We start from the raw sequence: 144,179 nt of genomic DNA, 5'->3' as shown, positions 1-144,179 counted from the left end.
AAGAGGGGCAGCAGCCTTTTCAGTAGTTGCAAGGGCAACAGTCTGGATGATTGACTGATCTGGCCTTGTAACAATAACCAAAACGGCCTTGCTGTGCTGGTACTGCGAACGGCTGAAAGCAAGGGGAAACTACAGCCGTAATTTTTCCCGAGGGCATGCAGCTTTACTGTATGATTACATGATGATGGCGTCCTCTTGGGTAAAATATTCCGGAGGTAAAATAGTCCCCCATTCAGATCTCCGGGCGGGGACTACTCAAGAGGATGTCGTTATCAGGAGAAAGAAAACTGGCGTTCTACGGATCGGAGCGTGGAATGTCAGATCCCTTAATCGGGCAGGTAGGTTAGAAAATATAAAAAGGGAAATGGATAGGTAGAAGTTAGATATAGTGGGAATTAGTGAAGTTCGGTGGCAGGAGGAACAAGACTTCTGGTCAGGTGACTACAGGGTTATAAACACAAAATCAAATAGGGGTAATGCAGGAGTAGGTTTAATAATGAATAGGAAAATAGGAATGTGGGTAAGCTACTACAAACAGCATAGTGAACGTATTATTGTGGCCAAGATAGATATGAAGCCCACGCCTACTTCAGTAGTACAAGTTTATATGCCAACTAGCTCTGCAGATGACGAAGAAATTGAAGAAATGTATGATGAAATAAAAGAAATTATTCAGATTGTGAAGGGAGACGAAAATTTAATAGTCATGGGTGACTGGAATTCGAGTGTAGGAAAAGGGAGAGAAGGAAACATAGTAGGTGAATATGGATTGGGGGACAGAAATGAAAGCGGAAGCCGCCTGGTCGAATTTTGCACAGAGCACAACATAATCATAACTAACACTTGGTTTAAGAATCCTGAAAGAAGGTTGTATACATGGAAGAACTCTGGAGATACTAAAAGGTTTCAGATAGATTATATAATGGTAAGACAGAGATTTAGGAACCAGACTTTAAATTGTAAGACATTTCCAGGGGCAGATGTGGACTCTGACCACAATCTATTGGTTATGACCTGTAGATTAAAACTGAAGAAACTGCAAAAAGGTGGGAATTTAAGGAGATGGGACCTGGATAAACTAAAAGAACCAGAGGTTGTACAGAGATTCAGGGAGAGCATAAGGGAGCAATTGACAGGAACGGGGGAAATAAATACAGTAGAAGAAGAATGGGTAGCTTTGAGGGATGAAGTAGTGAAGGCAGCAGAGGACCAAGTAGGTAAAAAGACGAGGGCTAGTAGAAATCCTTGGGTAACAGAAGAAATATTGAATTTAATTGATGAAAGGAGAAAATATAAAAATGCAGTAAGTGAAACAGGCAAAAAGGAATACAAACGTCTCAAAAATGAGATCGACAGGAAGTGCAAAATGGCTAAGCAGGGATGGCTAGAGGACAAATGTAAGGATGTAGAGGCCTATCTCACTAGGGGTAAGATAGATACCGCCTACAGGAAAATTAAAGAGACCTTTGGAGATAAGAGAACGACTTGTATGAATATCAAGAGCTCAGATGGAAACCCAGTTCTAAGCAAAGAAGGGAAAGCAGAAAGGTGGAAGGAGTATATAGAGGGTCTATACAAGGGCGATGTACTTGAGGACAATATTATGGAAATGGAAGAGGATGTAGATGAAGATGAAATGGGAGATATGATACTGCGAGAAGAGTTTGACAGAGCACTGAAAGACCTGAGTCGAAACAAGGCCCCCGGAGTAGACAATATTCCATTGGAACTACTGACGGCCGTGGAAGAGCCAGTCCTGACAAAACTCTACCATCTGGTGAGCAAGATGTATGAAACAGGCGAAATACCCTCAGACTTCAAGAAGAATGTAATAATTCCAATCCCAAAGAAAGCAGGTGTTGACAGATGTGAAAATTACCAAACTATCAGCTTAATAAGTCACAGCTGCAAAATACTAACACGAATTCTTTACAGACGAATGGAAAAACTAGTAGAAGCCAACCTCGGGGAAGATCAGTTTGGATTCCGTAGAAATATTGGAACACATGAGGCAATACTGACCTTACGACTTATCTTAGAAGAAAGATTAAGGAAAGGCAAACCTACGTTTCTAGCATTTGTAGACTTAGAGAAAGCTTTTGATAATGTTGACTGGAATACTCTCTTTCAAATTCTAAAAGTGGCAGGGGTAAAATACAGGGAGCGAAAGGCTATTTACAATTTGTACAGAAACCAGATGGCAGTTATAAGAGTCGAGGGACATGAAAGGGAAGCAGTGGTTGGGAAGGGAGTAAGACACGGTTGTAGCCTCTCCTCGATGTTGTTCAATCTGTATATTGAGCAAGCAGTAAAGGAAACAAAAGAAAAATTCGGAGTAGGTATTAAAATTCATGGAGAAGAAATAAAAACTTTGAGGTTCGCCGATGACATTGTAATTCTGTCAGAGACAGCAAAGGACTTGCAAGAGCAGTTGAATGGAATGGACAGTGTCTTGAAAGGAGGATATAAGATGAACATCAACAAAAGCAAAACAAGGATAATGGAATGTAGTCTAATTAAGTCGGGTGATGCTGAGGGAATTAGATTAGGAAATGAGGCACTTAAAGTAGTAAAGGAGTTTTGCTATTTGTGGAGCAAAATAACTGATGATGGTCGAAGTAGAGAGGATATAAAATGTAGGCTGGCAATGGCAAGGAAAGCGTTTCTGAAGAAGAGAAATTTGTTAACATCCAGTATTGATTTAAGTGTCAGGAAGTCATTTCTGAAAGTATTCGTATGGAGTGTAGCCTTGTATGGAAGTGAAACATGGATGATAAATAGTTTGGACAAGAAGAGAATAGAAGCTTTCGAAATGTGGTGCTACAGAAGAATGCTGAAGATAAGGTGGGTAGATCACGTAACTAATGAGGAGGTATTGAATAGGATTGGGGAGAAGAGAAGTTTGTGGCACAACTTGACTAGAAGAAGGGATCGGTTGGTAGGATATGATTTGAGGCATCAAGGGATCACAAATTTAGTATTGGAGGGCAGCATGGAGGGTAAAAATCGTACAGGGAGACCAAGAGATGAATACACTAAGCAGATTCAGAAGGAAGTAGGTTGCAGTAGGTACTGGGAGATGAAAAAGCTTGCACAGGATAGAGTAGCATGGAGAGCTGCATCAAACCAGTCTCAGGACTGAAGACCACAACAACAACAACATACATTAAAATGTGAGTCCACAAAGGATGCATAACTGAGCTTAAAATAGATTATTAAAATAGTACATCCCTAGAGTAGTATATGGGTTGCACAGGATATGCCCTTCCCAGAAAGCCTCTTGCAGAGGAGGTCCTACACAAAAGGATTCCATATGAACAGACCTCGGAAGGCCTAATGGTACTGGACAATCATCATGTCATCTTCAGCCATTAGGTGTCACTGGATGCGGATATGGAGGGGAATCTGGTCAGCACACTGCCCTCCTGGCCCTTGTCAGCTTTTGTGACAAGAGCTGCTACTTCTCAATCAGGTAGCTTCTCAATTGACCTCACAAGGGCAGAGTGCAGCCCACTTGCTAACAATGCTTGGCAGACCCGGACAGTCACCCATCTAAGTGGTAACCAAGACCAACAGCACTTAACTTCAGTGATCTGGTGAGAACAAGTGTTACCACTGTGGAAAGGCCATTGGCACATAAAAAGACAAAGGTCCCCAATTAAAAGAGTGGAAACCAACATTAAGTGGAATAAAATATATAAAGTATTAGCAGCCCAATATCCAAAATCCTCATTACAAAACTTGCACCAGTCCAGGCTTAGGAGTGTGCCACACATGTATTCACATGAAGATAGGAAGGTGATCTTTGAGACACTGAAACATCCAAATAATGGTTATGCTTACTATGGCCCTGCAGGTATGTGTGAAAGCAAGGTATTCCAACGAGTAAAGTTTGCAACCCATTAGTGATGCACAGACACCCATCAGACTCACATGAAGCACAGACCAAAGTTTAAATGCTTGTGGAAGTGGCCATGTACTCATAATATAAATGAGTGGACTGCTCACACTATGTGATGGTCAAAATTTGGATTAACGTATCCACCACCAGTAAGCCTAAGAAACCACAAACTATCATCCACTTTAGTGACATGTACAAGTTGGTGTCAATTTGAGACAATGCTCTCTAAGTGTGCTATATGATTTCTTGAGTGATATTACAGGAATTACATTAATTTACTTTGGTTTGACCCTACTGGTTGATCTGCAGTGTATTCAAATCCAGACATGGTAATCTGTAATTAATGGCTCACTGGTACATGAGAGAAGTTAGCTTCCACTGCAGCAGATGATATTTTGTGATTTCTTAGACCTGTTGTTGGTGGATACATTAAGCCAAAATTTGACCATCAGATGGCATGAACAGTCCACTCATTTATGTTAATACACAGCCTCTCCTGCCAGCATTTCAACTTTGGGATTTGTCTCATACGGGTCTGATGGGTGTCTGTGCATGCCTTGTACCAGGGATGCACTATTTTTTAAACGTATTTTAACCTATTCTAACCTCAGTTATGCATCCTTTGTGGATTCACATTTTAATAAATGTACAGAGTTTTTTTTTCTAAGAATTTCTGTTTGTTCTGTTTAACTTTGATTTCCTTAACTTTGTGGACAGGTATTATTATTGATTTAAAATTCTACAGATGCAGCTGAAGATGGGATACATGTCCTGAATGAAATTGTGCTTCCCTTTTTTAAATAAATAATTTTTACAACTCTAGCGGATTTTGGCACTGAAGAAAAATAACAGTTGTGGATGTCCCATCAAAAGATAAAGAAAAAGAGCAATGATTTATGATTCTACTAAATGAACAATACCATTAAAAATGAAAACTGACACATAATGTTTTCTTATGGAATTATCTTCAGGGTGAATGTAGCTGAAGTAAAAAAATAGTATTTATTCAGAAAAATGAGCTGTCATAATAGTAAGTAAAGTAGACTGCCACACTTCTCACAGAGAACTCTTTGAAGATACTGGGTATTCCTACCTCACTTTCCAGTATATTAACTCTTTAACATTATTTGTCACTAGTAACTATGGGCAGCAAACAGAACTGACCACTTTGAGGACATCCACATAGAAACTGATTGTACATGGTCCAGTCACATTAATGTGACCACTGCCTATGTTTGGCATCAATGTACAATTACACTAACAGGGACAGATGGCAGCACTAACAGTGGAGGGTGTATAAAGCTTGTAGGGAGGACACGGAAAACAGTGCAGTTGTTGTCATAATGTAGCAACAGAGTAAGTTGTCTGGCACCCGAAAGGGCATGGTAGTTGGCTTCTGGGCCAAGTATGGAAGCATTTTTGAAAAAGGTAAGTTTGTAAACTGTTCATTTGTTGCCATGATTATAGTATGTAGTACATGCAAAACACACTATCCAAAACAGATGCCAAGGCAACTGTAATGCTCTATTACTCATAGGTGACAGGGGTGAATGATGGCTGTAGAGTTGGGCAGGGGCAAAAAGATATGCCGCTGGTTGCCTAGATAAACCAAGCGAGCAACAGTGTCTCCTCAACAACTGTTTAGTGAATGTAGTTGCCTATGGGTCTCCATAGCAAACACCTGGTTTGTGCATCCATGCTGACTCGTGTTCATTGGCAATGAAGGCTGGAATTTGCACACCAATATTACAACCGAACACCCCCCTGAGTGGTAACATGTGGCAGATGAATCATGAATTATGCTTCCATCAGACAAAGCGAAGAGATCCATGCTGGAGGAAGGATCGCTATGGTTTGGGAAATGTTTTTGTGACATTCCCTGGGTTATCTCATCATTCTGAAAGTCATAATGGATCAACACAAGTATGCACCGATCCTTGGGGACCATGTCCACCCCTGCATGCAGTTTGTTTTTCCTCAGAATGATGGCATCTGCCAGCAGAACAATGCAACATGTCACACAATTTGCAGTGTATGTGCATGGTTCCAAGAGCACCAGGATTTATTTACTATACTCCTGTGGCCACCAGACTCCCTGGATTTAAACCCAATTGAGAATCTATAGGACCACTCCAATCGGGCTATTTGCACTATGGAAAAACATTGTGCAGCTGGCAGTGGCACTGGAGTCAGCATGACTCTACATCCCTGTTGGTACTTTCCAGAACAACATTGATTCTCTTCCTGCATGTCTCACAGAAGACTGCACTGCAAAAAGTGGCTATTAAGGCTTCGGACAGATGGTCACATTAATTTCACTGAACAGTGCAGTAACTGTAACACAGCTGACACAATAATGAGTACTTAAGTACAAACAGCAACTAAAACAAGTGGAAAGATTTACATATATAGGAAAGTAAAAAAGGGAGTTGTTTCATATATATAAGAAGAATTCAAAACATTCACCTTGGGGTAGGAGCATTTAGAGGCACTCTGGCTCAAGTCTAGAAGAATAATTATTTCATCAATTACTGCCTTGATTTGCATATAGAAGAAGGGTTCATGATGACAAGCGCCCTATATGGCATGCACTCTCTGTAAAGGATATTTTAAGGTGACTACTGCACATCAGGTGTAAAACAAAACATAGGGCTATAGGCAGAGAAATGCTGAATGAAATGCATTTTCAAACACTCATGCATGCTATAGCAACTGAAACTGAGGGTAACAAAGTAAAAGCAGAATGCTGAATTCTGTTTTCAAATGTTGCTTTGCTAACAAAAATCCAAAAGTACTACCCCAATTTAATTCTTACACATCTGCAAATATAAAGGATATGGACATTAATATCAGTGACATTGAGAAACAGCTCAGATTGTTAGAATTGAACAAAGTTCCAGGCTCCTATGAAACACCTATCAGATTCTGTACAGAATTTGCAGCTGGGGTGCCCATCTTTTAATCATAATATAACATACGTCCTCTGAACAATTAACTGTGCCCAGTAGTTGGAGGAAATCCCCAGTCAACTGATCCTCCAAGGAGGGTATCTGAAGTTATCCACAAAACTGTCATTCAGTGTCAATGACATCCATCTCTTGTAGAATCCTAGAAAATATTCTGGGCTCGAACATTTTGAGGGGTCTTGAAGAGAACAACCATAGCACAGATTCTAACAACATTGTTCAAGTGAAACCTATCTCACACTTTTCTTACATGACATTCTGAAAGCCAGGCAATATTGTAGAAGCATTATTTCTTGAATTATCTAGAGTATTTGACTCTGAACCACACCAATACTTATTAATGAAAGTATAATCATGTGAGGTAGCAAATAAAATTTGTGACTGGAATGAGAATATCTTGATAGGGATGATGTAATATGTTATCTAGGATGGAGAGTCACCAAAAGACATAGACATAACTTCAGGTGTTCCCCAGAGTAGTGTGTTATGATCCTGATTGTTAATGTTGTGCATCAATGTCCTGGCAGAAAACATTAATAGTAACCTCAGACTTTTGCAGAATGTGCATTTATCTACAATGAAATTCAATATGAAAAAAGCTCCACAAATATCCTGCCAGATCTTGAGAAGATTTCAAAGGGGGGTAAGTAAGATTCTGTAGGCATAGGGAATGGAATGATCACATAGGTTTAGTTGTAAGTAAAGCTGGTATCAGTCTTTGTTTCATTGGTAGGATGCATAATGCAGTCTACAAAGGAGAGTCCTTACAAAACACTTGTATGACCCATCCTAAAATCATGCTCAAGTGTGTGGTGAAACGAAATGACTGAATGGCATTACTGGCCAGGACACCCCATCTGGGATAGTTCAGCTGCCTGGAGCAAGTCTTTTTATTTGGCACCACTTTGGTGACTTGCATGTTGATTATGATGATGATGAGGAGGAGGAGGAGGAGGAGGAGGAGGAGGATGATGAGGAGATGAAATGATGAAGACAACACAACAACACAAATACCCAGTCCCAGAATGGACAAAAAAAGTCTAACGTGGCCAAGAATCGAACCCCAGACTCCAGGGTATAGGTGGAACAATCTTAACCCTTAGACCATGAGCTGAGGACAAGAGTGTGGTCCATGTACCAGATAGGACTAACAAGGGATATTGAACATATTAAAAGAAGGGCAGCACACTTGGTCTCAGGTTTGTTTCACTTTAGGGAGAGCATCACAGAAAAGCTGAAAAACCTGAATTCTTAGATATTTGAAGATAGTGTATCCCACAAAAATAGACTTACAAAGATTCAAGAACCAGTATTAAGAGAGGAATCTTGAATATATTACAGTGTCCTAGGTATCAGTTGCATAGTGACCATGAAGACAAGCTGAGACTAATTACATTACACAGAGACAGTAGCTATGAGTGTGTGTGAGTTGTGCTTGTGGGAATTTGTGTGTTTTCTACTGCAGAAGGAGGACACTGTCCAAAAGCTTTAATATTTTAGCAGTCTTTCTCACTGTGCTTTTCTTCAACCCAGCACCAGCCATATACGGTGAGTAGCAATCCATCATATACCTATTGTTATTAAATTACACAGAGAGGCATTTAAGCAGTCATTCTAGCAACACTCCATATGCAAATTCTTCGGGAGGAAACCATGGTATGGCACACAATGCCAAGTACCATCTGCCATGCACTTCACAGTGCTTTGCTGAGTACAGAGGTAAATGTACTAAAAAACCAGTTTCAGCTTAATTGCAATTTACACGGTTTACAGACCCATGTTACTAATGTTGATTTGCAGTTAGAGTTTGGAACATATACCATGTTTGAACATTCTGAATTACCTCGAAGGAAATGATTTGTTAACAAGCAGCCAACACAGATTCAGAAAATATCATTGTTATGGAACACAGTTATCTGTTCTCACAAAGTAATGAATGCAATCAACAGGGTTTATCAAACTGATTCTATGAGGGCTATTCAGAAAGTAGGGAACGTTTCTATCTGATGCCGCTAGGCATGCACCAATTACATATATTTTGGTATGTGCATGCTTGGCAGCTCAGTCAACAACCATCCGTGACAGCAGGAATGTCTATGCACATCTGGTTTTTTCAATATTCAAATCTGAAATGTGTGCAATCAAAAATACTGCCAGTTGTGAGGTGCGGTTTGTGATACAATTTTTTTGGCAATAACCCTAAAACCTATATAAACTTATCATGAATCGTGCATAGTGTATGGAAACAATGTAATGAGTGAATGTTCCATCTGGAAATGGTACATTCGGTTTAAAAATGGCTGAACCAATGTTCATGATGAAGAGAAGAGTGGATGCCCGAGCATTGTGACTGACGATCTTGTCGTTAAAGTTGATGAAATGATTCGTGAAAACTGTCGCTTCACAATAATGGAGCTTTTGCTTTATTTTCCTCAAGTTTTATGGACTTTGTTGTTTGAAATTGTCACTCAAAAGCTAGGTTACCACAAATTTTGTGCACAATGGATGCCCAAAACATGGTGATTCATTACTGGATCGAATCACATCCGGTGATGAGACTTGGGTGAAACACATCACTTGCAAGACAAAATTACACTCCATGGAATGGGGCACACACGGTCCCCTCTAAAACCAAGAAAATGTTTGCAAACCTTGTCAGCAAGGAAGTTGATACTGACAGTGTTTTGGGATAGGGAAGGTGTGCTTCTTATTGATTTTCTTGAATGTGGAGCACCCATAAATTCTACCCGGTACTGTCAAACTTTGCACAGCCTTAGAAGAGCAGTTCAAAACAAATGCTGAGTATAGCTCACGTCCAAAATTTTGTTTTTGCATGACAATACCTGACCTCTCACATGGCAAACCACACTAGAGAACTCCATAAATAATTCAAATGGGAAATTGTTCATCATCCGCCCTACAGCCCCAATCTTGCACCAAGTGACTTCCACTTGTTCCCCAAGATGAAGAACTGGCTTGCAACGCAGCACTCTGATGATGACACAGAACTCCAGGCAGACGTGACTCACTGGCTGAAGTCTCAGGTGGTAGAATTTCACAGCGAAGGTATTTCAAACCGTGTCCACCACTATGATATGTGCCTTAATGTGTTTGACGACTGTGGAAAAGTAGTATGTCAGTCGCTCTTTCAGATGTATATAATAAAATGTATTTCTTGTACTTAGTTTATTTTAATGCCAAAACATTGCCTACTTTCTGAATAGCCCTCATATATTCTTAGATTTCCAGAAGACTTTTGATACCATTCCTCACAAGCAACTTCTAATCAAATTGCATGCCTATGGAGTATACTCTCAGTTGCATGACTGGATTAACTGTTTCCTCTCAGAAAGGTCACAGTTCATAGCAACTGACAGAAAGTGAAAGAGTAAAGCAGAAGTAGTATCTGACGATATTATGAAATGAATAGATTGCTACTCACCATATAGTGGAGATGGTGAGTTGTAGACAGGTGCAACAAAAAGACTGTCAAACAAGTAAGCTTTCAACCGAGAAGATCTTGATCAGAATTAGACAACGTACACATACATTTTTGCAAACCCAACTCACACAGACGGACACAGATCTGGCTGTCTGGCCTTGCAGCCAAGTACTGTGGTTGTTGTGTGTGTGTGTGTGGGGGGGGGGGGGGGGCAGGTGGGTGGCCTATTTTCTACCAAAAGCTTACCTGTTTGACAGACTTTTTGTTGTACCTATCTGCGACTCAGCATCTCTGCTATATGGTGAGTAGCAATCTTTCTTTTTCCCAGTATTATCATTATCCAATTCTGAACTTTCCATTGTTAGAAGAAACATTTGGCGTCCACTAAGGAAGTTTTACAGCCCCTCTGCTCTTCCTGATATACATAAATGATTTAGTAGACCATCTGGGCAGTCCTCTTAGATTGTTTGCAGATGATGTTGTCATTTACCAAATAAAGTCATCAAATGATCAAACCATCTGCAAAATATTTAGACAAGGTATCTGTATGGTGTGAAAAGTGGCAACTGATTCCAAATAATGAAGAGTGTGAAATCATCAACTTAAGTACTAAAAGTAATCCACTAAATGTCATTACACTATAAATCACATAAATGTAAAGGCTGTAAATTCAACTAAATAATATCTATCATACACATCAGTGTAATGTTTGAGATATTAAGTTTGTGATAGAAAAAATAGGAGATAAACTGCTACTTTCTACAAATAACTTAAATTGAAACCAAAGACAGCAGACTTAGAAAATGCTACAAGTCTATTAAAGAGACTTCTTACACTATGCTTGTCGACCCTCTTCTGGAGTATTTCTGTGTGGTGTGGGATCACACCAGATAGGATTGATAGATCACTGAAAAAGTCCAAAGGAGGACAGCTCATTTTGTATTATCATGAAATAAGGGAGAGATACGTGAGTTAGGATGGCAATAATTACAACAAGGATGTTTCTCATTGCAGCAGGATCTTCTCATGAACTTTCAGACACAGACTTCTTCCCCTGAGTGTGAAAATTTTTTTGGCACCCACCTACATAGGGAGAAATGATCATAATAATAAAACAAGTTTGTGTGGAAAGATTTAAGCATTCATTTTTCCAACACAGTTCCCCTGGCACTTCATTACAAACTGCAGAGTAACCATGTAGATGCAGATGTAGATGTAAAACAACAGCAGAAGACACTAAAATAATACATATTCAAATTCTGCCTCCTTGTCTAGGTTTAAGAACAAGATTCAGTAAGCTGGTACAGATATCTCCAAGAAGACCTCATCTGACAAAAGAAAAAAGAAAATAGCTATAAATCTGAAAGAATGAAAAAAAAAAAAACATATTTCTTATACAGTTGTTCCACACACTATTTCAAAACTGAGGAGTACTGTTAGCTGCATGAGAATTAGCAATGTTCATACTAAACAGATCTCTATTCTTATGGACCATCAGTAATTCTATCATAGACATCAATGTTATGATAGAGATATTAAATTTGCGATAGAAACAATATGAATTAAACTGCTACTTTCTAATGTAAGTAAGAGAGCATCCATTTTCTTTCCAAAGTACTCCCTTTCCTGTAAATATTATTACATAAAATAAACTGGATGAGTAAACATAGATACATCTTTACTTATTCCACATCCCTGAAAGATATATTCCATTTTGGAATCTATAGCATAAAAGGGCTGAAAAAATATACATGTATATTTCAGCAGCCATCAGCATCACACTCTCAGTTGCTACATATTTTGGAGTCTTTGAAATCCATACTCAGGTTTGATGATTATCTTAACAGCCACAGCGTATGATGTCAGTTGGCCAGCTAATGGCTAGAGTAATTTCTTATAAGCTGCAGGTGGCAGAGCTAAAACTTATAGCAAAACTATTAAAGGCACAACTGAGAATTCCTACAAACAATCAGTTAAAATTTTTCCATCATTGGTATCTTTAATACTTTCCAAGTTTGAATGGATACAATTTTTTTACAGTGGGGGTGTGAAGATGCCGTCATCAACAAGAAATGCAGCTGTAAAAGACAAGTCGTCTTGTCTACAAAATCTCACAAAAGACTGACCACATACTATTGACATAATCAACTGTAGAAGTTAGCAAAGTTAAGATATATGGTCTCAATTCAGTTTACATTTCCCTAATTTTCACAGTATGACTATTTACAAAATCAAAGACTAAGGAATGCTCAAGATCCTCTGAGGTTCAGCAACAACATATGGGAACTACTGCTAAAGCTTGGGTAGCTATACCATAGTTGAAAATAAATCAAAGTGTTTCTACATCTATACACCTATTAAATCAAACAATGGAAAATCCAGTATGGAATGTAACATTATTACAAAAAGGAAAGTTGCTATAGCACCACATAGCAGAGATGCTGAGTCGCAGCTAGGCATAACAAAAGACTGTCACAATATAAAGTTTCAGTAATCAAAGGCCTTTGTAAAACTGCCAACAGCAGCAGTGCATGAAGGGAGTGGCAACTGGGTGGGGATAAGGAGGAGGCTGGGTTGGGGAGGGGGAGGGATAGCAGGGTAAGGATGGGGGACAGTGACGTGCTGCTGGGGAACATGCAAGGATGAGGTGGAGAGATGGTATGGCAGCTAGGTGCAGTCTGGAGGTTAGACAGTGGGCAGGAGAAAGATGGGGAGGGGGGAGGGTTGCAGAAAAGAAGAAAAGTAAAAGGATAGGGTATATAGGTGGAATGAGGGCTGTGTGGTGCTGGAATGGGAACAGGAAAGGGGCTGGATTGGTGAGAAAAGTGACTAACAAAGGTTGAGGCCAGGAGGGTTATGGGAACGTAGGACACATTGCAGGGAGATTTCCCACTTGCGCAATTCAGAAAAGCTGGTGTTGATGGGGAGGATCCATATGGCACAGGCTGTGAAGTGGTCATTGAAATGAAGGATGCTGTGTTGGGTAGTGTGCTCAGCAACAGGTTGGTCCACTCATAACTGATATAGTTATACTCCTATTAAAGCATCTTACGGTGTGATTCAGATGGTATTTGAGCACCACTATCATTTCTTTATTCTATGCTCCACTTAAATGTGACACAACGGTGGAACTACTGTCATTAAGGTCCATTTCAGCTAAAATTTCTCTAATTTTACTGCCATGGCCATTTAATCAAACATATGTGGGAGGAAATAATATTATGCTTTATTCTTCCTAAAATGCATACTATAAAATTGTTAACTCTTGTGTTCTCTGTGGCATGAAATATTTCATTTGTTTCCTTTTCCATGATGTCCAGTGAGCATTTCCACAATTCTCTTGCACTTGCTAAACAAATCTGTAATGAAACACACTGATCCTTTTTGGATCTCCTGTATCTTCTCAGGTAATATGACCTAGTAAGGGCCCAGTCTAACAAAAAAGACCCAAGAACTGGTATAACTATGTTATTGTAAACTGTCCCATATTTGAATTAATTACATTTCCTCAATTTCTTCCATTTAATCTGCAGTTTGTATATCTTTCTTGCACTTACTTTTACATGGTTTTAATTTGTTCCAAAACCATACTCTTAGATAACTGATGGATGTGGCTGTTTCCACTAAATGACCATCATTCATGCACTCAAACAATAATTGGTTCATCTGCCTATTTATGTACAACAACTGTACCTCACATGTGTTGCAATGCCTCTTTTTCTTTCCAAGTAAGTATGTAAATACTATGCAGACCCATGCAGCTACAAAGGGACATTAAATGCAATTTTGATACTCAGCCATGTGACATAATCTTTGGCCTCAAAATATTCTCACAAATTTATTAGCTTGCTGCAGTGTTCATTCTTGTGAACTGTTTGATACACAGAACAACAAAATTTGTGCTTTATACTTTTAAAATATTCCAAGTCAACTAAATGCAGCAAAGAAAATCCAAGAGATTGTTGTCAAACATTTTTACTTGTCAACCCCTCTCATCCACACTTCATGCCTGAGGGTAATAGAGGTTTCCTATTCCTACGATATTCTTATACAAACAATAAGTCATGTATATATCAAAATTTAGTTGAAACTGCTCAATGCATTCCTGAGTTATACTTTTATGTCATACCCTCTCACCTGAATCCTATGCCATAGCACTACTTGGGTTGTCTGGCTACCACAGTAACTTTCCCCATGTTTGCAAGTGATATGTGTGCTAAGTTTGGTACAAAATGCTTCAAGTGTCAATGGGTACTTGGTACACAAAACATGTCAGAACACTGTTATAGAAACAATGAAAAAAACATGCCAAATTTAAAGACACAAAATCTCTGAGATTGGTGATCTTTTATGAAAGCTCGAAATTTAGAACAGACTTTGATGTGAGATACTTATAATAGTTTCCACAATGAAACTTTGTCTCAAAACCTGGCAGAAAATCCAAAGATGTTCTGGTCGTATGTGAAATATGCTAGCAGTAAGGCACAATCAATGCCTTTTCTGCATGATAGCAATGGAGATACTATCAAAGACAGTGCTGCCAAAGCAAAGTTACTAAACACAGCCTTCCAAAATATCTTCACAAAAGAAGATGAAGTAAATATTCCAGAATTCAAATCAAGAACAGCTGCCAGCATGAGTAACATAGAAGTAAATATCCTCAGAGCAGTAAGAAAAGCAAGTCTTCTGGTCCAGACTGTATACCAATTAGGTTCCTTTCAGAATATGCTGATGAAATAGCTCCATACTTAACAATCATATACAACCATTCACTTGATAAAAGATTCATACCCAAAGACCAGAAAGTTACGCAGGTCACACCAATATTCAAGAAAAGTAGTAGGAGTAATCCACTAAATTACAGGCCCATATCATTAACATCAATATGCAGCAGGATTTTGGAACATATATTGTGTTCAAACATTATGAATTACCTTGAAGAAAATAGTCTATTGACATACAGTCAACATGGATTTAGAAAACATTGTTCTTGTGAAACAACTGACAAGGGATTTTAGATTGATTCCATATTTCTGGATTTCTGGAAGGCGTTTGACTCTGTACCACACAAGCGGTTTGTAGAGAAATTGTGTGCTTACGGAATATCGTCTCAGTTATGAGACTGGATTCATGATTTCCTGTCAGAGTTCACAGTTCTTAGTAACTGATGGAGAGTCATTGAGTAAAACAGAAGTGATTTCTGGCATTCCCCAAGGTAGTGTTATAGGACCTTTGCTGTTCCTTAAGTATATAAACGATTTGAGAGACAATCTGAGCAGCCGTCTTAGGTTGTTTGCAGATGACACCATCATTTATCGACTAATGAAGTCATGAGAAGATCAAAACAAATTGCAAAATGTTTTAGAAAAGATATCTCTATGGTGTAAAAATTGGCAGTTGATTCTAAATAACAAAAAGCGTGAGGTCATCCACATGAATGCTAAAAGGAATCTGTTGAACTTCAGTTACATGATGAATCAGTCAAATCTTAAGGCCATAAATTCAACTTAATACCTAGGAATTACAATTACGAACAACTTAAATTGGAAGGAACACATAGAAAATGTTTTGGGGAAGGCGAACCAAAGACTGTGTTTTATACGGCAGGACACTTAGAAAATCTAACAGATCCACTAAGGAGGCTGCCTACACTATGCCTGTCCGCCCTCTTTTAGAATACTGCTGCACAGTGTGGGATCAGATAGGATTGATGGGGTACATCAAAAAAGTTCAAAGAAGGGCAGCATGTTTTGTATTATTGTGAAATAGGGAAGAGAGTGTCATTGAAATGATGCAGAATTTGAGGTGGACATCATTAAAACAAAGGCATTTTCCATTGTGGAGCAATCCTCTCACAAAATTCCAATCACCAACTTTCTCCTCCGAATGCAAAAATATTTTGTTGATCCCAACCTACAAAGGGAGAAATGATCACCATGATAAAATAAGGGAAATCAGAGCTCATACGGAAAGATATATGTGTTCGTTCTTTCTGCGCACTGTATGATACTGAAATAATAGAGAATTGTGAAGGTGGTTCGATGAACCCTCTGCCAGACACTTAAATGTGATTTGCAGAGTATACATCATGTAGATGTAGATGTAGATGTAGATGTAGAGATATGCTGATACATCACTGTTTTTGCACCTACACCCCCCCCCCCCCCACCACCACCCTAGGGATTGAAAGCCATCAGGACTGTCATCAATGAGCCTAGCACATCTGAAAATTATGTATTCAGCACTTATATAAGCTGAAAATTATGTATTCAATACTTATATAAGCCATTATCAAATACCTTTACATATCATGGGTTCTCACCCCCAACCCCACACCTAGAGAGTTGTAGGGGTATGGTTGTACTACATCAGAAACCTTTGTGGTTGTGCACAACAACAACTAACCAAAGTTTCATTACAATTTGATGAATGGTATAAGAATGCATAGAAGATGAACAAACAAATATTCATTTTTAAACAGGGTGTCCCAGGAGGAATGGTCCATATTCAGGGATAGGACAGTAATGATCATTCAAAGCAAAAAAGTCCAGTAAAGATGAGCTCTAGAATGCATACCTTAAGAACTATGAACACTACATCTTTGATACTGTGAAACAATTCTCTTTTACTCCACACTCTTTGCTTTCTGTATTTTGAGAGATATTGAGATGTAGTATCGACCAAAGCAAGAAAAAAATGCCCACTAAAGTTGTTCATCTCTGCTTTTGTGAAACACATCTCTTCTATTGAAGAAGTACTCATAGCTATTAAGGTATGCATTTTAGAGCCCATGTTTACATGACTGCTTTCCTCAGAACAATTGTTCCTGTCATACCCATGAATACTGAACATTCCTCCTAGAACATCACGCATATTAGGTATGCTAAACTGATGGTTAACGCACAGTTTCTGCACCAAGCATTGCATTTCTGTGAATCTTCCTGCATTTTGTTAAAACTTTATAGCTTTGCATCTTCATCTATGTACATACTCCACACTCCATCATGTGGTGTATGGCAGAGGGTACCATGTACCACTAATAGTCATTTGCTTTCCTGTTCCATTCACAAACGGACAAAGGGAAAACAACTGTCTATGTGCCTCTGTATCAGCCCCAATTTTCTTACCTTACCTTCATGGTACTTAGGTGAAATTTATGTTGGCAGCAGTCAGCTTAATATGCTTGTTCTCTAAATATTCTTAACAGTGTTTCATGAGAAGAACATCATTTTCCCTCCAAGGTTTTCCTTTTGAGTTTTCAAAACATGTCTGTAATATTTGTGTATTAGTTGAACCTATGGTAACAAACCCATCAGCATGCCTCTGAATTGCTGTGATGCCTTATTTTAATCTGACTTAGTGGGGGGTCCCAAACACTCTAGCAGGACTCAAGGATGGATTGCCCTAATGTTTTATAAATGGTCTGCTTCGCAGATCAGCTGAAGTTTCCTAAAATTCTCACAAAAAACTGAATTCAAACATTTTCCTTGCCCACTATGTCCATATGTGCTTGTTTCATTTCATACTGCTTTGCAGTGTTATGCTTGTATATTCAATAGACATGACTGTGCCAAGGAGGACATTACTAATGCTATATTCATACATTACAGGATTGTTTTTTCCTACTCATCTATTTTAAGTTACATTTTCCACACTTAGAGCAAGGTGCCATTCATCACACCAACTAGAAATTCTGTTAATGTCATCTTGTGTCCTACAATCACTCAATGATAGCACCTTCCCATGCACCACAGCGTTATCAGCACACAGATCCCAACTGCTGTTCACCCTGTCCATCAGATCATTTATATGTACTAGAAAACAAGAGTGGTCCTATCACACTTCCCTGGGGCACTCCTGTACTAATGTGACATATTTGTCACTGGTGAACACTTACCAACAAGGACAATGAACTGGGTTCTATTACTTAAAAAGTCTTTGATCCACTCATGTATCTGGGAACCTAACTTGTATACTTAGACCTTCATTAACAGTCTGCAGTTTGGCACCCAGTCAAAGGCATTTTAGAAATTGAAGAATATGGAGTCTACCTCTTGCCTTTCATCCATGGTTCATAGGACATCATGTAAGAAAAGGGCAAGCTGAGTTTTGCCCAAATCCTGATTTGTGGACAGAAGCTCTGTCTCAAGGAAATTTATTACATTCCAATTCAGAATATGTTCAACAATTCCACAGTAAACACAGGTTAAGAATATTGGTTTGTAATTTTGCTGATCCATTCTTATAGCTTCTTATATACAGGAGTCAACTGGCCTTTTTTCCAGCCACTTGGGCCTTTGTGATGGACAAGAGATTTACAATAAATGTAAGCTAAATAAGAGGCAATTGCCTTAGAGCACACTCTGCAAAACCAAATTGGGACATGGTAACTTATTTGTTTTCAACTTTTCAGCTGCTTTTTATGCCAGGGATGCCTAAGTCCTCCATATGGGAGACTGTAAGTTAATGATGGTATGTTTGTATGATCCTCCCATAAAAGCAAAATTTAAAATTTCAACTTTCACTTTGCTGTCTTCTACGGCCACACTAGAGCAATTGCCGAGTGACTAGATAAAAGCCTTTAACCCACTTAGTGATTTTATGTGAGACCAGAATTTTCTCATGTTTTTGGCAAGGTCTTTCATTAAGTTATACCATTGGAAGTCATGTTATGCTTCATGCGTTGATCTTTTTGCAGACACACAAATATCTACTAACTTTTGCCTTTGACATTTGCATAATCTGTTTTGAACCAAGAGTGTACCAGGTGTGTCTTTTCTGTCCTTAATGCACGGGTCTGGCACATACTTCTCCAGAGTGCAATTTACACCCAAATTAAAATATGCTGATAATTCGTCTGTGTCCAACAAATTGGAACAAAATGATGTCCGATCATTGTCTAAGTAAGATGCTAATAACTGCTTATCTGCTCTTTCCAGCAAAAATATTATTCTAACCTTCTTGATGGATTTATTAACTTTAGTAACAACTGTTACTATGATGATGTCATGGTCACTAATCCCTTTCTCTATACTGACACTAAGATTAGGCGTGTTTGTAGCTACAAGGCCTAAAATATTTCCATTGTGTGTGTTGTTCAACTAGCTGCTCAAGACACTTTTCCATAAGATGTGTTAAAAACTATTGTCTGTCTGTGCCAACTGCAATTAACCACAGATGTCCCAGACAGTGCTTGGTAGGTTAGTCACCTCCAACTAATATTGCATGAACTGCATATTTTTGTACAGCTGAGTGCTGACTTATATTGAATTATTCTACAACTGTTATGGCAGAATCAGGTGACCTGAAAAAATATCTGATAATTAACTTTAATTAATCTAGACCTGCTACTCTAAGGAGCTCCAACTGCCACCTAGCCTAACACAAACTCATGTGCACTCCATAAGTACTCTGCTACTCAAGTAGCTGCTAATCCTTGTATTGAATCGTAACCAATCAACTGAAGTCTTACAATTCTCCATTCCATAATGCTGGTCCAGAAATATGCAACCAGTATCATATACAATCAATGGAGCCTTTGGGTGAGACCCTCCACTCGGCTCCAAACTGATGGACCCCCAATCAACTCTGAATATGATGCTACAAACTGAGAACTTTGCTTGCATCCTGTGAGCGAGGCCAGTTGTCTTTCCCACTTTAGCCAACCACCCGTGTGAACTGACAGTAGCCTCAAAATGCAAGCAACAAGCATCACTGCTGCTGACATAAGCCACAACTAGCAGGTGACTGCACCCTGCACCCTTGATGGCTGCAGGCAGTGCCTCCTACACATCTACACATCTCATATGAGGCACCCAAGCAGACATACCGAGTGCACAGTTGACTCCTTTCCAGCTATTTCCCTAAGAGTCTCCTTAACAAACCTAACATTGAAGCTCCTGATAATTAATAAACCCCTCCCCCTGTCTGCCTGCTTGGATCCCACCAAAGGAGCAGCTGCCTGCTGCCTGCTCACAGGCTGAATGGGTGTCTCCAGATGGCCAGCCACAATGTTGACTCCCTGCCTTCAGCGACATGAACATATAACAATCTGCCACTCACTCTCATGAGGGCAGATCCCCATGCTGGGTATATTTCAAGATTCCTCAGGCACAGAAGCCATGCATGAAACAAGTGATACCATGAGACATGCCAAATTCTCTGCCACTCTACTCTCTGAGGCAGAAGCCTTCAGGTGACTGATCACAGTCAAAAACATTTTCAAGCAATGTTGAACTGTGGTCAGCTTCTTCTGTGTCCTCACACAGCATGTCTACATCCTGTCCACACTACTACTACTGCTAACTTAAAAATTAAACTATAAAAGAGCACAGAAAAAGCTAAATATGTAACTTGTTACTCTCCCAGTGTGTCACCAATGGAAGCTGGCATCTTGTTCAGCTGCCACCAATGGAGACTGTTGCCTTATTGAGCTGTGACCAACAGTCACTGGATGTTCAAAGCAAGTAAATGAAAGCTGTGCTACAGACTGCATGTTTCTACACTTTATGGTAAATAAAGCATGACCAAGGTGCCTCTTAAATACGGATGCACACAAGGAATTTAAGAATTAAACTATCAAAACACACACAAAAAAACTAAATATATAACTTGCCACTCTTCTGGTGTCACCAATGGAGGCTGGTACCTTCTTTATATACAACAGCATCCCCCAACAAGAGCCTCATGAACCTTCCAGTATCAATATTACTCCACTATTGATTTAGTAATCATCATTAGTGGTGTATTAAGAATGACTGAAATCATTAAAACTAAAGGCCACAGATTTCATCTGACTCACTTCAGGTTCTAGATAGAATTACCTGAGTGCAGTCCATACAGAAATGCAGATTATGTGCATGGGATCAGTATCAGGTGGAACTAATAGGGACATTGTGCCTATTCAGTAGCTCTCTTTGTATATGGCCAGACTTTTATGACTGACAAGAATGTATGACAGAAATGATATCAGCAAGTATTCTTCAACTCCACGCTGCTACTCCTCTGAAGAATGAAGATACATCTGAATATTAACAGCTCACACACAGGTATAAAAACAATTTTTTTTTCCAATGCTTTCTTTTAATGGAACTTTAACAAATGGCATAATACACTGAAGAGCCAAAGAAACTGGCACACCTACCTAATATTGTGTAGGGCCCCCGCAAGCAAGCAGAACTGTCACAGCATGGCATGGCATGGCATGGCATGGACTTGACTAATATCTGAAGTAGTGCTGGAGGGAACTGACACCATGAACCCTGCAGGGCTGTCCATAAATCCGTTAGAGTATGAGGAGCTGGAGATCTTTTCTGAACAGCACATTGCAGGGCATCCCAGATATGCTCAATAATGTTCATGACTAGGGAGTATGCTGGCCAGTGAAAGCATTTAAACTCAGCAGAGTGTTCCTGGAGACACCCTGTAGTAATTGTGGACATGTAGTGTGTCACATTGTCCAGCTGGAATTGCTCAAGTTGATCAGAATGCACAATGGGCATGAATGGATGCAGGTGATCAGACAGGATGCTTATGCACATGTCACCCATCATGTCATTTCTACACATATCAGGGGTCCCATATCAATCCAACCGTGCATACCCCACACCATTACAGAGCCTCCACTAGCTTGAACAGTCCCCTGCTGATATGCAGGGTCCATGGATTCATGAGGTTGTCTCCACACCCATACACATCCATCAGCTCAGTACAATTTAAAACGAGACTCATCTGACCAGGCAACATGTTTCCAGTCATCAACAGTCTAATGTCAGTGTTGACAGGACCAGGTGAGGCGTAAAGCTTTGTGTTGAGCAGTCATCGAGGTTACACAAGTGGGTCTTTGGCTCCAAAGGCCAATATCAAAAAGTTTCATTGAATGGTTCACATACTGGCACTTATTGATGGCCCAACACAAAAATCTGCAACAATTTGCGGAAAGGTTACATCTCTGTCACGTTGAATGATTCTCTTCAGTTGTCGTTGGCACCATCCTTGCAGTATCTTTTTCCAGCCACAGTGATGTTGGAGATTTGATGTTTTACCTGATTCCTGTTATTCACAGTACACTCGTGAAATGGTTGGATGGGAAAATCTTCACTTCATCACTACCTCGGAGATGCTGCATCCCATCCTTGTGCACCGACTGTAACACCACATTCAAGCTCACTTAAATCTTGTTAACCTGCCATTGTAGCAGAAGTAACTGATCTAGCAACTGCACCAGGCACTTGTTGTCTCATATAGGTGTTGCCGACTGCAGTGCCGCATTCTGCCTGTTTACATATCTCTGTATTTGAATACGCATGTCTATACCAGTTTCTTTGGTGATTCAGTGTATTAAAACATCTCATGACACATACTTTATGGTAATTTACAATTCTGGATGTAGAAGCTGCACAAAGAACCACCAAAAATCAAAGAATTCACACAGGGACTCAGTTGCATGAAGACTATTCTCACAGTGGCAGATGGTCATGAGGGTGAGTCCTACAATACACAGTCTCTGTGATTAGGACTGTCAGTTAGTTACATTTTCATATTTTTTTTTTTTTCTGAAAACTGACCCATTCTACATTGTTTCAATAATGATCTATGAAAAATGTAACTAACTGACAGTCCTAATCACAGAGACTGTGTACTGCAGGACTCACCCTCATGACCATCTGCCACTGTGAGAATAGTCTTCATGCAACTGAGTCCTTGTGTGAATTTTTTGATTTTCGGTGGTTCTTTGTGCAGCTTCTACATCCAGAAATGTAAATTACCATAAAGTATGTGTCATGAGATATTTTAATACACTGAAGCACAAGCAGACATCTCACAAGCAGACATATTTAAAGACAAAGAGGTTTTTGTCTTTAAATATGTCTGCTTGTGTCTGTATATGTGTGGATGTATGTGTGTGTGTGTGTGTGCGCACGAGTGTATACCCGTCCTTTTTTCCCCCTAAGGTAAGTCTTTCTGCTCCCGGGATTGGAAAATATATATATATGGGATTAGTATTAACATTAATGAACATTTTATTTTTTAGTCCTACTCCTGCAACTACAGTTGAAAACTAAGCTTTTGTTCTTTTTCCCTCTCATGGATTAATAGTTTTTTAAATCAATATCCATCCATGGAAAAGGGGGAATTGTCTAGGAGAAATGATTTTAGGTTAGTTTTAAAACTTGCTTTGTTTCCTTTCAGACATTTTATGTTATCGGGAAAATGATGAAAAATTTTTGTTGCTACACATTGAACTCCTTTCTGAGCCACATGCAGCTTTAATAATGGGTAAGAAAAGTTGTTTTTTTCCCTCTAGTGTTGTTGATATGGGCACTACTGTCCTCCTCACATGAACTTAATTGTTTGAACATCTCACTAATAAGCTTTGACCAGTTCAAGTTTTTATCAATAAGTAAACCCAAGAATTTGGAGCATTCTACTGTGTTTATTGACTGTTATTCATGGGCTACATAAACTGATCCTGAGGGAATCGCTTGGATAAATCTAGTCTGCTTTTATGTTTCCTGTTGCACTGCCTATCAGTTACTTTAGGGTGTAGATCATCATAAACTGGGCACTGGATGCTTTTTAACTTGCCCATTCAGTTGAATTACAACTCCTGATTTATTTCCATGCATGACTGGTGCTCTGTTTGTGAGCACATGAACACATAAATTTCAAGACAAACCACATTTTCTACACTTCCTACAATGCTGCTAAGAATGCCACACAATTGATACCTACACTTTCATAGCACTAAAGAATATGCACCAAAATTTTTAAAAACATTTAGCAAGGTGAATCTTAATGCTGTCTGCCATACTGTGGGTGGAAAGCATGGTGGTTGTGTTTATTAATGCCACCACATGAAACTGTTCTACATTAAGTGGGCATGAATGTTCAGCTGCAGCTATCAAGTATTCTTAGATTAAACACCATCCCTGAAAGTGTGCAAGGAATTTGCTAAAAGTAGTGCAATTTTGTAGCTCAGCCAAATGGCACACATGCTTCATTTTTCTTCCTCTTCATCAGAGTGCTTCCTTTTTAAGTTTTAAAATTTCTTGTACATGATCAGCTGCTTCACGCTTTCCATTTCTGTATTCTTTGACATGGTAATACATAGAATGCCTTTGTAAATTGAACTTCCTGGAAGTATTTAGTGTCTTATGATACACTAAACTTCATCTTTTTGTAGAAAATTATAAAATTTCTTGCACTGACTTGCCACTGCTGCTATTACAACGTGCTGGTGTCAAAACTCAGCCTCCTCTATCTCATAGTTGGTGCTTTCGCTGTGTTGCTAGGACCACATAGTGCATATGAATTTCCCTCACTCCCCATTATACCACAACTGCTCTGCTCATGAGCAAGAGCATGAGCAGAATCAGTGAGTTGTTAAGTCTTGTTCTACATAATCAAACAAGATCACAAAAATACCAATTGGCAATTTTTCATTGTTCTATTTGATGAGTGAATGTATAATAGTATTCTCAATTGAGAAACCCTTCTGAAACCCAAACTATAATGTGCTAAATAAACAGTTTCTACTTAAATGTGGGACTACTCTTGAATACACCACTTTTTTGAATATTTTGTAAAAAGACAATCAGCAAGGAAAGTGACTGATAAGTCTTTTTTGCCACTTTCCTTGCATATTTTAATCTATCTGGAAAAATTCCCTGTGACATTGATGTATTACATATATCACTAAGGACATTACTTATTAAGCTTGAACAATTTTTCAGTACTCTGTTAGAAATTCCATTAAAAGTACACGAGATTTTAGAATTTTTATAATTCTGTTAATTTCAATGAAGGATGTTGGTGCTACTTCTAGTTGCTTAAAGTTTTGTGGAGTGACATTTTTAGTATGCTCCCTTGCTTCTTCAACTGAACCATTTAATTCTGTTTTTTTTTTCTCCTACATTTAAAAAATGGTTGATAAAAATACTTGAAACTTTTGCATTATCAGTCATAACATTGCACTTTAGTTAAACTGTTGTGGTATCTTATACACTGAATGGTTGTCCTGCCTCCTATTTAACAATATCCATACAGCTTCAATCTTATTATTTGCATGATTAATTTCTGTTATGACATGCATATTCCTGGATATTTTAATACCTTTCTTTAAAATATTACAGTATTTTTTTTAAATGCAAGTGATATCAGATCTTGACTCATCTAGCAATTATGTAAACTTCCCTTTTTCTCTTACATTCTGGATAAACTGAAAGAACCAGAGGTTGTAAAGAGTTTCAAGGAGAGCATAAGGGAACAGTTGACAGGAATGGGGGAAAGAAATACAGTAGGAGAAGAATGGGTAGCTCTGAGGGATAAAGTAGTGAAGGCAACAGAGGATCAAGTAGGTAAAAAGACGAGGGCTAGTAGAAATCCTTGGGTAACAGAAGAAATATTGAATTTAATTGATGAAAGGAGAAAATATAAAAATGCAGTAAATGAAGCAGGCAAAAAGGAATACAAACGTCTCAAAAATGAGATCGACAGGAAGTGCAAAATGGCTAAGCAGGGATGGCTAGAGGACAGATGTAAGGATATAGAGGCTTATCTCACTAGGGGTAAGATAGATACTGCCTACAGGAAAATTAAAGAGACCTTTGGAGATAAGAGAACCAGTTGTATGAATATCAAGAGCTCGGATGGAAACCCAGTTATAAGCAAAGAAGGGAAAGCAGAAAGGTGGAAAAAGTATATAGGGGGACTATACAAGGGCAATGTACTTAAGGATAATATTATGGAAATGGAAGAGGATGTAGATGAAGATGAAATGGGAGAGGTGATACTGCGTGAAGAGTTTGACAGAGCACTGAAAGACCTGAGTCGAAACAAGACCCCGGGAGTAGACAACATTCCATTAGAACTACTGACAGCCTTGGGAGAGCCAGTCATGACTAAACTCTACCATATGGTGAGCAAGATGTATGAGACAGGGGAAATACCCTCAGACTTCAAGAAGAATATAATAATTCCAATCCCAAAGAAAGCAGGTGTTGACAGATGTGAAAATTACCGAAATATCAGTTTAATAAGTCACAGCTGCAAAATACTAACACGAATTCTTTACAGACGAATGGAAAAACTGGTAGAAGCCGACCTCAGGGAAGATCAGTTTGGATTCCGTAGAAATGTTGGAACACGTGAGGCAATACTCACCTTACAACTTATCTTAGAAGAAAGATTAAGGAAAGGCAAACCTACGTTTCTAGCATTTGTAGACTTAGAGAAAGCCTTTGACAATGTTGACTGGAATACTCTCTTTCAAATTCTAAAAGTGGCAGGGGTAAAATACAGGGAGCGAAAGGCTATTTACAATTTGTGCAGAAATCAGATGGCAATTATAAGAGTCGAGGGACATGAAAGGGAAGCAGTGGTTGGGAAGGGAGTGAGACAGGGTTGTAGCCTCTCCCCAACACTATTCAATCTGTATATTGAGCAAGCAGTAAAGGAAACAATAGAAAAATTCAGAGTAGGTATTAAAATCCATGGAGAAGAAATAAAAACTTTGAGGTTCGCCGAGGACATTGTAATTCCGTCAGAGACAGCAAAGGACTTGGAAGAGCAGTTGAACGGAATGGACGGTGTCTTGAAAGGAGGATATAAGATGAACATCAATAAAAGCAAAATGAGGATTATGGAATGTAGTCGAATTAAGTCGGGTGATGCTGTGGGAATTAGATTAGGAAATGAGACACTTAAAGTAGTAAAGGAGTTTTACTATTTGTGGAGCAAAATAACTGATGATGGTCAAAGTAGAGAGGATATAAAATGTAGACTGGCAATGGCAAGGAAAGCGTTTCTGAAGAAGAGAAATTTGTTAACATCGAGTACAGATTTAAGTGTCAGGAAGTCGTTTCTGAAAGTATTTGTATGGAGTGTAGCCATGTATGGAAGTGAAACATGGATGATAAATAGTTTGGACAAGAAGAGAATAGAAGCTTTAGAAATGTGGTGCTACAGAAGAATGCTGAAGATTCGATGGGTAGATCACATAACTAATGTGGAGGTACTGAATAGAATTGGGAAAGAGGAGTTTATGGCACAACTTGATAAGAAGAAGGGACCGGTTGGTAGGACATGTTCTGAGGCATCACGGGATCACAAATTTAGCATTTGAGGGCAGCGTGGAGGGTAAAAATCATAGAGGGAGACCAAGAGATGAATACACTAAGCAGATTCAGAAGGATGTAGGTTGCAGTAGGTACAGGGAGATGAAGACGCTTGCACAGGATAGGGTAGCATGGAGAGCTGCATCAAACCAGTCTCAGGACTGAAGACTACAACAACAACAACAAATTTGAACCCTTCAGTTATCCATGGCTAACTTGTTTTTAATTGACTTTGCAGGTAAATTTTTAGGAAAGATACTTTCAAATATTCACACAAATTTTTCTATGGAACATACTGAATTTCAAAGCAGTGCATATAACTACTGCAACACTTTTTTTTTTTTTTCTAAAAGCAGGTTGGTTTCATTCAGGATTCAAATACATCATATTATTTCCCACTCCCTTGGCTACAAAATCATGTTTCTCTACATAGTTTCCATTGAGTGTAATGGCCTTACACCACCTTATTGGGAGGGCCTGTGTGCTTGCATGGTACCATTCTACTAGTCGATGTTGGAGCCAATGCCTTGCTGCGTCAGTAACCTCCCCATCATCCATCCACTCCTTCCCACAGAATGCATCCTTCACTGGGCCAAACACATTGAAGTAGGTGGTGGAGCCAACTACTTGCTGCATCAATAATGTCCACATCATCCACGAACTGCTTCTCACAGAATTTATCCTTCATTGGCACCAAGCAGATGGATGTTGGAAGGTGCAAGATCTGGTCTGGGGGTGAATGAAGAAGAACAATAGAATGAAGTTTTTTGAGCTCCTCTTTGGTACACAGACACATGTGAGGCCTTGTGTTGTCATGAAGAAGGATAAGTTCGTTTGCATTTTTGTGGTGACAAACACGCTCAAATCATTTCTTCAATTTTCTGAGGGTAGCACAATACTTTTCAGAGTTGATCATTGCACCGTGATGGAGGACTTCAAAGAGAATAACCCCCTCAGAGCCCCAAAAGACAGTTCCCATGACTTTAATGGTTGAGGGTGTAGCTTTGAACTTTTTCTTGGGACGAGAGGTGGCATAGTGCCACTTCATGGATTGCTGTTTTGCTTCTGATTCAAAGTGATGAACCCCACGTTTCATCACCTGTGACAATATTCAACACAAAATTGTCATAATCAGCCTCACAACATGCAAAAATTCTCACATTGATGGTCCTTCACTGCTTTTTATGGTCTTCTGTTAGGTCGCAAGAAACCCAATGGGCAAACACCTTTGGGTAGTCCAACTAGTGGATGAATGTGTCAGCACTAGCAGAGACATCCAGTTTTGCAGTGAGGTGTTTGATTGTGATCCATTGAACACTTCAAAAGAGAGTGTTTGCATGTTGCAACATTGCAGGAGTCACAGCTGCTTTGTGTGGATGGCTGGTATGTGGGAGATTGGACAGGCTTGTGTAACCTTGCAATGATGACTGATGCCTCGCTCAATGACTCACCATGCTTTTTACCTGCCTGCAATATCAGCATGCCAAATGACAGAACAGAGATGCAGGACATTTTCATCGCAGAGAGTGAAACCAAAGCAGATGTTTATGGTACAACCGAGACCACTGCCAGAGATGAAAACACAGCCTCGTGTCACAGCCAATGGCCACCAGGGCCCACTGCCTGAGCACTGTGGATCAACAACAGTGACAGAGGTTGCAATAAACAAGTGCACTATTTTCCTACACCACTCAAATGATCAGAAATAATCCCAGAAGATCCATCCAGCAACCGACCTAATAAGCCAGTGCACTGCTGGCCAGAAGGAAGTTCGACATGTTGCCCGGATTGTGGGGTCTGCCATCCCAGCTCCAACTTCCAATAACCTCATCTGCTGGTAGTCCCAGATCATCAGGACTGATAACTTTGGACTGTGACTCAAGAATGTTGAGTGACGGTGGTCTGGCCTCCCTGGGCAGTTTTGTAGTAATGCTGTGCTGACCACTCTCTAATAGTGTTGTTTCCATCTTTTCTTTGGTGGACTTTCTTGAGCGAGAGACTTGTGAGGAAAACATTTTATTTGTTATTCTTCTGATACAGGATCCAAAGTGGGATGAATTACTTCTGTTTCAGTTATGTTGTTGACATCAGCAATGCTCTTGTTTATTGGTTTTTCCCAATAAAACAGACTGAGGAATATTGTTCGCATTATGTCTCTGCTATGGGAAATACAACACTTTTGTTCACTGCCAGATCTTCATAGATATTCTGCAGGCACCAATGAATATCTGTGATGCTCTGATTTTCCACCAAAAGAAACTCAATGACAGCTCTCTGCTTGGAATCCACCTCCATTACGGACGCCATTTTGAAGGCTATGTATTGTGCCGCCTCCTATCAAAACTTCATGAAACTATAATGGCTGAAGTGGGAATATTACACAATGTCCCAAAACAAATTTCACAGTTTTTCAACCAAAATTATCTGAGAAAAATTCATTGAATTGCTTATTGAACACTCCTTGTACCTCCTCCCACATCAATTCTTTTAGCTTATACTTAAAGCATTGTATCCTGTTCTCGTGAATAAGCCTCCCTGATTTTTCTGAACATGCACCAAAGCTGCAAGGTCTATTTCCATTAATCACGCATTGTCATCAGATAATCTAACAACAGTTGGGTACACATTAATTGTTTCAGTCAAAGCACTGTCTGTGCATCAATCAGGATCCTGCTATCTTTCTAAATGTGAGCTGAAAAATTTACCACTGAAATCAGATTGAAAGAGCCAAATAATGATTCCAGTTCAATTTTCCTGTCAGAATTTTATAAGAAATCTACACTGAAATCTCCACAAACTACTAACTGTTTCTTCCTGTCTGTAACTCAGTTATGAATTTAGATTTCTCAGAAATAGCTGAAAGCTCCCTAGAGGAATCTGCAGACTATTACAATAACAAGGTGAGTATTCCACTGCCACAACTAACAACCACGTACTTCTATGTTCTGATACATAAAAAAAACTGCTCGTTTCAATATTTTAGACTCTTCCAAACTTTTACATATGTTGCAACTCCTTTCTCCATGTTAACTCTACGTAAAAATTATACTAATCTGTAATTCCTAAATTTTTATCTTTTTCTGACCTTGTGATTGCCAGGTGTTCAGAAATGCACAAAACATCTACCACATTTTTTAGACATGCAAGAAGCTCATCTACCTTGTTTCTCAGTCCCCTAGTGTTCTGATGAAATGAAATGAAACTGTTAGATAAGATGGTGTGCAAAAAATAAGGATGTAAGTAGCTTTTGCCTAATATGTCACTGCCAGGTAACATAACTTGATGAAACTTGGACCATATTTAGAAAGACTTTTACACTTACTAAATCTGTACTCGTAGGCCACCTCGCAGAGTGTGGTGGAAGGTACATTGTGTACCATTGTCACTTCCTCCCTTTACTGTTGCAGCTGTGAATAGTTTGTGCAAAGAATGGTTGCTGGTAAGCCTCCATGTGGGCTCAAATCTCTCTAATTTTACTTTCATGGTCTTTTCACAAGATATATGTAGGAGAAAGCAATACATTCGTTAACTCTTCTAGGAATATATGCTTTCAGAATTTTAAATGGCAAGCCATATAATGATGCAGAATGCCTCTCTTGCAGTGTCTGCCATCGGATTGATAGAAAATCTTTCTTATGCTTTCATGGTTACTAAATGAACCTGTAATGAAATGCATTGGTCTTCTTTGATCTACTCCATTTCCTCTAACAATTTTATCTGGTATGGATCTCATACTGATGACCCAAATTCAAGTACTGGTTGAACAGGAGTTTTGTAAGCTACCATCTTTCTGAACCAACTACACTTCCTGAGAATTCTTCCAATGAATCTGTTTGGCATCTACCTTTCTTGCAATAAATTTTATGTGATTGTTTTACTTTAAATCACTCTGTACACATATGTCTAGGTATTTTATAGAAGCAACTGCTTTCAGTGGTTGTTCTGCTGTCATGTAATCATACTATTATGGGACTGTCTGTCTATGTATATGAAATATGTTACATTTGTTTATATTGAGGGCCAATTGACACTCCCTGCACCAAGTGTCTTTTCTCTCCAGGTTTTCCTGCATTTCACTATAATGTTTTAGATTTGTGACTTATCTGTATAAACCAGCATAATCCACAAAAAGCCTCATATACTGTACAAAGTAATGGTTCCTTTACATTCTCTTGGGTCACATCCAAAGTTACTTTTATGTCAGAAGACTCCTCTCCATTGAGAATGACGTGCTGTGTTCTTTTTACTAGAAATTCTTCAGCCCAATGACACAGCTGGTCTGACATTCCATACTCTCATGTTTTATTCTTTAGGCAGCAGTGCAGAACTGTATCAAATGCCTTCTGGAATTCAAGGAACTCGGCATCCACCTGTGTGCCAACATCTACTGCCATCTGGGTCTCGTGGACCAAGAGAGTGAGCTGGGTTTCACACAGTCTTTGTTTTCAGGACCCATGTTGAATCCTACCGAAGAGATTTTTGGTCTAAAGAAATGTTGTAATACATGAGCATAAATATGTTCCAAAAGTCTACAAGAGACTGATGTCAAAGAAATAGACATATAGTTTTGTGCATCAATCATTGAGAACACTTCACTCCTAGAGACCTACAGTAGCCTCCTGCTTGAAGGGGGTGCAAATTCTGTTGTGCACCCTATGCAGACTTGTACTGGTATCCCATCAGATCTAGGGGACTTTCCTCTGTTGTGCAATTTCAGTTTCTTTTCCATCCCATGGTCACTTATTTTGATATCAGCCTTTTTGTCATTAGTGTGATGATTTAAAGGAGGAACTACAGTGTGAGATTCCTCTGTGAAATTGTTTCAGAAGAAAAGGTGTTTAGTATTCTGGCCTTTCCTTTCCATCCTCTGTTTCAATGCAGGTATGATCACAGAGTGTCAGGACAGATGGCTTCAATCTGTTTTCTGATTTAACATAATACCAAAACGTTTTACAGTTTTGTGTCAAGTTGGTAGACAGAATTTTACTTTTGAATTCACTGAACATTTCACACGTGGCTCTCCTTATTCCGACATTGGCTTCATTTTGTTTTCATTTGTCTATGATGCTTTAGCTATGTTTAAATTTGCAATGAAGCTCTCTAACTTGGCTTTCTAATTTGGCTATCGAACCAGGGTGATTATTTTCCATCCCTCATGAGTTTGTTCAGCACATGCCTGTCTCCAAAGTGTATTGTAGAATGCTCTTTAACTTTGTCCACTGAAATTTTCACGCCAACTGCTTAGGTAATCTGAAATCTGAATCTTGTCGCACTTGATAAGAGAAACATCTTCCTACTTTTCTTTGTATCCTTAGTTACAGCCATATTCAGTGATGCTGCAATGGCATTATAATCACTAATTCCCTGTTCTACAATGATTTAAAAAGTTTGGGCCTGTTTGTCACCATCAGATTTAAGATGTTGCCTTCATGAGTCAGTTCTCTGATTAACTGCTTATGGTAATTTACAGATCAGACATTTTAAACAATTCCACATGTTCCCTGTCCCAAATATACAGCCTGATATTTGAGTGTCACAGTCTGTTGATGGTAAGTTGAAATCTCCACTTAATACTACAAACTGATCAGCAAATTTATGTGAAATATTCTCCAAATTTTCCCTCAAATGTTCCACCACTACTACTCCTGAGGTGAGGGGTCTATAAAAGCAACTGATGGCCGTGTTTGATGCACCTTTAACACTTGTCTTCACTCAAATTATTTCACATTAAGTATCTTTATTAATCTCACTAGATATTGTAGTAGTTTCTTTGGATACAAACACATCACCATCACAAACATTCAACCTAGCTTTGTGATATACATTCCAGTCACAAAGTACAATTTCATTGCTATTGATACCTGGTTTCAGTTCACTTTCCTTACCTAGAACTATGTGGACACTGTTATGGTTTATAAGTGAGGCTAGTCCTAGGAAATTTCCATAGGCACTTCTGCAGTTAACTAATACTACATACATTAACATTTTCTTTCTCCGATCGGCTATGAGAAATGCTGCCCTGCCCAGCATCCAAACGCATCTTATCAAGCATCTTGAGGGGTTTCTCTGTCCCAAAAAACCCACATAAGCATGCTACATGCATTCCGCTACTCTAGTAGCCGATCCTACACATAGTGCATGTCTCACCTATAAAGAGGAGGAGGAGGAGGAGGAGGAGGAGGAGGAGGAGGAGGAGGTCAAGGAACACATATCCGAGATTGTTGCAGAATTGTTTGAGCCCCTGGTTTAAGCCTTCCATTAGGCTCCAAACTAGAGGATCATGATCTGTTCTGGCAATGATGCTGCAGAATAATAGCTCAGTTTCCACCACACAGATGAGGCTAGCTGTCTTCGCAAAACCATCCTGCTGTTAGTAAGAGCCAAGGATGACCTCTGAACCTAGGTGTCCATATAGTACAGAGGATAACTGAAGAAATACACAATAAGACAAACAGAAATGATACTTTTAGTCAAAGACAGATTTAACTGAACTCAAAGTGATTTATGATGGTCTCCTGGGCATTACAAAAGATGGGACATGGTTCTTAATACAGTGTGTGCTCACTAAGGATGGCAATGCATGCTCTGCAATGTGCTCTCTTGCTAACAACAAGGTTGGCGAGGAATTCTTGTGCTAGGGAATCCCATTCTTCCACCAGTGAGGATGGCAACTGCTGGATGGTTGTTGGTGCATGTTGGATGTGCTGCTATATATCTCCTCAACTCATTCCACGTGTGCTCAGTGGGATTTAAGTTGGGAGTTCATTTGCCAAATATCCTCTCATTCCAGGGCCTCCTCCATCTATGCTGTTCTATGCAACCATGCAGTGTCTCCCATAAAAATGAAGGCAAGGTGAATGCATCCCTGAAAAGATACACTTGGAAAAGGTGTGTAGTGTCATAATGACGGTAACCAGTGGGTGTGCCATGTTCAAAGATTTGCAGGTCAGTGCACCCACACCATATTACAACTCACCACACTGTAACATCTGGACCACCAAAAAGATCATAATCAAAAATACTGGACATTCCATCAAAAAGTGAGAAGTGAGAACATGTAATGAACCCAGGAACAGTGTCAAACATGACTGTTGTATTGGTCCAGATGATATGGTGTGGTGAGATATAACGTTGTATGGGCATACTGACACCCAAATCTTTGAAGATGGTATGGTCGCTGGTCAGTGTTATTGACACTGTACTCCTTGCTCATATGCATCAAACAGTGCAGGTGGAGGAACCGTCAGAATGAGAGTATATTTGGTAGATGGACTGGCCTGCCCATTGTCTGACCTGAATCCCATTGAACACATGTGGTATGTGGTGGGGAGATGTACTGTAGTATGTCCACATGCACCAACAACCATCCAGTATTGTCAACAATGCTGATGAAGGAATGGAAGGCTCTACCACAAGGACTTACCAACCTCATGGTCAGCAAGGGAACGCAATGCAGAGCATGCAGTACCATTCGTGGTGATCACAACCCTATTAAGAACCAAGTCCACCTTTTGTAACTTCTAGGGGACCATAGAGAATCATAATGTCTTTGAATAGAAACGTAAATTCCGTTTGTCGCATTGCATACTTCCTTGAGTTACCTTCTGTACTACACTGCAGCAGTTCTTTCTATGTATGGTCCAAGTTTCATCGATTATGTCACTTGGCAGCGGCACATCATGTGAAAGCTACCTTTGTCCTTAAATTTTGCACAACACTGTGTGTTACTGACCTGTTCCATTCTGATTTCTTTTTCAGGACAGTCTGTCTTATCTTCATGGTCCTTATGCGAAGTGTATGCTGGTAGCAGTAGAACTGTTTAGCAGTCAGCTTCAGATGCTGGTTCTCTAAACTTTCTCAATAGTGTTTCTTGAAAAGAATGTCATCTTTCTTCCAGAGATTTCCATTTGAGTTCCCGAAGCATCCCCGTGACACTTTCACTTTGTTCAAACCTACCAGCAACAAATCTAGCAGGCTGCCTCTGAATTGCTTCAATGTCTTTCTTCAATCCGACCTTGTACAGATCCCAGACGCTTGAGCAGTACTCAGAGTAAGTCACACCAGGGTCATAGATGCAAACTCCTTTACAGATGAACCACTCTTTCTAAAATTCTCTCAATAAACCAAAGTCGACCCTTTGCCTTCCCTAACACAGTTCTCATTTGAGAGGATGTGCATGCTCATTCCACCTCATATCACATTGCAACAGCTCACATAGATATTTGAAAGAGTTGATACTGTCAACCAGGACGCTAGTAATACTGTATCAAAACACTACAGGTTTGTTCTTCGTACTCATCTGCATTAACTTAATTTTTCCACATTTACAGCTAGCTGCCATTCATCACACCAACTGGAAATTTTGTCTAAGTCATCCTGTATCTCCTACAGTCACTCAACAATGGCAACTTATCGTACACCATGGCATCATCAGCAAACAACCACAGACTGCTGCCCACCCTGTCTGCCAAATCATTTATGTATACAGAGAACAACAGGATTCTGCAGTAAACCTAAGTTAGGGATACTGGTCTGCAATTTTACCCTACTTATATACTGGAGTCAACTGCACTTTTTTTCCAGTCATGTGAGACTTTGTGCTGAGTGAGACATTCAAGTTGTTTCTCTATGCCAGGGATGCTTATTACTACATCGTCCATATAGGAGTCTGTCCGATGGTCAAATGACAGTACATTTGTACGATTCTTCTGTGTGAATGATTTCTTGAACGAGAAATTTAAAACTTCGGCTTTCATTTTGCCACCTTGAACTGCCACATTAGACTGGTCAATAAGGGACTGAATGAAGGCCTCAGACCCACTCAGCAATTTTACGTAAGAGCAGAATTTTCTTGGATTCTCAGCCAGAACTTTTGCTAAGGTATGACGGTGGCAGTTGTTGTATACTTCCCACATAGATCTTTTCACAGATGCACAAGTCTCTACTAACCTTTGTCTGATGTCATCTGTGCGTTCCCTTTTGAACCGAGAATGCAACAGCCTCTGCTTCCTCAACATTTGCCGAATTTCATTATTAAACCATGGTGGGTCTTTTCAATCCTTTATCCAGTTACTAGGCACATAACTCTTCAACCACGATTAACAATCTGCTTAAACTTTGCCCATAATTTTTGAACCGAGAATGCAACAGCCTCTGCTTCCTTAACATTTGCCGAATTTCATTATTAAACCATGGTGGGTATTTTCAATCCTTTATCCAGTTACTAGGCACATAACTCTCCAACCACGATTAACAATCTGCTTAAACTTTGCCCATAATTTTTGAACCGAGAATGCAACAGCCTCTGCTTCCTTAACATTTGCCGAATTTCATTATTAAACCATGATGGGTATTTTCAATCCTTTATCCAGTTACTAGGCACATAACTCTCCAACCACGATTAACAATCTGCTTAAACTTTGCCCATAATTCCTCTATACCAATCTTACTGGAACTAGGTGATGCCAATTTACCATCTAAGTGAGATGATACTAACTGCTTATCTCCTCTACCTAGAAGAAACACTTTCATGGCCTTCTTAACTGATTTATTAACTTTCTTAATCATAGTTGCTATAATGACATCATGACTACTAATCCCTGTTTCTATACCAATATTGTTGATAAGGTCCAGCCTATTTATAGCTACAAGCTCTAAGATATTTCCATTGCATGTGGGCTGCCGAGTTAGCTGCTCAAGACAATTTTCAGAAAACACTTTCAAAAGTATTTCACATGACTGTGTCTGTACCCCCCCAAAATGAACCCATAGTCTATACTCAATCTCAGCAGGTTAAAGTTGCCTCCAACTAGTATTGCATGATTTGGGTATTTAACGAACTTTCTTTGAATGACTCTAGAACTATGACAGCAGAATCAGGTGGCTGGTATAAATAACTACTAACCTGGTTTCCATACTACAGAAGACCCTTCAAGGCCCTAGGCATACAAAATCCAAATGCAGCATTCTTGACACGAATGGAGACTGGTCAAGAAAAGGAATTACACAATACTGACATGTTAAAGTAATCCATACCCCCAGGAAAATCTGCAATCTTTTAAGATTCACTGCATGTCTGAGTTAGGTGTTTCAGTATTCCACATTTCATTTTCTCTTGAACAGTTTCTTCTACTCTTTCTATCTTGTTGTCTTTAATTTAAACTTATCTTCTGTAGCTCTATCCTAATTTTAGTGGCAGAACAATACCCAGATTGCCAGCATCCTATTACAGAGAGACTTACCATAGTTCTCTCATAGGTAAAATAAACAAGTATGACAACATAAACAGAACCCTGTAACGGATGTGGTATATGAAGTTGCTGAATATAGATGATGTATTATGTATGTTACATAATAAGAATTTTGTACTTTTTTTATACTATAATGCATTCTGGTTAGGTTTGTATGCTTTTTTTTTTATCTGGGAGGTTGCCTACCATAACCCAGTGGCAGCTTGTGGAGATAGTGACAACAGATAGGCATACTTATAATGATGACTGCTTGACATTATTGTAGACATTCTTTAAATAAAGGTGGAATGAAAATTTATGTTAAGAACAAAATAGCTTTTAGACTTTAGTGAATACAGTAGTGATCAACTTTGTGAGGTCTGTGGAGTTGTAACGCATACTGACTTTTCTGAAATTACTGTCCTCTCATTTTACAGCGCTCCTATGGGCAAAATTTGTATTTTTCTGAAACAGTTAGAATCTCTGTTAACTCATTTCTTTGCAAAAATGAAAGATGATATAATTTTAGGTGACTATTAATGTTGATTTTCTTAATGGTAACATGAGAAGAAATGACATGTCACATTTAATGAACTCCTTTAGTTTAACAGCACTGGTGGATTTTTCCACTAGAGTCACAGCTAATTCCATGAGTTGAATGGACAACATCTTCTCAGACAGAAGCAGAAATCTAAACACAACTGCAAAACGTATATTAAATGGGCTCTCAGGTCATTATGGTCAGCTACTTTCAATTGAAGTTGTTAGCCCTCTTAGTAAGAACACTTCCTCCATAAAACTTTCAGGGTAATTAACACACAATCTATCAATACCTCCTGTAATTCCCCACAAGAAGCTGACTGGGACCAGTTTGAATTCTTTGTCAATGTTAATGACAAGTATAATGCTTTTCTGAATGATTTTGTCTGCCTATTCAAAGCAGCCTTTCCTAAAAGGACTGCCAAATTCAAATATGAAACCTATTCTAAGAAAAACTTGTTAACTTTGGCATCAAAAGGGAAAAGGAATCTGTATGCCTCACTCAAATCTAATTATAGCCCAGAAAAGGAAAAACATTACAAACTATACTGCTCTACTCTTAAAAAAGTTCTAAGAAGACCAAAAAGTATTTCTATAAAATCAGAAATTGATCTCTCTAATAATAGAATTAAAATCATATGGGGCATAATAAAAAGGGAAAAAGGTAAAATTCCTGCTGCAGAAAACATCATAGAAATTAAAACAAATGATACCATTCATGAAAATGTTGAAATAATTACCAACATTTTTAACAACCGCTTTTTGGCATCAGCAGCCCAAACTGGAAAAAAAAATTCTGTTAATGAAGTCATGTTACCCCTTCAAAAACCTATTAATAAAAAAACCAATCAGATTAAAATGTCTCCTGTCACAGTACATGAAAATGAGAATATAATTAGTGAGATTAAAAGCAACAATTCTGTTGGCATTGATGGTATCACTTCAAGATTACTGAAGAAATGCTATAAGTCAATAATAAAGTACTGCACCATATATTCAATGAATCCAGGATGTTCCCGAGAGACAAAGTATGCTATGTCAAACACCTCTTTTTTTTTTTTTTTTTTTTTTTTTTTTTTAAATAGTGATAAAACTGACATTACCAACTATCGGCCTAGCTCCCTTTTAACAACCTTATTTAAAAGAATTGAGAAATTGGTTCACAAAATACTTATTGACCACCTCATTCATTATAAGTTATTAAACAGTAGCCAGTAGAGATTTCAACAGGGTATATCAACACAACAAGCTATTTCCTCCTTCACCTATCAAATCTTAGTCTTTTAATAATAAATTATCTCCTGTTGGTATCTTCTGTGACCTTTCTAAGGCCTTTGATAGTGTTAACCATGAAATCCTCTAGGCAAAGGCTGAATAGTATGGTATAAGTTGATTACCTGGCTCGTGGATTAAATCCTACCCGACTAGAAGAAAGCTGAAGGTCATGTTGAATGATTATGAGGGGCAGTCTGTTTCATCTAGCTGGGGCTCTATTGGCTGTGCTGCTCCTCAGGGCTCTGTACTTGGCCCCCTTCTCTTCCTTCCCTTGCCTAGTAGCTTTAAAACTCGTTTTACTGATGTCACCTCAGTTCTCATCAACAAAACTCCTGATCACAATCTTAAGGAATTGGCCAATATTGTCTTTAATGAAGTACTCAATTGGTTTGAAAATAATGGCTTATCACTAAATATTAGCAAGATCCAGTTTGTTCATTTTCAAGTAAGTAAAAATGTGAAGGATCAATTACATATTAAATGTAATGGCAGTGATTTACTACAAGTTGAGTCACCCAACTTCCTGGGTGTACGCAATGACAGCGATCTAAAAAGGTCTGAACATATAACTTCTCAAAAAACTGATCTCAGCAACATTTGCCATTCATATTATTTCCACTGTCTGTGACCGAGACACCACAAAAACTGTTTTAGTTACTTTCATGCACTATTGTTGTATGGCATAGTTTTCTGGGGTAATCAGCCACTTTCCAAAAAATAGTCATTTCCCAAAAGAGAGTTATTAAGATAATGAGTGGAGTCCAGTCTAGATATTCTTGTAGAAACCTTTTTCGAAGATTACAGATACTAACAACTGCACGTCACTATATACACTCCCTGTTATGTTTCAATGGTTAAAATGAGAAACAAAACCAATTATTCATATCATACCCACAATACCAGGAGGAAGATGGACCTCCACCATGAATTAAAAAACCTTAGTGTTGTGCAAAAAGGAGCCCATTAGATGAACTGCAAGGTGTACAGTGCTCTCCCATCACTGAAATCACTTGTCCACAATCTCTTCAAATTTGAACAACAGTTCAAACATTATCTAATAGATAATTCCTTTTATTTGACTGAAGAATATTTCAATTTTGTTAACTCTAATCGATTTTTTCTTTTAATCAGATCTGATGTACTCTTATGCACTATGATAGTTGGAACCATTGTTAACAGTTCTATGTCTTTTATGTAGCTATTAAGATCTACCTTTATTTTAACTTTTTTTAAGTGTAATTTTTGTCCATACCTAGTAACGTGTATTTTGTCTTATACCTATATCTCCTCTTGCAAGAGGGTTTTTTGTGTGTTCCTTTTGTATAATTTGCAATCATCTGACATGTCCTATATCCATGTGAATGTCTCACTGTACTAGATTTATAAATAAATAAAAATAAAGAATTACGAATGTGTTGCTACTTCAAAGCTTTGTGCTAATCATAGGATAAATTTTCACAGTCTGTATGGGTGAAACCATGAGAAGACTGTTCTGGAGTGTATGTCAAATATTTTTCATCCAGCAGTGTCTTGGCAAAGAATTCATCAGGGTGGGAGTCTATCTTTGGGACTCTTAGTGTTTTCTCTATTGCATCCTAACAAACCTATTCTTGACTTTCCTTTCATACTTCACCAATGGGAATATCTATTCTATCATCCCTCTTTCCACATTCATACATTTATTTCTCTTAAGCCCTCCTCTTCCGCAAACCAAAAAGTGGTACTTACAGCTTAACATATTTTATGGATTATAAGACCCACTTTTTGCTTCAAAAAATTTCCTCAAAAATTTAGATGCCTCTTATGCTCAAAATTAATATAAAAATGTCCAGTGTTTGATTTAAAATTCCCGCCAGTCTTAAAAATGTCCATATATTCAATGCTGCAGGAAACCTGTCTCTATCTTGTAACATTTGATTCAACTGGCAGCACTAGTGCACCAAAATGACAAAAATGAGTTGCGGGGATTCACAAGCTTGCTAAAAATGTCTCCCTCCTGCCATGCCATCACAACCCCAGAACACTGTCTAGCATAGGGTGCATCCCGGCAGTCTACAGTGTCAGGGAACTTGAACTGAAAGTGATTTCTGTTATTGGTAACAGTATAATACTTTTGTTAGTAGCTAGTTTTGCAATGGAAAAAAATAAAAGTTATTCATATACAATAGCAAAGCATATGCAGAAGAACGTGGAAACAGAGCAGCACAGTGGCATTTCGGCCCTCCACCAACAGAAAAAACCAATCGCAATTGGTGGGCTAGTAAAGAACTAAAAAAAATTACGAAGACTAAATGTGCAGACAGAAGACCGAATGCAAAATGGCCAAACCTGGAAGACAATGTTAGTGCTTAAAAAATAAGGTGTGTCTTACAGACTGTAGCATCTTATAGTCTGTAAAATATGATACCAATGTACGATGACCAAATACAAACACTGTTAAGTAAGACAGACAATATGCTGATGTTAAAATGCATGTTAACATCAACTAAACGGGGGGGAAGCTTATGGGGAAGGAAACAATTCCCTAAGTGGAGTACAACATGCTAACATATGAGAGGAAAGGAGGGAGGGGGGGGGGATGAGTTATTAAGTAGATATTTCTTATCTTATACAATACTGAAAATATTAAATACAGATTAAGAGCAAATTTTGACTTATTCTTAACAGAACTCAAAAAGTTACATTTTGTTATATATTGTGAATATTTGCCCAAAGAAATGAAGAAAAAGTATGTTTGAGATGTTGGTTGCCATTGTGGAACTGCACTTTTCTAATGGTTTTTGATGTGGGTGGAAGGCAACCACTTTGATAATAAAGAATGAAGATAAACCTTATAATCAAGTTGCAGTGAATAGGTCCCTGGTAGGCAGTCAATGACAAGTATTTATTGGAAGGTGAAATATATCTGTAGGTGTGTGCAGGAATGTTATTAGTAACAAGTGGCAAAATGGACAGCGAAGTAACATGAAAGCAGGGCTTATTATAAGATAATTTAATAGACCGTACATAAGTTATGACCTTGCAAGAAGCATACATAAAAAAGTTACAAAAAGATGGAGTCAGCAAACATATGTTTGGAAGAAACGGATGAGGTTATGTGCTATACAGAAAATTCGTCACTGGGATATATAAAGAAAAGGGCCAGAGGCTGTGCATCGTGTTAAATATTTCAGATGGGATGTACCTAACTTTATTTCAGTATTGGGGAGGAGGAGGATAGGTGAACCCAGGGAAGCCATGGTCTAATCCTTGGTCAGGTGAATCCATAGATAGAATGATATGAAACTATTGCAAAAAATAAATAATAATAATAAATAAAGTGATTGATAAATGGACACATACATTGAAAAATGAAAAGGTATTTACACAGTATCTACCCATAAAAGAAGCTGTAACAGCAACTTGTATATTGGTAGGAAACTGTAGAGTAACTGTCAATCTCATTGTCAAAGTGTTCTCCAAAACACGAGGGGTGGCCATTAGTAATACAACTTCTTTCTTTTTTTAAAATCAGGTTAGTTTTATTCAGTATTCCAATACATCATATTATTCCCCATTCTTTTGGCTACAAAACCCTATTTTTCCACACAATCTCCACGTAATACAATGGCCTTACACCACTTTACTAGTAGGGCTTCTATGGTTCCACCCTACTAGTTGATGTCAGAGCCATCTTGTTGCATCAATAACTTCTACATCATCCACATACTGCTTCCCATGGAGTGCGTCCTTCATTGGCCCAAACATATGGAAGTCAGAAAGCGTGAGATACGCACTGTAGGGTGGATGAGAAAATGAAGTTTTGTAAGCTCCTCTCAGGTGCATAGACTTTTGTGAGGCCTTTCATTGTCATGGAGAAGTTCATTTGCATTTTTGTGCCAACAAACACTCTGAACTCATTTCTTCAATTTCCTGTGGGTAGTACAATTCACTTCAGAGTTGATTGTTGCACCATGTGGGAGAACATTAAACAGAATAACCTCTTCAGAGTTCCAGAAGACCGTCACCATGATTTTACTAGCTGGGGGTGCAGCTTTGAACATTTTCTTCAGAGAAGAGATGGTATGATGTCACTCCATGGGTTGCCTTTTTGTTCCTAGTTCGAAGTGATGATCCCATGTTTCATTACTTGTGGTAATGTTCGACACAAACTTGTCATGGTCAGGCTCATAACACACAAGCGACTCTGCATGGATGGTCCTTCACTGCTCTTTATGTCATCTGTTAGGCGGGGAGGGGCTCAACAGGCACACGCCTTTGGGTATCCCAATTGGTGGACAAATGTATCAGCAGTATCAACAGAGACCTCCAGTTGTAGAGTGAGGTGTTTGATTGTGATTCATTGATCACCTGAAATGAGTGTGTCCTCATGTCCCGACACTATAGGTTGGCATGGAGGAGATTGGACAAGTTTGCACGACCACATTGTGAATACAACAGACGCTTCAACCAATGACTCCCTGTGCTTTTGATCACTGCCAGATCTCTGTAGACATTCTGCAAGCACCTATGAATATCTGTGATGCTCAGGTTCTCTGCCAAAAGAAACTCAATACAGCTCTCTGCTTGGAATGCACCTCTATTACAGACACCACTTTGAAGGCTACGTATAGTGCCACTACCTATCAGAACTCCATGGAACTATAGGGGCTGAAGGGGGAATATTCAATAACGTCTCAGAAAAAATTCCACCTTCTTTCACCCAAAACCAGAAAAAAAAGAAGAAGAAGAAGTGTGGAATTACTTATTGAATACCCCTCATAGTTTAAGGCTAATAGATTTATCTGGGCACTGAGGATTCTTTGCATTTACATTTACATACATGTTGGACCTACCAGTGATTTGAGATTTCAAACTATTGAGCGTAGTGTACATTAAAATATCAGTATGGAACTTCTTATGGTAAAGATGACCCAAAACATTATTTATCTCAATAAATTTGAGAAACTTTTGCTGTTGTTAACAATGAATTAAATACAAAGTAAATACAGTTACCTACAAGTAAGAGTACTGTAATAATGATATAGCCTGATCAAACAGCACAAATATTGCTCACGTTCTTGTCTATTAAATGGAAACAGTGTGTGTATAAAACAACTGCCTGACTGTACAATGGGAAATCCAATACAAATCGACCAATAAATGGAAAATCGGAAAGTCAGTTATTAGATTATAACATGTAATGAACAACAGTATGGTTCAACATACATACACCAGTATTTTGAATGAAGAGTGTGAAGTGTCAAATGAGGTGATTAAATACACACATTCTTACTTAAGCAAGCTAAATTATGTGATAAATATTTTTCTAAAATAAAAATACAAAATGGAGAGCTAAGCTGCACAAGTTTCAAAAAAGAAAGTGTATGTAAGAAATAATGAATTAAGGAATTCTTAAAAAAAGAGTAGTAAATGTGATGGTAACTTTTGTAATGTGTACAGATAAATCAGTAGAGAAGGCGTATGTGATAACTGTCAAGTTTATTCCCGGAAACCTAATATTCATTAATTACAAGATCTAAAGAAAAGAAATATGATTATACATGCTTTGGTTGCTTGAGGAAATAACAAGAGGTTTGGTCTCAAGCGACCTTAAGTGCGGCTGCTGCTGCTGCTGCTGATGATGATGATGATGATGACAATGATGATGATGATGATAATAATAATAATAATAATAATAATAATAATAATAATAATAATAATAATAATTGGATGAATGTTAAAACTTATCTGAAGAACAATTTTTAATGTTATGAGGTGTCTATAATCAGTCAAGCAAGATGGCTTACACAACACCTTTCATCTCAGTGCAGGCACCTGTGGTACAGCATGTCAATTCTGTGGAATACCATGTTCCACTTATAATGACTTAGATCAATGGAAGATGTTTGTGGAAACTGGAGGCATCATTTAGGCAATTGTTAAGTGTGGAACATCCCACTCTGCGTGCTCTGGTTTTCCATATGTGCATACTTGGTGTAAAAGGTGTCAGCTCAGAACATCACAAGGGTGCAACAGCGACTGAGGGTCTCCACATGCTGTGGAGGGCTGGGTTAGGCTTTGACATTGTGGGTTAGTGGAGAAAAGGGCACAGGTGATAATGTGAATGCTAGAATAGCTTATGATTATAGAAGGGAACTGTCGTTCTGTAATGTCAAATCACTACAGCAATACATGTTATGCTTTGTTTGCGTGAGATCTGTATCACCCACAATCGGAAATAAAATTGTGTAGAGGAAACATTGTGATTATAATACAGAAGAGTTATCGCAAAACTGATTACATCATTTTAGTAGACTGAGTAGACCATAGCTATCTTTCTGCATCCACTCACTGCAAAAAGTGAAGTCTCACGTCAAGGTCTATTGCATAGCATGTGCACTACAGCGAATAACTTCACAGAACAGTGCCCACATATCAATTGGGCGACAGATTGTGCACGAAATGGAACATACCAAAACCAATTCATTTGTAAACTTCAAGCTAACAGTTATAAACATGTGAATGCACGTGCATATAATTGGTCCAGTTTTGTAACTGTGCACACATGTCAATACAACCAATTGTTGAAGTCTCAGGAAACATTTTTCTGTGTCCAATTTTGTTTTCTTGTTATTAGTTGCCTGTGATGAGCATTGTTTGAGTGGTGGGAAAACAACTAAAACAGGATAAGAATGCAGACAAAATGTGAGGGGAGGGGATACTGACAATGTATTATAAGATAGTGATTTTGTATTTGACAAAGAATCAGAGGGACATAGCTGGAATATAGAGAATGCAGAAATTTAGCATAGAGAAGCTAGAACTTTCAAATATTTTTACTGGCACTGCAAAATCAGAAGATATAGGTTATAGTGGAGTTGAGATCAATGATGGTCAGAAACCTGCACTGACAGGAGTAAATAAATAAAACAGCTGACACCTGGTATAAAGAACTATCTGACATGCACATTATTTATATACTAAACATGAATATTTGCATATTATTCTACTAGCAAATCAGATTATTTTAAATTACTACTTACATATGGCATATGAACATTTGTAGTTAAAATGATCGACAATGCAGTGAATATATTTGAGAGAAATTATGAAGGACTGATGTGGCACGTGCAACTAAAAATCTACTAGTGTACACAAAAATGAAGATAGGAAGGAATGATGAGGTAATTAGAGGTGGAGTACAAGTTCAGATTAGGAAAGGGTGGGAAAGGAAATCAGCCATGCTCCTTTAAAAGGGACCATCCCGGCAATTGACCTAAAAGATTTAGGAAAAGATGGAGATATGAATCATTGTCCTCCAGAATGTGAGACCAGTGTATTAACCACTATGCCACCTCCCTCAGTAGTAAGTATATGAGAAATATTAGTCTTCTTGGAAATTTCATTTCAAACTGATAATATATTTTCAAACAATGGACCAATTACAAGATTGCTGAGCAAAAAATCTACTATTTGAAAATATAGGATATAATTACCTTATGATTACATTTTGTCAAAAATTCATAGCTTGGACATCTCAAACAGTGTGGTCAGTAGTACAAGGTACAATCTACACTAAACTACACTGCCTGACAACAAAAGCGAAGCATCCAGAATAGGAGCAGCAAATGAAATGAGACTTTGCAGGTTGACATGGTATGTGATATTTCAGTGATTACAAAATAGAGTCAAATGAGTAAAAAAATTGGCAGTATGAGCCCACTTATCAGTATGACACTGCCTGGACACACAAACTGCTTCAGTTGTGAAGGGGGCTGAAAAGTTGTATTACTCTCTTGAAATAAACTGGCCTTGGTATGCAATATACTGGCACTAGGACAGAGTTTACATCTAAGCTGGTCTCACATTTACCTCTATGTGACTGCTCTGCCATTCACACTTACGTGCCTTGCAGAGGATTCATTGAATCGACCTTCCGACTATTTCTCAATTGTTCCACTCTAGAAAGGAGTGCAGGGAAATTTACACTTAAATATTTATGACCAAGCATTCATTTCTATTATTTTGTTACGATGATCATTCCGCCCCATGGAGAGGGGCATCACAAAATATTTTCACAATTGGAGGAGGAAGTTGTGACTGAAATTTCCTGAGAAGATCTCACTGGAAGAAAAAAATACCTTTGTTTCAATGATTGCCACCCCAACTCGTGTATCATATCATTACTCCCTCTTCCCTGTTTCACGATAATACCTTTCTTTGAACTTCTTCAGTGTTCTCTGCCTATCCTATTACACTGCACAGCAGTACTCCAGAACAGGATGGACAAGCATAGTGAAGTCACTTTATTAGATTTGTTGCACTTCTAAGTGTTCTGCCAATGAAACACAGCCCATATTCCTCATGTGATCATCCCAATCCAAATTGTTCACAACTGTAATCCCTAAGTATTTAGTCAAATTGATGGGGGAGGGGGGCGATGCGCGTGCGTGCGTCGTTTCTCAGCGTCTGTTTATATCAGCATGGGCCGCAGTCCCCTTCGGACCGGAGCATTCTTGCCGAATTTTCCTAATTGCAGGATCCCAAGCTGTACTGAGACGGTAACCACTGTCTCAATTAATTGAATTTTCATGCAGATGAATCTCAACCACTTCTTTTATCACCGAATCCCAAAATCTGCTGGTGTTGCATAACTTCTATGTTTCTTCAAATTCAATGGTATGCTTTTTGTTGATGCTGTGTTCCGCCACTGCGGACTTGTCAACCTGTCCAAGATGCACATTTCTTATATGTTCCGTATGGTGCTGTATAATGCAACATTGCGTCTGCCCTATGTATTGCATTCCACATTTGCGTCCAATTCTATAAACACCAGCTGTCATTAGTTCTACTGGGTCTTTGGTCGATCCGAGAATATCCTTGATTTTCTTTGCTGCGTGAAAGACGGTCTTCAGTTGGTGCTTCTTACGGATTCTTGCGATCTTCACCATTGGTGGTCCCGCATACGACAGGAACGCACAACCTCTTGTGTCGTCCTCTTCGGGTCTCTCTCCTCCTCTCTTCTTATTGTTCCTCAAAGTGCTTCCTATTAGTTTCTCACTGTAGCCGTTTCTTCTGAAGGTTTCCTTTAGATGTTGTAATTCACTCAGTAAGTTGTTCTTGTCGCAAATCGACCTCGCCCTGTGTACCATGGTGTTAAGTACAGAGCTGCGTTACGCTGGATGGTGACAGCTCCTAGCGTTGAGATTTAGGTCCGTATGTGTTTCCTTCCTATATACCCAATGTCCCAGAGTACCTTCTGCATTTCTAGTAACCAGGATGTCCAGGCTTCCATTTTCCTCTATCTCCATGGTAAATTTGAAGGATATGCAATCCACTGACACATTGCGACTAGAAGACGATGCCACTCGGCTGATAACCCATGAAGATTTCATAGCTGAAATATACTGAGAAAGCCTGCAATCACATATAGCCTTTAGATTTGTGTGATTTATTGTGTAACTGAAATCTAACGAACTCCTTTTAGTACTCATGTGTATGACCTCATACTTTTCAATATTTAGTCATCTGTCACTTCACACAATATAGGTATCTTGTCTGAATCCTTGCCTGAACAATTTAGCAATTGGTTTTGATCATCTGGATCTTCACTATATGATAAAAGAGAACACCATCTGCAGAAAGACCAAGAGGTCTGCTCAGGTTGCTTTCTAGATCATTTGCATAGATTAGGAACAGCAGAGTGCATATAACACTTCCCTGGAAAATTCCAAATATCACTTCTGTTTTAACCGATGATTTTCCATGAATTACTACAAACTGTGACTTTTGTGACAAGAAATCAGAAATCCAGTCGCGCAACTGAGACAATACTCCACAGGCACACAGTACAATTTGTAGCTGCTTGTTAGGAATGTTATCAAACACTTTCTGGAACTATAGAAAGCTGGGATCAGTTTCAGATCCTCTGTCAATAGTATTCTTACCTCGCATATAGAGAGCTGGTTGTAGTTCACAAAAATGATTTTTCTGAATCTGTGTCAGTGTGCAGTTTTATTCTAGGTAATTCATAACACATGACGAAAGAGAAATTCTTTCATCAGCTGCAATCTGGTACGGAAATAAATCCAATGGTGACAAGTGAAAATTTGTGCTGAACCAGGACTTGATCCCAGATGTCCAACTTATCGTGAGCAGTTATCTTGATCAGTTTGACTACGCAAGCACTCTTTCCATCCAATCCAAATTCCCATATATTGCACACTACATACATAGTGTCCTCTGCCTATTATTTTCATTGATTGCAGCTTCACCTGATTCCTACAAGAGCTCAAATGAAGAGGGTAACTGCACTGAAGCTATCACTATTTGCTGTCAAGGCAATTCAAATGTATGGTGTCTGTTCTTTCAGACATGTCTGAAATCGTAATGTTTGAACACAGTACTTGTGCCAAAATGCTACTGTGGATTGACATCAGTGATGAAGGTACGCAACTCAGCAGATTACTCCTTTTTCCTTTCTTGAATACTGGTATGACCTGTGCTACTGTCCAGTCTTCATGTACAGATCTTCTATTGAGCAAATGTATGACTGCTAAATATGGAGGCATTACACTCAGAAAGGAATCTAATTGGTGTACAATCTTGACCAGAAAGCTTGCCACTGTTATGGGATTTAAGTTGCTTCACAGCACCGAGGACCTCTGCTAAGACACTCATGTTGGCAGATATTCAGTTCAAATTCTGGAGTATTTACTTCAACCTCTTTGATGATTGAATTTCATGAACTGTGTTTAGTTACTCTGCTTTAGTGGCACTGTCATCAATAACATTATCCTGCTATCACGCAGTGTAGATACGGACTGCATCTTGCCACTGATGTACTTTACACACGACCAGAATCTCTCTGGATTTTCTGCGTAATTTCAAGACATAGTTTCACTGTGGAAATATTAAAAGCAATTCACATTGAAGTCCACACTTATTTTGAGCTTCTGTAAAACATTGCTAATCACTTATTAATTTATTTGGTACATCTCTCTCAATTTCTTTGAATTTAAGTCTCATCAGGTCTGCACTTACATAATTTGGAAGAAGTGGAGTCTCTCTTAGGAAGGCATCTAGCCAAATTTTATCTGGTTCTGCATGTTCTATTGGGGACAGCTCTGTGGAGATTTCTGACCGTGGGAGTACCCGAGCGTTATTCAGACAGTTCATACAGACACACACTAAGCATTGACAGGCAATGGTCTGTTGAAAAACCGATGCAACACTGTCACATAAGCAGTAAGATATAAGAATACAGGATGTCTGTGAGGTACCACTCTGCCATCTGAATTCCTTCAATCACTACCAGCCTTGACCTGAAGGCACACCCAATGGCTCCTCAAACAATAACAGAAGTAACATTGCTGTGCCTCTCCAAAATATAGGAAGAATGGGACCACCATTGAGGTCGTTACTTGCCAACAACAGTCTTTCAGCATAGTGCACAATCTTGATTCATTGCTGAACACAATGTGATGCCATTCATCAGCAGCCCATGCTTCCTGGTAATGGCAGCAATCCAAACGCACTGTGCTGTTAACACTAGCCTACAAAAGGTACACTCGTTCCCTTGACAGGCTGCTGCTAAATCTCCAAACAATTACATGGGATGACACAATGCTGCATGGAGAACATAATTTGCTCTTGGATGGCAACTGCACATGTGAAAGTATTACAATGTGCTTGGTACACAATGTGATGATACTCCCCTGTGGTGGTCAGATGTGGTTGACCAGCACCTTGGCAAGAGTATTCATGCCGCCCCCCCCCCCCCCCCCCCCATGTTCCCATGAAGTCCTACATTGGGCCCCTGTCACATCTTGACGACCCTCAAATCTGGATACTATACCATGTAGAGACATTCAATGAGGCCCCCTTTCAAAATCTGGCAAGTGTTGATAATTCTGTCTCTCACAATATATCTCTGGATCCTTCACTGTAATCTCTCAACATCTGACACCATTCACACCCCATATATACCCTACCAGACCAGGTGACAACACTAATGCACTCTGGTGGCCATTTTGTCACACACAATAGCAATTCTAATCATTTATATACCTGCCAATTTATGCAAGAGTATGGAGCTGTACTGACATCCACTCATGTTTTCTGATTGCTTCACTTCTTTTGTCAGGCATCGTATTTCAACAGTGTGTGCCAATTGTATTGGCTGAGAAGAGACCAATCTTTAGATGAATAATTATTTCTTTAGTGGTAATACATACAAAGCCAAAAGCATAAACAGGGCATCAATATATACAAGCTCAGTAATCCAGGTGCTTCTGTAATAAAATATGCTGTGTAGAAGGGGTGTTTGATGACATGGGGGCAGATGGGGAGTCATGCTGGAAGAGAAACCATACTCTGAAAACAAAATTTGTACACCACTTTAGAGGTTTTCAGTTCACTCTGGATTTATTGCTGCAACAGTGCACACAGAGTACATGAAAGGATAACATTTACAGATCAACAGCACAACTGGTTCTGAGGTACCAGATAGCTATGCTGAAACACCCACATTATTAACTGCACATCACGTTTCATGGGCAGTGTGTGGGCAAGCTTTATCCTATTGGAACAACACATCACCTTCGTGTTGCAAGAACAGCAAAAGAATTGGTCTAACAACATTCTGCACATACTGAGCACTTGTCAGCATCCAATACAGAAATATCAAAGGTGTATGATAGTTGTAGTTCATCACACCCCAGACCATAAGGCCTGGGGTGAGGTCAGTGCATCTAGGGTGAATCCACTCTATGAGACAGTGTTCACCAGGTCAACTTTGAACACACAAATGACCACCACCTGCATGCAGGTAGAATCTGCTTTCATCGCTAAAGACTATGGCGCTCCATTCCATTGTTCATGTGATACTCTAATGGCATCACTCGAGCCATGCAGGTCAATGCTGTGGCATGAGTGGAAGATGGGCTAGAGGTATGCATGCCCACAGTCCCACTGCTAATAACTGGTTCACAGCATTTCATTTCATGTAGACATGTCTGGGCTAGCAAGCCCTCTTATCTGTGCTGTGGTAGCTGTACGATCACACTGCGGATGTCCAGAAAATCCTCTATGGGTGTGAGAATGTTCACATGACCACTGATACCAGTATCATTGCACAACTAACACAGGACATCCAACTTGTGTGGCCATTCTCCCAAAGGACTATCCTGCCACTCTGAAGGGCACACTTTGATGCCTTTCAGACTCGCTTAGCTTGCTGTAAAGAGCACGAGTGCTCTCTGTATCATTGTTGCCTACTTGCTTCACACGTCTGCACACCACACAGCCATCTGGCTACGAGCATTCCCTATTAAAGGATTGACACAGATGGCACTCTGGCAGCTATACACTATGCTACCTGTTGGCTGATGACACTGAAACCAATACCAGTATATCTACCATCCCACATGTGGCATATGCCGCCACTGTATAAAAATTCTTTTTCCCAAATGTAACAACGTGTGTGTGTGTGTGTGTGTGAGTGTGTGTGTGCACCCCCCCCACTTTTTTTTTTATACACTTCACTATGTGAATGCATGAATTTGTCACATTTTGACAAACAATCTACAAAAGTGCACATTAAAAGTTTAAATCAACAGACCCCATCCGGTTAGAACAATAGCATACCTCAATTATTGAATTTGCAACTGACAATTAAAATAGAACTCGCAAATCTACATCAAGTAGATTACTCTCAAATTCCATGGTAGAGTATGGATGTGCTGCATTCTACATCCCACAAGCTGCCAAAATAATTGTGGACACTTTATTGTTTACTTAATCCAAATATCTTTCAACATGAAATCTTCAGTTCACATTACCACAGTGTAACTGCATTTATACTGTAAATTAATGAGTTTTGGAATCTGTCTAAGTCTAAACCACATTGCAAAGGCCAGTCTCTAACTTACTAATCAAAATTAACTTTATGGTACATACATACATGATTTAAGAGAATCTTTAACATATTTCATTGAACTTTAAATAGTACAACTGCCCAATTAACAAATGTAGAGTACAGAAGGTAACTGATCTACCTGCCAAAACATTTTTGTTTCAAGGAAAGCAAGAACAACTGTATGGTGGTAAGAATTCAAACCATTTTTTTTATTATTTTGTTAACTGTTGACAATGATTAACATTTTTGGTTTCAGCAACTGTTTGAGGGAACCAAATTTTGGAAAACAGAAAAGATGCATGTCTATGTTGAGTTGTCTAACGTGATCTAAGACCTATTCTTAAATAAGTTGCTAAGCACTTATAACGTTGATAAAAATTCCTTGCTTTCTTCACTAAAGAATCCAAGCATAGCACAAAGGTCCTTTTACTTTCTTTCAATCAAGTATATGACAGAAAGCATGCATGAAAATAGTTCTGCTCTCATAGAATGGAAAGGACTTCTCATTTCATAATAAACTCTCTCTTCCACCGTTGGAGGTCACTAGAGATTTTCTTGTAATGAATTACTCTTTCAATATTCTATTGTGATATACAGCTGTGTAGTCAGTCTGACAGTAAACCTCAACGTGCCTAGATATTTTCTTGAGGCACTGTCAAAACTGAAGCAGCTTTATCCTACCACATGCAAACTTTTGTGTAGGAGATTGTTCAAGGGAGTAATGGCAATACCTTCCACATTCAGCAGTTTAGAAATTTCCATGTCTCTCAACTGAGCAAAATGACAATCTAAGGCAGAGAAGCCGTGTCCAGAGATAAGAAACTTATGTTCTACAGCATCAAATGTTTCATTAGTGTAAAGATAAACACCCAAAAACAAATTCACTTAATTTTTAGTGACTGCACACATCTCACTCCACATACCAACTGTCACAATCTCCATGTTGTAAGAAGACAACTGGAGACTAACACATACTACCACGTTTTGGGTCTATACACGAGATGCTGCAGGTCTATAAATTTGGGGTCTATAAATGAGATGCTGCAGGTCTATACATTCCTGGTAGGGATCACTCCTGGCAGGGTGCTACCTATAAAACCAATTTTTATGGCCTTAAATGCTTGCTGTTGGTTTACTCATGATGAAGATGATGATGATGATGATGATGATGATGATGATGATGACAATGGGGATAGCTGTTGAAAGATCAAGAATTTTATTATAAATGATGCGGCTTGAGGATTTTAACAACTTTCTCCACTCCTCTGTGGGGCAATTCCAGTCCAGCTTTTGCAGTTTTGGCGAGTGATTTTTTCTCAAATTTTACATTTAGTCACTAATATTATACATATATCTAACTGCAGCCTTTGAAAGCAAAAGTCCAAAAAAGTACTTGCACAAAACAGTGTGGTAAAACTTGACTGTAATCTCAGTGTTGGGCTGTTTCATTGTGAAGGCTCGAAGCATACTGTTCACATTCATGTCTGGAGTTCAGTATTTTTTGGCTTACTACGCCCTGTTGTAACAGCTTTCTTCTCTAACCAAGACCTGTTGTAATAGCTTTCTTCTCTCACAATATTCCTGTCTTGAAGACACATCATATTTGAATGTTGAAATATCAGTTCACAACTGTGGTAATCTTTTTAATGCTTTATGGGAAATGTTTTTATACACCCTTTCAAATTTCCCTGTCGATTTAGGACAAAGCTTACAGTGTATTGACTGTGACTCTGATAATTATCCACTATGGCTACATCTTGCAATTGGCATAGTTAGCAGCAGTCTCCATCAAATAACTTCTCTGAAGGTTTTGGCCTCATTTAAAAAAAAATCTCCGAATGCTTCATCTTCATTCCCTCTAATTCTTTAGAACTATATTTGCACTTTACCTTAAACAAACAAACAGACAACAAATTACCAACATTTCATAAAGAAAATAACTTTTGTTCTTACAGGCTTATCTTTAAATAATGAACCACTACTTCCAAGATGTCTACAACAGTAAATTAACATGAAAGCTTCAAATGACACTTTAAAGACATGAAGGTAATAAAACTATTTAAATGTTGGCAAAAATAGTAATAGTAACTAATAATAATGACCATTAATGATGTTTGTTTTGCCATTTTTCTTTTGTTTACTTCAGCAGTGTAGAACTTCCACCAATCCTTATGCAGCAGCTACCTTTTTCACTTCTTCTTCCCATTTCATCCCACATTGAAAGCTTCAACATCCACTCACAAGGTGGCAGATATGTCATGGCACTTTGATCTCTTCAGTGTGCAGCTGTCTCTGGCCATAGCAGCAGCACCATTTGTTAATGTCACAAACCACTACAATGGACGAGTATCCTCTTTAATCGTACAGTTCTCCATTGGCATCAATGTGTACCTTACTATTGAGCAAAACATGCTAACTGCCCAATTTTGGAACTTTGATTTATTAGCTTCCTCACTCTACAAATATTTGTTTTAGAGGAGGAATCATCTTTCTTGGTATAAATTCAATACTGGAAAGTCCTGGATGAAACACAAATATGGAAGGAGCAAAGGTAACCACTCACTGTACAGCTGAGGCACTGGACAGTCAACAGGCAAATAAATGCAGATACCATTGCTAAGCTCTCAGTGTCCTACCTGACTTGGCACTACAAACAAGTAGCATGTGCAATTGTATGTGTCTGTTTTGTTAGGCTGTTAGCTCACAAAAAGAATATTGCCCGGAAGCTAAGGAACAAATAAGATTCAAAGCATTCCTGTCAGCTCCTCAATTATACAGTAAGTGGTTACCTTTAATCCCATTATTTCTTCACATACAACTTACCTTGTATGCAGATTCATACAACAACCACACTGGAAATATGATTTTCACTATGGATTCTGCTCCTAATTAATCATCCTGAGCAATATTTTAATAGCAGTTATTTCCCACTTTAGTAACAGTACTAACTATTTAGTACAAACAGCACATTTGCAGTATTTTGAAGAACAATGAGAAACATCAAAATCTGATGGATACTATATCAATTAAGGTACTGAAATTTCCTTGTAAAGACAGTCGGGTACTATTGAAATTCAGGTTCACAAATGCAAATGTTATTATCTTTTGCCTGTAATCTGCTTCAGAATACGCACCAATATAAACAAACCATTCGCACATGTTCAATGCATCCATCCTCTTATACAACAGTGCGAGTGGAGGAACCTGTTGAATACTGCTATCTCTGTGGAATTTTCAATTGAAAATACTTACTTGTCCCTCTCCATCTCTGGCATGAGATTTAACACAGTACATTGGGCAAACTGTGATCTACTGGTACTTCAATAAAATCAAACAATTTAAGTAAGTGCAGTAAATCCAAAAATGTTTATATTTTCATATTTCAGGACAAGTTCAGAATGCATTAGCATCTAATGTAAGTGCAAAATTTATTTTTACTACGTACACAGTAATAAAATATTGGAACTTCAATGTGTTTGAAAATAAAAAAATTTGCTTTGTCCACAAGTTATGCTATCAGTCTCATTAAATGCATAGAACCAACAATACGACAATTCTAAAAAAAAAATAATTAAAAGAAAATAATTTATTTTCACACATTAAACAGCTTTACACATCTCATTTCTCAAACTGCTGATTTAAAATATAATAAAGGTTTCTATATACAGTCACTTCAAACTCAAATAAATTAAGAAACTAAAATATGTTCAAAAAAATTCTGCAACAGAAACAGAAATATCGTCCAGTCTAAAATCACAGTTTTTGAAAAACATCATCAAATAAAGACCTCAAAAAGCAAATTAATTTGTGGTCCAACAAAACGCCCTTTGCTCCCAGTACTTTTAATTTCTGTTTTTTTTTAGTAAAATTATTAGCTTCCCTTTCTATGAAACCACTTCACCAAAAAATATCGTTTACCAATATCGGCATCAATGACTAAATAAAAATAAAGCAGAAGTCTTCAAAAAATAAAGAAAGCAACACAATGAAGATGTGTAATTGCCAAATACAACTTGATAATCAGAACTTTTAACATTGATTTTGTAACAAATCAATAATTTCTTTCAGTAGATGATACAAACTGTAGCATCACTGACAAGAAACTGAATACATTGATGGTATAAACAAATAACAACACACACATCATGCATTAAAATTTTCATGACATTATGGAACTGGCAGTCTAATGAAGGTTCCTGATTTCCAAACAAATTGGTAACACATCAGAACCTGGAATTTTGTACACTGATGAATGCACGAAGTGTTCAACATCGATGTCAACGTTCAAAAATATTGCTCCATAAAATTTATTTAACTTCATCTTGGTACATTTTCTAAGTCTTCTTGCCTTTGCCTCACATCTGGTACCCTTAACGTACGATCTTCTTCGATGTCATTTATTCTTGCTTGCAGCTGTGCAGCTACACCATTGGCAACCTCTGGAACATTTTGTGGATCCTGTGGAGCAGCATTGTCCTCAATGCCTCGTGCATCAGTCCCATCTTTGGGTGTGTCTACCTGATAAAGGATATTGTGACAGAGGGGGCACCTGTCTTGCACATACAACCATTTCCTCAGGCATACACCATGAAAAAAGTGATTGCAATGTGTAATTTTTGCACTTTTCATCTCTTGATAACAAATGGCACAGACATCATTTAACTCAACCAGCTGTTCTGGTGTGGCCTCAAGAAGTGAATTTATTTTATTTACTGCAGTGCGTCTTTTCTTGAACACGCTCCAGCCAGCTCGAGCTTCACACCAAATGTTGAAATACGCATGGACACACATCATTATGGCACGTATTGCACCACCAGATTCAAAAAACAAAATCCATGCTCCATTGAAAAACAGGAATATGCCAAAGCAGAATTCTACTGCATTTCCTGAAGCTCTAATATAATATACATAATCATCCAACTTCTCCCAGAACGTACTGCGGTATGCATCAATTAAGAAGAGAGAGTATATCAGGAGTGATACAACCACTTTTACTATCACTTCTATACTAAATGCTGAGACTGCAAACAGCCAAGTGCTGGTAGCATGCTGAGACCAAAGGTAAGTAAGGAGAGAAATTGGGAAAAGTATGAGGAAAGCACAGACTAACAATGCCCTAACATGTCTGTGCAGTGACGGATTGTGGGAAGCACTTAGAGACATTAACAACGGATTGACAATATTGTGTATAAAATGTAATAGGGCTGTAAATAAAAGACAGAAATTGCGACAAAGCCGAACAAATCTTTTCTCTGGGTCCAAACCAGTAAGTCCAGTTTGTAGCGCCAGTATGTAAAACAATATTGCAGAGACAGTGCCAATACTTCGATCATCATCTTCCTCTATTAAGAGGACCCACTGAAAGAAACAACCAATATAGTGACAAATGTAAGAAACAACACTTGCCATTCCAAGAACAGCCATCAATGTCTCGCAACCACTTATTAGAAGGCTCTTTGCCATCCCAAATAGTGCTCCTATTGCTGTAAGACTGCTTCCATCTTCTGCCAAGTGATCCACAAGCAAGATGCTGGCATGTTCCCAAACTCTGAGAATCCAGAACGTGCGAAGCACCGTAGGGACATTCAAACGGGTCCATTCAGTTTCTACAAGTGCTGAGAGCCCGTAATTATTTATGAAAGTCCTTGTGTTTTGGTATCCACTGAAAATTGTCTGAACAACTGCCAAAGCACTGTACCACAACACAAATTTCACTATTGCTAATGGAAGCAAGGCTGCAAAAACAGGTGCATGGTGTAGTACTGATGGTGGTAGTACTGGTAGCACTGCAAGGACCGATGGTGCCATAAAACTCACAGGTATGAGTTTTTGCACCAAACTGTACCTTGGACCTAGGTGCACATAAGTAAAAACAAAGGCTAGGAGACACTGTATGAAATAATTCTGAACTACTGCAAACCCGCAACCATTTGGATCAAACAGTTTGGTCAAGTTCAGAGAAAGAATATCTTCTAGGATGCTAGTATCACTTTCATCCACCATTGATGTTATAACAGTCTTCATTGTACTAACATTTGTCCAGTATGAGACAAATACAATTCCAACAGACATCAGGTACATATAAACAATCATCAGATGCTTCGTTCGCAGCATAAATACGCACATTGCTGCTATGATACCTGGAAAGAAAAGAAGAAAAAAGAAAGGTAATTAAAAACATTGTACCCATCACATGTATAACAAGAAGTTACTAACATATTCAACATTGTTATGAATTTCCGGTCTTCTGAAAAGTGATAAAACCCCTCCAATGACATTGGTGGTGAGGACAGACAATTAAACAAGTTACTATACTGATACATACACTCCCAATGATACCGTATGGTGAATGGCTGAGAGTACGTACAAACAACATAGACTGGCCAGGTAAATTGCTACTGCAATAGCATGACAGCAAAATTTAACAAACTGCAACTAACTTACTAAATTTGTTGCACATCTAAAAAATCACATAAAAATAGAACTGAGATATAAGGATTAATGATTCATATTTACATTCTGTGTCATTTTACTCTAGTGTTCCTTATGCACATGAAGTGTGCACCCTGCAAACCATTTAACATTTGTTTGAAAATACAAAATGTTCTTAAAATGAACTTTATCTAAACAATATTGCATTGTATAATGGTGAATCTATTTTAAGAGTAGTGATGTAGCATAATCATGAGCTTCATAACACTGAATTTTAGTTGGTCAATATCATCCACATTATTTCAAACAGTGTTTGAAACAGACAATACCCAAAGTACCTGCCACCACACACTGGAAAGTAGGTGTCTGCGTTATTTTGTCCATAAAGCAACAATAATTTATGTTTTACATGTTTTTGTGATGATTAATTATAAGTTTGAATTATAAGTTTGTCTGACGACTACACTCCATAAAATGTGTGTATTGTAACAAAAAATACGTTTTGACACCATTCAACAGCCAACATAAATAGATTATTTCTTCTTTTGTTTTTTTAACTAAAAGATCTGCATTATCAAACATTTGAATATTATGATAGATAAACAAAAATATTAAAGTCATATAGTCTCTCCTGCTACATCCTGTCTCTTACCACCAAGTTGGTGAACCCTGAAAACCTGAGAAACCTTGTGAAGGATTGGGTACCCTACCCCAGCAGGAAATGAGTCAGGGAAGACAAGAGCAGAATAAATGCTCCTCTGAAAGAAAAGGGTTGAATGTAGGGCCCTTGTCTTTTTACCTACTTGATCCTCTGCTACCTTCGCTACTTCATCCCTCAAAGCTACCCATTGTTCTTCTACTGCATTTCTTTCCCCCATTCCTGTCAACGGTTCCCTTGTTGACTTAAAGATTGGAATTAGTTGCCCTCCAAGAGATAAGATGGAAGCTTGAAGGAGAAATACGGAAGCAAAATTTTACATTATATTACTCTGCGAGAGGTGATTGACAATGAAATGGTGTTGGGTTCATGGTAACAAAAATATGTGCAAATCTATCCTTCCTTTCATGTCATGTAATGACATAATATGCATCCTCATGTAATATCACATTCTACTATGGAAATAATTGTGACGTATACTGTGTTGTGTGTAAGAACTAAAGATGTTAGTCCTTGCATAAGAAAAGCAAACATTACCTTTGCATTATATCTGATTTTTATCATCTCTGTTGAATGTAATGTTAATGACTATGGTTTTGCTTTTACTAAGATCCAGATGTGTGGAATTTGTAATTGTGAATATTACGTATTACAACTCAATAGCAAGAGCAAAAGTTGTATTCGAGGAAGAAAGAAATGAGTGCTCATCTCTGATAAATAATTACATGAAGCTCAATGTGAATATTACTCTAGCCATTCTAATTACTACAGAAAGTTTCAAGTACATTGTGTCAACATGGAATTGGGGAGACGCTGGGGGATGTGCAAATACACATGGCGACTTTTCAGTGGACTCCAGAGCATGCAACAAGAAATCTGCCATAGTTTAACATATTACCACACGAGAAAACACACACACACACACACACACACACACACACACACACACACACACACACACACACACACACACAAGCTTAGTTTCATTGGACATTTCAGTACACTGTTTGAAAAATAAGAATACATGCTAATCTTTTCTATAAAACCATAAAATACAATAAAAATAAAAATATATCAGAATAAAAGGAAGATTCCACAATATGACTTTTGGAACATGTACGCTCCAACAGAAGGGTCAGACGAGGATCTGGTTCATAAGTTTTACATCAATTGCATGAGGTCTGTGAAAAGTTACCTGCACAAGGTTCAAGAATAGTCTTGGGGGATTACAATCCAAAGTTTCAAAAAGAACCAACTTTTAATGCCCATTTTGGTAAGGAGAGCTTGCATGAGGAACCAAGTGCTAGTGGGCTGAGAGCTGCCCAGTTTGCACCTGCCAATGACCTTAAAGCAATAAGCATGTTTCCCCACAAAAAATATTCACAAAGGGACCTGGAAAATTCAGAAACAAGTGATACAAATCAAACTGACCACATATTGGTATCCAAAAGGTGGGCAAGCAACATTAAAATGTGCGCACATTTCAGGGAGCAAACTCAGACTCTGACCACTACCATGGAGCTGCAAAAATGAAGTGAAAGACTGCTAAGGCATATAAAGGGAAAACTAGGGGAATTCTCAAATGGTAAGTAGACAAACTGGAAGACAGAGTTACAGTATTTGGATATCAGAATAAATTGGAACTGAAACTACAGTTAATGGAGCACAGTATTGACATAGATAAGGAATGGGAATGTATTAAGAATATCATAACTGTGGCAAAGGGCATAACAGATGAATCCACAATGACTAGAAATGAGGAGTGATATGAGGAGGGATGTAGACAAGTGGTGCAACAGAATAAAAAGCAAGACTAAAATGCCTGCAATGAAATACGAGAATTAACCAGGCAATGTATAATGAAAAGAGGGCAGAGACAGCAAGGGTATGCACAAGAAATAAAAAGAAGAGCCTAAAAAAGAAATGTAAAGACATGAAAGAGCATTGTAATAGGAATGAGGTTACCAAGTTTTGTAAGAAGTTAAAGAAGGAACACAAGGAGACAGACTTAAAATAATAGGATGCAAGGATAAAGATGGAAACCTGATAACAAAAGAGGCAAGTGATAACAGATGGAGAGATTATGTTAAAGAAATGCTGGATGGTGATCACACTGAAAAGGAAGCAACCGATATACCATACAGTAGAACCAAAAATAGAAGAGCTTGCTTTTGCAGAATTACAGAAGGTGGTGAATTGTAAAAAAAAAAAAAAAATCACAAATCTCCATGAAATGACACAATAATTGCCGAGCTGTTAAAGAGAGGAGACATTACTTTACACAAACAGATACATAAACTTATCTGTTTAATCTGAAATTAAGGAAGAACTCCAGAAGAATGGACTATAGGTGTAATCGGACCCATACATAATAAAGGCTACAAGGCATGTTACTGCAGAGGGATCATTCTGTTGATCGTGGCATACAGGGTTTTATCTGGAATCCTATACAATAGTTTAGTCTCATATACGGAAGATATATTGCACGATTATCAGTGTGGCTTTAGGCCTAATAGATCAACTGTGGACCAAATATTTGTTCTGAGGCAAATACAAGAAAAAGTGTATCAAAATAATTGAAAATTCTACAATATCTACACAGACATTAAGCAGGTTTTTAATAGTCTAAACAGAGAAGAGATGTTAGAAGATACCAGACTGTTTATATACCATCCAAATATAATTCTGTTATTAACGCAACCTTGGCTGGTTCACAGGCAAGGTTGAGTGGGTGTGGAATTAAGTGATTGTTTCAATAGCAATAATGGTTTTAGGCAGGATGATGTTCTTCCCACAGTGTTTTTCAATTTGACCTTAGAAGCGATTGTATGAAAAATGCAAATATCTGCACAAATAGGTATAAGAACCACACAAATTGGCTGCATATGCTGATGACATTGCAGTTGCTAGTTGATGAAGAATGTCACTGGAAAGAGTAGTGGTGGAACTGAAAGAAGCTGCACAGCATAGGGAACTGGAAATTAATCAAATCTGAAACTAAATATACGAAATTCCATAGAACAGGGGAGAAGGGGGGGGGGGGGGGGGGGGAATAACTTGGATAACTTGCCAGCATAAGGTTTTAATTTTCACATGCGGAGGATTTTGAATACCTATGGACTAATATTCCCAAAGTAAATTCTATGTCCACTGAAATAAAAGCCCGCATTTTAAGTGGTAATAGGAGTTGTTATACATTTAAAAAGCTAATGACAATGAGTATGATAAACAGAGGACAAACTGACAGCTACAAATGGTTATATGTAGGTTATGATTAAGCCAGTGGTTACATATGGACGTGAAACATGGACCCTAACCAGCACTGATGAACAACAACTCAGAGTATCTGAATGAAAAATACTATGGAAAATTTATAGAGGGATCCAAAATAATGATGGTACCTGGAAAGCAAGACCAATTATGAGTTGGACCATCTCGTACAAAGAACTGATATTGTCGCAGAAGCATTCCACATTCAAGACATCTTGGAGCTGTGTAAAACAGTGGATCCTAGAATGAAGGAGGAAGATAAAGTTGCACATCTTATGAAGCTTCCCAACATGCTGATCAAGGTCTCCATCACCGTTAGAAGCTCCAGTCGATCACCTAGCCGCCACAGCCTGGGAAACTAAAGGGTGCGACCTTCCTTGGAGATGAGACTGCCGAAGAGATCACTACAAAAATGACAGGGAACTACGTTGATATCCTCATGGATGGCCGACCAGCCCAAGCTTTTGTGGACTCCGGAACAACATACTCAGTCATTTTGGAGAAGTACCATCGCCAGTTGCAGAAAACTATTCGTCGACAACAAAACATCTCTGCTATCGGTGGATAATGGTAAATATATAAAACCTACAGGAAGATGTGTCATTCATGTGGGTAGAAGTGGCCATACACAGCCCTTAGAATTCATCGTCTTACAAGAGTGTAGTCATGATGTCATTCTCGGATGGGACTTTTTGAAAGCTTCTCAGGCAATTATAGATTGCGGTCACTCTAAGATTATGCTAGATGAGATGAGATACTGTGGACAAGAAGATGCACATCTGAGTGTGTGGAGACTATGTGCGCTGGATGAAGTGATCATTCCTGCAGTCAGAGCTAGAAAGGTAAATGTCATGTGTCATGCCATGCATCAACCCACATAGTGGAATGTAAGAGAAGCACACCACTGAAGAATAACTTGGTCATCCCAGCCTCTGTCATCTTGTTTAAGAATGGATTCGGTGAATTGTGGATAGTTAACTGTTGCCAAGAACCACAGATCCTTCCAAGACGCATGTGCGTAGCAAATCCTGAGCCGTGAACTGTCGAACAGTTGGCGTCATAGAAACCTCCCATGCCGAGTCTGTGAGCGAAATTGGTGCTATCACTATGACACAAGATCTCTTAGCTCAACTATCACCAGATCTCACTAAGGAACAACAGAAGAAGCTACTTGCCATTCTTCAAAAGTTATTTGAATGCTTCAATCGACAAGAGAAGAGCAAATTAGACAAATCAACAGTGAAGCACCAGGTTAGCACTGGAGACGATCAACCAATAAGCCAGAGAGCATACTGTGTGTCAGCAACGGAATGTCGAATAATTTGTGACGAGGTAGAGAAAATGATGAAGAATGACATCATTCAGCCTTCGCAGAGCCCATGGTCGTCACCAGTGGTTCTCGTCAGATAGAAGAATGGCAGTTGGTGCTTTTGTGTTGATTAACGGAAGCTTAATAACATAACTAAAAAGGACGTTTACTCCCTTCCATGAACTGATGATACACTAGATTGTCTAAAGGGGGCTAAGTCTTTCTCAACCATGAACATGTACTCAGGATACTGGCAAATCGAAGTACATGAGTTTGATCATGAGAAAACTGCCTTCATCACCCCAGAGAGCCTGTATGAGTTTAAGGTAATGCCGTTTGGTTTATGTTATGCACCAGCAACTTTTGAACAGATTATGGATAATCTTCTAAGTCACCTGAAGTGGACGATGTGTCTTTGTTATTTATATGACATTATAGTGTTCTCAGACACATTTGATGAACACACAAAAAGACTGAGGACCATTCTTAAGTGTCTCCAACAAGCTGGACTGAAACTTAATCTAAGAAAGTGTCTCTTTGGAGCAAAAGAAATCAAAATACTTGGACACCTTTTGCCAAATGAAGGTGTGCAGCCAGAACCAGAAAAGGTGAGATCTATAGCGAAATTTCCTAGTGCTAAAAGTTTGATCAAAAACTTTAGTATCGAAGCCAGGCCACTCTAAGAGTTGTTAAAAGTAGATACTAAATTTGCTCAACAAGATTCTTTCAATGTGCTGCGAAAAGCTCTGATGACTGACCCTGTACTTGGTCTGTATGATGAGAGAGCACCTACAGAACTACACACAGATGCCAGTTGGTATGGGATCAGTGCTGTTTTGGTGCAAATTTTGGATGGAAAAGAGAAGGTTATAGCCTATGCTTCTAGGACACTTACAAGAGCCGAGAGAAACTACTCAACTACATAAAGATAATGTCTTACTGTGATCTGGGCCATGTGCAAATTTCAACAATATCTCTATGGAAGCCCATTCATAGTTGTTACAGACCATCATTCTTTGTTGTTTTACAGGTCTTAAGGATCCAACAGGACAACTCACCAGGTGGGCACTACATCTTCAAGAGTATGACAATACCATAGTGTACAAAAGTGGAAGAAAACACCAAGATGCTGACTGTTTCTCAAGAAACCCGGTGCAAGACCATCAAGACTTTGATGACGATAGCGACTGTCTCGCTGCACTCCAGGATCTCTCAGCTGAGCACAAGAAGAATGTCAAGATATCTCAAATTATGCTTGCCTTAAATCAGTCAGAGGATGTGAAAGGACAATTTAAGGTAGTTAATGGATTACTTTGCAAGAAAAACTTTGACCTGTTTGGAAAGAGATGGTCACCAATGATTCCTTAACACATGCACTTAGATGTTCTAGAAATTCCATGATGCATGTGTGGCCAGACATTTAGGATTTATTAAGACATATGACAGGATCCGCAGGAGATTCTTCTGGCCAGGTTTATTGAGGAGGGTCCATCACTATGTATCGCACTGTCAAGAATGCGAGAGGAAAAAGGCAGTTCCTCAGAAACCACCTGGCCAACTTGTACCAATTCCACTAGATGAAACACCTTTCCGGCATGCTGGGACTGACCTCCTCGGATGATTTTCAACGTCTGCTAGTGGCAATAGATGATTATTGTTTGCACTGATTATCTGACATGCTGTGCCATAACAAAAGCTGTGAAAACAGCTGATGCATTTGAGGTAGTCAAATTCATCGTGGAAGACATTGTATTAAAACATGGTGCCCCAAGGTCGTTAATTACAGATCGAGGGAAAGTTTTTCAATTGAATCTTGTGACAGAGATAAACCGTCAGTGCAACATTACTCATCACATGATGACTGCCTACCATCTGCAAACTAACGGATTTAATGAACACCTTAATAAGACCTTGGCCAACATGCTATCAATGTTGAGCAGAGCAACTGGGATGAAGTGCTATCTTTCATGATGTTTGACTACAACACCGCCAAACAAGACACCACACGATTTATGTCATTTTTCCTGGTGCATGGGTGTGAGGTGACTACGGCGATGGACACTGTGTTCCCGTTACATACTGATAACGTAGACGATGACATCGCCCAGGTGTTAACCAGAACTGAGGAAGCTCGGCAGTTAGCTTGACTCCACACGCTGTAGGCTCAAGAAAACAATCGCCGAAGGTATGACACGAGCCGCCACCGTTGTCTACCATCCTGGTGACCTTGTCTGGATCTCCACTCCTGTAGGGAAGGTTGGTCTCTCTGAGAAGCTCCTCAGGCACTACTTTGGACCTTATAAGGTCGTAACACAGTTGTCCAATATTACTTATGAAGTTGAAGATTATGACCCCGACACAAGACAACGAAAGATAAGAGATACAGTCCACGTGCTGCAAATGAAGCCCTATAAGCATCCTGCAACCCAGGGTAAATACGGAGTTCCAGTGACAGGCGACAAGCAGAAAGGTGATGAAGAGCATAGTGGCAAAGGAGGTTCTAATAAGATCACCGCCAGGGCAAATATCAGTCATCGGGAGTTGGAGTATGCACGACTGATGACTCGTTCCCGGACTAGGAGGATGCAACACCGCGACACTGTTCTCTTAAGGAGGGAGCAATGTCGCAGAAACAGCTGAGTAACAAAGTCACCGTGGTGTAGTGGGTATTATACTAGACTGTTGCATGGAGGGCCAGGAGTTCAAAACTCACCCAAACTTTAAAATTTTAATTTCTATATTCGGTTCAAGTACATTCTATAAGTATCCACAAATGTCAAGAATCATTGTACTGGTATGTACTGTAACTGTATATATACCATATGTGTTCTGGCCAAAGGCAGTTTGCTCCGCGCTCTTGTATGTGCAAGTGCTGAATAAACCTCCGTTAAGTGAAGTTAGTGTTTGCCATTCATGTAATTACACCTTCTTCTAAATGACAATATCATAAAGCTAATTAAAAGTAAAAGAATAGCCTGGCTGGGACATGTCCCGAGGCTAGAGGACACAAGAACTACAAAGTAAGTCTTTCAATGGAAACCAACAGGAAGAAGATTAAAAGGAAGACTATTTAAGCAGTGGTTAGACAATGTGGAAGAAAACCTCAAAGCCCAAGCAATCAGAGTATGGAGAAGGAACACAAATGACAGAACAAAGTGGAAGGAAATTGTTAAGGAGGCAAAGGTTGTGAAGCCACAATAATAATAATAATAATAATAACAATAACAATAACAATAATAATAATAATAATAATAAATCCCGTGGAGGCCCGGGAAAAGAATAGGCCTCCGGTATGTTCTGCCAGTCTTAAAAGGCGACGAAAAGAACAAACCACTAATAGGGCTAACCCCCCTTTTAGTGTGATTAGTTGGTTCAGGACAGAACTAATGAAGCCTCGGACAAGCGCCGTCATGGTCGGGGACGACGCTTGAACCCTATGTCCGCCCACAATGGTAACGACACTGCTAGCCAACTGGAAAATGATTTAAATCCAAATAGAGGTGTTTTGCAGGATATGCTTCCTGCAACCACCCTAGAAGGAAAACAAAGACAGAGGATGAGATGGTCAGATGAAGTTAATCGACACCTCATGTTCTGTTATTACCAAGCAACAAACCTAGGAACCAACACAACTGGATACAGATCACAATTATACACAACATTTATTACCAGATACCCAGAATTAAAATTTTTAACAGAACAACGACTAGCTGATCAGATCCGTGTAATAATCAGAAACAACAGGATACCCCAGTCAGAATTAGAAAACATCAAACAACAAGTACAACAAATACTGGAACAAAATAATGTGCAATCAGAAGAAGAAGAAAATACAGTAATGGACTCAAACATCCCAGAGCAAACAAACAAAGAACAACACGCACCAATTAAACAATCAGAGGAAAACGAAATCTTAAGGCAGCCACCAGAACAAGCACAAATAGAACACAAAGTGACACAGATATTAGATATAGAAGAAAAATTTCAGCTAACATATATAGAATACAAAGACACAAATACAGACATTAGACCATTCTTGCATAGACCACCAAATAACCCACAAGTCGAAACAACAATAAAAACTATCAACACAATCATACACAACAAAATAAATGAAAACACAACTATGGAAGAGTTACAACTACTGGTATATATAGGAGCACTCACTACACTAAATATACACACTAGGCAGAGATCAGAACCAACCAACACACAGAAGAAACCCACAAAACCAGCATGGCAACACAGGCTACAGATCAAAATAGAAAAACTGAGAAAAGACATCGGACAGCTAACACAATTTATAAGAAATGAAATCTCGGAAAAAAAACGAAAAAGGTTAGGTAAAATCTCACAACAAGAAGCGACAGAGCAATTAGACGAAAAGAAGCAGAAATTACAAGCATTCGCCACACGACTCAGAAGATACAAAAAAAGTGAAAATAGAAGGAAACAAAACCAAACATTCAACACAAACCAAAAGAAATTTTACCAGACAACAGATAACACACACATTGAAATAAACAATCCACCAAACATAACAGACATGGAACACTTCTGGAGCAACATATGGTCAAACCCGGTACAACATAACAGGCATGCACGGTGGATACAAGCAGAAACAGACACATACAAGATGATACCACAAATGCCTGTAGTGACAATTTTGCAACATGAAGTCACCCAAGCAATTAATTCTACTCTCAATTGGAAAACCCCTGGAAATGATAAAATAGCAAATTTCTGGTTAAAGAAGTTCACCTCAACACATTCACATCTAACTAAATTATTTAACAGAGGGAAACATTCCACGTGGGAAAAATATATCTAAAAAGAAAGATGATGAAACTTACCAAACAAAAGCGCTGGCAGGTCGATAGACACACAAACAAACACAAACATACACACAAAATTCTAGCTTTCGCAACCAATGGTTGCCTCGTCAGGAAAGAGGGAAGGAGAAGGAAAGACAAAAGGATATGGGTTTTAAGGGATTGGAATGACTCCTTACCCTCTCCCTTAAAACCCATATCCTTTTGTCTTTCCTTCTCCTTCCCTCTTTCCTGACGAGGCAACCATTGGTTGCGAAAGCTAGAATTTTGTGTGTATGTTTGTGTGTCTATCGACCTGCCAGCGCTTTTGTTTGGTAAGTTTCATCACCTTTCTTTTTAGATATAAATTATTTAACAGTTACATTGCAGACCCATACACATTCCCTGATACACTTACACATGGAATAACTTATCTGAAACCTAAAGATCAAGCAGACACAGCGAACCCAGCTAAATATCGCCCCATAACATGCCTACCAACAATATACAAAATATTAACTTCAGTCATTAAACAGAAACTAGTGACACATACAACACAGAACAAAATTATAAATGAAGAACAAAAAGGCTGTTGCAAAGGAGCACGAGGATGTAAAGAGCAACTGATAATAGATGCAGATGTGACATATCAAGCTAAAACTAAACAAAGGTCGCTACACTACGCATACATCGATTACCAAAAAGCTTTTGATAGTGTACCCCACTCATGGTTACTACAAATATTGGAAATATATAAAGTAGATCCTAAATTGATACAGTTCCTAAACATAGTAATGAAAAACTGGAAAACCACACTTAATATCCAAACAAATTCAAATAATATCACATCACAGCCAATACAGATTAAGCGTGGAATATACCAAGGAGATTCATTAAGTCGTTTCTGGTTCTGCCTTGCTCTGAACCCACTATCCAACATGCTAAATAATACAAATTATGGTTACAATATTACTGGAACATACCCACACAAAATCACACATTTGCTATACATGGATGATCTAAAACTACTGGCAGCAACAAATCAACAACTCAACCAATTACTAAAGATAATAGAAGTATTTAGCAATGATATAAATATGGCTTTTGGAACAGACAAATGTAAGAAAAATAGCACAGTCAAGGGAAAACACACTAAACAAGAAGATTACATATTGGATAACCACAGCGACTGCATAGAAGCGATGGAAAAAACAGATGCCTATAAATATCTAGGATACAGACAAAAAATAAGAATAGATGATAGAAATATTAAGGAAGAGCTAAAAGAAAAATATAGACAAAGACTAACAAAAATACTGAAAACAGAATTGACAGCAAGAAACAAGACAAAAGCTATAAATACCTATGCTATACCAATATTGACCTACTCATTTGGAGTAGTGAAATGGAGTAACACAGACCTAGAAACACTCAATACACTTACACGATCACAATGCCACAAATATAGAATACATCACATACATTCAGCAACAGAAAGATTCACATTAAGCAGAAAGGAAGGAGGAAGGGGATTTATCGACATAAAAAACCTACATTATGGACAGGTAGACAATTTAAGAAAATTCTTTCTAGAATGAGCAGAAACTAGCAAAATACACAAAGCAATCACCCACATAAATACATCGGCTACACCACTACAATTTCATAACCACCTCTACAACGCTTTAGATCACGTAACATCAACAGATACAAAGAAAGTAAATTGGAAAAAGAAAACACTACATGGCAAGCACCCGTATCATCTAACACAGCCACACATCGATCAAGACGCATCCAACACATGGCTAAGAAGAGGCAATATATACAGTGAGACAGAAGGATTCATGATTGCAATACAGGATCAAACAATAAACACCAGATATTACAGCAAGCATATTATTAAAGATCCCAATACCACAACAGATAAATGCAGACTTTGCAAACAACAAATAGAAACAGTAGATCACATCACAAGCGGATGTACAATACTAGCAAATACAGAATACCCCAGAAGACATGACAACGTCGCAAAAATAATACATCAACAGCTTGCCTTACAACATAAACTTTTAAAACAACACGTTCCTACATACAAGTATACACCACAAAATGTACTGGAGAATGATGAATACAAATTATACTGGAACAGAACCATTATAACAGATAAAACAACGCCACATAACAAACCTGACATCATACTCACCAATAAAAAGAAGAAATTAACACAACTAATTGAAATATCCATACCCAATACAGCAAATATACAGAAGAAAACAGGAGAAAAAATTGAAAAATACATCCAACTGGCTGAGGAAGTCAAGGACATGTGGCATCAGGATAAAGTTGACATTATACCAATTATACTTTCAACTACAGGAGTCATACCACGCAATATCCACCAGTACATCAATGCAATACAGCTACATCCAAACTTATATACACAACTTCAGAAATCCATAATTATTGATACATGTTCAATTACCCGAAAGTTCCTAAACGCAATGTAACATATACCGTACAGTTAAAAGGAAGTGACGCTTGATCAAGGTCCGCGTCACTTTCATTCCGAACCAGACCTAAGGTCTGAGAAAGGAAAGATAATAATAATAATTCCCGTGGAGGCCCGGGAAAAGAATAGGCCTTCGGTATGTTCTGCCAGTCGTAACAGGCGACGAAAAGAACCAACCACTAATAGGGCTAACCCCCCTTTTAGTGTGATTAGTTGGTTCAGGACAGAACTAATGAAGCCTCGGACAAGCGCCGTCATGGTCGGGGACGACGCTTGAACCCTATGCCCGTCCACAATGGTAACGACACTGCTAGCCACACGGAAAATGATTTAAATCCAAATAGAGGTGTTTTGCAGGATATGCTTCCTGCAGCCACCCTAGAAGGAAAACAAAGACAGAGGATGAGATGGTCGGATGAAGTTAACCGACACCTCATGTTCTGTTATTACCCAGCAACAAACTTAGGAACCAACACAACTGCATACAGATCACAAGTATACACAACATTTATTACCAGATACCCAGAATTAAAATTTTTAACAGAACAACAACTAGCTGATCAGATCCGTGTAATAATCAGAAACAACAGGATACCCCAGTCAGAATTAGAAAACATCAAACAACAAGTACAACAAATACTGGAACAAAATAATGTGCAATCAGAAGAAGAAGAAAATACAGTAATGGACTCAAACATCCCAGAGCAAACAAACAAAGAACAACACGCACCAATTAAACAATCAGAGGAAAACGAAATCTTAAGGCAGCCACCAGAACAAGCACAAATAGAACATGAAGTGACACGCATGTTAGATATAGAAGAAAAATTACAGCTAACATATACAGAATACAAAGACACAAATACAGACATTAGACCATTCTTGCATAGACCAACAAATAACCCACAAGTCGAAACAATAACAACTATCAACACAATCATACACAACAAAATAAATGAAAACACAACTATGGAAGAGTTACAACTACTGGTTTATATAGGAGCACTCACTACACTAAATATACACACTAGGCAGAGATCAGAACAAACCAACACACAGAAGAAACTCACAAAACCAACATGGCAACACAGGCTACAGATCAGAATAGCAAAAATGAGAAAAGACATCAGACAGCTAACAATTTATAAGAAATATCAGACAAAAAACGAAAAAGGTTAGGTAAAATCTCACAACAAGAAGCGATAGAGCAATTAGATGAAAAGAAGCAGAAATTACAAGCATTGGCCAAATGACTTAGAAGATACAAAAAAAGTGAAAATCGAAGGAAACAAAACCAAACATTCAACACAAACCAAAAGAAATTTTATCAGACAATAGATAACACACACATTAAAATAGACAACCCACCAAACATAACAGACATGGAACATTTCTGGAGCAACATATGGTCAAACCCAGTACAGCATAACAGGCATGCACAGTGGACACAAGCAGAAACAGACGCATACAAGATGATTCCACAAATGCCTGAAGTGATAATTCTGCAACATGAAGTCACCCAAGCAATTAATTCTACTCACAATTGGAAAGCCCCTGGAAAAGATAAAATAGCAAATTTCTGGCTAAAGAAGTTCACCTCAACACATTCACATCTAACTAAATTATTTAACAAACGTAATTGTTGGGTTCAAATTAATGATACGAATATAATAGAAGGAAACATTCCATGTGGGAAAAATATATCTAAAAACAAAGATGATGTGACTTACCAAACGAAAGTGCTGGCAGGTTGATAGACACACAAACACAAACCCATACACATTCCCTGATACACTTACAAACTTATCTGAAACCTAAAGATCAAGTAGACACAGCAAACCCAGCAAAATATCGCCCCATAGCATGCCTACCAACAATGTACAAAATATTAAATTCAGTCATTACACAGAAATTAATGACACATACAACACACAATAAGATTATAAATGAAGAACAAAAAGGCTGTTGCAAAGGAGCACGAGGATGTAGAGAGCAACTGATAATAGATGCAGAGGTGACATATCAAGCTAAAACTGAACAAAGGTCGCTACACTATGCATACATTGATTACCAAAAAGCTTTTGATAGTGTACCCCACTCATGGTTACTACAAATATTGGAAATATACAAAGTAGATCCTAAATTGATACAGTTCCTAAACATAGTAATGAAAAATTGGAAAACCACACTTAATATCCAAACAAATTCAAATAATATCACATCACAGCCAATACAGATTAAGTGTGGAATATACCAAGGAGACTCATTAAGTCCTTTCTGGTTCTGCCTTGCTCTGAACCCACTATCCAACATGCTGAATAATACAAATTATGGATACAATATTATTGGAACATACCCACACAAAATCACACATTTGCTATACATGGATGATCTAAAACTACTGGCAGCAACAAATCAACAACTCAACCAATTACTAAAGATAACAGAAGTATTCAGCAATGATATAAATATGGCTTTTGGAACAGACAAATGTAAGAAAAATAGCATAGTCAAGGGAAAACACACTAAACAAGAAGATTACATATTGGATAACCACAGCGACTGCATAGAAGCGATGGAAAAAACAGATGCCTATAAATATCTAGGATACAGACAAAAAATAGGAATAGATAATACAAATATTAAAGAAGAACTAAAAGAAAAATATAGACAAAGACTAACAAAAATACTGAAAACAGAATTGACAGCAAGATACAAGACAAAAGCTATAAATACCTATGCTATACCAATATTGACCTACTCATTTGGAGTAGTGAAATGGAGTAACACAGACCCAGAAGCACTCAATACACTTACACAATCACAATGCCAGTTATATTTATTCAGTTAAATAGTTTAATAAGTAAAATCATTTAAATAAAGACTTAGAATAAAAAAATGAGATTCAAACACACAACCTTCTGTAGTAAGGAATGTACCTTTACCACTACATCACAACACTGCTCTGTATCCTGTTATTTTATTTTATTTTACACAATATACCAGATATTGTTTCCTCAATTACTTGCAAGTGAGGGCTCACCATATTAAATAATTGTAGGATGTAATATCTGGGACCTTAACCTACAGTGTGGTTTCAAAAATTCAATCTCGCCCCTGCGTACCTCTCCTTATCAGATCATTAGTAATCAAAATTATCTACAACTAAAATTCTCTACCAACCTGTAAGATGGAATTGCACAAGATTGACTAACAGGACATTATTTGCTGCCACCTCAAATGTGTGTGTTCATTTGACCTGCACTTCCACAGTAATTTGAAACTCTACCTATTGTCTGCAAGTGGATGTGGCTTCAACATGATAGTGCAGTATCTCATTACCACATTAAAGAACATGAGCATCTGAACAACAGATACTCTCACTGACAAACTGGAAGTGGAGGTCCTCCACCATGGTCAGTAAAATTCTCGGTATTCACTCTACAGACACTTCCCCTGGGGTTACATGAACTTGTTTGTGCATAAGGTCCCATAAGGATCTAAAGACACTGTGCAATAAATAGTGTTACATGAGAGAGGGAAAATCTGATTTACTATTGTTACACTAGCAACGAGACTGCTGGATAGAAAGGGATCAGGCAGTTTTATGGTAATCATAATATTTTAGAAGAACATCATTTCCTGAGACTAACCATGTAAACTTTAAAGTATTCTGCTGTGGTAACATAAGTTACACTTAACACACACACACTTTCCTCCTTCAGCTGGCACCTATGAGCAAGTTTGCTGCATTTACAGTACAGGCACACAGTCAAAAGCTTTTTCCCTCTATGGAGTGGAGCCTGTAAAACAGAAGGTAGATAATGGTACACAGAAACTCTGAATATGGCTGAGGTGTGCCTGTTCCACTCAACTGGTGACTGAAAGATAAGGGTCTAGTATTGAGATCCAGTCCAGTACGCAATTTTAATCTGTCAATATATGTCATTATTGCCATTACCTGCTGATGGGCTCCTAATAGGTAGCTACTTAAAAAATAATTTGCTTGCTCAATTTTATCCAAACATAGGGTCACTGATTCAAGAACACTCATACTGTATTATTTGAATAGGGTTGAACGACTACATGCATGTATGAACAATAACCAGAAACTTTCAAACAGTAGCGACTTTGGAAACGATAAGTAGGTTTGGTGCGACATTACTTGGGGAAGAATGAAGAACCAAGAAGAATCAACAGTACAGATATCAAAATTGCAATTACTGAGTGCTATTAAAGTTTCTGACAAGGTCATTATTTTAGTTAGATATTTGTCTTATGAGAAATAAAAAACTGGTCTGATCTGTAGACATGCAATTTAATTAGAAGTTGCTTGTGAGGAACAGTGTCAAAAGCCTTATGGAAACCTAAAAATATGCAATCAATTTGATGTCCACTGTTGATTGCACTTATTACTACGTGTTTCACAAGAATGATATTTTCTTAAACTGTGTTAGCCGTTTGTCAATAAATTGTTTCTTTCAGGTTATTCCTTATGTTCAAGCACAGTATATGTTCAAAATCCTACTGCAAACAGACACTAGTGATATGGGTCTGCAATACAGTGCATTACTCCTAATTTCTTTCTCAGGTATTGCTGCGTCTTGTGCAGCTTTCCAATCTTTGAGTACTGTTCTTTCTACAAGTGAGCAGTTGTATATGAATGACAAGTATGGAGCTACCGTATCAGCGTACTCTGAAGGGAACTTGACTATTATATAATCTAGACTGGAAGCCTTGACTTTCCTAAATGTTTCAAGCTGCTTTGCCATACCAAGGATACATACTTCTAAGTTATCCATGTTCACAGCAGTTCTTGATTTCAATTCACCAATATTTACTTCATCATCTTTTGTGGAGGAATTTCGGATACCCATGTTTAGTAACTCTGCTCTAGTGGCACCGCTGTCAATTACATCACCATTGTTATCGAGCAGTGAAGGTATTGATTGTCCTGCCATTGGTAGACTTTACATATGATCAGAAACTCTTTGGGTTTGCTACCAGATTCTGACACAGCATTTTGTTGTGGAAACTTTTTAAGGAAACATGCACTGAAGTTAACACTAAATTTTGAGCGCCTGTAAAACTTCGTCAATGTTGGGGATTTTGCATTCTTTTAAATGTGCCCCCCCCCCCTTTTTTTATTTTATTTTTTTTTTTGTCGCTTCAGCAATAGTGTTCGACCTGTTTTGTGTACCATGAGGGGGGGGGGGGGGGGGTCAGAACCATGCCTTATTAATTTGTTTGGTATCTATCTCTTAACTGCCGTCAACACTTTTTCTTTGAATCCAAACCACATCTGGTCTACACTTACATAGTCAGACTGGAAGAAGTGGAGACTGTCTTAGGATTTCGCATTTATTTTTGGTGGGTTTGGATGATACGGTATTCAGTCCAGCTACAACAACCTCATAGTCACTAATCCCTTTATCTGTCATAATGGTCCTTATTTGGTCAGGATTATTTGTCACTAAGAGTAAAGTATGTTATCACAACCATTTACGTTTCTAGTGGGCTCCTGAACTAGTTGTTCAAAATAATTTTCTGCGAAGGCACTCAGTACGATTTCGGACAGCGTTTTATGCCTACCACCAATATTAAACATGTATTTTCATCTACATATTGAAGGTAGATTGAAGTCATCACCAACTATGATTGTATGAAAGGCGTATCGATTTGAAATTACACTTAATTTTTCTTTGAACCATTCAGCAACTGTATCATCTAAGCTGGGGTGGGCGTGTCGGTAAAAGGTTTCAGTTGTTAATTTATTATGGTTGTCAAGTATAACCTCTACCCATACTAACTCAGCACTCTATCCTTTCTGAACAATGTTAGGACTTTTGTAGACTTATTTTTGGCTTTAGCCAGGTTTCCATACCTATAATGATTTGATATTCAGTGCTTTCTATTAGCGCTTTGAGTTCTGGTTCTTACGACTACAATATTGATTCTCCCAATGTCTTCACTTTTTCTATGTTCGTCCTGCACCTTTTGAAACTGAAGCCCTTTCTGCAGTTTCCAGATACCTTCTAACCTAAAAAAAAACTGCCCCATCTCCTCCACAAAACTGCCTCTACCCATGTAGCCGCTTCCTGAGTAGTGAACACCTGAAATATTTTGAAGTACCGAGAAACCCACCATCCTATGCCGCAAGTTGAGGAATCTGCAAACTACACAGTCACAGAACTGTCTGGGCCTCTGCTTCCGACATTCCACTAGGCTCTTTGGCATAGGACCACAATCAGTTCTCTCAATGATGCTACTGATGGTGAGCTATGCATTCATCTCAAAAGCTGGACTAGCAATCTTTATTACTTCCGCTAGCCACCTGAAATGAGAGAGAATCTTTGCCGATTAAAAGTGACACACATTGTTAGTACTAACATGAGCCATCACCTGCAGCTGGTTGCATCTTGTGCTCTTCATGGCATCCAGGAGCACCCGTTCCATATATGGAATGACTCCTCCTGCATACCGAGAGCACACTGGATTCCTTCCCTCCTTCGCGGCCATATCCCTAAGTCGCCTCATTACACACCTAATGTTGGAGCTCCCAACTATCAGTAATCCCAGTCTCTGTGAATGTCCAGACCTTGCAGGTCAAGAGGATTACTCTGGAAAAGGGCGAGTGACTTCATCTTACTCAGGGACTTCATCAGTCACAGATAGTACCCAAAACCGTTCATCAGACAAGCTGAGGAGGCCCTCCAATTGGCCCCTGGGAAAGGCATTTGCTGCTGGGCACACCTTGGAACGATATCCCATTTGATCATTGGTGAGGGATCAACCTAACTAGAGGCAGAACCTGGGGTGGCCACATTAGTGGACCAATTAGTGGACATGTGGGTCATTTGTTGGACTGCCCCGTCCGGTCCTCCTGTAATGCCCACTGGCAACAGCTTCCAGCTGTTTGTTGAAGCTAAAGAATACTGATGAAATATAAAATAAGTCATTTCATGAATCTGAACACACATTGAACTTAATATGTTTTTATCATTGTGTGTAAAAGTGTTACTGTGTTTAGTAGCAATGTGACATTCTGTACATTCATTTATGTTAGTAGAAGATAGCTATTATTTTAATAGTGCTATGAATGGTATCCCTTCTACGAGTCATCAGGCACATTTTCTCTAGTGTTGCAGAAGATATTTGCAATTTTGTTTTTGAAATGTGTAGCTGCAGTCAGTTCACACAATACTGCTCATCACGTCCTTTGCATTACTTCCCAAGTCGACAGAAAACATTGGTTTGTTTCCTGTTGAAAACAAAGTTATTTTTAAAGGAGAATCTTACACGTTCATTCGAAAGACTGGTTCCACATGAGTCTAGCGTGAGACTTCTTTTATCAATATATATTCACAGTGACATTAAAAAACAAAGAATAATTAGTATCCACAGGCGACAGAGCACTGCCCTGGCCTGCTCTGATTGCTACCACTGCGCAGCAGCATTACTCAGTCACTGCTGGAGTACTCATTATTCTTCATGTTCTACTGTCTGTGTTAATACATCCCTGTAACACAAACACCACACTATACTATTTTGGGACTGTTCTATTGAACGGGCACATAAAATTCCATTTTAAAAATAATTTTGTTTCCAACAGAAAACAAACCGACACTTTGTCGACACTGGGCGTCCCATGAAAGGTGTGTTGAACAAACTTATTTGGGCTGACTGCAATGAAACAATGCTAAAACAAAGTTGCAAATATCGCCAAATCATCTCATAAGATGTGCCTGATAATCTTGAGCAGGGAAACCCAAGTATACTCAATTTCAGTAATATAATTGTTAGCACTTGACAATGGCTGAATAAGCTAAAACTGAGCAGTTTTCTTAGAGTTAAGAGGTGCCCCCCCTCCCATAAAATAAAAACACATAGTGTTGGAATACAGAGACATAGAATATCACAGGTGTCATATACTAAATGTGTCCCCTCTTGTACAGCAAGGTATATATGGGTCATGGAGAAATGTCTTATTCTGAGTTTAGTCAGAAACACTGACTTCCTTTTCAGCGTATTGGAGAAGCTTGGTGAGAGATCTTCTCACACATCACTTATGAATGAAACAAAATGGTGTTAGGATGTGAAAAATAGTGTTACGTTACACAGTTAAAATGTACAGTGGATACAGAAATGCATGATAATTAAATGGTTTGTGTTATTTCTATCATCATCTTGTTTGTTACTTGCAATCACTGTTCTTCAAACTGACACAATTTTTCTTGTTGTCAATCAAATGGGAATCTACATGGGTACAGGGTAATCTTACTGTTGCCACTGTGTTGTTGTTCAGCTAATACATGTGAATACCACTGCCTCCAATTCCAACATGCCCTGTTACCCAACAGGAATTGTTTGAATCTAAGCCTTCTCGAGTTATATTGCAGATGAAAAGCTGTTGCGTTTCTGGTTGGGTGGCTGTGTTGGAATACCACAATGATGTGACTACTGTCACATGTATCAAGTTTGCCACGAGATACATATTTTCTTAGCTAGGAGACGAGCTTAACGCTTGTCAAAAGGCATTTCAACACCACCACCTGGCTGGAAAGCTCACAGCTGTTCATCACGAAGACTCTGCCAACAGCATTAAATTTTCAAAAAGCTGTCATGAATATTATGAATCATCTACATTTACAAAAGTAGAAATCCTTGGATAACATAAGAGATATTGAATTTAATTGATGAAAAGAGAAAATTTAAAAATGCAGTAAATTAAGCAGATAAAAATGAATACAAATGCTCAAAAATGAGATCAACAGGGAGTGCAAAATGGCTAAGCGGGAATTGCTTGAGGACAAATGTAAGTATGTAGAAGCACATATCACTAGAGGTAAAAAAGATGCTGCCTACAGGAAAATTAGAGAGACCTTTTGAGAAAAGAATCACTTGCATGAATATCAATGGAAAACCAAGCAAAGAAGGGAAAGCAGAAAGGTGGAAGGAGTATATAGAAGGTCTGTACAAGGACGATGTACCTTAGGGCAATATCATGGTAAGGGAAGAGGACGTAGGTGATGATGAGATGAGAGATAAGATACTACGTGAAGAATTCGACAGCACACTGAAAGACCTAAGTCAAAACAAGGCCCCAGCAGTAGACAACATTCCGTTAGAACGACTGATAGCCTTGGGCGAGACAACTTGTCCATCTGGTCAGTAAGATGTATGAGACAGGCGAAATACTCACAGTCTTCAAGAATTATTATATTAATTCCAATTCCAAAGAAAGCACACGCAAACAGGTGTGAAAATTACCAAACTACCAGTTTAATAAGTCATGGAAGCAAAATAATGACACGAACTCTTTACAGACGAATGGAAAAACTGGTACAAGACGACCATGGGGAAGATCAGTTTGAATTCCGTAGAAATGCAGGAGAACGCGAAGCAATACTCACTCTATGTCTTATCTTAGAAGCTAGGTTAAGGAAAGGGAAACCTATGTTTAGAGCATTTGTAGACTTAGACAACACTTTTGACGATGTTGACTGGAACACACACTTCCAAACTCTGAAGGTGGCGAGGTTAAAAATATAGGGGGTGAAAGGCTATTTACAACTTGTACAGAAACCAGATGGCAGTTGCAAGAGTCCACGAGTACGAAAGAGAAGCAGTGGTTGAGAAGGGGGTGAGACAGGGCCGTAGCCTATCCCAGAAGTTATTCAATCTATATACTGAGCACACAGTAAAGGAAACAAAAGAAAAATTTGAAGTAGGAAATAAAGTCCAGGGACAAGAAATAAAAACTGAGGTTTGTCGATGACATTGTGTCAGAGACAGCAAAGATATTTGAAAAACAGTTGAACAGAACGGACAGTGTTTTGAAAGGAGGATATAAGATGAACATCAACAAAAGCGAAACAAGGATAATGGAATGTGGTTGAATTAAATCAGGGAATTATATTAGGAAATGAGACACTTAAAGTAGTAGATGAGTTTTGCTATTTGGGCAGCAAAATAACTTAATGATGGTAGATGTGGAAGGGATATAAAATGTAGACGCGATGGCAAGGAAAGAGTTTCTGAAGGAGAGAAATTTTTTAACATCAATTATAAATTCGAGTGTCAGGATGTCTTTTCTGAAAGTATTTGTATGGACTGTAGCCATGCACGGAAGAGAAACATGGACGATAAATAGTTAAGACAAGAAGAGAATAGAAACTTTTGAAATACGGTGCTACAGAAGAATGCTGGAGATTAGATGGTAAATCACGAAACTAATGAGGAGGTACTGAATAGAATTGGGAAGAAGAGGAATTTGTGGCACAACTTGACTAGTAGAGGGGATCAGTCGGTAGGACATGTCCTGAGGCATCAATGGAGCACCAATTTAGTATTGCAGAGAAGCGTGGAGGGTAAAAATTGTAGAGGAAGGCCAAGAGACTGAGTACACTAAGCAAATTCAGGAGGATGTAGGTTGCAGTCGTTACTTGCAGATGATGAGGCTTCCACAGGATGGAGTAAGCAGCACTGACAGCATCATCAAAGTAGTCTTTGGACTGAAAACAACAACAACAACCTTTGCTGGTTACATTTCATGTACTGACTAGTCAGGCATGGCTGTGTAGCAGTAAAGGACACTACTGGAAACACAGGTGGTTGTTGTTGTGGTCTTCAGTCCTGAGACTGGTTTGATGCAGCTCTCCATGTTACTCTATCCTGTGCAAGCTGCTTCATCTCCCAGTACCTGCTGCAACCAACATCCTTCTGAACCTGTTTAGTGTATTCATCTCTTGGTCCCCCTCTATGATTTTTACCCTCCACACTGCCCTCCAATACTAAATTGGTGATCCCTCGATGTCTCAGAACATGTCCTACCAACCGATCCCTTCTTCTAGTCAAGTTGTGCCACAAGCTCCTCTTCTCCCCAATTCTATTCAATACCTCCTCATTAGTTATGTGATCAACCCATCTAATCTTCAGCATTCTTCTGTAGCACCACATTTTGAAAGCTTCTATTCTCTTCTTGTCTAAGCTATTTATCGTCCACATTTCACTTCCATACATGGCTACACTCCATACAAATACTTTCAGAAACGACTTCCTCACACTTAAATCAATACTCTATGTTAACAAATTTCTCTTCTTAAGAAACTCTTCCCTTGCAATTGCCAGTCTACATTTTATATCCTCTCTACTTCGACCATCATCAGTTATTTTGCTCCCCAAATAGCAAAACTCCTTTACTACTTTAAGTGTCTCATTTGCTAATCTAACTCCCTCAGCATCACCCTACTTAATTAGACTACATTCCATTATCCTCGTTTTGCTTTTGTTGATGTTCAGAGGTTACAGTATTGAATCCCAGACAGATCACAGCAATTTTCTTTCAGTATCCTTTAAATCTAACCTTCACCTTTCAATGATTAGAAGAGAGACCAGGAATGATACAAAGTTTGAAATCCATGTTATACCATACGCTTCCTTTCTCTGATTAATAACTAGGATAGATTAGGGACTTGCCAATTGTTGAAGTGGTGTCCAATTGGACGACATAAATTTGATCATTGAGTTACACAAAATTATGTACTGACTGAGGAGCAATGACAAAATCTGAGTGACCGAACTTCAGACTAGAGTGACCTTTCTTTCACTCAACATGTCTAGCATTTTTTTAGCATTCTTACTGACATTAGGCATTCTCTCGGAGAAAAAAAAAAGCACGCCATTATGAGGCAACTGTATTTCGAATTGCACTACGATGTACCGTATGAAGAAAAATAAGGGGTTGGGGAGGGGGGGGGGAGGGGGAGGTTTAACTTACTGGAGTGCTGCTGCCAACATTATGATAATACAGCACTGTGTGGTCTCAGAATCTACATCATATGCCATCATCTCTATACAAACACTCTGCTATTACAAACTATTTAAAAACATTGTGCATCAGTTGAAACTTGCTACGGGTCATGGCAGGAACCTTCCTTATATACTGGACAACTTCATGATGGCCAATGTCAAAGAGTGGTCAGGTGTTGCACAGCAACATTTCAGCTAACTTGTGGATGGCATTCCTAGAAGGATCCAAGCACTTTAAAATACGCAAGGTGCTGCTGCACTTCAACAAACGTGAAGATTGCAGTATTATTAATAATCTTTACCATGGAATAAAATAAAAAATATCCAGATTGAAGGCAACCTGTTTGAATGTGTATATCTGTGAAATTTATAACTGCTACTGGATAATATTCAATACAATCTTACTAAAACTCAAGCGTTTTAAAATGCTTGGATCCTCCTTGGCATGCTATCCACAGGGCAACACAATGCTGCCAATTTCTGTTTACTCTTCAACAATAGCCATCCTGAAGTCATCCAGAGTGTGAGGAAGGTTTCTCCTATGACCGACACCGCATTTGGACTGGTCTCTAGCATGCTCAATCTGCTACATACCAGAAAGTAATGAAGATCATTCCATTTAGTTGATTCCCACCACGCGAGCCAGATGTGCTGATGAACCATCATCATGAAAGATGAACCCATCCCCAAAATGTTGATTGAAGGGCTGGACAACAGGTTGAATGTTCCTGTCAGTGTGCATCCCCCAGATTATGCTCAACAGCGATGAGATAAGTCATAAATCTGGATGGGATACTGGCCCGAAGTAAGACTGATCCACCTCCCTGCCAATATGGGACTCCACGTCTGAGTCATGCAGTGGTACACGGTCACCCCAAAACTATTATGGCATTCATAAGGTGTCAGAAAAAATTAAATTTGTCAGCGTAGATAACTCAAAAAATAAGTGTTCCCTGTTCTACCCCAGACTCCCCCCAGAAACCATGGCTGTGGCTGATCGTGTGGAGATGGTTGCAAACCGTTTATTGACATGGCCTTCCCAATTGCTTACAAAAAAGATTGTGTGCAAAATCTGTTACTTTCTCCTCCTAGTACCAAAGGACCATAATTTGTGGGCACTAGTTATCAGCTTGTGTTGCACGCAGGCACCCACTCTCAACAGTGACTGAACGGTGTCGACTGGTGTATGAAAAAATTCTGCAGGCAACTTCCCATGTAAACGTTCTGTAAAGTGATGAAGCTTGCGTGATTAAGCTTGAAATCACCCTCCAGATTATTTCTCAGGACTCTTACATGTCCTCCAAAGTCTATGTTGCAGTGCTATGCCATATTTTCTGGAGACAGTTTACGACAGTCACACTTGTCAATAGCACACGCCTAAATTTTTTCAAGTAACTGAATTCAAGGGGTCGCCAAATAGCGAATTTGGTTTAAAGACATTTGAACTGATGAGTTTTCTTATAAAGCTCTGTGACTGTCGAGTTCACTTTTTCTCTTGTTATGGATACCAACAAATGAGGGTGCTCTATTTTCAATACCTCTAAGGAAAGATTAAAATAACTACTCTATATATGAGCTACAGTAATTCCATCACTTTTGTAATTGAGAATGAATATGTACATACTGCCAAATGCTTGTCATTTTTTTAAACAATACAATTATAAATATATCACTGAACAATATTGTACCCATTGAATTAGTGTGTCATGTAATATGGTAAATGATAATCTTGAGAAACACTTCAGTTTACAGTTCTTTAACACACTAAGTTTTAATCACAGCATGTTTAGCTTACAACTACTTAGCTATTATACATTTTACTTCTACATATTAATTTGGAGGGAAAAAAACCATCAATTGTTGTTTGTCATAATATTATTGCACTCTCTGAAGCCGCAACACCCACAGCAGCCTGAAATGCCATGGAGACATCAGAAGTGGCGGTAAACCTCTCGAGAACACCAGGTGCAGCGCGGGTTGACGGTCTCATATTATGTTCCTCCTCAGATGATGAGGACAGTAAAGCATTGTCATTCTCTTCAGCATCATCAGTAGACCTTGTGACTAGTTCTTCAGCAGCACAGATTTTGTCATCTGCTAGCCTCCTTTGTTCCATATTGAAGGTACAAGGGGGGCACCAGCAGGGTGTAAGCCTGTACAAGAGCAACACCAGAACCTAAAGTTGTACCCGAATTATGCAGAAGTTCAGATATTGGATCATCAGTTCCCTCTTTAGTCTCAGCAGCATTATCAGTTGCTGTCCAGGCCTTCTTAAAACTGGTAGTTATGATGTCTGTTGTAGCTTCATCCCAAGCAGCAAGTTATGTTGTGGACAGCTTGCAGTACATTCCAATGTGGAACTGTTTCTTGTATTTCAATTGTACTGATAACATCCTTAAGAAGTCTGCATCTAATTATGCTTCACTGAGGCAATTATTCTTTGATCCAATGGCTGCAGATGGCTCGGTGTTAGCTGGTAAGAAGACAACTTCCATGTTTGGAAGTTCCAGGTCATCAAACTGATGTGCAGAGCAGTGGTCCAAAATTAGAAAAGCATTTCTGTTCCTCACAGCCATTTGGTGCTAAAACCTTGAACAACCAGCTATGGAAGAGAGATTTGGTCAGCCAAACTTCATTGTTATTCTCATAGACGCATAAGAGACTGAATAAGTTGACTTTTTTTAAAAAAAGTGGATTTTTGTACTTCCTAATCAGTAATGGTTTGAGCCTCTCAGATGCATCTGAATTACAACACAGGATCATTGCCGATTCTCCTTACTGCGTGTTTCCTCCATAACATTTTTCACACTTGATGTGTAATGTTTTTTCAGACATCAAGTTATAGAAAATGTCAGCTTCATCCAGCATGGGGCAGGATAACAGGATATGCTGTGGGCTCCATGTGTTGAAACCATTCAAACAGCGAATCACCCATTTCTTCACATTTGGCTCCCCTCATGCACTTGACATTGGCACTAAATGAACAGCTTCCAGACTTGCCTGCATCTGCGTTCTTGAACTTATTATTGATGAGAGAGCAGACTTCAGGATCCAAAAGTGTTCTGCAACCTATGTTTTAGTCTTCTCTCCAGTGTCCACCATATGTAGAAATTGCTGCTTTTGTTTTGACATCACAATTTTATGAGGTTGTCTACTTTTGATACACATTATGAGTGATTGGAAAAAAAAACATTCATTGTTCACAAAACAGATGAAAAACTGTGGATTGTTGCATGCTGAACACTATGTGGTCTGCTGAATAACCCATCTCTTTCCCAGTGTCTTAAGCTGTGGAAGTGACACGTGAGCAGCAAGCAAGCAATTGGGCCACTGCTGTGAAATTACAGTACAGTATATTATTAAGAAAAACCATGTTAAATGCATTATGGAAAATACCTTAGTGCAAAGCACTACATAAGTGCACATTTATTTGTGTTTAGACAAAAAATAAGATATAGAATATGTAATGTGGGGCCCAAATTTTAGTTTGCTATATGAATTATCTGGAATTTGGTTTAAGCGGTACATTTATAGAGGTAATTCATCAGGGACTGAACAGCTGGTAGGATTAACCAAGTTTTAGTCTACGCGATTTCAAAATAATGAAGGTCTACTATATCCCGGTATAAGCCATGCCCACTTTGTAGGTCTACTACTGGAATTTATAAGTAGTAGTTTAAGACATTCCCTCACTGTGCCCAACAACTCAGGTTCTCTGGAACCAGTGACAAATTTAAATTACAGTATCAAAAGTACTTTGTAATTGAACTACTAGCTCCATAGGCGTGTTTATCTAGACATGGTATCAAAACTGGCTCTTCAGACGGAAGACTGCTTGACCCTGGCTTGGTTACATGTACTGATTACTGAGTACATATGGACTTGAACCGTATTTCCAAGGCTGAATCTAAAAGCAATTATGACTAGCTACAAAATATTTGATCAAGTGTGTATCCACAACAGAGGAACATATTTGCAGAATAAAAATCCACCTCTGTTGCCAGAAACTTCTTAATTTATTTGATGACCAACTTTGAAGCATAAAGCTTCATCTTCAGGTACCACCAAATTTATGGGAACATAAATGTGTGGCGGTCGATCCAGTCAGTCTTGGGGGTCACACCTACATCAAACAAATGCATGGAGTGTAGGACCAGCAACCACAGTGCCCACCTCGTCGTCATGACACAGAAGTAACTCGTGCAGACACCCCAAAAGCCAGCTGACTGCTCTTAGTCGAACTGCAGTGGAATGATAACATCAAATTTCATTGCAGTGAATAAATGTACAGTGAGGCTCTGGTTAATATTCACAACCACTTAAATAGCTGTCTGCAAGATGAATGTGTGTGACCCCTACACAAATCTAATTACTTACTTTTATGGACTTAATGCATCTTCACCTAAGTACGGAGTTACCCTTACTAGTGAAGTTATTAGATTATGAAAAGAGTGACTGGAATTTCACTCCACAATAAAACAGTTAATACTGGACTTGGGCATATTTTACTATGGTAAGGCTTCTGACAGAATACCCAACATTAAGGGTTCTTCCAATCATGCCCAACTTCAAGTCACTCAACTCTTCGTTTACTAAGATGGACACACATTGTGCCTAAATTTATAGTACAATTAAATTAACTTGCCACTTTTGACTGTCTTATGTACAGCATGTGGTTCATATCCTTGTCGTTGGCATGTGCCAAGCACGCCATACATACTGAGCTGAGGAATGCAAGAATCACTGATGACTGGTACCACATGATCCTTTTCTTTAACTGACAGTGAGCCAAGTTGCACTATACCAACTAAACTGTTGCTTGATTTTTTTTTTTTTTTGGTGGGGTTTAAGGGCGCTCAACTACTGAGGTCATTAGCGCCCAGTCACTGTTGTTAGAGCACATGGAATCTAGTAAAACTCAAGGGGATGGGGGGGGGGGGGGGGACACCAGAAGGACCTGACAAAGATGCAGATAAAATAAGTAAAAAGGTTAGATGTCTTTGGACAAGCCAGTCAAAGTTATAAAACGCAGAATACGAGCAGCTGCTCGAGCGTCATCAGCTAAAACATCTGGTAAAGTAGATGGCAGGGACAGGACAACACGAAATTGACTAAAACGAGGACACGACAATAAAACATGGCGCACTGTTAATGCCTGACCACAAGGGCACTGCGGGGCTGGGTCACCGGAGAGCAGGTAGCGGTGGCTAAACCGGCAATGCCCAATCCGCAACCTGGTCAGAAGGACCTCCTCTCGCCGAGATGGTCGGGAGGAGGTTGTCCAAGCAGTTGGGAGCGGTTTTACTGCCCGGAGCTTGTTTCCTTGGAGGGATGACCAAGCATCCCACCAGAACGACACAAGCCTCTTACATACATCCCCACGAACGTCAGATGACGGGACACAATGGGAGGCTGGCCGAGGCAGGAGGACTGCAGCCTTGGCTGCAGCACTTGCAGCCTCATTCCCAGGCACTCCTACATGTCCGGGAACCCACAGAAAGCTGACAGGAGAACCATTATCAGCGAAAGAATGGAGGGACTGCTGTATCCGTTGAATCAAGGGATGGACCGGATAGGGAGCTCCAAGGCTCTGAAGAGCACTGAGTGAGTCAGAGCAGAGTACATACGATGAATGGCGGTGGCGGCGGGCATACTGAACGGCCTGATAGAGAGCAAAAAGCTCGGCCGTAAAGCTGGAACATTGGTCGAGGAGCCGGTATTTAAAGGTGGCGGCCCCGACGACAAAGGCACAGCCGACACCATCGTCAGTTTTGGAGCCATCGGTGTAAATAAAGGTGTGACCGGCAAGTCGAGCACGAAGTTCGACAAACCGTGAGCAATACACTGCAGCCGGAGTACCCTCCTTCGGGAGTGAGCTGAGGTCGAGATAAATATGAACCGGAGCCTGGAGCCAAGGTGGTGTCAGGCTCTCACCCTCTCTGAAGGTGGTAGAGAGGGCAAAATCCAATTGTCGAAGCAGGCGACGGAAGTGGACTCCGGGGGGCAGCAGGGCAGACACATACAACCCGTACTGACGGTCGAGAGAATCGGCGAAGAAGGACTGGTAAGAGGGGTGGTCGGGCATAGACAACAGCCGGCAAGCATACCGACACAGCAGTACGTCACGCCGGTAGGTCAATGGTGATTCGGCAGCTTCAGCATAAAGACTCTCGACAGGACTAGTGTAGAAGGCTCCAGTCGCAAGACGTATCCCCCGATGGTGGATGGAGTTGAGCCGGCGTAAGAGGGATGGCCAAGCGGACGAGTAGACGAAGCTCCCATAATCCAGCTTCGATCGGACTATGGACCGATACAAGCGAAGCAGGACAGTGCGATCCGCTCCCCAAGATGAACCACTAAGAACTCTGAGGACATTAAGGGAACGTGTACAACGGGCCGCCAAATAAGAGACATGTGGAGACCAACACAGTTTTCTGTCCAACGTGAGCCCTAGAAACTTAGTTGTTTCCACGAATGGGAGAACAACGGGACCGAGATGTAAGGATGGCGGAAGGAAAGCTTTATATCGCCAAAAGTTGATACAAACCGTCTTCTCTTCAGAGAACCGGAAGCCATTTGCCACGCTCCATGAGTAGAGGCTGTCTAGACAACGCTGAAGGCAGCGCTCCAGGAGGCATGTTCTCTGGGCACTGCAGTAGATCGCGAAGTCATCGACAAAGAGAGAGCCTGAGACATTAGGTGGAATACAATCCATAATTGGATTGATCGCGATGGCAAAAAGGGCTACGCTCAAGACGGAGCCCTGAGGCACTCCGTTCTCCTGGAGGAAGACGTCAGACATTACGGAACCCACACGTACCCTAAACTTTCGATCCGTTAAAAAGGAATCAATAAAAAGGAGCAGGCGACCGCGTAGGCCCCACCTGTGCATAGTGCGGAGGATACCTCCTCTCCAACAGGTATCATAAGCCTTCTCCAAGTCGAAGAACACTGCTACCGTTTGGCGCCTTCGTAAAAAGTTGTTCATGATGAATGTCGACAAGGTCACAAGGTGGTCAACAGCGGAGCGGCGGCGACGAAAGCCGCATTGGACATTAGTAAGTAGCTGTTGAGATTCAAGAATCCAGACTAACCGAGCATTAACCATGCGCTCCATCACCTTACAGACACAGCTTGTAAGAGAAATGGGGCGGTAACTAGAAGGAAGGTGTCTATCCTTCCCGGGTTTGGGTATAGGAACAACGAGGGCGTCACGCCAACGCATGGGGACCTGACCTTCCGTCCAGACGCGATTGTAGGTACGAAGAAGGAAGCTTTTGCCCGCCGGAGAAAGGTGTGCCAGCATCTGAACGTGAATGGCATCCGGCCCCGGAGCAGAGGACCGGGACAGTGCAGGCGCACGTTCGAGTTCCCGCATAGTAAAGGGGGCATTATAAGTTTCCAGATTCGGCGAGTGAAAGGAAGGTCGCCGAGCCTCTTCTGCCTCTTTCCTGGGAAGGAAGGCAGGGTGGTAATGGGCGGAGCTTGAAACCTCCGCGAAAAAGCGGCCAAAGGCGTTGGAGACAGCCACAGGCTCAACAAGGACCTCATTACCTGAGGTCAGGCCAGGTGTCTTTGATGACTCTACGGCATTGCGCTCGGAGTCGTTTGTATTCAATACAATTCGCCAACGTAGGATGGCGGCCAAAGGTGCGTAAAGCACGTCGTCGAGCACGGATAGCGTCCCTACAAGCCTCGTTCCACCAGGGGACGGAAACGCGACGTGAAGAAGAGGTAGTACAAGGAATGGAACGTTCGGCAGCATTGATGATAACAGCCGTGAGGTATTCGACCTGACTGTCACAACTGAGAAAATCGTGGTCCGGGAAGGTTGCCAGGGAGGAGTAAAGTCCCCAGACAGCTTTCGGTATGTTCCAGCGCGAAGGACGTGGGGATGGGGTGTAGTGCAGGAGACGAACGACACAGGGGAAGTGGTCGCTCGAATAGGTGTCAGAAAAGACATACCACTCGAACCGACGGGCAAGAGTGGTAGAACAGATCGAGAGGTCCAAGTGGGAGTAGGTATGAGTAGAGTCCGAGAGGAAAGTCGGGGCGCCGGTATTGAGGCAGACAAGATTGAGATGGTTGAAGACATCCGCCAAGAGTGAGCCTCTTTGACAGGATGCAGGAGAGCCCCAAAGGGGATGATGGGCATTGAAGTAGCCAAACAATAAAAACGGCGGGGGAAGCTGAACGATCAGGTGCATCATGTCAGCCCGACTGACAGCAGATGACGGTGGAGTGTAGATGGTACAAACTGAAAAAGTAAAAGCAGAAAGAGTAATACGGACAGCTATTGCTTGGAGTGGGGTGGTCAATGGGATGGGATGGTAATAGACATCGTCCCGAACGAGCAACATGACCCCGCCATGAGCTGGGATACCGTCCACAGGGGTGAGGTCATACCGCTCCAAGGTATAGTGGGTAAAGGCAATACGGTCAGCCGGGCACAACTTGGTTTCCTGGGGACCAAGGACGAGCGGACAGTGCAGGCGGAGGAGCAGTTGTAATTCCTCCCGATTAGATCGAATACCTCTTATGTTCCAATGTAACAAGGCCATCGCTAGTCAAAAAGTTGGGGGAACAAGACGGGGGAAGAGCTGGTCACCTCGACGGCCGCGGAGGGAACAACACTACAACCGGCGGGAGGCGGATCCGGTTCCATCGAGTCGTCGCCAGCTGCGGCCGCTGTCCCTGGTTGTGTAGGAGGGGCAGCATCATTTGCCGACGAGAGGCCAGCTGACCGCCTGGCAGCACAGCGTCCTGGCGAAACTGAGGACGGCCAGGAGCAGCGACTCACGGATGGAGCGTCAGACGAAACGCGCCGGGATGGAGAGGGGGATAGAGACTTCTTCTTGGAGGCCTTCTTGGAATGCCGAGGAGGCACAGTGATGGTGGGCTGGACCCGAAGAAGGTCCTCACGCGCGGGGTCCGTTTTGGAACGCCGGACCTCGGAAGCTGGGGTCCGGAACGTTTCCCCGATGGACGCCTGAGAAGAGGATCGCTTCTCAGGTGGCGGGGGGAGAGGAGGAGGAGGAGGAAGGGTGGCCCCTGGGGCAGAGGGGGCGGGGGCCACGGGGGAGGAGGATTTGGAAGGGAGGAATTTGGGAGGCGGAGGCAGAGCCCCCTGATGGGTGGAGGAGGGACAGGATAGGGGTGAGGATACCGCGGAAGGAGTGGACACAACTGAGGCAAACGAAGTGGTCAACGGCACGGGATGGAGGTGGTCATACTTCTTCCTGGCCTCAGAATAAGAGAGCCGATCCAAAGTTTTGAGTTCTTGTATCTTCTTCTCCTTCTGATATGCGGGGCAGTCTGAGGATCTAGGCGAGTGGATGCTAGGACAATTAGTGCACCGAGGTGGTGGGGTGCATGTATGTTCCTCACGAAGAGGACGTCCACAATTGCCACAAAGGGGCTCAGCCTCACACCATGACGACATGTGCCCAAAGCGCAAACACCGAAAACAGCGCATAGGAGGCGGGACGTAAGGTCGCACGTCGCACATCACCTTTACCTTCTCCAGGAGAACGTCCCCCTCGAAGGCGAGGATAAAGGCCCCGGTGTCGATGCGACGGTCTTTGGGGCCGCGCTGGACTTGCCGGACGAAATGCACGCCTCGGCGCTCCACGTTGGCCCTGAGCTCCTCATCAGGTTGTAGCAGGGGGTCACGATGAAAAATAACCCCCTGCATCCTATTTAGTGCCAGATGCGGGACAATGGACACTTGGATGTCCCCTAGGCGGTCGCACGCCTGGAGCGCCGCCGACTGTGTGGCGGAGGTGGTCTTGAGAAGAACGGACCCTGAACGCATCTTGCCGAGAGCCTCGATTTCCCCGAAGATGTCCTCAATGTGCTGAACAAAGAACATGGGCTTGGACGTGGCGAACGTCCCCCCATCGGTTCGAGAACAGACCAAATAGCGGGGGAAGTACTTCGCCCCAAGCCGGCGGGCCTGTCCCTCCTCCCAGGGAGTGGCCAAGAGGGAAAGGGCAGGAGAACCAGAACTAGAAACGGTACCTTTTCTTTTGAAAGACTCGGCCGCAGAGCGACCTGATACGTGTTGACGTTTCATCTGCGAAACGTCCGCCCCGATACCACCCACTCCGACCAGGGGCTCTCCCCACAGGCGCCACCCAGCCTCAGCAAGGGCCACCTGGCAGGATGACCGTTGCCGGGAGTCCTGATGCCCCAAGGAGACGGGCATCTACTCCTTGGCCGACGTGGGGAGGGTGCAGCTCAGGTATCGGCAGTACGATCCCTGTGTTGTCAGGGGGCTACAACCTAGAGGGTACATGACGACCCCACCACAACGGTCTGGCTACCGTGCTGGATTTCTTGTGCCATGGAAAGTCCATCATGATCGCTGGTGCAGATGGGGACGCACTATGGGCGTAACTTGTACAACCCATCTGGCGTTTAGGCCCAATTTGAGGAATAGTGGGTATGGTTACAATGCCAGTACAATGCTGAGTGCCAAGGTCTTAGTGCACTTAGGACCAGTGGTACACCACGTAAGGTGTCCTTCCCCAAAAGGCTCGTACTTCTGTAGAATTTTGAAAAATGGAGGTCAAACCCCAAAGGGGACCATCACATGGAAGGCCGAAACGGTTGGAACTCCTTTTAGTCGCCTCTTACGACAGGCAGGAATACCTCGGGCCTATTCTTACCCCAGACCCGCAGGGGGGAACTGTTGCTTGAGAAGGAAGTTGAATATCATTTGTGTTACTAGAACATAAGTGTTACACTCCACCCTCCTGCTAATATACAGGGTGTTTCAAAATGAATATACGGCTTTTAAGGCTTTGTAGCACATATTATATTCAACTAACAATTATAAATAATACACCAAATGAAAGAGAAGTGAAACTTTGGTGAATGTGTCAGGAGTAACTGTTGCAATAACACTGTTTCTGAAGTCAGATAGATCAGCTGGTATCGGAAGCATACACACACGATCACGTCACATCATGTGTGAACATGGAGGTCATGCATAAAATGCTATGTCAACCAGCCCCTTGCACCCAATCAACTGGTCGGATAAGTCGTCGTCCAACCAGTCACATACTGAGTTATGCCAGTGAGGCAGTGCACCATCTTGCTCCCAAATAAAGATGTGGTGTTCAGCTTGTTCCCATTGAGGCATGGGCCATAGCTGTAGCACATCAAGCTAAGGAACAACAGTTACAGTTGATTCACCAAAAAAGAGAGGCCCATAAACTTTCTGCGGGGATTTTTCATGGGGCTAAGTGTGAAAGTTTTTCAGTCATTCTGTCATTCCATACTCTTCCCCCCACTGCGCACAGGTATACAAACAAAACTGTTTGAATTGCTCTGTCATTTAGTGTATTATTTACAATTTTAAGTTCAACGTAATAAATGCTACAATGCCTTAAAACCGATATGTTCATTTTGAAACACCCTGTCTATGGAAACACTGAGTCACTTGGCCATCAAGTCTTCTGCAAGGAATGAGTGCATATTTTATTCTTTGGCACATATTTCATTCTTATAGTGCTACCAGATTTAAAGACATGTCTTATCTTTGTGAAACACACAACTCTTTTAAAAACACTTGCTAGACATAGCTTGGCTGTAAAGTTGCAACTGTTTTCCTTCATTACAGTGTGGTGTAGTGCAAGATATGATTGATTCTCTCTTATTTTTAATTGACTATTTTTACATATATATGAAACAACACAATGTTAAATTGAGTGCTTCTTTCCGATTCTTCAGTTAATGTTTTATTTGTACGAGTGGCCTTTTATTTGTAGAGTGCGTGGTTCATTTACCCACTATACATTTATGAAATGGGGAAATGGGCCACACAGAAATGCTAACTGAATTATATGGGGCAACTGTGCAACATGCTAGAAGTAACTTGACCATATGGGGGCCAGATGCCTCAAATGGCCCTGTTGCCCTATTTCTTTAAAAAATGATTTGTATAGCACTACTGTAATTATTAAATGTGGTTTACAAGTAAATTTAAATATAATCTTCATGATAAAATTAGCACAACCTTTAATCAGCATAGGTCATGGTGCAGAAATACAGGAGTAAAACACAAAAGGGGGCTACATTTACTTAGAGTACTGAAGACCTGAAGTAAGTGCTCAATGCTGTGAAAAATGAAAATAAGATTACCTATGGTGCGGGAGTTTTGTATGTCCCTCACCTCAAACTAAAATATTACGTTAATAGTACATTAAGGAATGGACACATATCGTGAGAAGGTAGAGATGGTGACGGTGTCATCTTATCTAGATCCAAAAGATGAAGAAGTTGCAAATGTCATCAGAAGATGCTGAGTATTGTATCAAACAAAACAAACTATAACTACACAGTCCGATTCTCAGCAAAAGTGACTGAATTTTATATCCGTTTAACTACTGATCCCATCTGAGAAATGGATGCATGAATTAATTGCATGGTACTTTGATCAATTTCCTTTAAATTTAAACACCAATGGCATTACAGACTGCTCATTATAACCAGAACTTTAAGGAGCAACGGAGAAGCTGTTAACATTAAGTCTTGATTAAACCGAGTAAAAGTGCCACATCCACTTTTGAAATGATACAAACCGTTTACAGTAGTGAAGCAACAAATCGTAAAAATGTTTTCAAATGATGTGAAATGTTTCACGGTGGTTGAGAGAGAAAACGGAAAATAATCCACATTCAGGATCATCACTGACAGTTCGAGCCAAAGAAAATGTTCAACAAGTGGCTGAAATTCTTTAAAATGATTGCTGTGCATCTACAGCATTAACTGAGGAGCTCATTGGAGTTCTTAAAACAACTGTCCATCACTTTTGAACTGCAAATTTGCACAAAAAGAAAGCCTGTTGTTGCTCTGTACACCACCCCCCTCACTGAAGATGAAAAAGATTGCAGAGTAGAACACTGCAGACACACAAAAGTATCACCAGCTAGGAACTCAGACTCACATCTTGAATCATAATGGGTGGTGAAATACGGTGTTTTCACTACAAATCAATTACAAAACGTCAAAAGTAAGTAATAGAAAGGTCCAGAATCTATGGGGAGGGGGGGGGGGGGGCATCCAGAAAGGACTTGTCGAGACACTGCTGTATTTTCTTTGATCCAGAAAGAATTAACTATAAAAACTAACACCAGAAGGTCAGATGGTGAATGCAGACTTGCTATTTGAGTGTTTTAAATCTTTTATGGATGTGGACTGTTCAGGTTCAATCTGAATACCAAAATTAAGGAACTCCGTGTTTATTGCACTTAACCAGTGCACAAAACCAAGATCATATGCAATTTCTTGATTAAAAAATGTACTGTGGTGCTTGAACACCCCCTTATTCATTTGATTTGTCTCTGTATGACTTCTGAATATTTCCAAAACTACAAGAGCCAGTGAAAGGAAAGCATTTCGAAACAATTTCCTGACATCTACAACCATGATAATACAGGCATTCCAAAGGTTGAGTATCAGAACTGTTGTAGAAATTATTCTAATTTCCTGTTATATTATGGTACACAATGGCCTATTTTGCATAGAAAGTCATGCAAACTAACAAAAAACAAGGCCGTGTATTTTACATTTTATTTCAAACAGTTCCTTCCCTACAGGACAGATTGTGCATATTATTCAAAAACTTACAAATGGATATGAATTTTTTTTTTCATTCAGTAAATGGCATTACCTTTTCATAAAGAAATTCAAAGTACTGAACTTCCTCATTATGATCAGGTCAATCCACAATTAACTTATGATTCCTTTTTTAAAAACTCACAGACACTGTGATAAAACTAAATGGCCCTTTTCAAAGTAAGAGTTGTTTGAGTAATGGCATCAAACAAAAGTGTAGGACTAATTATTCTAGGTATGAAAATACTGCAGTTTTTGTTCCTCAGCTCATGGTAAAATAATACTAAAGCTTTGAGGATTTAAAGAAAATTATGTAACTGAAAACTGGATTGAGAAGAGGTGACTCTACAGACCACAATGTAAGCAAGTGAACAAGGTCGGTTAGAAACCACACTTTTTCAATGGGTTCTTTTTACAGAATATTGGGTCATAGAGGCAAGCATCATTAATTTGTGATGTACACAAAACCCACATTTCCAGCAAACTGAATTGAATAGCTTTGGAACACTATGTTACTGTCAAGGTTGCCGTCTCACAATGCCCATATTTCACAACCCCTTGATGTTTTACTGCTACAAACACTCACCTGTAATATAACTCCTTTGGCATTAATAGCAATAGAATTACAGACATGGATGTCATCCTAAACTAGACTAACACAGCTCATTTAGAGTGCACTATATAGACTATCTGGGTAAATTTTCTCTAAAATCTTGAAGTAACTGGGTTCATGTTAAGAGAGTTGGGTTGTTTGAATTTTTCTGTAACTCAAACATTCAGAGAGTTTTGGATATGATATTTCAATGAGCAAATTTCAGTCTATAATAACTGACTACTATAAAAATTATCTTTAATAAAACATATGAAACGGCAGGGTTTAAAATAAAATGGATGAAGTTCATGTTTTAACACTGTGACCCAGTTACCCCCCATTTCTTTATACGCATATACTCTCCTATATAGCCACACTTCAAACACAGTGTGGCCATATAGCAAGATTTTTCATCTGAACTGTATACATGCCACACTGGTAGCACATTCACAGTCAAAACAAAGACAAAAAAAGAGAGAGGAAATCAGAGGGGAAATATGACATATTTAACATGATATGCACTCATTGTTATCAGCTCTTTATTATGAAACATAGTTAGCATCTTCTGGACCCTCTAAAGTCAAACAAACAAATAACTTCTACCAGTACTCTTGATCACTCTTAAGCAGCTTGTGGCACAGTTAAAGTGGTTTAGGTGAAATGCAATACGATTTATGTTACCCATGTTACAGTAAGACAACTTAATTAGCCATATAGTATAAATTTGTTTCCCTGTGAGAAAAATTATTTTCTGACAATTTTTCCTCTTGTATACTCCAGAGTATTATAGTAGTATATAAGTATACCATGCATAAAACCTGTTGCAACATGAAAATGAGCTTCTACTGTTTACATTTTGTTGCTGTTACCATCAAAACCCAGATTCTGCCCTTGGCTCCAGATTCTTGGAGTCGAAATAAAGTGATGAAAGAATTTAATGTAAGTGAGTACATGGTGCGACAAGCTAGAAAGCTAAAATCTGAAAAGGGTATTTTGGAAACTCCTGGTCCAAAAAAAAGGTAAAACTCTTTCTGAAAATACAGCAAGGCTTGTAACAGATTTTTATGAAAAGGATGAAAGTTCCAGAGTGTTACCTGGAACAAAAGACAAAGTAAGTGTTCAAAAGAAATGTGTACATGCAAGAAAGGCTCATTTTGTGTAACTTGAGAGAACTCTATTATTCTTTCAAATAGGAGAATCCCAAGGTAGAAGAAGAATTTTCAAAATTTTGTTTCTTGACACCTAAATGGTGTATCCTTGCTGGTGCTGCAGGCACACACACTGTATGTGTATGCAGTATCCACCAGAATGTTAAACTATTACTGGATGGTGTGAAAATTGAAGAACATTATAAAGACCTAATTAAGATGCTTGTGTGCAACACGGAAAACCAGAACTGCACGCTACATCACTGCGACAGCTGTCCTTCAAATACTGCACTAACTGAGTACTAAGTGAAGATTATGATTTAGAAAAAGAAATTGTAATCAGTCGGTGGGTTAACACAGACAGGGCAGAAATGATCAAACAGTCTATCAGTGTTGAAGACTACATTTCTTTATTAGTTAGGTCACTGGAAAAACAGCCTTTAAAAGATTGAAAGAAGACCCACCACACAAAACAGCAATTATTGTGATGGATTTCAGTGAAAATTATTCCTTCGTTATACAAAATGAGATCTAAAGTTACCACTGGAATAGAGGTGGTTGTACTCTACACCCAGTTGGAGTTTTTCTAAGAAATGAGGAAAACAATGTTTTTGTTTCCAACCACCGTTTTATTAGTGATGACCAAGAACATGACACTGGTTTTGTTAACTTTGTACAAAAAGAAATTACAAAGTGGCTGTCATTACATCATACTGACATTGACTCAGTTCACTACTTTACAGATGGTTGTGCTGGGCAGTACAAAAATAGAAACAGTTTTAAAAATTTGACTGAACACTTGAGAGACTTTAATTTGAAGGCCCAACACACTTTTTTTGCAACAAGCCATGGGAAGTCAATTTATGATGGCCTAGGAGGAACTATTAAAAGAATTTTAAGGAAAGCCAGTCTACAGCTTTCAGACGAAGAACAAATAATGACAGCAATCTATGTGTACAAGTTTTGTGAAAAAAAAAAAAAAACATTCATTTTCACTTTATCGACAAAAAAGAAGCTGACTTGCTACGGTTAAAGCTAGAAAAACGTTTTTCAGCAACCCAAACCATTCCTGGAACAAGAAGTTTTCATAACTTCAAACCACTTCCAACAAACAATCTTTAAATTAGAAGGACTACAGATAGTGTAAAACCCTCCTTAGTCTTCTTTCCATTCTTCTTCTGATTGGGTTCGTGTTGAACCATCCATAAATAGCTATGTTGCTGCAAATTATGATGGTAACTGGTACTTGGGACTGGTAAAAACAATATTCAATGATGAAGAAGATGCAGAAATTCTATTTCTACATCCTTCAGGACCAGCTACATCATTTTATTGGCCTGAAAGAGAAGATTCTTGCATCGTGCCTTTGGAGCACATAGTCTGTGTAGTAGACGCACCTCAATCAAGCGGCACTGGAAGAATGTATTACTTCAAAAAAGACTGTATCAAAAAAACTGAAAGCTCTTGGATGAAGTGGAAAAACAGTTTGAATCAGCATTAACATTTATTAAAAAGACAAAAATTACTCAAAAAATTCAATGTTTCAAGCAATCAGTTGGGTTATACATAAGTGTCTTAAGTACACTATCTTTGTACACAATTCTAATGTAATCTACTATAATTAATAAACATGTTAAAAAGCCATCATTATTTTTGTTTTATCAAGTAGCCTATATGTTTAAGAGTAAATTAAGACAAATTTGAGCAATAGACTTGCTGCAAAAATTCATGATGTTATCTAAAAGAGTTTTTAAGATCAGCAATTTTAAAGTTTTGAATACAAATTAAATTTACTATTTCCGAAGGTTCGGAAAACGAAAAACATAAAAACTTTAAAAATTTATAAAAAAACTATAAGAGATACAGCAAAAAAATTTGCAGGTGTTGTCAGGATGGTATTAGAACTATTTGGGCCAAATTTCATGAAAATCTAAGGAGGTGGGTGTAATATTTATTTTTTATTGGGTGATTTGATATGGAATGACCCACCTGACATTTTCCTCTGCCAGGAATTACAATTTCTATCAACTGCTACCTGAATTTGAGATGATAATCAAGAATTCCAACCGAGTGAGGTGGCGCAGTGGTTAGCACACTGGACTCTCATTCGGGAGGACGACGGTTCAATCCCGTCTCCGGCCATCCTGATTTAGGTTTTCCGTGATTTCCCTAAATCGTTTCAGGCAAATGCCGGGATGGTTCCTTTGAAAGGGCACGGTCGATTTCCTTCCCAATCCTTCCCTAACCCAAGCTTGCGCTCCGTCTCTAATGACCTCGTTGTCGACGGGACGTTAAACACTAACCACCACCACCAAGAATTCCATTTCTTTGTGTTACATCTACATTACGCTGCAGTCTAAGGCATGTTTCTATGACTAATGTTTCATCTCCAAATTGACATATGAGAAAGACTAACTCAAAGAAGCTCAGGAAATCAAAATATTTTTCTTGTTCTTGTATACTTAGTTGGGCGCCACTGCAGAAATAAATATGTACTGACATACATAAAATTTTACGTAGCTTAAGCAGCTGACTGTCAGTCTTAGTAGACCCTTGATAAACAGGAAACAATATGAAAAGATACTCGGTTCAAACTGAATAGAGATGCTGTACTGTATACTCAATTTATACATCTAGTACTTCTGAGCCTTTTGCTCAGACTGACAGAACTAAGACTTTCAGTGAATTTCAAGACAGTTTTTATACATTATGTGCAGGGAATAGTGGCCCTTCCCCCTTGAGTGTCTCTTTGTTTATGCATGAATATACACCAAAATATTCAGGACATTTCTTAATTACATTACACTGCTTTTCTGAATTTATCTTTGAGCTTTAATTGTTTACAATGAAAAGTGAGTTATAAACAATTTAACTGCACCTATTGTGCTATGCTACAAATCAATGTTACCACAATGATAATTTCGTATTTACAGTCAATTACCTTCTTCCAACAACCAACCAAATTGTCACTTTCCAAAATAAACCAGGTAACTGGCTACATAACAGATCAGAATATCACCACAGCCCATATTTCTAGAGGGGGCATTACCACACTCAAAGATTACATCAGTCAAGTCTGTATTATAAAAAGCTGAAAAATATATGAAAGTAAGGGTTTCATTGTACTGTAACAAACATTTTCCACTTCTAGTTGGAAAAGATGATTCCAGATTACCACACTGTTCTCTGATTAGAACAATCATACTGCAATAGCTACAGTCCACAAAATAATTGAAATTCAAGATATACTCTTTAAGAATATGACATGCTACCTCAAATATATTGTGTCTATGAAAGTCTACTAGGTTCAGTGACAGAAGACTCACACTCAAGTTTCATGTGAAAAGCTTGTACTTGGAAACATTTGGAGAATTTTCACTATGTTGTACTCTTGGTATTGTCCACCATAAATTATACCAGAAAATATTTTATAACAAAGTGACACCATCTAAAAATTAATCCTCCTCAGAAATTACAGCAATCGTTCCTTCCACAGAACAAATCTGCTCAGGTCTCTGGTGAGGAATTAAAGGAAGTGACAGTTTTAACTGTACAAAATCATGTTATTCAAAACTGCATCAGAAGAAGAAATTTGTATAACCACTAGGGTTGTTAACAGGACACCACTACCGAGGACGAAGCAAAAACGAGCTTGAAAGAAATTACAGTATGCAAAACTTATGTTCCTTTTCGGGCGCTTTTTTTTTTTTTTTTTTTTCGCAATGTTCCTATGCAGATAACAGCTATCTATTCTTCAGCTTGAAATTAAACGGGCAATATAATGACTTGCTATTTATGCAACTCTGCTTGCAACTTAAAGCGTTTAAAATATAGTTAAGTATCATCAAGGTGATGACATTTAAAGTAAAACAGGTGGCGAACATCAATTATAATAAAAGCTATTTTACAACATGTATCATATGACATCATGCGAAAGCTTGTCATCTTATGACAAACGATGTTTATCAGGCCATAGTTCCCTAAACAATTTGTGTACATCTCGTTCCACAATAATAATTGCACTGAGTGACAGCATACAGTAAACAAAATAAGGAACCAAAATGAAAAGAGATGTACATTCTCAGCGTATACTGACACTGACAGAATTAGTGACAGAAGTAAAGCATTATCTAGGGTACATGATGCGGCAAAATATTAACCTACGTCATTCTGACACTTAACTTTGTACTCACCAAAACCGGAGAGTATGAACTTAACAGCTGCAATTATGAGAAATTCGTAAAATCTGTCTTCACCAAAGCTGTCAATTTCATCAACGTTCTGACCATTGGTTTCGAACGATGAATTATCAGAATTACTTTCGCCAATAGGCAAACCATGTCCAATTCGTAAAAGTTCGTCTATGACAAACAGTGGTGGTACACGAAGAATGACGTCCACTAGGCTAAGAAACCTCATTCTCATCGACATCTGTAAATTCTTAATTTAAAAACTGTACTAGAATTTGATGTTCGAAACACCCTCCTAATACACCAATTCCTCTTGTTTTCCACACAACCACACTAAGCAATGATATTATATACACAAATGCAACAGTCACTTCAAAGAAAATATATCTTGTAAACAGATGTCGCTGACGCACGAAGTCTAAGCTAGTCTCTACACAGGCCGCTAACGACCCCATTAATGTTGAAACCAGCCGGACTGTGTTTTGATCTACGTAACCCCAAAGAAATGCATGTTTTAAACCTGCCGTTCCTGAGAATATAGTGCCTCGAAAATCTGAATATCTTTAATTTTTAAGGATTAAAGAGTGTAAAACTGTACGGAAAACAATGAACATTTCCAGTTTTGGGGGCCTATATAACAGTTATCAAACAAACATTGCATAAAGCACGAAAAAAGAAAGTTTTGCTGAGGCAATCAAAGAGAACACAGCTATAATTTCACTGGAATAAACAAAATGCCATACTAAATACGGAAATAGTAATTATATACATATTAATATGTACGTTCTCTACAAACACGCGGCAATAAGTGGCAGATATTCCCATTGAGTGGTTAACAATGCTACTGATTACGCGAGACACGATATATTTCATTAATGTATTCCAGTATAGAGTAATAGGAAGTGGACCGTTAGTCTCATAACTTGTTCCATTTATTTCGCAAGCCACGGGAGACCATGTTATAGGACGAAGTTCAGAAATATAAAGTGTGAACTTATTCATATGCGGTACCGGTATTTCTTGTTACACATTGATTGTTCGTATGTTCCATGCTAAATAAACCGTTTACCAGTATCACTTGAAATACTTAGTAGTAAACTGAATTTAAGTCGCAGATTAAAGTGGTGCGCCTACACCGGATTAGAAGAACGATTAATATTTTCGGTAACAGTTTCAAAGACTGGTATTTACATTGGTATATCGCTATATTACAGTTAGTATCGTTTATTGCTTATCTGGAAAATCTAAGTTCAATATCTGTTGTTAAGTAATTAATTTCGAACCGTAATTTTGTACTTTTTCTGTTGTAAATAGGTATAGATTTTTCATTCAGTTTTTGTTGTTACTGTCGATTCACATATGACGAAACGGAACTTCAAATATTCCGCTATGCAATTCAAATGGGGACATTTACACAGGTGTCAGTACAACAGAATGGGACAGGAAAGAACAGGACGTCACGGTCAACAGTGGTGAGGAACAAAGTTCTGACATTGACATTGACAGAGGGAACGGTGTCGTCGTATGCGAACATCAAAAATTTACCTATTTTCGGAGTGCTCGCTCATATTATATTAGCGGATTTGCCTCTACTCAGTTTTTACTTCATTATTTAGTTTTTGATGGCATGTCGCAGTGGTTCCTGACGACTTGGAATTTTTTTTAAATAGAGTGTTCTTCTACAAGAAAGGTCAGATATGTGAAAGTTAAGAATGAGTTACTTTTCACAATAACTGAACAGAGCTGACACTTAGTCTGTGAATAAATAAGAAAATAAACAAAAGAAGCAATTTTCATTAAAGATCCCTTTTTTAAGTGTAAAAGTCAGCTCCATTGAAGGAGAAAACCAATTGTTTTGCAGGGAAAAAGCCATATTCGATACAGTAAACAGGCCGTATGCATTTGACTATAAATATTGTTTGTTGTATCAACAGAGCGGAAAGACAAGTGTCAGTTCACTTAACTAACTACTGAACTGTGAAAATGAAGTTATGAGATACCATCTTTGACACAATGAGTCAAAACAAGTATCAGAATTAAGGAAATTGCTATGGTAATGTTTATTAATAACCAAGGCAAACTTAATAATGGGTTTTATATGGGTTTTGCATGATAAAATGCTGACAATTAAGACAACAGTTCAAAACATCGATATTTACTTTCTAACGAAAATATATACATACAAACGCATAAAACAGTATTTATAAGGGAATACAAAGTAAATAATGTCAGAGACAACTATATTTTTCTGCTTCAATAGAGATTAGTTTTATACTTAAATAAGGTTATTTAAGAAAACTGCTTCATAAATTTATATTCTTATTTATACATACCCCACGTGCTAGCTCTGTTCAGATATTGTAAAGCCTAAATCATTCTTCACTTTCGGATATCTTACCTTTCTTGTAAAGGAACACTAAATCTTTAAAATATCTAACTCATCATGGAACATTTGCAAAGACCCATGAAAGGCAAAATAATAAAGATTAAGAAGTCGCAAAACATGAAATACACTATCATAAGATGGGTGAGCTTGGCGAAAATACGTTAACTTGCGACATAAGTAGATTATGAGACCACCCCAACTTCAGCATCCAAATTTCATTCTGAAAGAACCTTAACATTGACGTCCCATGCTGCAGCACTCTGTTTGAGTCCTGTGTGAATACCACCATTTGAAATGTATTGTGGAATATTCTGATGTTCCATTTTGTACCATGTTGTTTCATAAAGTGTGAACAGGCCATTTATGTCAGTGTTTTGAAGTGCGATTCCACTTCTTATCGGTTCGCCATGCAAATTTTATCAAGAATGTCATTATAAAGTTTCCTTTGGTCACTTATAATATGTTTCACATCTAGTTACTTAGATCTGACACCATATTCTCACATTCTGTATCATGGTACACTGTTTGGTACAGGGCTAATCAAACCAACATTATATCTAATGTGAACATTCTACTGTTTGATGGTAGCAGTGTATAAGTACCAGTCCTAGCTCGTGTGATTCAGCCCTGGATCCCGCCAGGACCAACCCAAGTTATCCAGACCCTGTATTTATATTTTTTAGATATTTTCATTTAAAAAACGCCTATTTTATATTAAATCACTGAGAAAGTGCATAAAAATGAATATATTTGCTAATAACATTCACCTATTACAAAATAATTATTTTTTCATACAGATGTTGAAAGTAAGAAAATAAATTTAATATTTTTTATAAAAGGTGCATGTAAGAAAAATAATTAATTCATTCTCACAAAGAATAATTCATATTAAAATTTTACTGGCTATTTCAGTTCTGTTAAAAGGTGATTGTATGTAAATAAATAAAAACTGCTCTATTCCTTACCTACAATTTTTCAAATTCTTTCTTTGTGAGTAGCCATAATATTTTTATGAACTGTTGATTTCTAGTGCTTTTTTACCTATAATTCCACCACATTCACAAGTAATCTTAATTTTGTGCTAGTAAGATAGACATTCTTTACAAATCCAACTATCTCAATCTTTTCAATGCTTATCTTTATGAAACTCATTAATATTCTTTTTATTCAGACAGTCACCACATTGCCTTAGCTGTTTGGTATTATCCATTTAAAGATTATAAAATGTACTAGGAAAAAATAATATTCTTAACAATTTTTGCAGAGTGAATTACAGATAATGAAATTCATTACTTATATTCTTAAGTTTTTTCATTCCTTTATATTTGAGTTTCATCTGTTTTTTTTCAATTAATTGAAAATCTTAATCAGTAATTAAATTATAATCTGTATCTGGTAAAATAATCTTAAACTCGTTATACTGTTTTTTTCTCCATATCTGGTATTTAAATATTCACATCCAGTAATATTATATAAAATATTTATCTTGAACTCACTTAGTTTTTAACCTCTTTCAAGACACTTGCATTGTTGTGCTTCTTGATTAGAGTCTCCATTTATATAGAAAAAATTTTATTAGAATTTTTTAAATTTGTAATGTCTGTATGTTAATGTATGTAGACATAAAAGTTTTCTGGGTATGGTACTGTGTCATAATGTAAAAACTACTGCTGCTGGAGAAAAACCAACGTTTCGGCCATGGTTGCAGCGGTCTTCTTCTCGGTCTAATGGTGCGTTCTAGCTATGCAGTGTCCTTTACATTTTGTTGTTACTGTTCACTGTGCATGCCATTACATCATAATTTTAAAAAGATAGTTTCATTGGTCGGTTAAGGAAGAATTAGAGGGAACTTTAGTTTAATAGGTTATTGTGGTGGAGGGAGAATGTAACCTCTGTTGTTTATTGGCTCTTGTGTTATGTGCCATGACTGGTGGTCACTGTCGAATGAGAAGTTGGCTGCTGTTTACCAACTGCTGGATGTCGGCCACGCGGCGGCAGTTACTCGTCGGTAGTGCTCTTGCCTCGTGTTGAAACTGTGGTCTGTTGGGCTGTGATTGCTGGCAGCCAAGATGGGGCAAGCCTGAGTCCATCCTCCCTGTTCATGTTATTACGATGTTTAAGTATTTCGATGGCCTCTCTGATTTTGCGTTTTGTCATAATTGGCTGCTTGGTCAATACACAAGCTTCGCTGAATTTTATTTCCTTTCCACAGTCTTGCTGATGTTCTGCCACTGCGGATTTGTTGTGTTGCTCTACAAGAATATATTGCTCATGTTCCCGAATGCGAGTTGCTATTGGCCTACCAGTCTCGCCAATGTATGCCTCTCCACATTCGCATTCCACCTTGTAAACGCCTGCAGTGTGTAATGCATCCACCTTGTCCTTAGTGGAGCCTAGCACATCCTGGATCCTACGACTACTATAGAAGACAGGCTGCACCCCAACGTGGCGAAGGTGTTTGCCTATCCGGTCAGTAGAATTTTTCACATAAGGTAAGCGCACTGTTGGGTGCAGTTTGTCTATTTCTTGCTTATCTTTCTCACTTGTATTCGTCGACAAGGCTGTGTGGATCAACTTGTGGCTGTCGCCATTGGCTACAAATGTTGTGTGTAGCCTTTTAAGCACAGGTATGATGTTTTGAGCGTCACTTAGGCGCTCCACATGGATTGCTAGGGAACGGATGACAGAGTTCTTCTGCGCTGGGTGGTGGTAGGATCAGGCGTGCAGACACCTGTCTGTATGTGTAGGCTTGTGATATACTCTGTCCCCCAGTGTGGCCTCCGTTCTCCTGTATACGTCTAGAAATGGAATTGCACCATTCTTTTCTGCGACGAGTGTGAACTGTATTTTCCTGTGCATATTATTCATATTTTCGTGAAACTTGTGTAGCTCCGTTTCACCATGAGGCCATATAGCGAACGTGAACCAGCAACGTGGGCACAAAGGAGCTGAACCGAGGGCCGGTGCTTCAAAGGCTTTCATGAGTATGTCTGCTGCCAGCGGAGATAGGAGGGACCCCATTGCTACGCCGTCTGTCTGCTCGTAGGTTTTTCCTTGCCATTTGAAGTACGTTGAAGTCAGGCATAACTCAACCAGGTCGCACATGTCTGGTGGGACATGCTCCTGAAGTGTGCAGATAGTTTCATCTACTGGCACGTTCTTAAATAGTGATTTCACGTCAAAGCTGACCATGATGTCCTTAGGTAAAACTGTTTCTCCCTTTAGGAGTTCTGTAAAGTGCATCGAGTTCTTCACATAAGAGTCCGTCTTGCCAACTAGACGTCTCAATTTGCAGGCTAGATGCTTTGCCAAATTGTAAGTAGGCGAATTGATCCCATTCACTATTGTCCTCAAAGCATAACCTTCCTTATGTATCTTTGGAACGCCGTAAATTCTAGGAGAGACTGGTACTCTGGAAATAAGACCCTTGGCTTTGTCAGTGTCAATTCTCGAGTCCTTAATTGCGGCCTGCGTCTTTCGAATTATCTGCTCCGTAGGGTCCGCCCTTAGTTCTTTGTAGATGGGATCATTTAATAATTCTTTCATCTTGTCTTCGTACTGCAAGATGTCTAAGAGGACAGTAGCATTGCCTTTGTCTGCTGTTAATATCACAATTTCGTCGTAGTTCTTCAGTTGCTTGATAGCTGCCTTTTTTTCTCGGTTAAGGTTGTGTTTCGGTGTCTTGGCACGTATTAGAACTCGAACGGTTTCCTTTCTAATTTTCTCAGATCGCAGATGTGTGCCGGAGTGCTGTATCCACGAATTCGATAATTTCTTCCATGGGAATCCCCTCAGGTGTGACGGAAGTTTAGTCCTTTAGCTAGTGCTTCTGTAGCTGCGTTGCTGATGGGATGAGATGAAAGGTTCACCACTGTTCCAGATGTATCCAGTCTAGGCGTTGTGTTCCGTGTCGTCTTTGCTAATTGCTCAAATTTCTTCTTCTGGCGAATGGCGGCGGTTTCATTAGTTGCGTATGCTTGCAGGTGAGTGATTCTGTCGATGTTATTCCAGTCGGTAGGCGATAACGTAGATGAGAGCAGAAGATGTATTTGCAGCAACGTTTGTTGTTGAAGTCAAGTTATCTCCGCACCTGCTGAATACGCTCCTTCAGAAGAGATTTACTGGCTCGCCTGTAGATACTTCTTGCTCTGTTAGTGTCGATGTTAAATTTAAACTGAAGAAATTTAGGTACAATGTCATGATCCCGACACCTCTACAAGTAGACAAGATCGTTGAGAAGTTTCCCTTTCTTCTTCCTGAATGTTTCCAGTTTGTGGATGTTGCTGTGTGTTTCCTGCCTCTACAGGTTGCTAATATAATTGCGTAAGCTTCCGCGGCCAGAGTCAGTCGACATAAAAGTTTTCTGGGTATGGTACTACGTCATAATGTAAAAACTACTGCTGCTGGAGAAAAACCAACGTTTCGGCCACGGTTGCAGCGGCCTTCTTCTGGGTCTAATGGGGCGTTCTAGCTACGCAGTGTCTTTTACATTGTGTTGTTACAGTTGACTGCGCATGCCATTACATCATGATTTTAAAAAGATAGTTACTTTCATTGGTCAGTTAAGAATGAAGGAGAGGGAACTTTATTTTAATAGAAATAAAATTCAGCGAAACATGTTGTTGGAGAAGCAGCCAGTTATGACGAAACGCAAAATCAGAGAGGCCATCGAAATACTTAAATACCATAATAACATGAACAGGGAGGATGGACTCAGGCTTGCCCCATCTTGGCTGCCAGCAATCACAGCCCAACAGACCACACTGTCAACACGAGGCACGAGCACTACTTGCGAGTAACTCCCGCCGCGCGGCCGACATCCAGCAGTTGGTAAACAGCAGCCAACTTCTCATTCAACAGTGACCACCAGTCACGACACATAACAGAAGAGCCAATACACAACAGAGGTTACGTTCTCCCTCCACCACAATAACCTATTAAAGTAAAGTTCCCTCTCCTTCTTACTTAAATGACCAATGAAACTAACTATCTTTTTAAAATTATGACATAATGGCATGCGCAGTGAACAGTAACAACAAAGTATAAAGGAAACTGCATAGCTAGAACCCGCCATTAGACCCAGAAGAAGGCTGCTGCAACTGTGGCCGAAATGTTGGTTTTTCTCCAGCAGCAGTAGTTTTTACATTATGACACGGTACCATACCCAGAAAACTTTTATGTCAACTGACTCTGGCCATGGAAGCCTATGCAATTATATTAATGTATGTATTTTATTTTTCCAAAACATATCTTTTGTCATCATGAGGACTCAATGCTTTCTTTTGTATTTAACTCTGTAGACCTCATGTTTTTCACTTTGAATCATATAAAGCTTTCTGTACTCTTCTCCATCGTTAAATAAACAATATTTATAATCTTCTAAGCTTATTCTATTTTTAATAATACATTTCTTAACTCTTTTAGATTTTTTCTCTAGTTTATCGCCGGGTTTATGAGCATGCATTTTTGCTCTCAAACCACAAAATTCTTATATTATTTTTCCACTGCATTCATCTTTCATTTTTCCTAAAAAATTCTTGTTTACTTGTGGAATACCATAAATATTATTTTCATGATACCACTTGTATCAAAGTAATCAATCATCGATTTCATATCCTTAAAAAATCTTCAGTTTTAATATTATATATGAATGCATTGGCGTCTGTATATTTAATTTCAGTCTTTTATCCATATTTTGGTTTCATTATTCTACAATGAAAATCATACATCAGTTCCTTAAATAAATCAAATATATTCATAACAACATAGATGGATTTATTAAACTGTTTTTGTTTTATTCATACGAATACCAACAAAATTTTCGTTAATATAGTTCTTCCTTTACAGTTTGCTTTAGCTATACGTTCATCACATTTATCTCCATCTGACACTGATTTTACAAACACTGTGTTTCTTACATTTTCCATCGTTTTTGAAAACACTGAATTATTCATCAATTTATAGGAATCTTTTTCAAAATAATTTTTGGCTTTAGTCCTAATTTCTGTATATAAATCTATATACTTCTTTAACCAATTCGATTGTTTAAATTTTAAAAGTGTATGTATTTTTGTCATTTTTGTTGCAAGAGACAGACACTGTTTAAGGTTTCTGTAGTGAACTATGTAAATATGTTTGTCATTCAGAGTAGTCAACAACATGCTTGCTTTAGTTTCTGAAGAATTTTATTTTCAGAAGGTAATGGTAAATGTTTATGTAAATCATGTAATTATTTTAGATATTCTACTTCAAAAATATATCTGCATCAAATATATATCCAATTTCAGTAGTATGTGATACTTAACTTACTTTTGTACAATCAAAATTATTTGCTTTATCCTATTCAGATCCTCCATATGGCAAATATTGACTCATAGCGTAACTATACAAATCATTCACATTTAAATATACTAAATAATTCGATATCTTTTTTATCATCAAAATTTTTCACATATTTATTATTTGCTTTGACATATCTGTTACGACACTATGATATTTCTCCTCTTATTCCCTTTTCAACCATTAAAATCATATCGCAGTCATGTAACAAACCAAGTGGCTGTTTAGACATTTTCAACATTGCATCCCAAGATAATCCTGGTCCATAAAATACCAATATGGATCAAGATCAAATGCTTCTATACAAGTTTATACAACATTTTTAAATACATCAGACAATGACAATGCATCTGTTTTAAAATACAGATCATGATATTCAAGTACATTTTTAATATAAAATTTTTCCAAACTTTTTTTGTATGTTTGTAATCTTCTTCACTTATTTTACAATCATTCAGTTTATTATAAATACCACTTTTTCTGGTAATTGTGTCTCTTCAAAGTTCTTCCTAGAATCCATGTAATCAGTTGGGTGTACACCTTTTCTGATCGTTCTTGTGGGAAACATTTTCTTGTTTTTCATTAGATCTCTCTTCAAATTTGATAAAAGTTTATCAACTGAAGAAACCATAAATTTAACTGTCAGTAAATCTCATTTCTAAACTTTCTGCTCTTTTACCAAAACTACTATATCTCTCTTCATTACGTGGTATTAAACATATTTCTTTTTCATCATAATCTAGTTCTTTCACAAACAGATGTGAACCATATCCTGATAAATTATGCAAATAAATTGGTACAAAACGCAGATGTATTAACTGTTAATTGCATCTTTTACGTAACGGATTAATATAGTTTCCAGTTAAATTATCCTGATGTCGAACATTTTTATTTTTCTGTGTGTAATGACACTTACACACTGTGTACAAACTTTAGATGTATTATGTCTTGATGATTTTCCAGGAGTTAATGGTTTCATTTCTTCAATTTGGGAGTAAATTATTAGAATATTTTCAACCTCATTTTTAACACATTCAATATATTTCTTTTGACAGTATGGCCCTCCATAAACAACAGGATATTTATAGTGTCTATTTATATATTTAATATAATAACAGAATCCACTCTATTTTGATGTTTCTTTGTATATGGATTTTCTGGATTTGGTTGACAGTTCTCCACCTTTATTAGTAAACTTTCAAAATCAGCATAAATAACAAATGGAACTTTCTGTGTATGTTGTTAATTTTTAAAAATAACATATGAATCTTGATTTGGCATTTCTATTTTTAATGGATTGTTAATTAAACAGCTTGGTGTGTCATTATCCAGTTTTTCTTTACTGGTGTTATGGAGTAAACATAAAACACAAATTTTGCGTTTTTGTCTTAAGTAATTTGACTTGAAACAAGCATACATAAATTTTTTATAAAACAACAGTGTAAATTACTCCCATTCTTGAAATAAAGGATATTTACTTGCTTCAGTATCTTGCGTTTTGTAGTTTTTAATTAATACACTTGCTATTTTCCATCAAATGTTAAACATTAATAGATACATTAGTTTTACTCTCAATTTTTGGAATATAATAAAGAACTACAGGAAATTCAAATTTTTACAGTTTCTGATCGAAGATCAAAACAAGCATTTTAATATTTTGTAACTCTTGCTGAATTTTTATCTACAAGATATAATGCATACTTTAACAAACACAAATACATTTTTGACCCAATTTTTTTACATTAATACATACTTTTAATATTTTCTTATTTTATCCGCTAATTCAGTGTAAGATGATCCCCTCAATGGAACATAGACACACATGAAAAAAAGTTTAGCACCAGCCCGGTTCCCAGTACTCCTCAAGAAAGATGTTGACTGTGGATATTGTATTACAGACACAGTCACTCTGACTGTTCAGAGATGTCACTAAACCCGCCCAAAGATGTAAACAACCATGTATGAGTTATTAGACGGAGGGAGTCTGACAGCCGATCAGTTCCAGTCATTCCACCAGGAAGGAGGTATACGGCTCACATTGTCTGTAAATAAACAATGGCTAGATGGTCAATACCGCGATTCGATCACATCCACATTGTTACTTTGTGCCAGGAAGGGCTCTCAACAAGGGAAGTGTCTAGGCATCTCGGAGTGCACCAAAGCGTTGTGGTGAGGACATGGAGGAGATACAGAGAGACAGAAACTGTCGATAAAATGCCTCGCTCAGGCCGCCCAAGGGCTAGTACTGCAGTGGATGACCGCTACTTACGAAGTATGGCTCGGAAGAACACTGACAGCAATGCCACCTTGTTGAATAATGCTTTTCGTGCAGCCCCAGGACATCATATTACAACTCTAATTGTGCGCAATAGGCTGCATGATGCGCAACTTCACTTCCGATGTCCATGGCGATGTCCGTCTTTGGAACGACGACACCATGCAGCGCGTTACAGATAGGCCCAACAACATGCTGAATGGACCACTGAGGATTGGCATCACATTCTCTTCACCGATGAGTGTCGCATATGCCTTCAACCAGACAACTGTCGGAGATGTGTATGGAGGCAACCCAGTCAGGCTGAATGCCTTAGACACTCTGCCCAGCGAGTGCATCAAGGTGGAGGCTCCCCGATGTTTTGGGGTGGCATTATGTGGGGCCGATATACGCCGCTGGTGGTCATGGAAGGCGCCGTAGTGGCTGTACGATACATGAATGCCATCCTCTGACTGATAGTGCAACCATATCGGAAGTATATTGGCGAAGCATTCGTCTTCATGGTCGACAATTCGCGCCCCTGCTGTGTACACCTTTGAATGATTCCTTCAGGATAACAACATCGCTCAACTAGAGTGGCCAGCATGTTCTCCAGACATGAACCCTATCAAACATGCCTGGGATAGATTGAAAAGGGCTGTTTATGGACGACATGGCCCACCAACCACTCTGAGGGATCTATGCCGAATCGCCATTGAGGAGCGGGACAATCTGGACCAACAGTGCCTTGATAAACTTGTGGATAATATGCCACAGCGAATAGTGGCATAGATCTGGGCGTTAGAGGTACCGGCGTGTATTGCAATCTGGACCACCACCTCCGAAGGTGTCGCTGTATGGTGGTACAACATGCAATGTGTGGTTTTCATGAACAATAAAAAGGGCGGAAATTATGTTTATGTTGATCTCTGTTCCAATTTTCTGTACAGGTACCAGAACTCTCGGACTGAGGTGATACAGAGCTTAATCTGATGCACGTATATTAATTCCTAGCTTTAATCCAATAATTCTGTTTAATGTCCATCCTGATCCATGAGCTTGAGAATCACCCGTTTTTGATGAAACAATTTTTTTACCAAACTTAAAGTTTTCAACTACCTCTCTTTCATTTTCAATCCTATAGTTTTCTGTGTGGAAATGAAATTCCATTATATTTCTGTTTTTCTGCATTTGGTGCCCTCAAAAAATTTTAAAAGTTACATTCAATCAGCGCTGTATTCTTAGACTGTCTCTTACAATTTTCATAATTTTCAGTTTCACTGTAGCCAAGAACTGATCAGGTTCAATTGCATTTATATTATTTTCAAAATTTATAATTTGTTATGCTCTTTGCAAATGCGTTATCAGGTAGATAATCATGAAGTGTTCTTCTGTCTCGTGGTTTCTCAAGCAAAACAGTATAAAAAGGAAATAATGTTTCATCATTGGTTCAAGTTTTTTTCACAAACGCATCAGTAAAAAATGTAAATATTTCCTTCATTCATTTACTTTCATTAATTTGAAAAATTTCACTAATGCTTCCTATTTTATAATAATATAATTGTTTCCAAACAGTTCCACCTTGCATTAGATGCCTAATAATAAATCCAAATACATCAGCATTATTTAATTTGCTATAGCATTGTAAATTATTTCTTATACAATAATCACAAAGTTGAATAACCATGAATTTCTGCATTTGGCATTCCTATTTAAATAAAATAAAATTTATTAGATTTGTAAAAAAATATTCAAAATTTCGATTCGTTTGTACATAATTCTTAGTTTTTGTTTACCATATGTTTATTCGTCTAACTGCAGTTGCAGCTATTTTTTATCCTAATGCTTGCATGCATTCTTTCTTTCGCAGCTAATTAAAGTTTTCTATCAGCTCGATCGATAAATCTTCATGATTACGATACGTGATTTCATGTTGCTTACATGCTTCATCTAATTTGTTTACTGCGTGATCACCTCTAGCTAATATTTCATCTAGTTTGGCCTCCAAATCACAAAATCTGTACCCAGGTAGATCCATTTCAAATGGAATTTTGTCAATTAAAGTATTTACTAATCCTTTTCCAAATTTTTCACTTTTCCAAAATTTATGTGGAGTATTATTCAAAATTCTAATAAAATGTAGTATACCTTTTGAATTATTGATAATGTAGTCCCTGAATTTGTCACTGTGTTTGTTATTCCTACTTTTTTATTGAGATAAATTTTATTGTTAACAATTTCGGGTTCATGAATTATTGTTAATTTCTCAGTTAAGTCAAAAACATGTTTTGTTGATTTCCAAAATGTATGTGGCAAAATAATTCTAAAAACTTATGAAATGAGGTACACCTTTTGGACTGTTGATAACAAAGTCACAACATTTATCTGTGAACATCTGTTTTATTCCAAATTTTTCAGTATGATTATTTTTATTTCCAGCTATTTCTTTCCTATGAATTAAGGCAAATCTGTCTATTAAATCTCTAACATGTTTTAGCCAAACATAGTCGATTAGTTTTTCTGTATATTTCTTTATTAAACCTTTACTTTTTTCTCAGGTGAACCTATTTCTGAACAATATGAAGAGTCTATAGTTGATTTTTGTAAGTTTGGGAAATAGTCATCACTAATTTGTTATCAAATATTTATGTTTATTACCTCTACTCGATTTTATTTTATTTTGGTTGCTCTCAGAATATAACGCTCCAGATTTATATAATATATTTGCAAAATTAGATAAATGAACACCATCAAATATTTCGCTGTATCATCCATAGTAATATGTTTTTAGTTAAAACATCCATTAATCCATTTGTTGCTTCCTATGTCCTTTCCCCAACAACTAATTTCTCTCCCTTGATTTCGACTGGTAATTTACCATCATATTCAAATATACCAAAGGTTGCAATCCAAAAACTTGATCTTCAGTATGATTAATATAGTTTAGCATTCGGTCACTAACATTTACTTTTTTAGCATCACTATTCATTATTTTTTAATGTCTTGTTTTTACTTTCCGTCTCTTCTTCATATTTCTCCAGTACACCCTGTATTTCTGATTCAGTTAATGTATAATCACACTGTGGAATTTCATAAGATTTAATTTCTGGTATATCACCAAAATCTTTTCTACAATGATGGTAGGGAATCATTCGTTTCTCTGCTTCTCTGTTTTCTTCAAGAGTTTTTAATACATTGGTATCTAGTGCTGCAATTCCTTGTTTTATTGTTTAATAGCATTGATAAGTGATTGATATTCTTTTTTATGTATATTGTATTCTGTTCTTGACCTTTTTTAATCTTGAATTATTATTTCAGTTCTCCAAGTTTCTTCCTATTTCGTTTAGCTTTTTTAACAACTTCTGTGATCTATTTTGCTACCATTATTTAGAGATGAAAACACATGAATTGAATATTTTTATGTCTAATGTTTTTGTTTAATATTCTTGTTTAACATTTATAATATATTAATGTTTATGTTTTGCATTTATGTTGTTATGAAATTCTGTATTTCATTTCTGTACTTACCTTCATTAGCTTTTCTGGTCATGTATATCGTAATAAATCGAAATAGATCATACCAACATTTAAAATACATTTCCTTAAATCATCAAATTTTTAATCTCTCCCAACAAACGTATGACATATACGATTGAAATTTGTGTCATCTTGTGTGAAAATATTCAAAAAGTTAAAATTATCTCTTGCTAATTGTTTTGGTATTTTTAAGTAAGTTTGAACTAAACAAAAACAATCTTACATCTTCCTCTCTTAAAATATTCTCTAACTATATCCTGATTTTCAAGAATGAGGTCATAAACTACTACTACTGAATTAACTAGACATAGATCTAATGGAATAATCTTGTCTTTTTTTTTCAGAAATAGTGGCGATGTTTTCTTAAGCTAATCTTAAATTTTTAGAAAACTGAGTTTTTGGTTGATTTTAAACTTTTTGAGTAAACATACAAATGATTACTTTTATTCCAATTCAGCCACCCTGGGGCTAGAAAATAATTGTTGTTGTGGGTTTCAGTCTTGAGACTTCTTCTAATCAAGTTGTGCCACAAACTCCTCTTCTCCCCAATCCTATTCAATACCTCCTCATTAGTTATATGATCTACCCATCTAATCTTCAGCATTCTTCTGTAGCACCACATTTCGAAAGCTTCTATTCTCTTCTTGTCCAAACGATTTATCGTCCATGTTTCACTTCCATACATGGCTACACTCCATACAAATACTTTCAGAAACGACTTCCTCACACTTAAATCTATACTCGATGTTAACAAATTTCTCTTCTTCAGAAACGCTTTCCTTGCCATTGCCAATCTACATTTTATATCCTCTCTACTTCCAACATTGTGACTTATTCTGCTCCCGAAATAGCAAAACTCATTTATTACTTTAAGCATCTCATTTCCTAATCTAATTCCCGCAGCATCACCCGATTTAATTCGACTACATTCCATTATCCTCGTTTTGGTTTTGTTGATGTTCATCTTATATCCCCCATTCAAGACACTGTCCATTCCGTTCAGCTGCTCTTCCAGGTCCTTTGCTCCCTCTGACAGAATTACAATGTCATCGGCGAACCTCAAAGTTTTTATTTCTTTTCCATGGATTTTAAAACCTACTACGAATTTTTCTTTTGTTTCCTTTACTGCTTGCTCAATATACAGATTGAATAACATCGGGGAGAGGCTACAACCCTGTCTCGCTCTCTTCCCGGCTACTGCTTCCCTTTCATGCTCCTCGACTCTTATAACTGCCATCTGGTTTCTGTACGAATGGTAAATAGCCTTTTGCTCTCTGTATTTTACCCTTGCCACCTTCAGAATATGAAAGAGAGTATTCCATTTAACATTGTGAAAAGCTTTATCTAAGTCTACAAATGCTAGAAATATAGGTTCGCCTTTCCTTAATCTTTCTTATAACATAAGTCGTAGGGTAGGTTTTGCCTCACGTGTTCCAACATTTCTACGGAACCCAAACTGATGTTCCCCGAGGTTGGCTTCTACCAGCTTTTCCATTCGTCTGTAAAGAATTTGTGTTAGTATTTTGCAGCTGTGACTTATTAAACTGATAGTTCGGTAATTTTCACATCTGTCAACACCTGCCTTCTTTGGGATTGGAATTATTATATTCTTCTTGAAGTCTGAGGGTATTTCGCCTGTCTCATGCATCTTGCTCACCAGATGGTAGAGTTTTGTCAGAACTGGCTCTCCCAAGGCTATCAGTAGTTCTAATGGAATGTTGTCTACTCCTGGGGCCTTGTTTCGACTTAGGTCTTTCAGTGCTCTGTCATTTCTTCACACAGTAGCATATCTCCCATTTCATCTTCTTCTACCTCCTCTTCCAATTCCATAATATTGTCCTCAGGAACATCGTCCTTGTATAGACCCTCTATATACTTCTTCCACCTTTCTGCTTTTCCTTATTTTCTTAGAACTGGGTTTCCATCTGAGCTCTTGACGTTCATGGAAGTGGTTCTTTTTTCTCCAAAGGTCTCTTTAATTTTTTTGTAGGCAGTATCTATCTTACCCTCAGTGATACATGCTTCTACATCCTTACATCTGTCCTCTAGCCAAGCCTGCTTAGACATTTTGCACTTCCTGTCGATCTGATTTTTGAGACGTTTGTGTTCCTTTTTGCCTGTGTCATTTAATGAATTATCGATCATTAATATAGTTTTTCCACAACCACTGAGATTTGTTATTGGACATCAAATAGAATTAGGTAAAAGCTTACCATGTTTATTTTTTGATTTCTTGCCTGGAATTCTTCATTTTGGCCCCAATTTTTCATTTATTTAAATTAATTTTTATTGATAGAAATGGTGTGCCTATTTTAGTTGAGTGGTAAATCATCTGTTATTAAAAAAAGATTAATGGTTCCAGTAAGAGAACTTTATTAAAATGCTACTTTAGGTGATTTTTACAGAGCTTTTTCAACTCCAAATATGACATCAAAAAATAATAAACTGTGCTGTGATGGAGAAACGATAGAATGTCCTGTAGATCAGTATAGTTTAAAAAATTTAGAAAAATTTGTTCACTTGGCAAATCCAAATATTCACATTACATCAGATGTAGGTTTCAATAGAATTACTATTGAAAGTGATGCAAAATAGTATATGGACATAAAAGGTAGCTTTGGAAGCATGCCTGGATTTAGTAGACAAACTGTTGAAGCCAATAAAAAGCCTGTTGTAAGGATATTCGTAAAATTATTCCATTCGAATTAATTAATACTGAATAAGTTTGGTTCTAGCTGATGGAATGTTTGTTAGACAGACTGATCATTTTCATAGAGAGACTAATGTTAGTGATTCTTTTTAATTTTAGTTTGGTGCACTAATAAATCATGAACCACATTATTCTGTAGATATTCCTATTTTTGATTGTTCAAGATTTAGAAATTACTATAACTGAAGAAAGTGACAGTCTGATTGACTTCAATGGTGCTTATTTAACCGTTATTTTAAAAAGTCTTAATACATTTTATTCTTTTAAACAATGAACAAAATCGAGAATTATCAGTACTACTCATGAGAAAAGTAAAAATAATTTAAATGCACCCAAAAAGGATACAGATATTGAAATAAAGACTGGTGACAGAGAACTTCATCAAAATTATGCACAATTATGCATGAACTTTAGAAAATCCAATAAAAAAGTAATCGGTAGTTCTGTGGCAAAATTGTTTGTAGAATTGTTGTAGCTAATCATGATGGATCAGAATCAAATTATGCAACTTGTGATAGAAATCCAATAACACATTAATTGGTATTTCTGTGGCAAAATTGTTTGATTTTGTGAGTATAAAGAAAGGGAATAAAATTTCATCTAGAATCAAACACACTTTTCTGTCGTCAACATCTATGTTATATTTGAATTCTGATAAAACTGATAAAATAGTCTTAGGAGGACATATGCCTAATAAAGGAAAAATAAGCAGTAGGAAAAACGAGGTACTATATCTGCTTGGACTACTTGGTGGATTTTTAAAAGATTGTAGAGAAATTATGTGGGAAGGAGTTGTAACTGTAATTTTTACTAGGTCTTCTAGTTCTGGAGAGGCAGGTCTTAGATGGCTTAATGATAATGATGCTGGAGTTGTAATTAAAGATACACTTTCTAAGGAAGCAAAAATTGTAATAGAATCGATGAGAATTCTTGTATCAATTCTTAAATATGAACCAAATTGAGTGTTAGAACAACGAGAAAATACTCTGAAAAATCCAAAAATTCCAATATCCTTTTATGAGCTACAAATTGTAAAAGTTACAGGATTGTATGGTAATAAAAAGTTTGAACTACACATTATAAATTATTGTAACACTGCAGAATTTGATATGTCATATTTTTTATTTGTTACATTTCATACAAACTGTAAAAATAATCAGTTACTTGACTCTTCATTATATGACCACATTGATCTACAGAATATGTACTTGAAAAATGGAAGAAACGATATTTTCCCGTAGGAGATGTGGAATATTAATCCCCTAAACAGTTTTCTGAAAGCATGTGATGCAATCCTCAATTTTAAACGAGTTCCTCTACTCAAATTAGACACTGACATAATTCCATATTATTTCTTTTCAAATTGTCTGATCTATACCATTAATGAAAAATTCCTTCAGAGACTCTACAATATGTAACAATGTATGATAAGAAAAATTTAATGTATGATGGACAGCACAGAATACTTACAGAAAATTTTTGGTTATATAATGAAAAAAATTAGAAAAAGTTATATGTTAACTTCATGTTTAGATTTCCTTTTGAAGTATTTTAAGAAAGATAGATGAAGTAATAACTGAAAAAACTTAGTATGTCAATCAGAATATTTCATATAGTTCTTGTTCTGCAGACTATGTTAGCATTTTGAATTTTCAAAATCGGTTAATATTTGCATGAGATCGATGTGTTTTCCCCACACATCGATACAAAACAACGTAGGTCTCACCTGTGTAAGCCCTCTCAGGCAACAGACAGCTCTGGGAATTTATAGTTTGTATTTATCTGGCAGCGTGTGGCCTTTTGGTAAGAAAATAATAACCTAGCAGGAAACTTTCATCAGTGCTAGCGTTTGTGGAAATGAGATAAGGCCATGCACCAGCTTTTCCTTTTCACTCCAACTTGTTTACACATTCTGTCCACACCATTCACTAAGTCGTTGAGAACTTCATTCAAAGATGGCGCTGAAGCAATTACCATTGACAACAGTACAGTAAATACTTAATTTTTAGTGTATAACGTTCTTTTTGAATCTTATGTTGGCTGTTGTAAAGAAATCTTATATATAGTTTACATTTCATTGGATCAAATAAAATACGAAATTGTGATGAAAATAATTTATTTACATCCAAAAGAAACTGATGAAAATAGCATTTTTAGAATGCACTTTGTCATTCAGATTGCAACTATATATACAAACTGTAGTTGAAAACATTTGGTTCTGCAGTGCCCCAGGCTGGGAGTGGGCTGGCCACCCAAGCAGTTTGAATCATCGAGTAGCTGCAGTTCTAACTCTACCACTCTTAATTAAAGATGATGGGACCAGATATAAGGAAGGACAGGTACCTGGACTGCGAGATGGACTTGGAAAAAATACAGAGATTGGAAAGAAATAAAGAGAGTAACAAGTAAATAAAAAGCCCTCCAGGTTTCCTTCATATGGGGCCAAATGTTTTTGGAGTTTTTGAGAAAGAATTTTTTATTTAAATTAAGTCTAATTGCCAAGCTAAACAATAAAATACACTGGACTCGAGAACCAGTAAATTTTTAATGAATTATTCTTTGTGTAAATGAATTAAATTTTTTCTTGCATGCACCTTTTATAAAAAGAATAATAAATTTATTTTATGTTCATTTTTTGTATATAAAGATATTATTTTATAATAGGTGAATGTGTTAAGAAAAATATTCATTTTTATTAATTTTATAAGTGATTTAATATAAAACAGGCGTTTTTAAATAAAAATGTGTAAAAATGTGTATTACAGTAGAATATAAGTACAAGGGCTATCTACAAAGTACATTACGTTTTGGAATTAAAAATAAATAAAGTATTGGAAATTTTTTTTATTATATACAGATGAAAGCCACATTTAAATACTACTTTTCTACATAGTTGCCATTTAAATTAAGGTACTTATCGTAGCGATGGACGAGCTTGGAAATTCCTTCGTCGCAAAATTCGACCGCTTGCGCCTTCAACCACGCGGTTACCTCTTCTTGAAGCTGTGTGTCGTCATCAAAACACTGCATAGCCAACCACTTCTTCATTGCTGGGAATAAGTGGAAGTCGCTCGGTGCCAGGTCAGGACTGTACGGCGGATGAGGAAACGATTCCCACTTAAAAGATTCGAGAACTTCACAAGTGGCATTTGCTGTGTGGGCCCGGGCGTTGTTGTGAATCAGCAAGATCTTTGAGCCCATCTTTCCCCTGCGCTTGTTTTGTATTGCTCTTCTGAGGTTGTGCAGAGTTTGGCAATACCTTTGACAGTTTATTGTAGTGCCTCTTTCCAGGAAATCCACAAAAATCACACCTTTTCTGTCCCAAAAGATGAGGTAACCACGTGGTTGAAGGCGCAGGCGGCTGAATTTTACGACGAAGGAATTTCCAAGCTCGTCCATCGCTACGATAAGTGCCTTAATTTAAATGGCAACTATGTAGAAAAGTAGTATTTAAGTGTGGCTTTCATCTGTATATAATAAAAAAATTTCCAATACTTTATTTATTTTTAATTCCAAAACATAATGTACTTTGTGGATAGCCCTCGTACCAGTTCTGGATAACATGGGTCACTTCTGGTGTGAGCCAGGCCTGAGCCAACTGAGCTAGGAACAGTATTTACATTCTACAGATGATGATGCTGCCTGTCATTCTAGTCCATTGACAGCTAGTATGAGTCGACCTTTATAAATTCATATAAATTTTATGTTGCAGTTTTTCTGAGTAAGATGTTCATTGGCTGTCTAAAAGAAAATTAATAATACTAAATAGCTTTCTACGTGTTTCATTCACTTTGTAATATCTCAGATATTATTTCATATGTTTCTTGTGGCACTAATCATCTAAAGACCCATTCTAGGCAAATGTCTAAAAAGGTTTCAGTGGATCATTCAACAACTCATCACTGGATCATTAGACAAATCATCACTCAGTTTACTCGCCCTATTTCTCCAATATCATGTCAGTTATGTTCCTTAGCTACTGAAACAGGTATTTGAGCTGTAATTAGTACTTAATTTAGTAAAGAAAGATGGTGCCACATCATGGTAAAAAAGTTTATTCTTTGAAAACAGAAATCAGTCACCACTAAAAATGCTGTTGTGTTCTTTTCAATAATCAACTTGTACTTTGTTGGTAGACACAGTGTCAAAACATCAGCTTTCGACAATACAGCATACAGGTAAGACATCATTACACTGCACAATAAAATATATAAATTACAGTAATATATTATTTGAGCTTCTCCCCCTAAATGGAGCATGTGGTTATAAAATGCACGAAAAGTTTCAGTAGTGCACCACCTGATTATGCTGATTATGGTAACCATTTAAACACCTTATTTCCCCTAGGCTTGGCTGGAAGTGTAGCTTGGTGAATGTTGTCAATCAAATATGGCATACTTTTCCTTGTACATATCCCTTATGTATCGTTGACATGATCCAAGAAGTCTCCTGCTTAACTGCTTGCTGCAGTATCTGCATACAGCATTGTTACCAAGCATATGCCAATTCTCATGATCATCTCTCTAAACAATAAATTATAATGTTAATGACTGTACAGTTGCTCTTTGAGTCCTTGACTGCTTTCAGCGGGATAAACTGGTGCCACAGATTTCATCTTTGGCACACTGGAGTAGATGGTATCACTAAATCAGTTAACTCAAAACTCAGAGCAATTACATTGTTTATTTATGTATATTAGGTGACTACTTCAGTATGAACCATAGACATAGGTGAGGTTGTGTGGCTGCCATACCTCAACGATACAGATCACTGTATCATAGGTGTAACCACAAGGGAGGTGTTTCTTTGGAGAGATCAGGTTAATTTGTGGTTTCCAAAGTGGGGCAGCAGCATTTTCAATAGTTACAGGTGGAACAGTCAGAATGATTGACTGATTTGGACTTGCAACATTATGCAACATGACCTTGCTGTGCTGGTATTGCAAAAGGGCGAAACGAAGGGAAAATTACAGTTCTCATTTTTTTCTGAGGCATACAACTCCAATGTATGACTTAAGGCCTATAGAATCCGCTTGCATAAAACGTTCTGGAGATAAAATAATCCCCCATTCATATCTCCATGTGGGGACTATTAAGGAAGATGTCATTATCAGGAAAAACACAACTGTTATTCTATGGGTCAGAATGTGGAATATTCGATTCCTTACTTAGATGCATTAACTAGGAAATTTAAAAAAGGAAATGTTTAGTTTGGACTCACATATAGAAAGAATTAGTGAAGTTTGGTGACAGGATGGATGTGGCTATAGACCAGTTACGTTCCTTTCAGTGTAGGCTGATATAATAGCTCCATACTTAGGAATCATATACAGCTGCCCACTTGCTGAGACATCTGTACCTAAAGTCTGGAGACTTACACAGGTGATAGTGATATTCGTTAAAAGAAACAGGAGTAATCCACTGAACTGCAGACCCATATCACTGATATCGGTTGACAGTAGGATTTTGGAATGTACACTTTGTTGAAACATACAAATTACCTCACAGAACACGAACTATTGACAATTAGTAAGCACAAATTAAAAAAGTCATTCTTTTGAAACACAAGTATTGTGTGCTGCTGCCAGGGATCTCAAATTGATTCCATATTTGTATATTTCCAGATGTGTTTCGACACCATTCCACACAAGTGACATTAAATCACATTGGGTGTCTATGTAGTATCATCTCAGTTGTGCAACTGGATTCTTGATTTTCTCTCAGAAAGATCACAGTTCGTAGTGATTGACATCAAATCATTGAGTAAAATGTCAGTGATATCTGGAGTTTCCAAAGGAAACATTATGGGCCCCCTGCTGTTTCTAATCTGTATAAAGGATTTACGAGACAATCTGAGCAGCCTTCTTAGATTATTTACAGAGAATGCTGTAATTTTGCATCTAGTAATCATTCCACTATCAAAATTAATTGCAAAATGATTTAGAGAATATATCTGTATGATGTGAAAAGTGTCAATTGACTCTAAATAAAGAAAAGTGTGAGGCCGTCCACATGAGCGCTAAAAGGAATTTTGTTAAAATATTGCACAAAAATCTTATCCATGAATTATATAGAGTGGTCTATTGATAGTGACCGGGCCAAATATCTCATGAAATAAGCATCAAACGAAAAAACTACAAAGAACGAAACTCGTCTAGCTTGAAGGGGGAAACCAGATGGCGCTATGGTTCGCCCACTGCCATAGGTCAAACGGGTATCAACGGCGTTTTTTAAAAATAGGAACCCCCATTTTTTATTACATATTCGTGTAGTATGTAAAGAAATATGAATATTTTAGTTGGACCACTTTTTCGCTTTGTGATAGATGGAGCTGTAATAGTAACAAACATATGGCTCACAATTTTAGATGAACAGTTGGTAACAGGTAGGTTTTTGAAATTAAAATACAGAACGTAGGTACGTCTGAACATTTTAATTCGGTTGTTCCAATGTGATAAATGTATCTTTGTGAACTTATCATTTCTGAGAACGCATGCTGTTACAGCGTGATTACCTGTAAATACCACATTAATGCAATAAATGCTCAAAATGATGTCCGTCAAACTCAATGCATTTGGCAATACGTGTAACGACATTCCTCTCAACAGCGGTTAGTTCGCCTTCCGTAATATTCGCACACGCATTGGCAATGCGCTGACGCATGTTGTCAGGCGTTGTCGGTGGATCACGATAGCAAATATCCTTCAACTTTCCCCACAGAAAGAAATCCCGGGACGTCAGATCCGGCGAACGTGCGGGCCATGGTATGGTGCTTCGACGACCAATCCACCTGTCGTGAAATGTGATATTCAATACCGCTTCAACCGCACGAGAGCTATGTGCCGGTCATCCATCATGTTGGAAGAACATCGCCATACAGTCATGCAGTGAAACATCGTGTAGTAACATCGGTAGAACATTACGTAGGAAATTAGCATACATTGCACCATTTAGATAGCCATCGATAAAATGGGGGCCAATTATCCTTCCTCCCACAATGCTGCACCATACATTAACCCGCCAAGGTCGCTGATGTTCCACTTGTTGCAGCCATCGTGAATTTTCCGTTGCCCAGTAGTGCATATTATGCCGGATTACGTTAGTGCTGTTGGTTGGTTGGTTGGTTTGTTTGGGGAAGGAGACCAGACAGCGAGGTCATCGGTCTCATCGGATTAGGGAAGGACGGGGAAGGAAGTCGGCCGTGCCCTTTGAAAGGAACCATCCCGGCATTTGCCTGGAGCGATTTAGGGAAATCACGGAAAACCTAAATCAGGATGGCCGGACGCGGGATTGAACCGTCGTCCTCCCGAATGCGAGTCCAGTGTCTAACCACTGCGCCACCCCGCTCGGTGCTGTTGGTGAATGACGCTTTGTCTCTAAATAAAACGCGTGCAAAAAATCTATCATCGTCCCGTAATTTCTCTTGTGCCCAGTGCATAACTGTACACGACGTTCAAAGTCTTCGCCATGCAATTCCTGGTGCATAGAAATATGGTACGGGCAATCGATGTTAATGTAACATTTTCAACACCGACGTTTTTGAGATTCCCGATTCTCGCGCAGTTTGTCTGCTACTGATGTGCGGATTAGCCGCGACAGCAGCTAAAACACCTACTTGGGCATCATCATTTATTGCAGGTCGTGGTTGACGTTTCTGATGTGGCTGAACACTTCCTGTTTCCTTAAAGAACGTAACTATCCGACGAACGGTCCGGAGACTTGGATGATATCGTCAGGATACCGAGCAGCATACAGAACACTCGCCCGTTGGGCATTTTGATCACAATAGTCATACATCAACACGTTGTCGACCTTTTCCGCAATTGGTAAACGGTCCATTTTAACATGGGTAATGTATCACGAAGCAAATACCGTCCGTACTGGCGGAATGTTACGTGATACCACGTACTTTTACCTTTGTGACTATTACAGCGCCATCTGTCACAAAATCGAAAAAAAGTGGTCCAACAAAAACATTCACATTTCTTTACGTACTACACGAAATGTAATAAAAAATGAGTGTTCCTACTTTAAAAAAAACGCGGTTGATATCCGCTTGACCTATGGCAGCACCATCTAGTGGGCCAACCATTGCGCCATCTGGTTTCCCCCTTCAAGGTAGACGAGTTTCGTTCTTTGTAGTTTTTTCGTTTGATGCTTATTTCGCGAGATATTTGGCCCGGTCACTATCAATGGACCACCCTGTATACATAATGAAATCAAACTCCACACCATTTTGTCGTCATGATAGCTGGGTACTTACCACACGGCATAAAATGATCAATTTTTTGTTCTGGATTAAGTACAGTAATGGTGCCGCTTTTATCCAACTTTCACAACTATTCCAATCGTATTTTAAAGAAAATGTAGGAATACGCATCGTGAACTTGATGTTGGGATGAAGCGAGTTAAGATGCTCAAAGAAAAACATTCAACGATGCAATGCCGTGAGGCCAGATAACAAAGGTGTCGTCCACATATCGCCAAAAACACGTAGGTTTCAAATCCGACGTCTGGAGTGCTCTCTCCTCGAAGTCTTCCATGGAGATGGAGAAAAAACGGCGAACTTCCATTCCTGGACGTGTTGGTATGGAGAAAAGAAGATGGCACATTAGGTCACGCAGTGTACCGTAAACCAACGCACACGGACTTATACTTACAGGCCACCAGCTGTCACCGTCCTTCGCAACGAAGTGGTGTACTGAGGACGTTGGTCCACAGAGCACGAGCCATATCAGCCTCAGACAACTTATCCAATGAGCTACTCCATCTGCGTACCACTTTCCAACAAAATGGATACTCCGAACGGGAGATTCGCCATGCCTTACAACCGAAGTGGGCTACCCAACGTGAGGAAGTGGAAGAAGGCGAAGAACAAAGGGGAATGGTCATCTTGCCATACATGGCGGTGTCTCTTAAAAAATAGGAAGATTATTGAAGAGGCATAAAGTTAAATGTGTCTTTCGTCCGCTGGCAAAACCCAGAGCTCTCTTGGGCTCACCTAAGGACAGCCTAGGCCTAAGAAGACCCGGTGTTTACCAGATTCCTTGTAGCTGCGGCATGACGTACATCGGACAAACTTGTCGCACTGTAGGAGAGAGATGTACTGAACACCGACTCTACACTCGTCTGGAGCAACCAGAAAAGTCTGCAGTGGCCGAGCATTGTCTCAGTACAGGCCATTCTATGAATTATAAACATACAAAAATTCTCGCATCGACGAGTTCGTACTGGGACAGAGTTATTAAGGAAGCAGTGGAAATACACTCCTGGAAATTGAAATAAGAACACCGTGAATTCATTGTCCCAGGTAGGGGAAACTTTATTAACACATTCCTGGGGTCAGATACATCACATGATCACACTGACAGAACCACAGGCACATAGACACAGGCAACAGAGCATGCACAATGTCGGCACTAGTACAGTGTATATCCACCTTTCGCAGCAATGCAGGCTGCTATTCTCCCATGGAGACGATCATAGAGATGCTGGATGTAGTCCTGTGGAACGGCTTGCCATGCCATTTCCACCTGGCGCCTCAGTTGGACCAGCGTTCGTGCTGGACGTGCAGACCGCGTGAGACGACGCTTCATCCAGTCCCAAACATGCTCAATGGGGGACAGATCCGGAGATCTTGCTGGCCAGGGTAGTTGACTTACACCTTCTAGAGCACGTTGGGTGGCACGGGATACATGCAGACGTGCATTGTCCTGTTGGAACAGCAAGTTCCCTTGCCGGTCTAGGAATGGTAGAACGATGGGTTCGATGACGGTTTGGATGTACCGTGCACTATTCAGTGTCCCCTCGACGATCACCAGTGGTGTACGGCCAGCGTAGGAGATCGCTCCCCACACCATGATGCCGGGTGTTGGCCCTGTGTGCCTCGGTCGTATGCAGTTCTCATTGTGGCGCTCACCTGCACGGCGCCAAACATGCATACGACCATCATTGGCACCAAGGCAGAAGCGACTCTCATCGCTGAAGACGACACGTCTCCATTCGTCCCTCCATTCACGCCTGTCGCGACACCACTGGAGGCGGGCTGCACGATGTTGGGCCGTGAGCGGAAGACGGCCTAACGGTGTGCGGGACCGTAGCCCAGCTTCATGGAGACGGTTGCGAATGGTCCTCGCCGATACCCCAGGAGCAACAGTGTCCCTAATTTGCTGGGAAGTGGCGGTGCGGTCCCCTACGGCACTGCGTAGGATCCTACGGTCTTGGCGTGCATCCGTGCGTCGCTGCGGTCTGGTCCCAGGTCGACGGGCACGTGCACCTTCCGACGACCACTGGCGACAACATCGATGTACTGTGGAGACCTCACGCCCCACGTGTTGAGCAATTCGGCGGTACGTCCACCCGGCCTCCCGCATGCCCACTATACGCCCTCGCTCAAAGTCCGTCAACTGCACATACGGTTCACGTCCACACTGTCGCGGCATGCTACCAGTGTTAAAGACTGCGATGGAGCTCCGTATGCCACGGCAAACTGGCTGACACTGACGGCGGCGGTGCACAAATGCTGCGCAGCTAGCGCCATTCGACGGCCAACACCGCGGTTCCTGGTGTGTCCGCTGTGCCGTGCGTGTGATCATTGCTTGTACAGCCCTCTCGCAGTGTCCGGAGCAAGTATGGTGGGTCTGACACACCGGTGTCAATGTGTTCTTCTTTCCATTTCCAGTAGTGTACGTAGCTCGACGAATCTTGTAAACAGAGACACGGGCTTTCAGCTGAGTACAGCTTGGGATCCAGCACTGGCCATATTGAAGTCGCTTCGAGCAGAGAGGGGTACTATTGGTCATAAGACGGATGACGATTCGCCACCGACATAAATATTCTGTTGACAACGGGAGGAAAATCAAGGCGCCTACGTGGACGCGCATTTTTGCTTGCGGCATCCGACAGAGGTCGCTGGGGCGGCCAATGGCAGCGCAGAGCAGCGGCGGCAGCCTCCGCGCGTGCGCCGAAGTCTTTGGTTCTTCATCTTGTAGGTGGCGTTGCTGTCCTTCCAGCTATCGGTTCATATCGTCGCTATTGGCCATCGAATTTGGCACCTCCACGCATGCGCACTTCCTGTCTAAGACTGGCATAAATAGGGAGCTCTGGTCTTGCCTTAGCAGTGTGTTCGTCGCACCTGAAGATGTCGGCCAGTTGCGCTGACGAAATATGGTGGAGTTTTCACTATGACATCCGACGTCTCGCCCGAGAACCATATATACAACATGTCCGTCGGCAAAGCCTCAAGCAACACAAGTCAGTATAAATTTGAAAACTGAATAAATCACGGAATAATGTAGATAGAGAGGTTCAAATTGACACACATGTTTGGAATGACATGGGTTTTATTAGAACCAAAAAAACAAAAGTCCAAAAAATGTCCGACAGATGGCGCTTCCTCTGATCAGAATAGCAATAATTAGCAAAACAAAGTAAGACAAAGCAAATATGATGTTCTTGGGAGGAAATGCTCAATATGTCCACCACCATTCCTCAACAATAGCTGTAGTCGAGGAATAATGTTGTGAACAGCACTGTAAAGCATGTCCGGAGCTATGGTAAGGCATTGGCGTCGGGTGTTGTCTTTCAGCATCCCTAGAGATGTTGGTCGATCACGACACACTTGTGACTTCAGGTAACCCCAAAGCCAGTAATCGCACGGACTGAGGCCTGGGGACCTGGGAGGCCAAGCATGACGAAAGTGGCGGCTGAGCACACGATCATCACCAAACGACGCGCGCAAGAGATCTTTCACGCGTCTAGCAATATGGGGTGGAGCGCCATCCTGCATACACATCGTACGTTCCAGCAGGTGTTTAAAATGTATACTGACTTTTTGATCACCCGGTATTATTTTGTGAGGAGGTTTATTAATCGACGTAGGAGTAGCTTCAGCCATGCCACAGAGAAGTATTTTTGGTCTCTTGCTGTTCATGTTATACGTAAGCACGTGACAGACAGTATTAGTAACAACATAGTTTTTGGATCTAATACAGTTGCATGTAACGAATTTCTATCCGAAAAAAACTCCACAAATATTCATTCCAGTCTGCTATTACTGCAAAGCCGTGCAAGACTAGTAGCTGGATTGAAATGTTCTGAGATGTACCACTATACTTTCGAACCAGTGAATGCATACAAATACCGGGGTGTAACAGTTCGTGGGGATATAAAATGGAATGAGAACATAGACGCCGTAGGTGGCAGGCTTCAGTCCGTTGGGATGCAGGAAAAATGCTGTAAATCTACGAAGGAGATCGCTTGTAGAAGACTAGACCGAACTATTCTAAACTATTACGCTATATGACTGAAAGGGGTCATTAAACGTACAAAAAGGACAGTAAGAACTGGTACAGGCTTGTTTGACACTTGGGAGAGTGTCAAAGAGATGCTGCAAAACTTGAATTGGCAGCCACTTGAAGACGCCTACGCTCTCACAAAGGCTCATTAACAGAGTTTCATCAACCAGTACTAAGTGTTAAATCTATTAATGTGCTACAGTGCTCTATGTGTCACTCCCATAGCGAGCGTTAAGACAAGATCAGGCAGCGTCCGCAGAGGTACTAAGGGGTCATTCATCCAGCACTCCATACGCGAATGTAACAGGAAGAAAGTTTAATGTCTGGTACGATGTGAGCTGCCCTCTACCACGCATTACATAACTGTTTGGGGAGTAATGACTTAGACGAAATTGTAGACTAAGCCGTTGGCCAAACAAAACGTAGAAGAACAATATTCGTCTGCAAAATTATCTGTAATTTGCTAAAAATCATTCGGCAATCTAGATTACATAAAATATTTCTTTATTTAATACAACCCGTTTCGACAGACTTTGCTGTCATCTTCAGGTCTTAAAAAACTTTTTGTTCTGAAAAGTGCTTATTTTACATTGGACATCACGCCAAGTTTCAAGTGGATAAAAATCAGAACATCATAAAGGGTTTGTCATAACTAAAATATTTAAAAACATGAAGCACCTTGTGCAAAAGGCCATGTCCATATATATATATATATATATATATATATATATATATATATATATATATACATATATATATATACATATATATATATATATATATATCGCTCACAGTTGCTTGGTACATTAAAAAAACACAGTACTCCGTAGTACATGTGCCTTACATAACCAGATGTTTTATGCGACCTAGGTTGTAAAAAGTGTTTTAGCAAGTAAAATATACCGTTCCTTTAGTAGACTCAGAATGAGAAAATTCTGTCTGTAGTTTCTTTAGATGATCTTTTTGTACCCACTGTAAGGTTCAAATGGCTAATTTCCGGGATACCCCATAGAAATATGATAGGACGGGCACTGTTTACAATGTATGGTTCAAATGGCCCTGAGCACTATGGGACTTAACATCTGAGGTCATCAGTCCCCTAGAAGTTAGAACTACTTAAACCTAATTAACCTAAGGACATCACACACATCCATGCCCGAGGCAGGATTCGAACTTGCGACCGTAGCGGTCGCGCAGTTCCAGACTGAAGCGCCTAGAACCGCTCGGCCATCCCGGCCGGCCCACTGAAAGGCTACACAATACATATGGTGTAGCTAAATTCCCTTAACAGACGTTGTGGGCTTTTAGTGGGGACCATGACGGTTAAGTTTAGCACAGGAACGCATGTCTGGAAGCCTACCATTTTCCAGCTACATTCAAATTACTGCGACAAACATTCAAATCTCCTGCATTTTCGTTGCCGCTGACTAGAGCATTATGTGTGTCATTCATCACTCAGCGGATTTTCTGTTCCCACTACAGGTTTGTTCTCATGCAGCTAAGTTGAAGAAGTGATCATCCAAGAGAGATCTGCACCTGCTGTTGTGCTTGTAATTTTTGTCTATACCGTGCTACTTTAAAGTGGTAATCATTCACTACTGTACAGAATACAAGTTGTAAGTAAATTTCATTTTTAGTGTATTACTGTTGAGTGTGATAAGCTACACTTTTGCAGAATGGGCCGCCATAATATTATTGTACGGCGAAGCTTGGTGGAGTGGGTTCTCTGCACTGCCAGACACCTTTGTACTCCTTCTTTGCTAGAGCGTACCAGCGGACCTTGGAGATGGGTACATTCACCACCAGGAGGACCGACTGTGCTGCTCCACAGTGGTATAACACAAGAAGTTTGAAGTGGCTGTACTCCACACAGTGGAAGACGCTCCAGTGATGAGTACCAGAAACATAGCATGTAGATTGAATGTGGATCACCAAACTGGCGTATTCTGTACGAGTAGCAACTACACCTGTACCATCCCTGGAAACTGCAGACAATGCATCCACAGGATTCTGTGTCATGAGCAATTTTCTGTAGCCGGTACTTGCACTATTGGGTGGACGAGCCCTACTACCCAAGTGGATCCTTTCCGCAGGTGAAGCCAAGTTCACCAGGGAAGACATTCTCAGTTCCCACAATAGTCAAGTGTGTGCTGATTAAACCCCACATGCTGCACGCCCCCATGGATTTCAGAAACGATATGGTCTGAACATTTGGGCAGTGTTCCTGAATAAACGTGTAATTATGCCATAGCTTCTTCCACCACATCTCTTGATTGCCATGTCCTTGTGAGTCCTTGACAGTGTATACATGGGCTCCTGGAAGATGAGCCACTCCATGTGCATCAAAAATTATGGTTCCAGCACGATGGTGCATCACTGTTTTTTCACATGCTGTCCGAGATCACCTGCACCAACAATTTGGTCAACAGCGGAAATTTCGTGGTGGTCGGGTTGCTTGGTCTCACTCGTTCTCCCGACTCAAACCCTCTAGACTACTACTTAAGCGATCATTTGAAATCCTTGCTTTACGAGGCCCCTGTGGCATCTGAGGAAGACCTACTGCTGCGGGTTTTGGCTGCTGTAGATGCTGGAGGACCAGAGACTACTGATTGTGTGCACCAGAACATGGTATAGAGGTACTGGATCTGTGATGACGTAGGTGGTCACCAGCTCGAGCGCTACTTGTAAGTGGGTCCAGACGACAAGCAGCAAAAGTCAGAGGGTATATGTGTTGTCGTATACTGCATATAGCTGGAAAACAGTACGTTTCTGGACATTAGTTGCTACGCCAAATTTCATCGTTTTGGTCCCAAAACAACTCCTCAGATTCCTTAAAGGGAAGTTCGTTACGCTCTGTAGATAGTGTGTTTCAAAGTCTTTGCATCAAACGTCTAGTGGTGATAGATCGCATAATGAGGAACAACTTTAATTAGAGACAAAATGTTCACTGACGCTTCCTGGCGACGCTAGGCTCCTTTTATTGAATTCACTGGCCATGGGACAATGGGATTTCACCGAATTAGCAGAGCCAGTCCTTATCGTTATCGAATGCAATTTGAGGGCTGCACAGTATTGCGACAAATACCTTCACCTATTGTCGAGCCCTGCAGTCGACATTTTGGGGATGGTTTTGCCATTCAAGATGATAGTGCTTCAGCACACCTTCCTCGAGGAGGATGGAATCAACTGAATGGAATGATCTGCAGTTTCTGCTGATATTTAGCGGACTGAACTTCAGACCAGTTGAAACTTACTGTGTGTCGTGGCAGGAAGCTTCTTCAAACACTGAATGACTTTGGGGCGGCCAATGTCGAAGAATGGAACAGGGGTTAGCAGCAAAGACTCGACCAGCTAGTGGATAGCATGCCAAGGACGATCCAAGCATGAGAAAAAACATAGGCTGCATCAACCCTCTCTGCCCAAGCACTATCGTGCAAGAAGCAGGACGGCAACAGAACTCATGGAACAGTACTTGGATCAACTTGATGGCTGTTGATAATTAGTCATTGTCAAAGGGTGTGAAGCCTACAGAGTACCAGTTCACATCTCAGGTATGCAGTGCCACATGCTCAGCAGAGATGTAGATTAGTCATGTTTTGGGCTGATACCACATACAGATGTCTGACATCACTCACCGTTGTCGAAGGTACCTTGCTGCTTTTGCTATGTCTTGACGTGGTCCGCCAACTTACTGTCTAACCCTAAATTCAACATTTCGGCAAAATACACAGTGGATGAACTGAGAAGGGCCGCCAGTCCAAAGTAATACAGATTTGAGCAGCAATGTCTCAAACACCTTATAGACAGCATGACAATTGTCGAATGTCGGTGTAACTATGTACATCTACACTACAGCAACGCATATGTAAATGAATAGAATTGTAATTCTGTGTGACATATAGAATGTCCACCAGAGTGCCTCAGTGTAGTTCGTGTTTGGTGTTGTTGCCAGGTCACATATCATGTATAATGAACGTGAACAGAGTCAGATGTTGAGTGATCGCTGTGACAGATACGCAGATCCAAATACTCAGGTGAGATAGCATTGTCAGTACCTAATAATGATTGAAGGGGCCCAATTGTTGGTCTCCATTTGCCCAGCTGGTCAAATCGTGCAGCATCCGGATTCGTAGGCATTCAGTGGTGACAATGGTGCAGTGTTAGAGTGTGTGAGACAGCGAGGGCAGGTATACTTCTCATCAAGGTTCCTGCACCACCTCGTCTGACCACCATAAGGGAGGACTGCCATACTGTGCACCTTCACATCTGTGACTATCAGCTGAGGACAAGTAGCGGATTCTCGTAGAATTCTGTCTCTCTTCTGTGACAGAAAGAAGTAACAGCTGGAGTAGGGAATTATCGGTCCATTCACATGCTGTCCCCAACACCTCTACACAAATTGCTGCATTTGAAGTCATGCTGTGACCAGTGTGCTTGGACTGCTCATGCATGGCTTCATTTTATATGGTGAATCATGGTACTGCACTATCCTGGATGACCATCGTCAGTGAGTATGTTGGCGGCCTGAGGAGAATGTCTATTCTTTCAGTGTTCTGGAGAGGCACAGCTGTATTACTCTTCACTCTTCACTGAAGAAAATTCTTCTCTAGTCAATGACATTCCAAGCAAAAGACATGTCTAGAGACGCCACAGACAGCAGTGGCATACCAACCTGACCGTCAACTGCCATACAGACCGACAACCAGGAGCGACTGTGTGAGTTGCCGTTTCTTTCCGTAACAGGATCCTCTTGGTTGTCATTTGCGGCACCCTTACAGCAAAGCGGTATGTCGATGATATTCTACGCCCCGTTTCATTGCATTTCATGCCAAGCCCTCCTGAGCTTACGTTTCAACAAGGTAATGCTCGTCTGCACACGGTTACAGTTTCTATCGCTTCTCTTAATGCTTGCCAGACACTACTTTGGCCAGCAAGGTCGCCGGATCTCTCCCAAGTTGAGAACCTTCGGAGAATTATGGGCAGGGCCCTCTAAACATCTAGGGATTTTGACGATCTAACAGCCAACTGGACAGAATTTGGCATGATACCTCTATCAATCAATTCCAAGCCAAATAACTGCTTGCATAAGCGCCAGAGGTGGACCAACGCCTCACTGACTTGCTCAATTTGTGAATCTCTTTCTACTGAATACATCTTCCAATTTTTATGAAATTGTGATCACTTATTTGTCTGTACATGTCTGTCACATCTACCAATTTCCGTCCTATTCGGATCATTCCTCCGTGGTGGATCGTTTTATTTTTGTTACACTGTATTTTGCGTATTGCCTATGACGAATTTTTCTAGTTAGCTCATCTTTAAGAAAACTAGTTACTTTGAGGGGTGTCATGCCAAATCCTGCTCAACTGGCGCGTTAGATACTCAAAATCCCAAACTGGTTGAATGGTCCTTCCAATAATGTTCCAAACTTCCTCAACTGGGGAGAGGCTCAGCGACATGTCCAATGTAGGGCTTGGCAAGCACGAACATGAGCAGTAGAAACTCTCGGCGTGTGCAGGCGGGCGTTATCTTGCTGAAACACAATCCCAGAATGGCTTGCCATGAAGGCCAACAAAACGGGTTGTGGCATACTGTCAGCTTACAGCTGTGATTCAGAGGTGAGCCAAAGGGATCCTGCTATGAAAAGAAATGGCACCCCAGATAATCACTCCTGGCTGTCGGTCCGTTTGGCGGGCGCCAGTCAGGTTGGTATCCCACCGTGGTCCAGGGCGTCTCTAGACAGGTCTTTGCTCTACGTTAGAGCTTCGAATTGGAGTGGGACTCTTCACTGAAGAAAATTCTTCTCTAGTCAATGACATTCCAAGCAAAAGACATGTCTAGAGACGCCACAGACAGCAGTGGCATACCAACCTGACCGTCAACTGCCATACAGACCGACAACCAGGAGCGACTGTGTGAGTTGCCGTTTCTTTCCGTAACAGGATCCTCTTGGTTGTCATTTGCGGCACCCTTACAGCAAAGCGGTATGTCGATGATATTCTACGCCCCGTTTCATTGCATTTCATGCCAAGCCCTCCTGAGCTTACGTTTCAACAAGGTAATGCTCGTCTGCACACGGTTACAGTTTCTATCGCTTCTCTTAATGCTTGCCAGACACTACTTTGGCCAGCAAGGTCGCCGGATCTCTCCCAAGTTGAGAACCTTCGGAGAATTATGGGCAGGGCCCTCTAAACATCTAGGGATTTTGACGATCTAACAGCCAACTGGACAGAATTTGGCATGATACCTCTATCAATCAATTCCAAGCCAAATAACTGCTTGCATAAGCGCCAGAGGTGGACCAACGCCTCACTGACTTGCTCAATTTGTGAATCTCTTTCTACTGAATACATCTTCCAATTTTTATGAAATTGTGATCACTTATTTGTCTGTACATGTCTGTCACATCTACCAATTTCCGTCCTATTCGGATCATTCCTCCGTGGTGGATCGTTTTATTTTTGTTACACTGTATTTTGCGTATTGCCTATGACGAATTTTTCTAGTTAGCTCATCTTTAAGAAAACTAGTTACTTTGAGGGGTGTCATGCCAAATCCTGCTCAACTGGCGCGTTAGATACTCAAAATCCCAAACTGGTTAAATGGTCCTTCCAATAATGTTCCAAACTTCCTCAACTGGGGAGAGGCTCAGCGACATGTCCAATGTAGGGCTTGGCAAGCACGAACATGAGCAGTAGAAACTCTCGGCGTGTGCAGGCGGGCGTTATCTTGCTGAAACACAATCCCAGAATGGCTTGCCATGAAGGCCAACAAAACGGGTTGTGGCATACTGTCAGCTTACAGCTGTGATTCAGAGGTGAGCCAAAGGGATCCTGCTATGAAAAGAAATGGCACCCCAGATAATCACTCCTGGCTGTCGGTCCGTTTGGCGGGCGCCAGTCAGGTTGGTATCCCACCGTGGTCCAGGGCGTCTCTAGACAGGTCTTTGCTCTACGTTAGAGCTTCGAATTGGAGTGGGACTCTTCACTGAAGAAAATTCTTCTCTAGTCAATGACATTCCAAGCAAAAGACATGTCTAGAGACGCCACAGACAGCAGTGGCATACCAACCTGACCGTCAACTGCCATACAGACCGACAACCAGGAGCGACTGTGTGAGTTGCCGTTTCTTTCCGTAACAGGATCCTCTTGGTTGTCATTTGCGGCACCCTTACAGCAAAGCGGTATGTCGATGATATTCTACGCCCCGTTTCATTGCATTTCATGCCAAGCCCTCCTGAGCTTACGTTTCAACAAGGTAATGCTCGTCTGCACACGGTTACAGTTTCTATCGCTTCTCTTAATGCTTGCCAGACACTACTTTGGCCAGCAAGGTCGCCGGATCTCTCCCAAGTTGAGAACCTTCGGAGAATTATGGGCAGGGCCCTCTAAACATCTAGGGATTTTGACGATCTAACAGCCAACTGGACAGAATTTGGCATGATACCTCTATCAATCAATTCCAAGCCAAATAACTGCTTGCATAAGCGCCAGAGGTGGACCAACGCCTCACTGACTTGCTCAATTTGTGAATCTCTTTCTACTGAATACATCTTCCAATTTTTATGAAATTGTGATCACTTATTTGTCTGTACATGTCTGTCACATCTACCAATTTCCGTCCTATTCGGATCATTCCTCCGTGGTGGATCGTTTTATTTTTGTTACACTGTATTTTGCGTATTGCCTATGACGAATTTTTCTAGTTAGCTCATCTTTAAGAAAACTAGTTACTTTGAGGGGTGTCATGCCAAATCCTGCTCAACTGGCGCGTTAGATACTCAAAATCCCAAACTGGTTGAATGGTCCTTCCAATAATGTTCCAAACTTCCTCAACTGGGGAGAGGCTCAGCGACATGTCCAATGTAGGGCTTGGCAAGCACGAACATGAGCAGTAGAAACTCTCGGCGTGTGCAGGCGGGCGTTATCTTGCTGAAACACAATCCCAGAATGGCTTGCCATGAAGGCCAACAAAACGGGTTGTGGCATACTGTCAGCTTACAGCTGTGATTCAGAGGTGAGCCAAAGGGATCCTGCTATGAAAAGAAATGGCACCCCAGATAATCACTCCTGGCTGTCGGTCCGTTTGGCGGGCGCCAGTCAGGTTGGTATCCCACCGTGGTCCAGGGCGTCTCTAGACAGGTCTTTGCTCTACGTTAGAGCTTCGAATTGGAGTGGGACTCTTCACTGAAGAAAATTCTTCTCTAGTCAATGACATTCCAAGCAAAAGACATGTCTAGAGACGCCACAGACAGCAGTGGCATACCAACCTGACCGTCAACTGCCATACAGACCGACAACCAGGAGCGACTGTGTGAGTTGCCGTTTCTTTCCGTAACAGGATCCTCTTGGTTGTCATTTGCGGCACCCTTACAGCAAAGCGGTATGTCGATGATATTCTACGCCCCGTTTCATTGCATTTCATGCCAAGCCCTCCTGAGCTTACGTTTCAACAAGGTAATGCTCGTCTGCACACGGTTACAGTTTCTATCGCTTCTCTTAATGCTTGCCAGACACTACTTTGGCCAGCAAGGTCGCCGGATCTCTCCCAAGTTGAGAACCTTCGGAGAATTATGGGCAGGGCCCTCTAAACATCTAGGGATTTTGACGATCTAACAGCCAACTGGACAGAATTTGGCATGATACCTCTATCAATCAATTCCAAGCCAAATAACTGCTTGCATAAGCGCCAGAGGTGGACCAACGCCTCACTGACTTGCTCAATTTGTGAATCTCTTTCTACTGAATACATCTTCCAATTTTTATGAAATTGTGATCACTTATTTGTCTGTACATGTCTGTCACATCTACCAATTTCCGTCCTATTCGGATCATTCCTCCGTGGTGGATCGTTTTATTTTTGTTACACTGTATTTTGCGTATTGCCTATGACGAATTTTTCTAGTTAGCTCATCTTTAAGAAAACTAGTTACTTTGAGGGGTGTCATGCCAAATCCTGCTCAACTGGCGCGTTAGATACTCAAAATCCCAAACTGGTTGAATGGTCCTTCCAATAATGTTCCAAACTTCCTCAACTGGGGAGAGGCTCAGCGACATGTCCAATGTAGGGCTTGGCAAGCACGAACATGAGCAGTAGAAACTCTCGGCGTGTGCAGGCGGGCGTTATCTTGCTGAAACACAATCCCAGAATGGCTTGCCATGAAGGCCAACAAAACGGGTTGTGGCATACTGTCAGCTTACAGCTGTGATTCAGAGGTGAGCCAAAGGGATCCTGCTATGAAAAGAAATGGCACCCCAGATAATCACTCCTGGCTGTCGGTCCGTTTGGCGGGCGCCAGTCAGGTTGGTATCCCACCGTGGTCCAGGGCGTCTCTAGACAGGTCTTTGCTCTACGTTAGAGCTTCGAATTGGAGTGGGACTCTTCACTGAAGAAAATTCTTCTCTAGTCAATGACATTCCAAGCAAAAGACATGTCTAGAGACGCCACAGACAGCAGTGGCATACCAACCTGACCGTCAACTGCCATACAGACCGACAACCAGGAGCGACTGTGTGAGTTGCCGTTTCTTTCCGTAACAGGATCCTCTTGGTTGTCATTTGCGGCACCCTTACAGCAAAGCGGTATGTCGATGATATTCTACGCCCCGTTTCATTGCATTTCATGCCAAGCCCTCCTGAGCTTACGTTTCAACAAGGTAATGCTCGTCTGCACACGGTTACAGTTTCTATCGCTTCTCTTAATGCTTGCCAGACACTACTTTGGCCAGCAAGGTCGCCGGATCTCTCCCAAGTTGAGAACCTTCGGAGAATTATGGGCAGGGCCCTCTAAACATCTAGGGATTTTGACGATCTAACAGCCAACTGGACAGAATTTGGCATGATACCTCTATCAATCAATTCCAAGCCAAATAACTGCTTGCATAAGCGCCAGAGGTGGACCAACGCCTCACTGACTTGCTCAATTTGTGAATCTCTTTCTACTGAATACATCTTCCAATTTTTATGAAATTGTGATCACTTATTTGTCTGTACATGTCTGTCACATCTACCAATTTCCGTCCTATTCGGATCATTCCTCCGTGGTGGATCGTTTTATTTTTGTTACACTGTATTTTGCGTATTGCCTATGACGAATTTTTCTAGTTAGCTCATCTTTAAGAAAACTAGTTACTTTGAGGGGTGTCATGCCAAATCCTGCTCAACTGGCGCGTTAGATACTCAAAATCCCAAACTGGTTGAATGGTCCTTCCAATAATGTTCCAAACTTCCTCAACTGGGGAGAGGCTCAGCGACATGTCCAATGTAGGGCTTGGCAAGCACGAACATGAGCAGTAGAAACTCTCGGCGTGTGCAGGCGGGCGTTATCTTGCTGAAACACAATCCCAGAATGGCTTGCCATGAAGGCCAACAAAACGGGTTGTGGCATACTGTCAGCTTACAGCTGTGATTCAGAGGTGAGCCAAAGGGATCCTGCTATGAAAAGAAATGGCACCCCAGATAATCACTCCTGGCTGTCGGTCCGTTTGGCGGGCGCCAGTCAGGTTGGTATCCCACCGTGGTCCAGGGCGTCTCTAGACAGGTCTTTGCTCTACGTTAGAGCTTCGAATTGGAGTGGGACTCTTCACTGAAGAAAATTCTTCTCTAGTCAATGACATTCCAAGCAAAAGACATGTCTAGAGACGCCACAGACAGCAGTGGCATACCAACCTGACCGTCAACTGCCATACAGACCGACAACCAGGAGCGACTGTGTGAGTTGCCGTTTCTTTCCGTAACAGGATCCTCTTGGTTGTCATTTGCGGCACCCTTACAGCAAAGCGGTATGTCGATGATATTCTACGCCCCGTTTCATTGCATTTCATGCCAAGCCCTCCTGAGCTTACGTTTCAACAAGGTAATGCTCGTCTGCACACGGTTACAGTTTCTATCGCTTCTCTTAATGCTTGCCAGACACTACTTTGGCCAGCAAGGTCGC

The 144,179-nt window shown here is 39.5% G+C and overlaps 1 protein-coding gene across 1 annotated transcript; it reads right to left on the bottom strand.

The window, feature by feature from the left end:
- Positions 1 to 56,713: 56,713 nt before the first annotated feature.
- LOC124787812 (protein TRC8 homolog) lies at positions 56,714 to 104,235 on the bottom strand. Its single transcript, XM_047254740.1, has 2 exons — positions 103,727 to 104,235; positions 56,714 to 59,510 (listed from the first exon to the last, which is right to left on the bottom strand). Exons 1-2 carry the CDS (start codon positions 103,962 to 103,964, stop codon positions 57,688 to 57,690), a joined length of 2,061 nt encoding a protein of 686 aa, XP_047110696.1. The 5' UTR covers positions 103,965 to 104,235; the 3' UTR covers positions 56,714 to 57,687.
- Positions 104,236 to 144,179: the final 39,944 nt, after the last annotated feature.

This window comes from Schistocerca piceifrons, chromosome 3 (assembly GCF_021461385.2).
Source record: "Schistocerca piceifrons isolate TAMUIC-IGC-003096 chromosome 3, iqSchPice1.1, whole genome shotgun sequence".
In the NCBI taxonomy this organism is placed as follows: Eukaryota; Metazoa; Arthropoda; class Insecta; order Orthoptera; family Acrididae; genus Schistocerca; species Schistocerca piceifrons.
The sequence above is the reverse complement of the archived record's forward strand: the minus strand, read 5'-3'. Positions and strand labels throughout refer to the sequence as shown.

Excerpts from the sequence above, each read along its gene's own strand:
- LOC124787812 (XM_047254740.1), bottom strand. The coding sequence starts at position 103,964 with ATGTCGATGAGAATGAGGTTTCTTAGCCTAGTGGACGTCATTCTTCGT. Across the intron at positions 59,511-103,726 it reads GTTCATACTCTCCGGTTTTG|GTATCATAGCAGCAATGTGC; the intron begins GTGAGTACAAAG and ends TTTTCTTTCCAG.